We start from the raw sequence: 144,179 nt of genomic DNA on the forward strand, positions 1-144,179 counted from the left end.
CTAGCTATTTATCTTGTCTGTAGCTTTATCACCACTGTGCTAAGGCAGAGATGCTTAAATATAAAAATGAGGTAAGGCACATTCTTCCCAGACTCTATGCTATCAAAGGCAGGTTGGGGGTCAGGAGAATAAAAGGCGAGCATCTGGGATTGTGGTCCTCTCTGTTGCTGCTTAATATCTCAAGTGGCCTTGGAGTAAGGGGCTGCTCATGAGGGCACTAAAGGACATCTCATTGTAATTGGGAGCAGGCTGGAGCTGTGTGGCCACTGCTACCCGTGGAGTGGCTGCCTGCAAGTGGCTAGACTGCTGCTTTTCTGCAAGGCAGGAGAGGCCCATTAGAAACATGAAGGGGCGGTTTAATTCTGCAACAAGATGTGTACAAATGTATGCCTCCTATTGAAACCCATGCAACAGCTTCCAAAGTTAATTAAAAGCTAATTTTCTAATGAGGTGGCAACACTGGCAACAACACGCTATCAGTATGAGAGCTACAGCCAGCAGCCGGTAAGGGAACAGGCAACCTCCCTCTTACAGGATGGAAGACACTACCTGCATCCATTAATTAGTCTCCAGCTGTATTGCTTCAATGCTAGCCACTAGTACAGACTGTTATAAAAATCATAAATTGCTTTGACATTGCCACGGTATTATTGATACTTATTTTACAGCAGGGCTATTTCTAGGCATAACATCTCAGTCAATGAAACCCACTCCTGGAAATATTAAATCTAGGGGTAATGCCATGGACACTCTGTTAGGTCAAGTGCCATGGACATTTTAATCCTTTTGGCAATTGTTAATTGTAAGCCAGATTTGCAATTAGCTTTAATAAATAGAGGGAAAGTGCCTTAAATTAACTGCACTTATGTTGGTTTTGCCTGTTTCAATTTCAAACACATAGCCAAGCAAGATGACTCTTGGTCATTATCTTAATGATATGGGTCTCCTGGCCATAGTCAGAATGTGCCAGACACCTGTGGCCATTCCTAGGCCTTCTTCACAGGGAGTGTATAATGATATCATGCAACTAGATGCTGGGCATCACCCAGAAATAACAACACACATTACTATAGAAACTCCAGGATTTTGGATACTTAGGAGATAGCTTGTTAAATTCTGTCAGTAAATAGTTTGATGAACTATTTAGAGTCTCTAAGAGAATCTAAAAAATTGAATAAAACTTTATCATATAGTCATTTAACAGTAAGCAGAAGGTAGAAAACTACTCTTCTCTTATTCTTTGTCATATATTCTCTTTCTCATAGCCCCTCTTTTAGATTCTGCCTCATCCCTTCATTCATTCATATTCTTTCAATATCATGTTTTTTCACTGTTTCTTTTCACTCTTGCTGTCTTATACTCATATTCTAGTGCTCTCTAGAGTTCTCTGAAGCTTAGAATATGGTGGTAAAGCTACATCATTATCCATTCATTGAAACTTCAGGAAATCCCACCCCACCGTCTCACTGGACAACGTTGAGTCACATGCCCACATTCAAGCCAATTACCAGAAAGGAGAATGAGACCATATAGTTTGCTGAGAGTAACGAAGACTGGAACTAGAACTGGCCTGGCCTCCCCAGAAGCAATGGCTATAGGGAGGAGTATGGACACATGGAAAAACTTTGGGTTCTTTTTGGCAGGATAAAGGGGAAGATGCCTGCTGGAGGATTATAAGTGTCTGCTACAGAATTATAAGTAGTTTTTAGGGTATGGCAAATAAAGAGGGGAGAAGAATCTGAAGAATACTGTTAGGATTGTTCCCAGAAAATAAGATGTCTAAAGTTGGACCCTCTAGAGAGGAAGGAAGTAGAGCTCCATGTTCTGTGATCCTAAGATCTGCACGTGTTAGCAGGTGTGAGCAGAACTGAGGTCTTAGGAGGAAGAAGCATCACATATCATTCATTCTTTAACAAAGGTTTGCTGAGTGCCTGTTAGTGCCTGGTACTACAGATAGAGCATTAAATAGGACAAAGTACTTACTCCCAGAAAACTTATTCTCTAGTGGGGGAAAGAGGTGAAAAGCAAATTAAACATGTAAGTAAAGTCATTATAGATTGTGAAGAAACTCAGACTAATATAGCAGAGTTCTTTGCTTAGGACAGAAGCAGTTAACGTTAGTTAGGTTTGTCAAGGAAGGCATCTCTGAGGAAGTGATGACAAAAATGAAGTAGTAATGGGAATTTTCAATGAGCTAAATATCTGCCAGAAGTGACAATCAGCTAAAAGGCATGTTCCAGAAAATTCTTTACTTGACCTGTGCTGGTTTCATTTCTGAAGTGATAATTTCATAACTGTGATTAAGAATCATTACTAAAGACATACCGTCTGCTACAATTTTGTGTATGTTATTGATTCACTCAATAAATATTTATTAAGTACCTACTATGTGACAGGCATTATCCTGATCAAGTGGTGAGGAACATTAACAAAACCAAGGACATTCCTGCCCCAGGGGAGCTGACATTCCCATCAAATTCACACCCATTATAACAAACAAACCAACAATGAGATAGATCCTAAGCACATTTGGCAGAGGAGAACACTAGCTTAGAGATGTTAACTACCTTGAATTACATTACAGTTCAAAGTACTGAATTTTTAAGTTATGCACACCACCTTAAATAAACCAATAATACGAAACAACTGTAGTAGAAAATACAGATGCAGGCAGTAACTAAATCTGATGAAGGTAGTCTTCAAAATATTCAGAGTGAAGACAGATATGAATCCCTGATGTGATATCCTAAAACAAAAATGTATTAAACTACTTATTTTAACAATTAAATCGCCTTAATACAATCTTGATAATCTTAATGAAGATAAAAATCAGAAAATCTCCAATAATGGGAACTGTAATCAGGATTTGATCCACAAGGGTCCATGAATGCAAGTTATTGGTTTAAAAACTCACTGGATTTATGTGAAACATGAATGTATAGGTGCATTATTTCAGGAAGAAAAGCTCAGAGCATTCATGAGATTTTCAAACAGGTTAATTCAAACTGTATCCAGAATCACCAATTCAGAAGTTACGTATACCCACCAAAGGGAGCTTTCAAGTAGATTTCAATGCAAAAGGGAATATTAAAGAACAGTACATACCAAGAAAGTAGCAGTGATTTCTAAAGAATACCATCAGTGAGTCTCAGCCCCCAAATATGTTGAGGTAGGTGAAAAGTCCTAAAGACAAATATTAAAAAGTTTTAGTTGTTTATGTTCCAAATAAGAGAAAGGTCAGGGAGGAAAAGTCCAGGTTTGCCTGTTGCTGAGGTCCAATTGTATAACACTGACAGACAGTAAGTAGAAAACAGATCTGATGAGGTCCCATGAGTTTTCTGCTTTCGTTGTCAAGGAGAATCATCTTCATATAGGAAAGGCAGGGCAAATGCTGGTAAAAGGAAGTTGAAGCCCTACGTTTACAAGAAAATTGTAAGAATTTGTCTGCCTCAATTGTCCCTTAGCTTTTATATATTACTTATTTAGAATTTTAGGAAACTTAATCAGTTTATCCGTCTACCCTTGGTATTCTTAAGAAATCATGAAGAATTCAAGTTTTGGAAGACTAGAGGTAGGTAAACTTAGTCTTGACATATAAAAGCAGATGAGAAAATTGACTCCAGGCAAGAGTCTAGAATGGCCTATTTGAAATATATTTTGTGAGTACTTAAAATGAAGTCAACTTTGTTTAACAAAAACCTATCTCGGGCTCATTTCCTTTTGAGATAATGTTTCTCAAATAAAACATTACGGAAATGCAGTGAACTATACTACATACCACACTGTGTTTAATATATTCTCTATTTGGGAATATTTTTTTTTTTCTAGAGCATAGTACAGCATGACCTTAGATGTTAAATATAAAAACTGGCAAACTAAATGGAAATAGTATGACCTACTCAAATACATCTCTTACTGAAAGAGCAATTTAGAAGTTAAATAAGTGTAGTTAAAAAAAAACTGGCTCTAGAGTCTGACATTTTTATTTGGAAACCTAGATCCATTACTTCTAGAATATGATCTTAAAACATTATCTAAGCTTTAGATTCCTCAAAGTAAATTAGACATAACAATAGTATCTATTTTCTATGGTTCTGTGAGGATCAAAAAAAAAAAAATGATACACATAAAGTGCTTACCAGTGGGCCTAGGGTGACAGAGTGCTCAATAAATGATAGCTTTTGTTGCTCTTATTATTCCTTGCTAATTAAACATAGTGGTTTTGGTAGTTGTAAACCTAAGCAATGCTCAAGGAAAAGGGGCCAATATAATAGCATAATAAATTTAAAAACTGTTAAAGAAATTATCATATGAGGAATATTAGTAATAAGCCCTAATCTTCTCACATGTTAATATAATGCTCCATTAAAATCATATTAATAATCGTTAATGTTAATTTTATTTCAGAGTGAGCCCTGCCAAAGTAGTCAGAGAATTGTGAAGTCATGCATAATGAATGTCTAAAACATTATAAAATCATGTGAAAAAACGGTATTGATGCACACACAAATGGCTCACTAAAAATAATGAAGAAAACATGACCACTGTAATTTGCATATTTTGGTGCCCAGTTAGAGCTGTGTAAAAGTACTTCCCCATGAATCTCTGCTATACCCACCACTCACTGAGATGCCTCATCAAGCACCGTGCACTCAACCAGACAAGAAATTAGTTTTTCAGTCCTTAATTTGGGTGTGTTCTAGGCAGTTCTGGAGGCTGCTAACTAAATGACCATTTCCTAGTGACTAGTACTGTGCTATGGTAATATGAGGCACATTCCTATTTATTTATTCTTTATTCAGTCCATTGACTGAGTTCCAGCTACAATACAATGACAATCTAGGAAAGAAAAAATTAGACATGGAGTCAGCCCATGGAAAGATAACAGGTTACAGAAATAATTCTAATGCTTAATGGGCTGTGGAAAGTGCCCTATGAAAGGCACAGTTGAAATACTCTGATAAGAAAGAGAAAATGTAATTTTAGTTGAGTCTTGAAGCTCCAATACTAGAGATCTGTGACTGAGTAGCTAGTGACAATGGAGAAGGACCTAGAAAGTAGGCACAGAACGATCCAAGAGCAGAGAGGGGAATCATAGGTGAGCATCAGGGAATAGAGGAGGTTAATTAGATTAGGACTAGGGGTTCAGGTAGATAAGACTTTGTGGAGCGAGAAGAGGACCTCAGACTGAACCCTAAGAACCACTGAAACTGAAATTTAGGGCCAAAGAGAAAAAAAGGGAATCCACAGAGGAGGCTGTAAAGAATCAGAAAGAAAAGTGAAAAGGTAGGAAAACATGGTATGACAGAAGCCACAAGAAGGACAGGTGTCAAGCAGAAGACAGCTTCAAACAGTATCAAATGCCAGAGACAGGCCAAGTAAGAACTGAAAAGTGTCCATTAAATTGAGCATTTAGGAGATTATTAGTAACCTCAGCTAGAGCAGATATGGTGGAGATGTAAGGATATAAGCATAAATACAATAAGTCAGCAACGAAAAGGAGATACCGTGAATGGAGATGAAACTTAACAGAGATGTGACATTCAGTTAGAAGAGAAGACAGAAATGGTAGTATTCAAGGCCTGAAATAAGATGCTCACAGTAAGGAAGAAGAGGGAAGGATTCAAAAGTGAGCACAGATGTGAAATGGACAGGATGTGAAGCCACCACGGATTGGCATTTGGCTGAGAGGGAAGGAAGAGGAATTGTGTAGGTTTTTACAGAAAGATGTGTCATTGATAGAAGTAGAAAACGTTAGAAAATGAAGAGAACAGAGAAAGAAAGTAATGGAGTCCTCTTTGGATGATCTCAATCTGAGGTCCTTTTGAACTTTATTTTCTAGATCAATGGTATCTAAAGTAGAGATTATGCATCAGACATTCAAAGATATTCTCTGCTCATTGATGGCTCTGCAGTGCGGTTTATATGCTACAATATTGCATGTGGCTAATTTTATAAAAATTAGAATCTTTATAATACTTTTAATGATATTAGAGTTATAAAAAATCTTTTTACAATGCAGAATTACAGAGGTTATCTTTTAATATAGTACTTAAAAGAGTGGTAAAACAAGAGATATCACATAAAACTTAAGAGATGTCCCGGACTTAATTTGCTGATTTTTAAAACTTTTTCGTACGGCTTCTCTATTTTTACTCATTCCCCAGATTTCTTTTAATTTCATGACTGAAAATATTACCTTATATGACTCCCAAATTTGCATTTCCAGCCTGAACTTCTCCCCAAAACTTGAGTCTTAGATACTCAACCATCTATTCAACATCTCTACTTTAATCACCTGACAAGTATTATTTGAGCACTTACTGTATGCCAGGCACTAGTTTTAGCACTTTGAACACATCAGTAACCAGACAGAAATCTCTGCTCCTGTGGATCTTTCATTCCAGTGGAGGGAAACTGAATATAGATAATATGCGTAATAACTAAGTAGAATAGGTGGGATGTTCAAAAGTGATAAGCATTAAGTAGCAGAGAGGTAATATTGTGGCAAGTGGCTTAGAAGTGCTCTGGCAGGACAGGGGGCATCAGGTTGAAATCTTAAATAGGGTAGTTAGGGTGGTACCTCAATAAAGAAGGTGACATTTGAGGAAAGATTAGAAAGAGGTGAAAGAGTGTGTAGTATAGAAGAGTCATTGTAAAGCCCCTGAGGTCAAAGGATATCTGGAGAAATTAAGAGAAGTCTGAATTATGGCTGTGGCAGAGTAAGTGGCGCAAATGGAAATGCTGATCTCCCCCTTGTCTGTCTTCTTCTTCTACATAGCACTTCTCACCACCTGGAATAAAATGTGTGTTATATTTGCATGCACTTTTTTCATTTTTTAATTTTATATCTCTGTTTACCTATTTCTCCAGAATGTGAGCTCTGTGAGAGTAATTTATCAGTTTTAGTTTGCTGATGTATTTCCAATTGCTAAAAAGTATCTTGCATGTAGTAGAAACTCAGTAAATATTTGTTGAGTGAATGAATATATTAAAAAGAATATAGCAATACAATAGGCTTGTATCTGCCTATATTTGTGTATCTTTTGATTTAAGAAAGGAAAAATTTGGGTGTTCTTGTAATTAGACAGAGAACAGGGAACAAATAATTTACATATTTTTAAATGAATATGAAGGTTTCATAAAGTCTAGAAGGCTAAAGAGTAAAACCACAAATATATAAATATTAACAGAGGATATATCTGGGTAATATAATTTGGGGTTTTTTTTTAGCTTTTGTATTTTTTGAATAATGAACATATAATTTTATGTTAAAGAGTAATGAAACTATATGTATAATTTTATCTATCTATCTACATATACATATGATCTAAACCTGTGATCTGCTGAATTGAACTTTTAAAGTAGAGACAAGTGGGTCAGTGTATTGGAGCCTTGCTTTAGGATCTTATTATAATTTTTGGTTGAGTAGACTATAATTGTGGTGTACCTCCACAAGCCACAATTTAATGAACCTGGAGCCTCATTTCTAGGACCAAAGAGAATTGGGAACCTGGAGCTCGATAATGCTGTTTTGTTTCATTAAATGTTCTCACTGTCTGCGTGGAAATAAATGTGACTTGTCCCTGACAGATGATAAAAGGCAGCAGACATCATTAGTGTCCATCACATGATTCCTGACACCTACCAGAGAAAGGGCCTCTGTTTGCTCATGATCAGAAGTAAAATCTTTCTACCGATTGATTTGAAATTGCTTCTTAACTTCAATGTTCAGATCTAGCCATGAAACCAAGAGTGGCTTCCTATTCCAACCTTAAAAACCTTCTTCTGAGGTTTTAAATCATTTCAGCTCTGTATTTCAGGGTGTTTCAAGGGACAGCCATGTTCACAAAGGAAGAAGGCTCCGTGGAATGCTTTATTAGAATTTCAAAAAAGTGCCATCTCTCGAACTGCTCATTACCAGGAACAACCTGATGCCAGGCAATTTATGATTATTAAAACGTATAATTTGCATTTAAATTAAATGAATTAATAAATAGCAGAGATTAAAATAATGTGTTATATTTTCTTATTGTTTGTTGCCTTAATTTTTATACATGCTAAAATAAAGAATAAAATTTATGGGTCATTTGTTTTTGTTTTTGCTTTTCTGTACAGAGTAGGTATTGAGAAAAATAAGAATTGGAGAAATTAGTCTCTATTATTTCCAGCTTTTTCATGAGAATATGTTCTTGGATGCATGTTTTCCCCAAAATATAGCTGCTTTAAAAAAGAACTATATTTTATTTCTTCTAGAAGATATTTCTCAATATTTTCAATGTAAGAAACTTTTAAAATACATGAATAACCCAAATGCTTTGCTTCCAGTTTCTTACATAAAATGGTTTTCATAAATAATAGTCTTAATATCAAATAATTAATATTTATTGAGAAACTATCATGTGTAAGTTATTATACCAGACGGTATGGTGAAAATCAAAAGTATAAGACCCCCCCCCCAACTTTACATAAAGTATTGAGTTCAACTTTGGATATACAACTTAAGGCCTCAAAAAACTTTTAAAAATGCAAAACATAAAAATTCTATAGAAAACAACTCCAAAGTGATTTTACTGCAAATAGTCAACCTGGAAAGTGATCAATTCAAAAACTCTCTTTCCAAGTAAATTCTGAGACTGGGAATTATGGTGCCCTCCTGAAACTGAATCTCTCCTCCAGTCCTCCCCGCAGACGATAATATCAAAAAACAGTGCAGATGAAATTACAAATGACTCAAGACTGTAGTATTACCAGAAAATAGAAAATCCTATGAACATCAGTTTGGCTACAAATACAGATATAAATGTCACATCACAACAAACCTCCTGATGTAACTGTCAGCCTGTGGATGAAGAAGAAAGAAAGAAGAGAGAAAGAGAGAAAGAAAGGGAGAAAAAGAGAAAGAAAGAAAGAAGAAAGAAAGAGAGAAAGAGAAAGAAAGAAAGAAAGAAAGAAAGAAAGAAAGAAAGAAAGAAAGAAAGAAAGAAAGAAAGAAAGAAAAGAAAAGAAAAGAAAAGAAAAGAAAAGAAAAGAAAAGAAAAGAAAAGAAAGAAGGAAGGAAAGAAAGAAGGAAACCTAAGACATCATAAAAATGTAGAGCACATAGACAAGGCACAGACCCTAGAGAAAGAAAGTACAATACTAAGTAGAAAAACTCTGGGTATGGTATCTTGTAGTTCACAACACTTGGTATAGGAAAGGTGTTTAAAAGTGAGTAGTATTAAAGCAGCCAGTAGCTTTGTAAAGAATTCCTTCTTAGAAGAATTATAAAAGTAGAGAGAGAATTATGTCGTGATGATGTAGGAGAAACAAGAAAGAAGAGGAGATAACTGAGGATCTTTCAGAAATTAAACAGTAACAAGGCATGCCAGTTCTTTACTTCTCCCCTAACACAATGATGGAAAAAAAAAAAAAAAAGAAAGCCAATACCATACAGAGCTAATGGAAGAAGAAAACAGAAAATTTAAGTCAAAATAGTTCAGCCACTAAATTGTTGTTTATGAAAAATGAAGAAAACTGCCACAAAACAAAAGAATACGAAAGAGTAGTCTAACACAATTTTTTTTAGTTCAGCTTAATTTCAAGTTTAATTAAAAAATCTCAAACAAGCTTTTGGAAATTATATATAGATATGTAGATATCAATATGGATATAAATATAAACTAGAATTAGAAATCTAAAACAAAGAATATAAGTGGAAAAAAGAGGAAATAATGCAATAAAAGTTGATTGATCTTAGTAAAGAAACTGAAGGAAAAGACAAGTCCATTTCAGAAATAAAAAATAAATTAAAAGATACCCCAGCTTTATAACAGATTCTACCAAAAGTTTAATAAGGGACTTTGAAGAAAAGCAGAAAAACAACAAAGAGAATAAAAATGAGATAAATAAATAAAAGGATCAAAAAAAAGATGCTTGAAATGGAAGATATGCAAAAAAGTTTAACATACATATAATTGAAGTCTCTGGAGAAAAATAAAACAATCTAATATAACTGATATATAAAACTATAATCTTAAAAATCAGAACAAAAAAACTTATTTTTACGTATTCTGTGGCCCCACTGTATGCGTGGAAAACTCAAAAGTAAGAAAGTCTGAGATGTCTCCTAGAAAAACAACTAGAATTTAAAGAAAAAAAAAAAAAACCATTGAAGGTACACAGGCAATAAGATCAAGTTACTTACAAGGGTGAAAAATTAAACTGCGGAGAAAGTAGAATAAGATTATTGGCTGTTTTATAAGTAATAGATGAGAGTAAAAGTGTATAATGTAAGATTTACAGTCCACATAGTAAAAGGTAACTTATTTTAAAAAAGTATATTAAGGGCAATAAAAGTATAAATACTAAAGCAACCATTAGAATAAAATTACCCACTTTCAAAAACACCAAAATGTTTTTTCAACAGCATAGAAGCACTAAAGAGAGAAACACAGTATATATAACGAAATACACATAGTAGCAGCAACATAAACTTATGTACAGAATTGATACCAACATATCAGCCACATCAAAAAGAATGGGTTTAATTCATCTGTTGCAAGAAAAAATTTTCAAATTGGCTCATAGAGCAAATCCCAACTTTATTTTCTATTTGAGGGGCAGACAATATACAGTTATTCAAAAGGGTCAAAATTACAGGGATGGGAAAGGATATAGCAGGAAAATTAAACAATAAGACAGGAAGAACTGCAATATTCATATAAGATAAAGGAGAATTCAGGCCAAAGGCATTAAGGATACTCTATAATGCTTAAAGCTGCAACTCAAAGATGTATTAGTTATGAATATCAACACAGCAAATAACAGAGTCACCATCTTCAAAAAGCACAAACTACAGAAGATGCAAGGAGAAAAAAACATAATAAAAGAAGACTTTAAAATATGACTCTCAGTACAAACAAGTCAAATGAAGAAAAAATAAGTAAGGATATAGAAGATCTATAAAGCATAATTAATAAGTCTGATTTTTTATAACAAAACTGAACAATATTCCTTATAATAGACTCTATCCCCTTCTTCAGTATGAAAGAATCATTCCCATAAACTGATCACATATTAGGTCAAATAGAGAACATCAACAAACCTCATAAAACAGAAATAGTGCAAGCAACTCTAATTACACTATAGTAAAATTTATACTTAAAAATTAAATTTTAAACATAAAGCTCTTCTACCTGTAAGTGTACGTATATGTGTGTTTGTATAAATAAAAATAAAATAGATTTTATATAATATAAAACTTTCTATTAAAGAACTCTTGGATAAAACACATACATATATAAAACACACACACACATATATAAAACACAAATATATATGTAACTTACTAAATGACACTTGGATAAAAGGAAAACCCAAACAGAAATTACAGAATTTCTGAGTAATGAATTGTTGAAATAAACTTAAAATAGACATATGAAAAGATATTTAACATCTTAAACATCTAGATTGTAAAATAAAATAATTTTTAAAAGTAAATTACATTTTCAACTTGAGAAAATAAAAATGTAGTAAAATACTAAAACCAAGAAAAGCAAACAGTAGGTTAAAAACCATAAAAATATTAGATCAATAAATAAAAATCTTTATTCTTTGAAAAAATAAACTCCACTAGATAAATTAATCAAGAAAAGGTGAGAAAATCCAAATATACAACATAAGATTGACAATGGGAAATAATTATTGATACAGATAAAATGTTTTAAATAAAAAGAGAATACTTTTCTAAGCTAGTAAGAGACTACTTTTCTTAGTAATAACTTGAAGACCTAAGTGAAATAGATAATTTCTTAGGAAAATACAACTTACCAAAATTAATCTCACTAGAAATACAAATTTAAATATGCCAGTTCCCAAGGAAGTAAGAGAGAAAACATCAAAGAAGCACTTCACAAAATAATAAGACATAGATGGCTTTTCTTAGGTAGAAATAATGCATCATAAATTGATTCAGAGTGTATATAGTGAGGAAAAACTCCTAAATTCTTTTTATAAAACAAGTGCAACATTGGTGCTTACTTCTGAAAAACATATCACAAAAAATTAAGGAACAACATCATATGTGAATTTGATGCAATAATAAAAAATAATTAGCAGACCACACCACCTCATAAAAAAAGTAACACAGCAAGGTAGGTAAGATTGACACTAGTAATGCAAGGATAGTTCAATATTATGAAATGTATCCCTATAGTGGGACTTTCACATAGAAAAATAGTGTGATTATTTCCAGATGCTGACATATATGATGAAAACATTCAACAATTATTTTAGTAAAAGTTAGAGAATAGAAATGTATGGATACTTCTTTAATGTAAATATACACTGGATATATATTTTCATGTATTTATTTTACATATCCACGAATTATATGTAAATTATGTATTTATATATTATATATTACATATTTATATATGTAAAATTTTATTAATTATATTAATCATACAATTATATCTTCATTTATTTGTATATTATATTATTGTATATAATTTTAAAAATTATATATAATAAGCTATACATGTGATTTGATAATTTAATAACTTGTAATCTATTTTGTATTTTATATGATTGATAAATAACTAATTATATACCATTGACTAGATATATGTATATATTCCCCCCCACCCCACTCCACACACACACAGGCACACCCAGAATCAGTCCTAAAGTAAAGCCAGATTTTTATTTAATAGTAAAACACAGTAATTCTTAGTAAGGTCAGGAGTAATGATGGCCACTATCTCTATAATCATTTAACATTATGTTGATGGCACTAATTACTCAATGTTCTTAGATAAGCAGTAGCAATTATGACATAAGAATTGGAAAGGAACAGCTTACATTACTTATTTACAGATGACAAATAGCACATTTGGAAACCTATAGAGAATCAGTGGTAAAATTATGTGTAACAGTAAAGAATTTGGCAGTATAAGGTATAAATATATTTTTACGCATTCAATCATTTGCTCAAAATAACTTAGTAGAAGTTCAGTCTATGCCTCCTGATGGTGGTAGATAAATAATAAACCAGCACATAAAATATGACTATGTCAGATGGTAACAACTGCTACAGAGAAACATAAAACAGCTTAGAGAACTGGGAAGGTCTAGAATGTTTGGGGATTTGCAATTTTAAATAGGGAATAGGTTAGGTCTCACTAAGAAGACGACACTTGCATGAAGACTTGCAGGATATGGCATGAACAAGATTGAGATGCTCACCATCAACATTTCTCTCCAATAAGGTACTGAACTTACTAAATCAAACTCTAAGGATGGAAGAAAATAAACAATGCTAGAGATGGAAAGTAAGAAATAAAATTATCATTACTTGAATGCAATGTTATGTCCTCATACAAAACTCAAAAGAATCCTCTGGCTAATTATTAGAATTAGTAACTTAGTTAACAATATTATTTTTATAATATTAAAAGTCCTTTGTATTTCCATATACCAGCAACAGATAGGTAATATAGTTTAAAAATAAATATTTACCATATATAAATATTAAAAGTAATCTATGAATAACTCTAACAAAAAGTTACAAGACTTTCATGAAGAAACTTCTAAAGCTTTGCTTAAATAATTTTTTAAAAAAGACCTAATTAAGTAGGGAAAGATACCATGTTCACTAGGCTGAAGATCGAATATATTAAATGTGACAATTGTCACCAAGTTGATTTAATGGAGTGTCAGTAAAAAATTTTTAGCAGGGTTTGTCAGGGAACTAGAAACACTATTTCCAACATTTGACAGAAGTTTAAACAACCACAAATAACCAAGTCACTTCTGGAGAATGAGGTGGTGGACTAGCCCTATAATATTAAGACAATTGTAACAGTGCAGTTATTAAGACAATGTGGTGATGACACAGAGATAAACAATGAAATATTTGGATCATGAAACAGAGCAGTCCCATGAGCCAGGATACAAAGTCCAGATTGCAGCATCTACACCTGATGTTTGACTGAGGTGGGAATGGGGGTCAGTATGGAAAGGAGGGGGCAACTCAATAAAGGGTACAGGGACAAGAAACATAGCACTAACATATGAATGTGACAGGTGGCAAGGAGTGCTTGAGGGACAATTAAAGCAGGGTAGGGGGGATGTCCCAGGGTGGGTGAAGAAGTTAGGATTTTATGCTGGGTCATTAGGGTAGGCCTCACTGAGCTAGTATTAGGCCAATGGAAAAAAGTTAAACTTCACAGCATGTACAAAATCAATGCCAGATGAGATTAAAGACTTAAATGTAAGAGCAAAAGCACTGTAAAAAAAAAAAATACAAACATATTTTCATGACCCTGGGGCAAGAAGCCTTTCTTTAAATCTCAATAATTGTTAAAAATGACAAACATTGATATGTTTGATTACATTAAAATCAGGAACTTTATCAATAGATACCACAAAGGCAGTGAAAATAGAAGACACAATCTCTAATAGTATATTTGTGACACACAAATACACACATGAAACTGATGAAGATTAGTATTAGAATATATAAAGATATAAGTAATTCTTACTCATTTTTAAGACACAAAGTTTTTAAATGTGCAATAAATGTGAACAGAGCTTTCACAGAGAGAAAATATAAATGGATAAAGTATAGAAAGATGTTCAATTTCAACAGTAATAAAGAAAATAAAAATTTTAAAATGAAATATCTTTATACACACTTCAAAATGGCAAAAATTAAAATAGCCAAGCAATCAATACCAAGTGTTGGTAAGCTGGGCACTGGATACATGGGTATTCATTTTATTATTTAACTGACACATAGAGATATATATATACACACAATATATGCATCTTTTATATGTGAATCATTTCAGATTACAAAATGAAGAGAAAATGGAGATCAGACATAATTAGTGCATCCATGAAAAAGTTACACAGTAAAGTTTCAAAAAATCTCTAAGAATTAAATATCGATTTCTAAGACATTGTTTAGCTTCAGTATTAGTCCATTCTCACACTGCTATAAAGACATCCTGAGACTGGGTAACTTATAAAGAAAGGAGGTACTTCTGCATGGCTGAGGTGGCCTCAGGAAACTTACAAATCATGGCGGAAGGAGAAGAGGCACATCTTACATAGCAGCGGGGAGAATCCATGTATCAGCGCAGGAAAAACTTTCATTTATAAAACCATCAGATCTCGCGAGAATTCACTGACTATCATGAGAGCAGCATGGGGAAAACCGCAATCACTTCCCACTAGGTTTCTCCTTCAACAACTGGGGATTACAATCCAAGATGAAATGTTAGATATTAAAAAATTCTACATTAAAAATTAAGGTATTAAAAAACTGCATTAGGAGTTTTGTCTTACAGTGTGTCTAAAATTTCTTGAAAAAATACTAGCTTATTTATTTGATAAAAGCAACATCTTAAAGTCTTTCCTCCTTTCTTTTGAAATCAAAACAAAGCTGCAGTACCACTAGGAATGTGACCAGCAAGGTGGGTTAAATGCAGACACCTCTCATCGTTACATGTGATGTCCCCCATCTCTCACAAGCACGGTAGTTAGTATAGGAATTGAATCAACAAATAGTATGGAAACAGGAGTGCTTGGACAAAAAATAAAATACAATGCCTCTAATAAAAGACTCAAAGTAACTAAAAATAAAGTCTCATTCTACTCTTCCCGATTTCCACATTATATTCACTGGAATTGTTCCGTAGTTTTTACATAATTTCATAGTGCTAGGGCAGTGGTTCTCAACAGTACAGATAAGAGTGATTCTGGACCCCACAGACATTTGAAAATGTCTGGGAACATCTTTGGTTTTCATAACAGGCGGTAGAGGTACTGCTGGCACCTACCTGCATACTAGCATCTAGTGATGCAGCTAAACATTCTACAGTGCACAGGACAGACACCCATAAAACATAATTATCTGGCCCCAAAAGCCAATAATGCCAACATCAAGAAACTCTGTTCTAGGGAATGAAATATAGTACTTAGTTATTCAAAAATATTTACTGTGTTCCTATTATGGGTCTGGAACAATGCTTGACATCAGAGTAAAACCCAGAGTTCCTTTCTTAAGGATCTTAAGGATCTTGGAGTCCAGTGGGAGAATCACACAAATAAATGGATAATTATTGTGAAATAAATAAAGTCAAGTGTGGCTTTCCCTCACTTAGAATACTGTCTCATCCTTTTTTTCTTTTTTTTTTTCTAGTGATGAAACAATCACCATCTCTCAAGATGACATTGTAAGAACAGGAGTAGGTTGTGTTTTTGCTTTTAAGGTTTACTGATTTGTTGCAAGCACAAAGGACAGTGACTAGCATGTAGCAAGTGCTCAATAAGTATATTTCTTGAATGAACAATGAATAAACTCAAATACCAGTTCCTTTTTGAAGTGTTCTTTAATTTCTCAGTGAATAAAGCAGACCCATCTTTTTCCATAGTGCTTTTGCTGTGGAATTGTAGCAGATGACATATTAGCATATAATAAGGGCAATAGTTATCAGACAAATAAATACAGAATGAATGAGTGAATACTGAATAAACGAATATAGAAGAATGTAATGGAAACTAGCAGGCAGATCTACTAGGTATATGGACTCAAGTTGTAGCTCAACAAAACATTTTCCTTCTAGTCCTCCCATAAGTTAAACACACAGAGACAGGTATCTTTAAACAAAATAGAATTGCATCACATTTAACATTTTATAACTGCTTTTTCACTTACTCCTAAATTGGACATTTACATCACTTTCACTTTTTTGGTCACAAACAGTGATGTGGTTAACACATCTTTGCATACTACTGTCATTGTCATATATGGATGAATTTCTAAAGTATATGTGAAATTCAAAGCTTTTGAAACATAAGTGCCTTCCAGAAAGTGTGTGAGATTATCATTCCCTCAAGCAGTGAATGAAAGAGATTGTTTCTTCACATCTTTAATTAACACTGAGTACCAGGCTGCATGTTAGATTTTAATTTAATGTGTTATAATCCAACAGTATTTCCTTTATGGTTTCTAACTCATGAATCAATGCCTAGAAATAATTTCCCTACAAAAAGATTCTAAAAATGTCTACCTATAGTTTCTTCTAATACTTTTTATGGCCTTATTTTTTATATAGAAATCATAAATTCCACCAGAATGCAGCCTGTTTTAAGTCACGCTATAGGCATCTTTTAATTTCTAGAAGGATACTAAATTGTTCCAATACATTTAATTAATAATCTATCTTTCCATCTGCATGACATATATAATGCATTAATTGAATATTTATATTTAGATCTGTTTCTGGACACTGCATTTTTTTCTGTTGATCTGTCTACTTTTCATTGACTATGATATTATTTTAGTTACTATAACTTTATAATATACTTTAATATATTGCAGATCAAGGTTCCCTTTTCTGTTTACAAAATAAAGGAAAATTTATACTTGTGCAATATTGAATCTTCCATCCACGGAGACAGTTGGTGTCTTTTTAATTAAAATTCATTATGTTATCTTGTAGAGCTTTTTATTCAATGAACACTCATACATTTCTGCTAATTTTTTCTACATAGTCCATAATTTTAATTGCAATGGTGAAACATGTTTTTCTATTATGATATTTAACTAATTATTCTAATTATTGTGTTTATATAGAGAACAATAAAACTATTACTGCATACTTATTATCTAAAGAAACATGTTATATAAATCTTATACAATATTTTCTTAGTTTTCTAATCAACCATGTAACGTTAAAATTTTAGTTTTTTCCATTTTTTGCCATTTTTTAAATTACTGCTGTTTTAAAAACTGAATTACACTGGCTATCACTTTCAGAAAAATGTAAAACAATGTAAAAGCATTAAACTGTCATGATTTTAATGAGAATACTTCTAATATTAAACATAATAATTGAATTCTCATCTCAGTACTGAAAAGAATGATGATGGCAATGGGCTGAAACACATCATATATATAAAATATATAACTAGATTATAATAATAAAAGCAGCAACAACAATAACAATGGCAAATCTTCATTGACCACCATTAGAGAGTGCTAATTCATTACTCTGAAATTTAATAAAGGGAAAGACTCAAGTATTTATCCTTCCTCTCCTGTATAAGCTGTATTTTCAGGTGATCAAATAGTTGATAAAGAAGAGTATTTTAGAAAATAATAATTCCACTTAATAAATGCTGAAGGAATGACAGAAAATCACCATTTTGCAATGCCTAATGAGATAATGAATCCAGGAAAGATGATGTTGATGAAAAACCTTATTTTGCAGGAAATCACATTACTAGCACATCAACTCACTGATAAGTCTAACATCACAAATGAGACCACCAAATATTATGTAACTCATTAAGTACTACGAAATACTCGCAGCTTAAGAACTAACAAAACACAATCATAAAAAACTGGACCTAATCTAGCCTAATGTCACATTATCGGGTGATAATGAGATATAACAAACAAAATTGCTGTTTTCTTCAGCAATTCAATGGCCTGGATGATTTTTTTACAGAATAAAAGAAATTTAAGAGACATGCAACCAAATTCAGCATGGACCTTGATTTTAAAATCTCTTGTAAATAGACATCTTGGAAACAATTAGGGACACCTGAATATTGACAGTATTAGATTATATTAAGAAATAAGTATTTAATTCTGCTAATAGACTTCTAATAATATAAAAACAAAACAAAACAAAAAACAACAAAAACCCCAACATTCTTGTCAGAGATGTATACTGAAAGATTTACAGTAAAATGACATTATATCTGAAGTCTGCTTTAAAATACCTCAGTATAAAAATGGTGAAATTATGTAAAAGAGTGGGGAGATATTAATAATTATTGAAATGAGGTAATGGGTAGATTGAGATTATTACATTATTCTCTCTACTTTTGTGTAATACATGTGGTTAGTGATAAAAAAGCAAGCAAGAAGTAAGAGAGTGGAAAAAGTAGGTGAGGGTCAATGACAAGTCTAAATAAAAGGGTAGAGGTAGTTAACACAGTAAGCACATAGTTAAGCAGGAGAGAGTGCTAACCTGTTAAAGTAAAAGTGAGGCTCAAAAAAAAAAAAAAGAAAAAATGAGAGAAGAGAGACTGCCTGCTGCCTGGAACTTAGAACTAAGGCAAATAGGGTAGAAGTTGAAGAGCTGGAGAAGGGAGCAAAAGCACTCTTAAGCTACCTAGAAGGGCACTCCCTATCTGGATCACAAATGTTTGGGAGCTAGCATCATAAGTGATTTTCATGTATGGGTTATTTCTCTTTAGTTTATCAACTTCCACACTGTTGTTTAATGTAAACCATCGTAATAGGCACTAAGATTATAAACTCCACCTCATGGCCACTACAGCAAGAATTATTTCCAACACTGTTTATAAAATCTTATTTTAGAAATAAAATTGCTGCAATTTAAGAGACTTTCAAGATATCTTCAGTCTCACTACGTCAACATGAAAAGAAAATCCCTCTGAATTTTGTGTTATCTTAGGACATACCTAGAAGGCAATCCAGTGAAGACCTGATTTGTCACATTCAATAGAGCAATTGCAGAAGCAATTTGTTACAAGCAGATGGATAGTTGAACACTAAAAAGGATGATAAGCTAGAAAGAAATTAGATATTGAAATCAATTTCTTTTAGGCTTACCATGAAACTTCAGTTTCACACAAACAATTGTATTTGAAGAAGTCAGGGGGAAAAAATGCCATACTAAGATGGGTGCCCGTGAAAACAGAACTTTACACATGCTATAGCCTTTATAGTCACCATTTACTTGATTGGTCCAAATATTTATAGTTCATTGTTATGACTGCCAAAACTGGCAACCACAAGGATTGTTGTCTCAATTAGGACAGTAAACAGATTGTCTCTTTTTTTAATGAAAAAATCTAAAATGTAATACTTCACAGTTTAACATGTTTATTCATCTAAACGAGCTAAAAAATAATGGTGCGACATCTGTTCGAGAGGCATTGGTACCTCAAATTTTGGCTGCCTCCCCACCAATTTGGTTGTTGTTTTAAAAAATGAAGAATAGGAGGGAGTACTGTCATCAAAAAATCTTCTGGCATGTAACGTATCTTATTTTTCTTGAAATAAGAATCACATATCTGTTGCTAGGGATAGAAAAACTGTATAATAAGAAGGCACTACGCTGAATGCGGCTACAGTTCAATTGTTTTAACTCAATTACTGACCCACTATGGATATTTCCACACTGATATAGTTCTTACATGACTCTCCCAGTTCCCTCTGTACTTACCTTTATAGCTAAAACATCAAGAAAAAGGTAAGAATGTTCCCATAGGTTGAATTCATCTGCTACTTTTTTTTTTTTTTTAACCGTGGGTTGCACTGATTCTAAATATGGTGTAAGTGGAACAAAATCTAGCAAACAGCATTCTATCCAGGCTGCATTGGAGCAATTCTAATAAAAGAAGGCAGTGCTGCTAAGGGAGAAGTGCTAGGAATCTCCCAGGGAAGCCCCAGGTAAGTGTAAAGAAGTCTAATTGTTGGTGAGGAGAGAATACAAAATTATCTTAGGTAGTCTCTGGCTCAACAACATTATGTTATGGATGAAATACATTAAAATCGGCTAACTTTAATTTCTAGAAGTTTATTTCTGAGGCTCATGTATAGCACAATTTGCTCTACTGAATTATCTTTGACTATATAATTTTAAAGTCTGGAAAATATTGTGTTTTAGTAGTCACAGAAATATTATAATGAAAATTGAGTTCTATTTTCATTTGGAGTGAAAATGCATGCTAAGTTGAATTCAAACACTGAGTATAGTTTTCAATAAATTCTAAGATAAAAATAGCATATTTGATTCCCTAGAAAAGAGCAATGTTTCTATTTTATAGCGACCTTAATGCTAGTTGTCTTGATTTAAAGAGAATCAGGGTGAAACACATATATATCTCAGTACAACCAAGGGCCATAAATGGTAAATGCTGAGATGATTGATATTGTGATTTTTAAGTTTTATTTATTAAATTCAAACATTTTTTGATCATCTACTTTCCACAAAGAACTGTGACAGACTCTGAGAGGACTAAAAGGCATTAACTTAAATTTTAACATGCGTTTATTAAATTTATATGCAGATGACCACACTACTACAATTACAGAAATGAGTAAGAACATACTCTCAAGATCTTACAATCATTGGTTAGGGTAAAAGTATTTCTTCTGTCTTTATGAAAAATTAAAAAGTTAGAAAATCTTGAAGTGTTTTGCCACCTTAAAACAACTACCCACCCAACATTTGTAGTAAAATAGGCTTTTGCTTGTTTTAAAAGAAATTCTAGATAAGTTTATATTTTTACAATACTGTATCTCATCTCAAATAAATTTATACATTCTTTACCCCATCTAAACTTGCATGCAAAATAAGAACCGGCAAGCCTTCAAACTTCAATCACAGTATTCCATAGGCTATATTTTAAATCTATTGCATTAGTTGAAATTTATTTTGCAGAGTATGTTAACAAATAGATTCTAACATTTAAAAAATCATTACGATTTTTTTCTGTTTTTGTCTTCCAAATTACTCTGAGTAGTGAATTACTGGAGGGAAAATACCCACATCTAACATTGTGTCTGGTGCCAGTCTCAGATTTATGCCAAACACCAGTAGGTATTCAAAAGTGTGGTCCCTTTAAAACAGCAGGCCGGATATTACCTTTCTGTCTTCAAAGATTCAAACCAGACTTCCAATCTGGGATTTCTCTACAGAGGGTTGGCTGCTTCCCAGTTAATGTGAGTTTTGTAAAATTTGCATTTCATGAGAACAGTGTTGTGTAAACATATATTGTGTCACTTTACCTGCTATTTACTGAAATCAGAGAGTTTAGCCATCGAAATTTATGGTTCTCTGGAGCTATCATAAATCAATCAGTCATACGAATGGACTAGCTGTAGACTCAGGATATCAATAAAACTAGGCAGTGAAATTTGCCTATAATTATACTATATTTAGATTAATAGTTATTACTATCAAAAACATTTTTCCCCCAAAACACCTCAAGGGTAAAACAGAATGGTAAAGTTTTTTTCAGGATGATGAATTTTCAAACATTTCCAAGAGCATAATCACCTATTTTAAGTACTGTAAACTCTGTTATATTTCATTTGGATAAGTATCTAATAAGCAATTATTACATATCCTCTCATTTAAATTACCACTGAAAACTAGAAATAATCTTTATTTAATATGACTGTTTTTAACACCATATGGAAGGGGAAATAACTAAATGAAAATTGTTCACGTAAATGTGATGGGAGTGGGGGGGGGAGCAGTATTTCTTGACATGTGGCATGTCACTCAGGAAAGTAAAAGGCCCATCATATCCAAAATGCCAGCTTGGATATTCCCTTGCCACCCACTTGACGAACAGACATACCACATGGCATTAAATGCTGCAACCTTTCCTAAAAATGCCACTTGGATTGGTCCGCTGTGGTGAGTATATAAGAACTCTTGGTCTGTCTCTTGAGTTTGTGAGTTCAAAGGGAAGAATCTAGTAAATAACACTGGCTAAATTTTGCCCTCAGATGTTTGGCATAAATGATTTGTGAGGATATTGGAACCTTTGGCTGTTTTCACACCAATGAAATAAATTATGCTACTTGAAAAAAATTCTACAGAACATAATGCTACACAGTCACATTCGACTTTTTGCAAAAGTATCAAAGAATATCTTTTAGAAGCAGTGCTTATGAAGCCCTACATACTCCTCAGATATTTCCCAAGGATTTATTCTCTTGGCTAGTAGGAAAACAATCTTATTATTTTATTTATTCGTCATAAATACAATGTATATAATATAAAACATTTTGTGCACATGTTTCCAACAATTTCACTTTCTTTGCATCTTTACATAAGGTAGTAGCTCATAACTCTTTCTGTGGACATGTATTTTCCAGTTTTCTACACTTTATGTGTTCACATGTTGTAAAAACATATTTAAAAATTGAATTACCAGTAAAAATATTGAATGTACAGGTCATTATGCTCCCACAAATGCAAAATACATTGAAAAATTATATAAACAGATAATTACATATGAAAGTAATATGAAGCATATATTTTCTTCTATTATTTATTTTCTCCCTAAAGAGTTCTAATTGATTAACTCTCAAGAGACAAAATGTAATTTTATAAAACCACTGTATTGTTCAGATTTAGGAGACAACCTAAGAAGATGATTCTGAGTAGGTAGGATTTTTGCTATTACTGTTATGTGAAAAAGACGGCACAATTAAATGACAGATTGTTACATATCTCCTTAACAAGAGGGGCAAACTGATACTACAAGCAGCCAGAACAACATAATTAAAATAGAATTCCAAGGTTATATTAATAGAGTAATAAGTTAATTAAAACCAAGATCAACTGAACTTTCTATTTACACCAGTTCAGACAGCCCAAGAGGAAAAGAACTCTATTTTAGAGACATATGTGACTCTTTGAGCTTCTGTCATCCAGGTGCCATTTCTGATGGAGCACATGTGCAATGAACAGTTGGCAAAGAAGGAAAAAGATTACTGTAGATGTATGTGCAGATAGTCTCTCTAATGATATAAAATACTTCCAGAAAGAGAGCAGGGCTTTGTCGTAAAATAAAAAATTTCCCATGACTTTTTGTTCTTTCTGAATGTGATTTGAGTATGTTTCTGTAAATAAGAATATATACTAAATTATGATGTATATAGAACAAAAACAGACTTAGTAATCTGGAAGTGATGGAATTATACACATAAATTGGCAATGACATTTGAAAAATTTAGGATCTGGTTTCCATTTCATCTAAATGTATCATGTATAGGGTGGCTGTCAAAGTAGAAAGATATATAAAAGTATCTAGTAGCACATATTATACTGCATTGCTAGGTAAGGTTCTTTTCTTGATATCCTATGCAACTATTTAAAATCATATATCTGCAAACTGAAAATATTAGCAGAAAGAATTAAAGATGTTACAGGTTCAGTATTGAAAGTTTTGGTCCCAAAGGGTGCTTTCATAAAGTTATTTCTCTTTCATGCATTGATTGATGCTTAGCTAATCTTCATCTTGGTCCAGATCAGGGTCAACATCTGTGGTGAGTCTGAGATAAAAGAAAGCATAGAAAGCCAGTAGTAGCGCCAATATAGCTGCAAGTACAAGGCCAACTTCCTGAGAAGAAAAAAAAAGTAGACTTGAAATTGATGAAAAAAGATTGGTTAATGTTATTAGTTTCACCAGATAATATAACTATATTATTCCATGGTCTAGAATTAATAATTTGAATCTAATAATCATATCCTTTTTACAATTTTTTGCCATTAAGAAACTTGTTTTGTGCTTGGCAAGTCCCAATGAAATGACAAATACATCAGTGGGTGAGTCATTGGTATTATTATTTCTAGCTAATTTGTTTTTTCCTAATACTAATACTAAAAAGGTATCATTTTAATATATTTTTATAGTTTGGATATCAGGATGCTCGATACAAGCAATGCAGTTTGTATCTACACAGTTGATCTGTTTTCTATTTGAGTGTGTTTAACTTTATTTGTGGCTTCAACATATTCAGTATTAATGATAGCATTTGGGCACAGTTGTTTTTTTTTTAAATTATCATTCCTTTTCATTGTAAAGAAACAGTTGTAACTGGTCTCTAGATTATATTACAGTACAGTTTATCACAACTGTGAAGGATGGGTCCAGATTTTTCATTTGCGATGTGATGTGGATTAAATTAATCAACTGTATTGAAATAATGATAAAAAATTTATTCATATATTATAAAAATCATATTATCTCTCAAAAAGTATGTGTATGTATATATCTCTCTGTGTGTATACCTTCCAGAACTTTCTTAACATTAACATATCATTTGGCCAAATCAAAAAAAAAAGCAAATAGAGTGCCAGTTCAGTATCCTAAAGGGCCTAATACTATATTCTAATTTCTACTGTGTATTATGCCCTTTACCTGGCACTGTTTTACAGAGAAGCAATTTATTTGCATTTACATGAATATAGTTTATATTTCACAAGAAGGTAAAGTCAGTAATAATAAACTTTAAAAGCATTAAAATGAATTTGGCTTATAATCAACATGGAATTTTTACATGAATGTTGAATTTATAGATAGATATTTTATACAGATTTTTAGTTTCACAATTATATTTATTTAGATGTCCAAACTATGAAAATAAATATTAATAAAAACCAAGAGGTTGAAAAACTCAGTGTCAAAAATTTTTGTAAGATTCCATTTTTTAAATCTAATATACCAATATAATGTCAAAGGAAAGTGAATTTTTTCTTTGTTGCAGTTGAAACACTTTGGCATCTCAAAAGGGCATGGCAGCATCAGACAGGTTTCATTTATTTTCTTATATCCACAGCTGTGCTCCCAGACCCATCTGGTTACACAGCTACTAATTTTAAGAGGATGTAATAAACAAGTGACACACAACTGCAAACTCCATCTGTTCTGTATAGTGGACAACAAAACTGTTCAACAGCAGTCCCCATTCACCCAATCTTAATGCAAGAATTAAGTTTGTACTCTTGATTGGAGGCCATGATTCATATCTTATTGATAATCAGTTCTAATTGCTGCTTTTCAATTCCTTGTCCTTAAAGCAACTCTGTATCATTTCACTATATATTTTCAGAACACCCAGAGGCATGAAAAGGCATTTAAGGGGTAGGAAGCAGAGAATATTCATAGAATACCACTTCAGAAGACCCATTAATTCATTACATCTGTTCAATGTACGGTGTGGGTGTGGCTTAAAGGTACTAGGTGGAAAGGTATAGCCAATAATTTTCTTCAAAAATTATCTCTTCATTGAGGAGACAAGCATTGTAGAGGCTGAGTGGAGAGTTGAAACAATGGTAAAACTTGAAAATAATGCTTACAGGATGCTGGTGACACCAACCATAACTTAGAGACCTACAGGCATTTATGATTCCCTTGCCCCCTTTGGCTATTTTTAGCTTTAAATCAAAAAGAACAAAAAAGAACAAACATAACATTTCAAGCTGGCTCATCCCAAGGGGTTGCTGGCAGGATCTGGTTCGCACTTGAATATTTTATTTACGTAACAAGACTAAAATTGTGATCCTTATTCTTTCATTATAATTATGCTTTTCATATAAACTTTTTAAATACAAAAATCAACTCCTTAACAAATGTAAGTCCTTTCCATCTAAACGCTAGAAAATCGGTATTTGCATTCTGAATAAAAGTTAGTGATGCTGTAATTCTTGAAAAATAATCTTTTAATTGAGCAGCAACTAAATAGCAAACTTAGTTGTGCAAACATTTTTTAGGTGGCACTCATTGCATTACTGGGTAATAAATTATGCGATTTTCTTTATATTTCTAAAACACAGAAAATAAAAAAGTACCTTCTTAGTAGAAATTAAGTCTAGGTTTCAGAAGAATGTATTAATATCTTATGCGAATATTGCTAACTGTTCCCTCAGAACGCTTTCTATTACTAAACATACATTTACAAAAAGCACTAGAAGCCTCTGAGGGTTAAGCCCCTATTGTATAATTTTTCCTATCTCTAGCCCATGATTTCTCAATCAGTACTGTTGATTTGATACGGTAATTAAATCTATAAGTGATTTCTTATATAAGCTCTTCCAAGATGATCATGTCTTATTCATCTTTCTTTTCACAGGTGCTATACTATTATAATATTTATTGTAATTTATAATAATGAAAGATTGAGTAAAATTTATATAATCTTTACACAGGAATATTAAAATTAGTAATGTTTTTAAAACTTTACAACACTAATATGCATAATACTATCTCAAAGCCAATCTGAGAACATTTTGTAATATATAATATGGCAACACAATGCTCACTTTAGGAGGGTATCTTAAGGCCGATGACAAACACTGAAGGAGAGACTTACTTACACAAAGTGGGAATGGCTAATTCAAACAAATGTTGTCTCAATCAGCTAATAATTCATAAATGACTTCTATGCGTTCAATTCAATGTTCAGTGTTTCTAGTGTATTATTGAACTCTCCTGACAACATTATGAGGTAAATGGCAAAATTTCCATTTTATAAATGTGCCAACTTAGACTTAGCTAGATCATGGCAAAACGAAGGGGCAAAGGGGATAGGATTCTAGGTCTTCTTATCCTGAGCTCAGTGCTGTTCTCATTGCTGTTATTCTTCTACCCATGCATCTGTTCATATTTTCTATAGATTTGAATTATATGAAGAGTATATCTATGATTCATTCAAAATACTATGTAGTAAAGTGATAAGATATTACAATATTACGATCATTCTATATCAACTAGATAAGAGTAAAATATGTTTGATGTTCATTAGTCCTTAGTTGCTTCTCTGACATTATCAATATGGATAAAATCACTCACTGGGGAAATTAAAAAGCATTAAATGGCAATTGCTGAAAGAAACTTTGTTATTTAAAATCCTATGCCAAAATGACAAGGCAATCAAAGTTTGACAGGGCAAACTAATTAGTATGCCAGATTTGAAATGTAAAACATCTTCAAGGTCCTGATTCTAAAAAGTTTCATATCATCTTAATAGGCTCTTCACATAAATTTTCAAGCCAAGTAAGTAATATTTAAGGTTAAGGTTTTTGTTTTCCACAGGTTTACAAATCAAAATGATATGTTAGCTTATTAAAAAGGAGCTATATTCTGCTGTCAGTTTGGAAGTTTTCTGTTGACACTTTAAATATTAAATAAAATCTAAGAAAAATGTTTTCTCCTAGAAAGATCAGCAAATTCTACAGTGTTTTGGAAAAGATACTAGATAACCGCACTATAAGGCAGGCCTTATCTCATACTGGGAACATTATTATTTCTTCAAATTTAAAGAATAACAACAAATTACAGGAGCAAATGTATACAAAGGTGTGTGTATAAAGGTGTATATAAATACATAAATAGCTGCACTATTTCTCAAATCCTAATATCTAAATTCTCATCATATTGTGCCACAAGCGGTTTTTGTTACTCCGTATTTTTCTAAGAAACAAACTAACTAAAACAACAAATATCCCACTGTATTGTGAAAGATAAAAGTAAGTGACATATTGCCTTTAAGGGCAATGACAGACAATGTTCTCGCTTAAAGAAATGGTCATCAAGTAACCAAATGTAAAAGTTTAAAAAACTCAACACTGCTTTTTTAAAAAGTCACGTCATAAAGAATTTTTTTAATGAATGAAATTTCACATGAAATTAGAAAAATACTTCAAAAGATGAATCTTCTCTCATTTGAACAAAAAGGCAATTTACTTTTCTTTTCAATAAAAACTGACACACAGCACTGAAGAAATGGTGTTGTGCAAACATACTGCATCACACGGCAATGCTTGATCAAAATCAGCAATCAGGAGCGAAAAGAAGGCAGTGTTTCGTGATCATAATAGCAAATTCTGGAAGACAACCAAATATATCATCTGGCAGTTCAACAGCTGTTACAGCTTGGTAGTAATACCTTGGCATTTGCTGTAAGCTATAACTCAGAAAAATTGATTTTTCATCTGCCAGATAAAACCCAAAATCTCCTTTTAACATGTTAATATTTAAATAAAATATATGTACTGGTCATTTTTGTTTTACACCTTTAATAGTAGAGTTGCCAAATTAATTCTTCTATTAATAGTTTAATTCAACTCTAAATACCTGGCAAAAGATTGACATGGTCAATAATTTAAATGCAATTTGTTGAGCTTCATTGTGTTAGCACATTAAATTAATATCTGCTAACATCATTCTCAGTTGTATTTATCCCTCTTAAGCAGATAAAACACTGGTATTCTGAAAGAACAAGTTTAGGAATGCCATTATAATTTCATCAGAGAGTACTGACAACAATAAAATAAGTAGAGTAAAATTACATATATTAATAATCTCAATATATATAATTATAACTGCAATTTAAACAACTATAAAATGAAATATATTGAAAAACGAAAGAAATTTCTGACGAACGCCACATACATCACTGAAATGTCTGAATAATACACACAGTAGCTAGAGAGAAAATAAATTGCACCTTTAAGTATAACTGATTCTCTTAAGTGACACTGTTTTAAGACCCTCCAAAATCTCAGAATAGGAAGGATGTTTTCCATTAAGTAAATTCTTTACAAAAACCTTCAAGTCTGGCATTCTATTTAGATTGTGAAATGTCATAAAACATTTAGAATTCAACATTTATGCAATCCAGTTTTAGAAAATGAAATGGCATGCACATATCAAATTTTAAAGTTATCAAATAGAGGTTTACCTTTATGCCTATTGCTGTTTTCTTTGCTTCTGCTTTTAATTTGGTTGCTCGTAAAATAGGTTTAGTTTTTTTATAATCCTGTTTTCCTAAAAAGAAATAGTTTCAGACAATGAGTTATGCTTATATATAATTAAGTTTAACAATCATTTGAAATGTCAAAGAATGTTTAAATACAGTGAAACAGGGACACAGAGTTGCAAAGTAGTTTCCAGTTGTGGTAACCATAAACTTGTCACCAAAAGGTCAACTTTTCCTTCTCTCTTACTTTTTCAGGAAGAAGATACTGACAGACATCTTCGATTTGCTGTATAGTGAATGTCAAAAAAGATAAAAACTTGTTTTAGAGAACACGAAATTTAAAGTAAAGAAAAACCTTTTGGAAGCATTTGGAAACAAATGCATAAGTAAATGAGTATATGTAAGATCCCATCAATAGGTAAAGTTAACTTTGTCTTCCTAAAAGTAACAGCTCATTATAAATGCATTTTATTATGGATACATTAAGCATTCAAAACATAAGTGAGAAATATCCCCAAGTTTTCTATATAATTATATTATGTAATTATATATACTGAGTAAAAGACTAAAGAAGAAACCTATAAATACTTAACTTTTAGCCTCATCTGAATTCATTAGAACAATATGTATTTAACTTTTATCTCCTCTTAATAGAGAACAAAATTAACATGGCTAGATGGAAGTTATAGGATAGCTACATTTAGATATTAGTTTGAATAATCTCTTCCACATTTCACAGCCAAAAATACCCGAAACTGAGTTGGTGCCACAAAATTTCCTTTGTGTATCATCTAGTGACTCCAGCAAAGAGTAAAAAAGTGGATTACACAGCCTGGGGAGAATATAGGTTTAACAACAAGAACCCGAGCAGTGAAAGCATTCATTAAAATGATATATTTTTTGTTAGCCAACTCTTAACCAGGAACTGAGGCAAAATGAGCCTCAAACGTAAGTATAATATGTTAGTCTCAGGAGGAGTTAATACATGATTGGATAATCTCTCTGGCTATTTTAGATTCTTATTTTGTTTTATTTTTATCCTTTCCCTTTCCTTTTGATGACCAGTTCCTTTATAAAACTCATCGCTACATCACTTCATCTAAATAATACAAATTCTAACTTTAATTTCCACACCTTCTTCACATTGAAATAAATTTAAAAGCAGTTGGTCTAAACTCAAGTATATCATAAAAAATTTAATGTGCAATACATCTTAATGTGTCTACTAATGATTCAAAAGTATCTTTAAAGTTTCATATAGAGTTTTAGAACTAGAAATGTAGTCAAATGAGAGTGAAATGGATGGGCGTAGTGAAGAAACACTATATTTGTGTCCATTAGACACATAAAAGTGTTTGTTTGGCTGGAAAGCAAGGTATTTTGTTTTTAAATGATTGTATGCTCTTTCCTTAACTGCTATTGTATGGTAATAACTCTGAATCAATGAGCATGCAGAAGAATAATAAATATTACTTGATGATGGGGTTTGATGATCTAAAAGTGAGCCAATTGTCATAATATGTATCAAATGATCTAAATTTAAATAATGGAATGAACAAAATACAGAAAAATGTTACTCTGACCCATTTTAAATGAGCAAATTTAATTTTGATGAAAAAATCTTGACAAGCGTTCACTCTAATTTCACATCTCCACAGTCAAACTATTCGTGTCATTATTCCTGCTGAGATATAAACAGTTCAGAACAATGAAAATGGTGACACATCAAAGGCCTCCAGTCAGGGTTACAAAGCAAGTTTCTAACGAGAATTCTAAAAGATATTTGAAGATTGCAGACTTATCACAAAGTAATTTCTTATTTTATCCTGTATATGCCCTATAATCTCTTGATGTGATGGTGGGGCGGGGGGTGGGAATAAACAGATGCAAGAGGATTATCTTAACTCATACTTTTTATACAGATATGAAATATTTTGGATAATGTATCTGTCATAAAACACACTCAAATATCTAAGAGTTAATGCTAAAATGAGAATTTATCACTCTACTTCAACTGCCATAAAACCATTGGTTAAATATTCTATTCTAATATTCTATTTCAATTCAACTCTTATATTCTTAGAGAATACTTCCAGATTTGTATTCAAGTTGATATTAACATTTGAAACTGTATTGATAATAAAAAGACAGTATTAAAAGTTATTGTATACCTGGTACTTTTCCAAGCAGTGCATCTGTCATAAATTTAGTATTCTCCTTGTCGACTATGATATCCAAAAATGTATATTGTAAAATGCGGTTTTAGTTTACTAAGTGAAAACATTTACAGGAGTGTCTGCTAAGTTCTTTATAACTAAAACCAGATCATTCCATTGTACCCAAAGAGGTTTTCAACATTATTTATGGCTTCAAGAAAGATACCTATGCCCACATGATGGTAAAAAATATAAAATATAGAAGTCCCTGCCTTCTGAGTACTTACATCCAAGGGAAAAAAACACACACACACTTACATAATCTAAATTTTATATGTAGACTGTTTCTTGAACAACTGATTTTGGTTGTATCAGTGATGCAATAACCAAAGTAGCTATTTGACAACTGCTCATTAAATCATATGTGGAGAGAAAAACTTGATAATTCAAGCCTATGAAGCCAATCTGGGGCCTCAATCAAGTCCAGTGTCTGAGCTTCCCTAGGAACAGGTCTACTGCATTTTTCTGGGTATGAACTACCCTATTAGTTCTTTACGCGTTTCATAATTTTAAATTGAAAATCAAACATATTTGATAACGTAATGTGGAAACTCTGCAAATTAGATCACTCCTGAGGTTTGTTGTTACTGTTATTTGCTCTTTGTTGTTGTTGTTGTTAGAATACCTTGGTTTAGTAACTTTTCTGACCTAATTCTATAAAGACTGTATTCAATAGTCTATGGTCACTGGAGTCTCTGCACAGTTACCTTAGTGGTCATCTGCTGTGGTTTGAATGTGTCCCACACAATTCATGTTGGAAACTTAATTTCCAGTGCAACAGTTTTGAGAGGTGGGATCTCTAAGAGGAGAGTGGATCAGGAGGACTCTGCTCTCATGAATAAATTAATGCCATTATTGTGAGAGTGGGTTAATTATCACGGAAGTTAGTTCATAATAAAAAGATAAATTCAGCTTACTTCCTCATTCTCTCTTGTGCATGCTCTTTTGCCCTTCTGCCTTCCACCATGGGGTAATGCATTCACAAGGCCCTTGCCAGATGCAGGCCCCTTAAGCTTAGACTTCCCAGTCTCCACAATTGTAAGAAATAAATCTCTGTTCTTTATATATTTTCCAGTCTCAGAGGTTTTGTTATAGCAGCACCAAATGGACTAAGACAGAAAACTGGTACCAAGAAGTAGGGATGCTGCTATAAAAAACACCTGGAAATGTGGAAGTGGCTTTGGAAATGTGCAACGGGGAGGGGGCTGGATGACTTTGAATGAGCAGGCTAGAAAAACCCTGTATTGCTATGAAGGAAGCATTAAATGTGATTCTGGGGGGGCTCAGAAGAAATGGTGAGCTATAAGGAAAGTCTGAATCTTCTTAGGGGTTATTTAAGTGGTCATAATCAGAATATTCATAGAAACATGAAAAGTAAAGGCCATTTCGATGAGGTCTCAGATGGAAATGGGGGACATCATATTGGGACATGGAGTAAAGGCCATCCTTGTTATAAATTGGCAAAGAACATGGCTGAATTGCTTCCATGTCAAAGACTTTATATGGAAGACAAAATTTATGAGCAATGGACTAAAGTATCTGCTAGAATAAATTTCTAAGCAAAATACTGAAGGAGTTGCATGACTGCCTTTGACCTCATATAGTAAGCAGTGCAAAAAAAAAGAAATGATTAAGAGGTAAAATTTACAATTAAAAGAGAAACAGAAGGGAAAGATAAATAAAACTCTCAGCCTGGCCATGTAAAGAATTTTTTAAAAGTGTGTTGAGGAGAGAATACTAAAGGCATGACCAAGCAACCCTTTACTAACGAGATTACTAGGGAGAGAAGGGGACCAGGTGCTATTCATCAGGAGAATGAAAGACCCCAAAGGCATTTCAGAGATCTATGAGTCCAGAAGATCTTAAGGGCAAGGTCTCCAGAGAGGCCTCCAGGTTACCTCTGTATTCGCTACTTGGAGTTGCCTGGGGGCTCTCTTTCTCACATTCCATCACAGCACCCCTCAGCCATGCCAGCTGTGGCTTCAGCAGGCCCAGGTGAAGCTTGTGCTGCAGCTCAAGGAGGCACAAGGGGTAAGTCTTAGCAGGGTTCATGTAGTGCCGATTCTGCAGATCTGCTGATTTCATGAACTGTGAGGCCATGGAGGCCTCCAACTAGATTTCAAAACATGTTCTGGATAGACTGGGAGCCCCAGCAGAAACTTGTCGCAGGGGTGAAGCCACGGCAGAGAGCCCTGACTAGGGCAATGCCTAGTGAAGCCACAGGAGAAAAGCCACCTCAGAGACTCAAGTATCAACTACCAGTGTGCAGTTGCAGCCTTGGAAAGAACCAGGCAAAAGACTCCAACCTCAGAGAGCTGCTAGGTCTTTGAGCCCAGTAAAGCCATATGGGGAGGGTTGCCTGAGGCCTTGGGGGCCCGATGCCTGCCCCAATGTGACCAGGATGTGGGACCTGGAGTCAAAGGATATTATTGTCCAGCTTTAAGATTTAATGTCGTTTTCCCTGTTGGGTTTTGGACTTGCTTGGAATCTGTTACTCCTTTTTTCTTGACTATTTCTCCCTTTTGGAATGGGAATATCTGTGGTATGCTTGTGCCAACATTGCATTTTTTTTTCTTTTTTTTTTTAAATGTTATTTCACTCTTGTCTCCCAGGTTGGAGTGCAATGGCGTGATCCTGGCTCACTGCAACCTCCACCTCCCAGGTTCAAGCAATTCTCCTGCCTCAGACTCCAAGTAGCTAGGATTACAGGCAAGCACCACCACGCCTGGCTAATTTTTGTATTTTTAGTAGAGATGGCGTTTTGCCATATTGTCCAGGCTGGTCATGAACTTTTTGGTATCTGGATTTCCTTTCTTTTGGGTATATACCTAGCAATAGGGTTGCTGGATCATGTGGTAGCTCCATTTTTAGGTTTTTGGGGAACCTCCAAACTGTTTTCCATAGTGCTTGCACTAATTTACATTCCCACCAACAGTGTATGAGGTTTTCCTTTCCTCCACATCCTCACCAGCATTCGTTCTTGCACCTTTTGGATAAAAGCCATTTTAACTGGGGTGAGATGATATTTCATTGTATTTTTTATTTGCATTTCTCTGATGATTAACGATTTTGAGAACCTTTTCATATACCTGTTTGCAATTTGCATGCTCCTTTTGAGAAATGCCTATTCAGATCTTTTGCTCATTCAAAACTCAGATTATTAAACTTTGTCCTATTGGGTTGTTTGAGTTCTTTATGTATGCCAGTTATTAATCCTTCATTACATAGTTTACAAATACTTTCTCCCATTCTGTGGGTTGTCCCTTTCACTTTATTGACAGTTTCCTTTGCTGTGCAGAAGCTTTTCAATGTGATGTAATCCCACTTCTCCATTTTTGGTTTGGTTGTCTGTGCTTGTGAACTACAATTCAAGAAATCTTTACCCAGTCCAATTTCCTGGAGGGTTTTCCTTTACTAGTTTCATAGTTTGAGGTTTCAGTCTTTAATCCATTTTGATTTGATTTTTGTATATGGTAAAAGATAGAGTTCTAGTTTCTGTGTTCTGAATATAGATATCCAGTTTCCACAGCACCATTGTTTGAAACGACTGTTCATTCCTTAATGTATGTTCCTAGCACCTTTGTCAAAAATGAGTTCACTGTGATGAAATAATCTGTTTCGAGGTTCTCTATTCTGTTCCATTCGTGTATGTGTCTGGTTTTATGAGAGTAGCATGCTGTTTTGGTTGCTACAGTTCCGCAGTATAATCTGAAGTCAGTTAATGTGATTCTTCCAGTTTTGTTCTTTTTGCTCAGGATGACTTTGGCAATTCTGAGGCTTTTTTGGTTTAATATAAATGTTAGGATTACTTTTTCCATTTCTGTAAAGAATTTCATTGGCATTTTGATAGAGATTGCATTGAATTTGTAGTTTGCTTTGGGTAAACAATTTAGCAATACTGATTTTTCCAATAAAAAAACATGGAATATTTTTCCTTTTTTTGTGTGTCTTCTCTTCAAATTTTTATCATAGTTTTATAGTTTTCATTATAGAAATATTTAGCTTCTTTGCTTAAGTTTATTCCTAGGTATTTTGTTTTATTTGCAGTTATTGCAAATGGGATTACTTTCTCGATTTTTTTTTTGGACTCTTTGCTGTTGGCATATGGAAATCCTGCTGATTTTTGTATGTTGATTTTGTACAAAAATCAACTCTTGCAACTATACTGAAATTTCTTATTAGTTTTAATAGTTTCTCATAAAGACTTTTGTTTTTTCCAAATAGAAGACCATATCATATGCAAACAAGGATAATTTGATTTCTTCCTTTCCATTTTGGATGTCCTTTCTTTCTTTCTTTTGTCTGATTGCTCTATTTATGACTTCCAGTACTACATTGAATAACAGGAGTGGAAAGTGAGCAGTCTTGTCTTGTTCCAGATCTTAGAGAAAGGGCTTTCAGTTTTTCCCCATTCGTATGATACTAGCTATGGGTCTATCATATACAGCTTTTATTATGTTGAGGTATGTTCTTTTTATACCCAGTTTTTTTGAGGGTTTTTTTTTATCATGAAGGGATGTTAAATTTTTATCAAATGCTTTTTCACCATTAATTGAAATGTTTATATGTTTTTTGTCCTTCATTCTGTTGATATGATGTATCACATTGTTTGATTTGTGTATGTTCAATCATCCTTGCACCCCTGGGATAAATCCCACTTGCTCATGGTGAATAATATTTTAATGTGTTGTTGGACTTTGGTTTACCAAAATTTGGTTAAGGATTTTTGCATCAATGTTCATCAGGGATACTGGCCTGTAGTTTTCTTTTTTAAATGTGTTCTTGTCTGTTTTTGGTATTGCAGTAATACTGGCCTTGTAAAATCAGTTTGAAAGCATTCCTTTCTCCTCTATTTTTTGGAAGTTTGAGTAGGATTGGTATTATTTCTTCTTCAAATGTTTGGTAGAATCCAGCAGTGAAGCCATCGGGTTCTGGACTTTTCCTTGTTGAAAGATGTATTATGGCTTTGATCTCATTACTTGTTATTGTTCTATTCAGGTTTTGGATTTCTTCATGGTTCAATCTTAGTGAGTTGCATGAGTCTAGGAATTTATCCATTTCCTCTAGGTTAACTAATTTATTGGCATTCAGTCACCCAAAGTAGCTTCTACTTTTTTTTTTTTTTTCTGAAATATCACTTGTAATGCCTCCTTTTTCATCTCTGATGACATGCGCCCCAAGTCCACTGGTTCTGAGTCCAGCACAACATGAGGACTTGCCAAGGAATTGCAGTCCTTGTGGCCTAGACTGCCTTTCACATTTATCTAGGATCCCAGAGACTTTTAGTCCATGGTGATGGCGCTTGCTGAAACTCAGGTTCGTACTACCAGGATAGAAGACTTGCCTCTGGCTAGGACTAGTCTAAATGCTCCCTCTGTGGGCACTAGCTAAGTTCTTCCCTGTGTGGCTTTCCACTGTGACAGGGCAGCACTGAGTTCCAATGCAAATTCCCACAATCACTGCACTCTCCCTCCTGCAAATGCACAGATTCTCTCTCAACACCACATGGCCAATGGTGAAGTATGGGAAAGAGGTGGTGTAGGTGACTCAAGATTGTCTTTCAAATCCTCTTCGGTGCCTCTTTCCTTAATATGATGTTAAAGCCAGGTACCGGTTCACCTATTTTTTGATTCTTATGAAGGTGCTCTTTTGTATGGATAGTTGTTCAGTTTGGTCTTCCTGGGGGGGAATGATCACTAGAGGATTCTGTTCAGTCATTTTGCTCATGAGGTTAATTTCTTATATACAACCTATATGTAAGTAATTTTATACAATTTCAATGTGAAAATCTGTCCTTCAATTAGTGTACTTAGGTGTTCACATTTAATAAAACTATTGATATGTTGTCATTAAGGTCTAACATTTTATTATTTGTTTCTCTTTGTTCCCTTGATTTTGTTGCTCTTTCATTTTCCTTCTTTCTGGATTACTTGAACACTTTTTAGCATTCCATTTAAATTATGTATTGTGATTTTGACTCTAGATCAATGTTTTAATGGTTGCCCTAGAAATTATAAAATATATACCTAACTTTCCAGACTAACTCAAATCAATTTTTATTCAATTTCCTATTTTTAAATATATTCTAAATTATGTTCAAAATTTTAACATTTTAAAAACTTTAGTAATCCAATATTTCACATTTTAATGTAATGGAAATAAGAAGTGCATTCATTTTTAGTGTTGGTTTTCCTAATTATTATTTATAGCATTTGACTTTGCTGTGCTCATTTAAGAGCAGCTTCATTGTCATTGTTATGGAAGTTTTATCCAGACAGTAGATTTTTTAAATAATTCAAGCACTTAAATGTCTACATATAAAGAATTATATAAGTGAATATACTATTGTAGCACAGGCATTTTTGATAATTAAATGCCAGGCAAGATATTGGTGTCTCTGCTTGATGCATGTTCTTATTATAGCCTAAAAGTTTTGCTATAAAAAGTGAAAGGTACATGCATAGTTAGGAGGATTATTATACCCTGGTTGCTGACATTTTATATTAATAATAAAAACTGCAGGCTCTATGTGCCTGTGATTCTGTTGCAGAATAAAATTTCCTATTGCTCTTCTCATGTTGTGATCAGTTTAATTGAAGAGCATCCTGAAATTGCTTGATCTATACTAAGATACCTATCATATTTAACTATTTATTTCTATCAATAATTTTTTCTCAATAGTGTGTGACCAAAACAAAGCACAGAAATGAGTATTACGTTCAGGTTGATAACTAATGTGTAAATGAAACAGGTCAAGTGCCTGTTAATCCAACCCTTGTGTAAAAGACAAATAATAAACAAACAAAAATTGTTCAATTTATCGGGTGATAAAAAGCACTAAAAAGAATACACTTGTCGACGAGCAGACAATGATAGTAAGATTTGTATTGTTTTAGATATGGTAGTCAAAAATAAAATTTAAAAAAAAAACCTTAATAAGATTTCATTTGAGCTTATACTCGAATGGAGTTAGGAAAGAAGCCATGTGGGTAGATGATAGAAACAATTTCAAATATTGGAAATATCAAAGTGCAAAGATACAAAGAACACTAACTCCCAGAAGGAGTTTAACAGATCAGTTGATTTAAAAAAAATCAATTCCTAATGGCAGACTCAGTGATCCAGAACAGACCCTGTGTTCATTTCCCAATTTTTGAATACATGGGCTCAAATGATAATGGGAATAGACAGGATGTCCAGCTTGGCTCCCCAATATGTGATCTAACACCTATTTTGTTAGTGAGTGTGAGGTAGAACTATTACACCCTTTCTTTACTAAAAAAGAAAAGGAAATGTATACTCCTGGGGAAATTTCAGAGGTTGACTATATGATGAAAAACTTTGTATACGCAGTCACACTGATTATTTTCACTTGCCTGTTTATTTCCTCACTGTGATTAATTATATCATGGAAACCAACTGAGTACTACTGAAAATTTAAAATTATAGTAGAATTTTCTTACTATACCAGAATGATAAAGTCCCTAGCACATGGTAATAACTAGTTAATTAACCAAGCCAATGCATTTTTCTCAGGCCTGATCACAGATACTGCAAGAGTCTGTCTGTCCTTACTGGAAAGGACAGCAGTATATTTACAGTCCTACTGCAGGAGTAGGTAAACTCCACATCTCAGTGTTAAAAACATGATTCACAGAGATTTTAACTGCTTCACAACCACACAGTATATCACAATGACAATGATATGATATAAGTCTTGGAGAAGCCTTGGAAAGTGTCTGAGACACTTCATTCAGATATATACATAAGAGAGACAATAATAAACATTCTTTTAAAAGAGGTTTGCTACCTAAATCTAATTTATGGAGGTCTGCATGTTGGAATTGTCTCCCAGAATTAAAGATTAACTTGCCACACCCTATTTACCATTACCATCACCAGCAAGCATGGTGCATAGGCTCAACTTCTTAAAAAACAAAAACAACACTCACATTACTTGATTATGTCACACATCCATACTTATGATACAACACTCTTCTACCAGGTATATGTTGCAGGGAAACTTGTACATGTAAACCGATGAACAGACATGTCTAAAAATATTCATAGAAACATTGTTCATAACAGCATTCATAGAAAAAAAACAAGAATAATCGATAACTGTCCAAAACCCGGAGACTGGAAGAAAAATACCAGTATATAGAAACAATGGAATGCCATAAAGCATAGAAAATGAATGAACTATATTGACAGCCATCAACAAGAATAAAACTCTAAAACATGATATTCAGTAGAAGCAAATTTTGTAACAATATATACAACATGATTTCATTTATATAAAGATCATCTATGTAAACTGACAAAACTAAATGATAGATTTCTGGCACAAATTTAAGTGGCAAGTACTTAAAGATAATTAATACAAAAGTAATATTGTGGTTATCTCTCGGAAAGATGGAGGGCATTGCAATTATGATGGAGTACATAAAAGGTTTCTCAGCTATTGGTGTATTTTCAATGTTTAACTTGGATGATGGATACATGGTTGTTCATGTTCTTGTTTTTTAAACCTATAGTACCTATTTTATCTATGAAGGGGACCTGAAAAGCTCCTAGAGTTGAGTAGAACATGGAACAATAAAAGGCTCTCCAGTAGATTGCTGTGACAGATACTCTATCTCTTGAAGTCTATGACATAGTAGATTCAGTGGAATCTGAAGTACTGTTAGCTAACTGAGACACAGAAGCTACCCTTCAGCAGGTCCGAATAAAAGAAAAGTGTCAGTCTCTAGGCTTTTGGAACAGTGCCATACCCCCTTCCGCAAGTAGCAGCTGCTAAGAAACAACTCCTGGATTGCTACCAAAAGGATGGAGAACTGACTACCTTGTCATGAGACTCAGGAATCATCTGGCCTGAGCTACCAGTCATGAACTGGAGGTTATCTAGTTCAATAAACTACAAGATTAGGTACACAATTTTAACATTAAAAATGTTTGTAGATAGACCTTTATCATATTCTCACACCAGCTAGAAATAGACTGCTATGGTATTAGAGCAATCATTGAAGATGGACCCAAAGGACAACGAAAAAGAGAAATTGTCCCAGTGGCCAAAGTTTGAGTAGTGTATTTTGTTCGGTTTATCTGGAAACAGAGGTAACCTAAGAAAAGATACAATGCTAGTTCTCCTGAATTGAAAGCTGAGCCAGCCACCTAGGCAGTCTGAATTCTACATACCTGTGCGCAAACTAGTAAAATGCGCAATCATAGTGTTGGCTGAGGTAATTTGTGCTGATTATCAAGATCCGTTGAAATGGTTTGTTAATACATAGCACATGCCAAAAGGAATATGGGAAGAGGTAAGGAAATTCCTGGGACAACTCAAGTATGACTTCAACCAATCATAAAATTTAATACCATTTTAAAATTTTTAAAGGCAAAGACCCTCAGCAAACTAAGATTCTTGAACTGAGATTCAAACTAAGAATATCTAAAATGAATACCGAAGAAGGGAAGTCATGAGTTACAACTATTATGACCAACTAGAGAATTGAAAATGATAGCCTGAACCTGTATTTCTTTGCTTGCTCCTAGAATGTAACACTCATCTTCCCCATACAACCAATTTCCCTGTAAAGTCACCATTATCAAAATTTTAAAAACACTTCTTCCTCTTCCTTTAGGCCAAATCACAACATAATAAAAGGAAGACTACTAACACGGTGAAACCCCATCTCTACTAAAAATTTAAAAAAAAAAAAAAAAAAAAAAAATTAGCCGAGCGTGGTGGCGGGTGCCGAGATGGCGCCACTGCACTCCAGCCTGGGAGACAGAGCGAGACTCCTCCTCAAAAAGAACAGCAGCAGCAAAAAAAATCCTGGACTTAGTGAACAGCAGCTCAAGCTTGTTTGGGATGTATGTTTGGGTAGCTGTGGAGGATGCTGGAGACATCCTTAGATCATTTTCAGAATTATTTTCATTGTAAATGACAGAAATCCATCTTGAAATAACTTGAAAATGGGAGAGAAAGAGATTGAGGTTGATTGATTGATTCCAAAAGACAAGGGAAAAGGAAAATTTGTGTAGGGATTGACATAAGTTGAAATTTTGAATAAGGACTTTCTCTTTCTACCATCATTTCTATTTCTTGTTTTTCTCTGGAATCATGGCTATTTCCATCTGTGGCTCACATCCTATAAAACTAAGACCAAAGTGGAATGGATACTTCAGCCTGGTATCATTTTAAACATCGTACTCATGCCCTAAAAGATTACCTTTGTGAATGGTTTCTTCCAATTACATAAGACTGACATTCACTTAACAACGTGTGTATAGCCACCAATTCAAGCAAATTTAACAAACCAAACTAGTTCTTCTCTGTGTCCTCCTGTTAAATATGGTTTAAAAATATATACTTGAAAACTCAAGGTACATAATCAACAGAATTTCCTGCTTCAAGTCTTAAACAGGGATTATGAGTATTAACTAAAAGGAAAGTCGTCATTAAAAAATAAACATTAATATAAAAGAATTTTCAAATTATTTCTGGAGTTTTTGATAGCAAAGATAGTAGCACAGAAATTCACAATTTTTACTTGCATATACCATGCAGACAATCTGTAGTGTCAGCAGTTTAAACAAAATACTTTAAAAGCCATTTTAAGTTATAATTTCTAATTAGTAAATATCATCTGTGTTAAAAGTTCCTTTGCTTATATATTCACTAAGAATAAAACATGTTTAACTCTGGCATTAGTGCTGTCCCTGTAAAACACACACACACACACACATTTAAGTACATACAAAGAGATCTACGAAAACATATATTAATATTGATAGATATAAAAACATATTTAATAAAAATAATAACTGTTTAAATACCTTATTGTTATCATTTATCATTCCTCATATTATACTATTTTAGGGATGGATACAGTCATTCATATGTTCTAAAAAGTTATCTATGCCAGACATTATTTCATATTTAAAGCAATCATTTTAACTATGACATGGTTTTTCATAGGAGCTTCCTTAGTTTAATTAAAAAAAAAAAATAGATTACTTTACTGCTTTTGGCTTTTTGCTGTTCAATTCCTTACCCTTGCCCAGAAACAAGACTATATCTTTGCCCTTTGTTGATATTGCTGCTCAAGCTCATTATCACGTGAATATCTGGTTATTGTTTTATAAATGTTCATTTTCTAGAAGCTCACTGTTTCTTTCTTTCTCAACAGTCGACTTTACACTAGCCACACTCATTATCATCATGTGGCAGTACTGCTCTTCCTCTGCCTTTGCTGCTTTAAAAATTAATGCACTGTTATTTTCTGAATACTGCATAAGCTGCTTATGAGTACATTATGCTATCAAGCAAGCACATGCAGAAAAGCTTCCTAAACTGTTATTCTTTCAATGAAAATACAGCTGGTTCTGCTTCAAAGGCACATCTTTTCACCTGCAAATGGACTTGCTCCTGCACTTATTCCTCAATTCATTGTCTTTTATTTGTGTCTAGAAATCTTTAATTGCCTTTAATTAGAAAAAAGTAAATTCAGTGCTTTAATCTTGCAAATACATTCAATCATAATTCTGTCTGGGATGAATACCAAGTTCTATTCACTGTCTGATCTCTATAACAAAGATATATAATTTATTGTCCATTTATGTAGACCACACCAATTAAGATACAATAGAAAAGCAGAGAGATAAGAGTCAAAATATTTGAAAAGAAAAATTTGCAATCTAAATTTAATTACTCAAATGAATTATTGGAAGATGAGTTATTTACAGCATGCCAAAAATACTGGCAAATAATATTTGGTAATCAGCAATGAAGACTTTTATATTTCCTTCAACATTTTTAGAAAAAAATCTCATCAAGTGCTTCAAATCCCTCCTCCCTTCGTCAAAAAGCAATACACTACTTGGAATCTTACTTTTCTTGTATTACCTAAATTACATATAAAAGTAATACAATTTGTTATATAAAGTAAATTTGCAACTGCCATATGAACACAATTTTTAGTTACTATATTGCAAACTACAAATATCCAAAGAAGACTGGGGGTCAATAGTCTTTTGACAAAACTGGGGGTCAATAGTCTTTTGTATGGAATCTTGTTAAAAAACTTTAGTAAATATGTCAGTAAACAAATGGCCTGCATTTTAATACCTTCAAGATGAATAAAATTACAAATGCTCACAGGAAAATAACTAAGTAAAACATTAACCAATCAAATTGATAAAATGAAAATAACTACAGAACCAGAAATAATCCAGTAGATTACCATCAGCATAATGTACCTTTACTTTTCATAAATCATGCAAAGGATGACAATTTTCTTAAAGAAAAAAAGCAAGTATTATCTACAAAAGCAAACCACGCAAAAAGTAAAACTTTTCTCAAAATTATTTGGAGATATCCAGAATATAGAGAGCAGCCTGGTAAATTCATCATTGAAAATAAAAATCTCGTGCAAAATTTTCATTTTAATTTCTTTATAGAAACAGTTCAAACCAATGATAATTTTTCAATGCTTGAACATAACAGCTTGTCATACATTACCATTACAGAAAACACATCATCATTTAACACCACATTAAGTACTAAGAAACAAGCACTAAGCTTAGAGCTGCTAAAGATAAACCAAGTTGTGCATAAAATATAAAGTAATTTCCAAGAAAATTCATATTAAAAATGCTAACCAAGCAACAAGTTATACATGGAGGTGAATTATAGTTAAATAGAAGATGTTACAAATAATATCAATCTTGAGTTTGCAATTAGTACGCAAAAAAAGTCCACAAACATTTAAGAAGTGGTTATATGCAAGGTACCCATGGGGATGTAGAGAAGTAAAAGAAAGACAAACAACAAAAAGAATAACAGGAATCTAAAATGCAAAATTAAGAGAAATTGAACAACATATTCCAGTAAATATTCAATTTAGTTAAACATACTGCTTACTATTTCAAGAAAAATGATAAAATACTTAAATTAATGTAAACAGTTTAGGTTAAACAAAGGGCATATAAAATTGTAATCAACTAAGAATTAGGACAGTTGCTTTATTGATTATTTAAATATTTATTAAGTACCTTCTCTGAACATCATTAGAGATGCCAAAAAAAAATCAGATGGAGCTTCTGTCTTCAAGAATATTTAAATTCTAGTAAGTGTAATAAAAAAATCATATGTGAAAGATAGGAGAAAGTAATCACATTTAGAAGTTTAAAAATCCTTTTTGTCTAGGTTAAATAAGGATTTTAATATACTTTATTAAGTCAACTATGAAAACTTGAGACTCTCCTCTCCCTTTCCCAAAAAAGGGAAAGAAAAGAAAAAAAGGAATGGAAAATGTTGAAAATTTGAAGAGTGAAAAAGAAAACATAATCAAAAAGTTTCAAGAAAAAAGGTTAGAGTGGAGATTAGCAAAGGAAAAATCACTACAAATGAAAAATATAAATAAAAATGTGAAAATATATCAAGATTTTTCATTCATATTAAATTATATAGAATGAAATTTGCTTGCTTGGAAACAAAGATTCTCCAGCTATATTTAAAAATCAATTATATCATTAATTTATAGATTAAAATTAAGGGATAAGAAAAATACCAGAATACTTAATAAAATAAAGGTATTTTACCAATATTAATATAAAACAAAAAGAACTCTAAACAGAAACTTCATAAGTGAAGTAGGCCAGACAAAGAAAGAAAATTACTGCATGATCTCTCTTATCTTTTCAATCTTAAAAAACAGATGTCAAATATCTAGAAAAAGAAAGTGGAATAGTGGTTACCAGAGTATGAGGGAAGGGGAAAAGCAGAGATATAGGTCAAGGGTATAAAGTTGCAATTATGTAGGATGCATAAACTATAGATCTGATATATCACATGAAAACTACAGTTAATAATATTGTATTGTACACTGATCATTGCTGAGAGTAGATTTTAGGACTCACCACACACAGAAAAGGTACTATGTGAGATGATGCATATTTTAATTGGTTTGACTGTAGTAATCATCTACTGTGTGTGTGTATGTGTATGTATGTGTATGTGTATGTGTGTGTATACAGCAAAAGGTCATGTTGTACACCTTAAATATGTGCTATAAAAATTCTTAATTGGCTATATGTATTCCAAATATTTTTTATATGTTTGCATGTCTTCTGTTCTTCAGAAATATATTTTTCTTTATGGAGTATACTTTTTGTGTCTTATTTATGAAATAGATATATACTATATTTTGATACCAATTATCTCTATTTTCTGACTTCTATTGTAACTTCTTTATTTATCCTTTAGTTTTTTAGAAGAGTTATTTTTATTTATTTATTTTGTATTTCCGAAGCAATGGTAGAGATGGAAAAATGTGCACTAAAAGGAGAGGGTTGGGTGAAGAAGGGGAAGTTACCTTTTTGCTTCTAACTAATTTCTAATTTACTACATTTGATTAAAAAATGAGTTATAGGATATTGATTCTTTATAACTTGGGATGCTTTCTTTGTGACTTAGTATGCAGGTAGGTAATTTTTTAGAAATACTCCATGTATCCTTGAAAAGAAAATCCTGCACCTAGAGCCTAATTTAAAATAGATAAGCTTCCTGTGATCTTCCTGTGCTAAGTGAGCTTTACTAGTCCACCATTCTACTAGGGTAGTATTTCTTTGAGGGTCCAAGTATATTTGGGAGTCTCAGTTCCAACTACAAATCCTTATTTCCAGTCTTCCTTCATCCTTCTTTCACATATGACCTCTGGAGAATTCTCTTTCTTTTTTTCTGAATTCAGGTTTCCATATAAAAGGACATTTGTTCTACTTTATTTAGCATATTTTACAGAATTTTGAAGTTATCAAATTATTGCCAATAAGAGTCAACAGAATTAAAAGTTATAATATATATACAAAGGAATGATTTAATGGACTATAAAATCAAAAATGCTAATTATATAAAAGCATTCAGCCTAAAGAATATTTATTTTTTGTTTTATTAAATTAAAATTATAAGAGCACTGAAAAATCATAAATACATGAAGTTCATATCTTTACTGGTAAGCAGGACTGCATTTAATTTTGCTTCCATAAAACTCTATAAAGTCCTTCTTCACTCATATATTTCTGTGTATCATATGTATTAGAGAAAATGTATTTTCTTAATATGCATAATTGTGTTTTTATCTTAATTCATAGGAGTGTATCAAAGATAATTCATTGCTTACCAATTTGTTTTCTGTACTGATCAACAGGAAGTTTTATAGTAGAAGCATCTTTTCTACCCATCTTTGATCTCCAAAATGCCTGCTGAAAAGAAAATAATTATAATGAATTTTTTTGAAAAAGAGTATCTATAAAATTCTATAAAATTTATTTTATAAAAAATTTCTAAAAAAGTTTATTCTATAAAATTCATTTTTAAAGCAATGGGTACAAATACCTTTGACTTATTTCCTTTAAATATTCATAAAGAAAATAAAATTCTTTTATATAAATCATCAACGATACAATTGCTGGCAATTAAATTTCTCAATCATTTGTTTTTGGTAACATTCATCTTATCAAGTACTATCAGTGCTCAATTAAACCACATTGTTAGATAACATATCTGTAAATATGAAAATCATGTAGCATTTACTTAGATAGGTTGGGGATTGTGGCATGCTTTTGGCAACATGTTTATTTCCAAGTATATATATTTTGGATATATACACTTACTATGTTACCATTAAAACTAAGGCTAAAGTTTGAATCTCAAGTATTTTGTATTTTATTTTTAAAAGCATGACATATACAACCAAAGTAAATGAATTTCAGTTCTAGTTCTTCCCCTCTTAATGTAAACAATAAAAACTACTATCATTTCTTAACATTTTCATGCTTATTACATTATATGTACTGTTCGATTTAATCTTCAACATGTTTTTATTGATATACAATAGTTGTGCATATTTTAGGGGGATATACATAATATTTTGATACCTGTATACAATGAGTAATGACCAATTCAGAAAAATTGGGATATCCATCACCTCATTTACATGTTCTTTGTGTTGGGAGCAAAACAAATCTTCTATTCTAGGTATTCAGAAATATATAATAAATTATTGTTAATCATAATTTTCCTACTGTACTACTGAATACTAGAAATTATTCCTTCTATCTAACTGTATTTTTGTATCCCTTAACCAACTTCTCTACCCTTCTACCCACTTCCCATCCCTGCCTCTGGTAGCCACTATTCTACTGTCTACCTCCATGAGATCTACTTTTTCAGCTCTCACAAATGAGTGAGAACACCCAATATTTGTCTTTCTGTGCGTGGCTTATTTCTCTTAACATAATGACCTTCAGTTCCATCCATGTTGCTGCAAATGGCAGAGTTTCATTTTTATGGCTGAATAATATTCCATTGTGTATAGAGACCACATTTTTGCTATCCATTCATCTATTGATGGATGCCAAGGTTGCTTCCATATCTTGGTTATTGTGAATAATGCTGCAATAAACGTGAGAGTTCAGATATGTCTTCCACATACTGATTTCCTTTCTTTTGGATATATACCCAGGAGTAAGATACCTGGATCATATGGTAGTTTATTTTTAGTTTATTGAGGAACCTCCATATTGTTTTCTATAATGGTGTACCAATTTACATCTTCACCCACAGTGTATGACCATTCCCTTTTTTCTTCACATCCCCACCAACACTTGTTATTTTTTGTCTTTCTGATAGTAGCCACGTAACTAGGATGAGATGATATCTCTCTGTGCTTTCAATTTGGATTTCCCTAATGATTAGTGATGATGAGAATATTTTTCATACACTTGTTGGCCATTTGTATTTTCTTTTGAGAAATGTCTATTCAGATCTTTTGCCCATTTTTAATTGAATTGTGTTTTGCTATTGAGTTGTTTGAGCTTCTTATATATTTTGGGTATTAATCCTTTGTCGGATGAATATTTTACAAATACCTTCTCACATTTTGCAAGCTGTCTCTTCACTTTATCGATTGTTTTCTTTGCTGTGAAGCTTTCTAGCTTGATGTAATCCTATGTGTCTACTTTTTATTTTGTTGTCTGGGCTTTTCAGATCTTACCCCCCAAATTTTTGCCAGACCAATGTCCTGAAGTATTTTCTCAATGTTTTTTTCTAGTTGTTTCATAGTTTTATGTCTTACATTTAAGTCTTTAATCCATCTGAGTTGATTTTTGTATATGATGAAAGATAGAGAATCTACTTTCATTCTTCTGCATATAGATATCCAGTTTTCCCAGGATAATTTATTAAAGAGACAATCCTCCTTTCCCCCATTGTAACTTCTTCATACTCTTACAAAAAATAAGTAGACTCTAAGTGTGTTAATTTAGTTCTAGGTTCTCGATTCTGTTCCATTGGTCTATGTGTCTGTTTTTAGGCCAGTACCCAATTGTTTCATTACTATAAATTTGTAGTATAATTTGAAATCAGATAGTGTGATGCTCTGGCTTTGTTCTTTTTGCTCAGAAATGCTTTAGCTATTGGAGATCTTCCACGGTTCCATGTGAATTTTAGGATTGTTCTTTAGGATTTTTGTGGAGAATGTCATTGGTATTTTGATAGAGATTGCATTAAATCGGTAGATCACTTTGGGTAGCAGAGAAATTTTTAAAATATTAATTTTATCATGAAGGAATGTTAAATTTCATTGAATAATTTTTCAGCATCTACTGAAATGATCATATGGTGTTTATTCTTAATTCTGTTGTTGTGATACATCATGTTTATTGATATGTGAATGTTGAACCATCCCTGCATCACTGGGGTGGTCTCACTTGATCATAATACATTATCTTTTTAACGTGTTGCTGAATTTGGTTTCTAGTATTTTGTTGAGATTTTTACATCTATGTTCATCAGGGATATTACCTTGTAGTATTCCCCCTTTTTAAATTGTATTCTTGTCTGGTTTGGTATCAGAGTAACACCAGCCTTGTAAAATGAGTTTGGAAGTATTCCCTCCTCTTCAATTTTTTGGAATAGTTTGAGTAGAAACAGCATTAGTTCTTCTTTAACTGTTTGGTAGAAGTCAGCAATGAATCTATCAGGTCCTGGTCTTTTCACTGATGGAAGATTTTTATTACTGCTTCAAACTCATGATTAATTATTCGTCTGTTCAACTATTCTGTCCTGTCATGTTTTATTTTGGTAGGTTTTATATGCCAAGGAATGTATTCTTTTCTTCTAGATTTTTCAATTTGTTGGTATATAGTTGTTCATAGTAGTCGCTAATGATCTTTTGCATTTCTGTGGTATCAGTTGTAATGTTTCTTTTTGTTTCCCATTTTATTTGAGTTTCCTCCTTTTCTTCCTTGGGCAAGCAAAGGTTTGTTAATTCTACTCATCTTTTCAAAAAAACAACTTTTTGTTTTGTTGGGGTTTTTTTTTGTATTTTTGTCAGAATTAAAATTTATTTCTGCTCTGTAAGTTTTATGATTTTTATTGAATTTAAATATTGCAGCAGAGAGTACACCCTGATCACTCATATCCTCCTTTTCTTCCTAGCACAGACTATACTTCCTAGCCTCAATTATAATATGTCATTATTTATAGAATATGAATGTTACAGTCATAAGTATTCTTCAAACTGGTGCCTGGAAGTTGTTCCTCATTCCTTCTAGTACGGCATTACAAGATGAAGATGAAGTCAGACAAGAACTGGTCATGTCACAAGCAAAAATAGAATAGAAAGTCCAGTAATTTGGGGCTAAAAATGTTGGAAAAGCCACATTCTTCTGAGAACCAACAGGAAAAAAAAAATGAAAATAGGCTTTGAAGAACAAAGACCCATTAAAACATATCAGCTTATAAAAAAGAAGAGAGAGAGAGAGACAAATAGCAGATGAGGGGTTTTTACTGTCTCACCTGAGCCTATTATTTCAGACTACTTCAAAGTAGACACTATTGGGTAGAAAAAGAGAAGCCTAGGAGTTCTGAAGCACAGAAAGTGGACATGAGAATTAGGTCTAGGAAAGAAATTGCACTGTGTTTACTGGCACATGCAACTGAGTAGAAATGGTAAGAAGGTTACTAAAATGTGAGGGAACTATATTTACAAAGAAACCAGAAACATAATCTAAAAATGTCTTTGAATGAAAGCTAACTTTGAGGCCTCTACATTTAAACCAGTATATGACAGTACTCAAGGAAGGCAAACTCTATAGAGTTTGTAACATCTACTTCACACATGACTAGAAAGGAAGAACCATCCAGAGGGAAGAGCCATGAAGAACAGACAAAAAGACCATAAGCTGAAACTTCTACTTCAGTACAATGGATCTTCTCAGTGGTCTCGTGAGCAGCAGGTTTCATCATCACAATGGACCAATGACTCCTGTGGCTGTTTTCCATTCTTCCCTTTATAAATGGGGATGATTATTGCAGGTATAAAGCAGTTATCCACTGCTTGATCATTATTTCTTAGGGGTTCTGATGCTGGGGAGGAGTAGGAAAATGTCACAGGCAAATTGAGAGAGAGGGCTATGTGTTAGCTTGAGATCCTTGGCTTGGAGCTAGATGCAATAAATGCTAGATGTTTAGGTTCTCTCTATTGAGGAGACAGAAAAAAATAAATGTGCATAGCTATTTCTATGCCAGAAAGATAAATTATTACAAAAACTGTTGGCTACTCACTAAAATACATGTTCTCCTTTTTTTCACTCTGGGTACACTTGACTAATGTCCCGGCCTCCTTTGATGTTAGTTGTGGGCACATCACTTATTTTCAGCCAACAGAATGTGAGTAAATTAATGTTTGCTGCTTCTAGAACTGACTTATAAAAACTTTCCTTGCATACTCATTTATCTGGATGAAATGGAGATGACCTCCAGGGTAACTCTGAACACAATGTGATGATGATGACAGCCTGGATCATGAATGACTGCATGGAGGAGAGCTACCCAACTAACTTGTTTTTCTCTTTCATACTGCTGTGATAACAAAAAATAAATGGGCAGCATTTGCAGTACTATACATTTTTTTGCATCTATTTGTTACAATAGTGGTCATCACTGAAACTAAAACAAACAAGTATAGATGTTTCCATATAAACTGATGCAATTATCAAACTAATTTTTCTAAAGAGTTTATCAAGGTTCTAAAACACTAAATGCATTTGAAATCTGTTCAGACAAAATTGTATTGTTTATCTATATATATTGTCACACAGACAGTTAACAATGATCCCACCCAATACAGTGAGAGGCATCTCCAATGTAATAATTTTTATTCATATGTAATAAAATTATAAGTTCAGCTAAAAACCTATTTTTCTAGTCATAATAATCTTCATATTTATGGTATTATTGCAATATCTAGGAATATTCAAATTATGACAAAGTCAAATAAGTTAAATTCTCATCTCTAATAAACCATGTAGTTATTACATCTAAGAAAACATTTTAAAATTCTAGCAATAAAAACAAGACGGCACCTAATTCTATAGTCTTAGTTCTTATCATTCAAACCATTAAAAATAATTCTGTGAAGACAAGCACCATAAAAATTGTCAATAGATATATTATAATTTATTCATATAGCAATCATATTTGCATAGTATTTTGCATTTATTAATTATAAATAGGAATCAAGTTATTTTAGTCTTAATTGTGTGTGGGTAGGGAAGATACCACTCCATTTTAGGAGAGAAGTTGGATTAAATGAGTAAACACTCAAGATATTATTCCCTTTTCAATTGAGTTTTGTTCTTTGCCTTTACACACTATGCTTAATTATTTTTTTTAAGCAAATCACTAAGGCTATCTACCAAAATGGTTACTCATTGTGCTTCCTCCGATTCCTTTCTGGTCATTTAAACCAACATCCCAGCAGAGATAACACTTCAGAGGTCAATACTTTATTCATTCACTACCAACAGTAAGTAAAAAAGTAAGAGGTTTATCAAAAATATATTTTCACCAAAGTAGCTGAATTTTACTTATATGTTAATATATGCTACATTAAAAATTATACCAGGGAAAAATCTAAAGAATCTAAACTTTTAGAGGGGTCTATGCTCTATGAACAGACATTTTATATGTATAATAATCACTGAACATAAAAGCCTTCAAAAGAATTTCAACCAAGATACATTAGAGAAAAACTGGTTTAAAATTTTTATTCTTAGTTATTTTTAGTGGTTTGGTAATATTTAATCAAAATTTAAACTTTCTAATTGTCTTTGAAATTATTATATTCTATTCAGTAAGTAAAACGACATTTTACCAAATGATAAAACAAAACATGCTTATAGAACACATTCTTACACAAATTATTTACATTTTATTAGTTGCAAGAAACACACACAAAAAAAGAAAGCATTTTGCCTTACTAATAAACACACTGAGGCTATTTTAAATGACCTAGAGAGACACCTATTCATCTGTATGGTGCAAACTGTCAATGACTCAGACATGTAGAACCTTTAAAATGTTCTGACTTTTCTTTGTTCTTCAAAGCCTTGCGGTAATCATCATTCATTTCTATTGCTTTGATGGTTAGATAGCAAACTCCCAAGAAATCCAGGGAGACATTAACACATACAGCCGCAATTTCTAATAAGACAGCTATTTGCATACAAGATCAGCCACAATTTAAAACGTGTTGTGATAGATGTGGAAAGGGAATAACAGATTTATATTAGCATGTACAATACCAAGATTGTTTCCACAATTTAATTCCTTGGAGATTATGTCTCATCACCTTCTTTTGTAAAGAACACTGCATTCCCTGAGGAACTAACTTGCTCTGAGATCCAGCTAAACTAAAATATGGATTAATAAGATAATATTTATTATTTATGAATTTTGCTGCAGGAATTATTTCAGATGAAATCATCACAGAAGTTTCCGACATTCTTGAAACTTGATAACACATATTTAAAGAAGAAAAATGCTAATTTTATTTAATACCTAAATTGGATATTAAAATAATTCAGTTAATTTTTATCTAATTAAACTTTACACTCATTAGGACTTTTAAGATTAAACATAGCATTTTTGTTTTTAGTATGCTTTCTTAACCTGAATTTTCCAGAGCAATTTTGCCAACAGTATTTTTAAGCATTAATACGTGACCTTTAAAAACAAAGGTAGTATTATATTCAATCACCTTCCGACCAAGTTATTTTATTGCTCATTTATACCTTTTTTATGAAATCCAGAGAGAACAAGTAAAGAAATAAGAAATCTGAAGCCTTCACATATGTCTCTGATTCCAGAAAAAGCATTAAATCCAGACTGTGACATTTAAATACATATCAAAACACAGGTTATTAAAAAAAGTTCAACCCATGACCACAGAAAAAATAATTATCTTAGTTTTTAAGGCTAAAAGAAATACATTTACCTAAGAAAACTCTTCGTTAAACATGAAGCTGTAGTGAGACAGAAGAGGTATTTGGTTATGGCTGGATCAAAGTGGAGAACCAGTCATGAAAATACAACCTCATGCTAGATGCTGAAGATATAATAAACACAGAATATATTTGTCCCTGATCTTATTGCACATTAACCATTTCCAGAGTATTACAAATTTAAAATTGCTCCTTCACTTAACATACTTAAGTCATTGAAATGATGACACATTTCCTAGATAAAGCAAAAATCCTTAGTATAAAGAACCATTAATGATCTGAATTTGTCATTTGTTCCTTTCTTATGTTCCAGTGCACTATGAAATTCAGCTTTTAGTTCCATGACTTTGACAAGCTCATTCACATTTCCAGGAATTTACTATGTTCTGCAATTTGCTTTAAATGTCCTTTCAATACATCCCCACTTGTGGAACCTATATATTTTCATATTGCACACAAGAGTCATCTCTGAGTAATCATTCAGATCTTGCCTAAGAGGCATCATTCATGATTCAGATCTTCAGAGACAGTTCTCCACACTTAAGGAAATGAAAAAAAAAAAGATCGTTTGAAAGACTATCAAGTGTGAAGTGGACAAGGTATACACAATTATAACATTAAAATGCAATATTATAAGTAACATTAATCATTTTGATATTATCAGTCATATTAATTATTTCAATTAATTTTATGTATTACTCATACTAATAGTATTATATTATCATTGAGACAAGTTATTACAATGAGGAACAAATTCTTACTGTATAAAACTGGAGTTAAATAGTTGTTATTCTAAAGTTTTCAAAGATAGAAGTGCCCAGTTCACCTACACTTTGACAAACTAATTTCCTTTACAGCTGCAGATAAAGTATCTAAAAACTGAAATATGTGAAAAGATGATTTCTAAAATCCTGATCACTTGCCAACATTGATATGAAAATTTATACGAAAAGTAAGTACAGGACACTTATCTGTGTAAACCTAAAAAGTCATGTTCCAGGAAAGAAATCTTAGTTGTTGGGACTCATCTTTCAGCCAAACTAGGGAACTAAAACACAGTATTAGGAAATAGTGCTAGAACAAATATATTTCCTTACAAAAAATAAAACAACCAAAAATATTTAACCCCTATCTCATATTATACACAAAAATTAATTGAAGATAGATCATACAACTGAACAAAGTAGCTAAGACAACAAAGTTACTAAGGAAAATATTATATTCATGACTTTGTAGAGGCAAATATTTATTGAAGAAAACATAGTAGGAGGTATCATAAAAGAGAAAAAAAGAATAAACTGGATTACATCAAAATTAATATTTGCTTATCAAAAGACACCAGTAAGAAAATAGGTTATTACAGATAGATAGTATTCATAATGCACGTATCTGACAAAATAATTTGCATCCAGAAAGCATTTAAAAATTAATAATATAAGGTATACAACCTAATAATTTAAAAAGGGGTAAAAAACTTGAACAGGAACCAGAAACTTCAGCAAATAAGATATACAAATGACAAGCACATGAAAAAGTTCTTAACACCAGTAGTAATTAGCAGCAAAGTGCAAATTAAAATTAGAACTGAGATACTACTACATATCTACTAGAATGGTTCAAATAAAAAATAATTCATATACAAAATAATGAAGAGAATGTGGAGCAACTGAAATTTCTGGTACAACTTCTTTATAAAATTGGCAGTTCCTACAAAGTTAACTACCAGCAATTTATGCACTTCTACTCCTAGATATTTATGTAAGAGAGATAAATGTATATGGTTACAAAAATACTTTCTACAAAAATGGTCATGGCAGCTTTGTTCGTAATAGTTAAAAATTGGGGGCATGGTGGCGGGCGCCTGTAGTCCCAGCTACTCGGGAGGCTGAGGCAGGAGAATGGCGTGAGTCCAGGAAGTTGAGAAACTGTGGTTTATTCATATAGTGTAATACTACCCAGAAAAATAAAATACTGAACATAGGCAATAGAGATAAATCTCAACAATATTATGCTGAGAAAAAGAAGCAATGATGTCTCTGTACTTAAATGGTCAAATACTTCCTATGGGCTAAAGAATAAGTGAGAGGTGAGAAAGCAGAGATGAAAATTGCAGACCAATCCATTATAAAATAAATACAAGGAAGGAGACAGATAGCATAATAAGTAGAAAGGAACTGAGGTTGAGGAAGAGATTTTTTGTTGTTGTTGTTATGCTTTGTTTTTACTCTTTAGGGCTTTTTTCTGATTAAAGATGAAAATTTGAGTTGGTCTAAATAATAATTGGGAGGAACAACCAGAAAGTGAGAGGGTGAAAATATAGAAAAAAAAAAGTAACAATGAGGTTTCCAAAGAGTAGAATCCAGCATTCATTTCAAGTAATAATCATAGCACACTATGTCCATCACTTTATCAAGAAAAAGGAAAATGATGGGCAAAATTACACATAAGACTTGAGGTCTGGTAACCAAAAGTAGAGGGATATCTATGTAGTAGCTCTGTTTTCACTATGAAGTAGCAGGCAAGATTATCTCCTTATGAGAGAAAGGAAAGGTGGGAAGTTTGAAGGTTTGCAAGTGCAGAGTTGGAATTAATGCTGTGGAGGAATGGAAAGAGTTGTCTAAAGAAAACAGGACTAACTGGGTGCAGTCACTTGTGCCTGTAATACCAGCTACTCTGGAAGCTGAAGTGGGAAGATCTCTTGAGCCCAGGAGTTTGAGACTGCTGTAAGCTCTGATCATGCCACTGCATTCCAGCTTGGGCAACAGAGTTGAGGCCCCATCTCTAAAAAATAGAAAAATAAAAAATGAAAACAGGCTTCATGGGCATCACTAAGAGACCAAAAAACTTTGGTAACCATGAATCTATTATAGCATTGGACTATCGGATTGCAAATAATATTTTCCTTTCTGAGTACTTAGCTACTTAGTGCTGACATAGGGAAAGGTAGTCTACTAGAGTAAGCAGAATTTAAGTTTTCCCAGGTAGGCATGACAGAAAACTTTAGGATACTATAAAAAGTGGGTGACATGATATTTTATGGCATCTAAAGGTAGAAAAGGAAGTGAAGGTAGTAGTGGTTTAGAGTTAAGCAGAAAGTGGACCAATCTTCGAACTTGAAAAAGTTAAATAACCAAATTTGAAAGTAAAAAATAACCAAATAACAAAATTTATTTGGTTATTTGGAGTAAAAAAATAACCAAAAACCAAACACTAGGAGGGAAATTTAGTTATTTTACTAGAGAAGAAAGGTTATTAACAAGGTCACTAGTCAGTGTGAGTGTGAGGCAATTAATATTATTATTGAGATGGAGTAAGTTTTGGTCCAGAAAGACTGACGTGGTAGGAAAACATTATGGCAGATGTGTTAAGGAACTGAAAGACCAGGATAATGCATATGTCATACATATGCATTATGGGTACCCAGGATGGTAGCAGGATTTGGGTGAGGATGCAAAGAAAGATTCAGAGGTAGGAAGACTGAGAAGGGACCCGGATGTCCATAGATAAACAGCAAAAGAGAGAGGTAGAGGACACTACCGTCAAATGGAATGAATCACAAAGGAGCTGGGTTTTTTGTTTGATTTGTCTTGTTTGCTTTTATATGCAGGAAATGTAAATATTCTGGAAGTGGCAATAAAAAATAAAATGATGAAAACCAACCTCTTGATCCACTGGTATATGAACAAAAGAAGAATAGTTTCCATTTAAGATGGCTTCAGGAAAGTGGTGTTTATAAGAAGAATCAAGTTTCAATTAACATCAAGAGGTAAAAGTAATAAAGCGTTTGGGATGAACTAGGTTCAAGGGGGATATAAAAAAAATAGAAAGGAAAGGAAATAGCAGGAGATTAGTCCATGAAAAACCAAAGACAATACAGAATAATATGGGCATAAGTATTTAGTGGAGGACGTATAACCAAATGGGTCAGGTAGGGCAGTGAGAAAAATTAACAGGAATGTGTAATATCTTGAACCAGCTTTATCTCAAAACTGCAGTGAGTACTCAGGCCTCTCCAGGAGTCAGCTGTAGCCTTGGTAAGTGGAGGAGTCCCAATCCCTCCAGGAAAACTCAGCTGGCTAGAATTCAGCACCACAGAAGAAAGTCTCAGATCTCGAGTCTAGTTAGTATCACCTATTCATTGGGAGCAGTTGAGAGTCCAGATCAGCATTTGTCAAAGTACGGTCCATAATCACCATTAGAGTTGTCTGGGATACTCTTGAAAATGCATATTCCTGGGCCCCATCACAGTCCTACTGAATCAGAATCTTAGGGGCTAAGGTATATGGATCTCTAGTTTTGTTTTGTTTTTAAATTTCCCGTGTGATTACTGTCACCATTAAAGTTTGAGAACCATTGATTATCTTTGTAACAAGCTCACAGGCAATTCTTTTGCATATTAGCATTTGAGAAACACAGCTGGAAGTAGATGGGAGGCCTGAGCAGGGACTGTGAAGCCTGTCAGCCTCTCTGGTGGACCAGCAAGGCCTGGGTGGGGTGGCATGATCAAATTGTGGAAGTTTCTAATGATCCCCTGAAACTTTAGACTTTTCCTGAATTCAACAGGAAAATATAAAAGGATTTAGTGCAGTGAGGTAACCAAATCAGATACTTTTTAATAAGATTAGAAAGACAAGGAGGTTTGAAGTTAACTAAATAGGCTAGAAAAAAAAAAGAATCCAGCTAAGTTCCAAAAGTAATCTACTAAGTGATAAATCAATGCAACAAGTAGAAAGGACGTTCTATTTGGTGTTTTACTTTTTAGAATATAGGAACAGCTTGGATGGGGGCAATAAGGCAGAAGAAAAACTGAAGATGACAATGTTTTTAAATTTTAGTGATGATTAAAATACAAAGTCCAGGCTTCACCCTTCAAAAATACCCAGTCAGTAATGTTGGGGAGTGGCCAAGGAAGCAGCATTTTGAACAAGCACTTATTCCCTGCCAGTTTTCAAATTCAGGTGGCTAGTGGACCGTACTTGGCAAATATTGGGTTAGAGAGATGATGATGTCATTAACAAAAACAGGTAATCTAGAAGTAGGTATGGGGTGGCTGACGAGGGTGGAAGAGCATTAGAAATCTACATTATAAAATGTTTAAAACAAGAAATAAGAAAACAAAGCACTTGTTTTTCCCAAAACCTAATAGAATTAATTAAACTAAACATAATTATGTCACAAGTAACCCAGCCCCCACCAAAAAATACCCATAAATATTTCACTTACTTTTATTTTAATGCTTTTTTAATGCACAGATTGTTGTGGCATCTGGACACATGACACACTTGAAAACAACACATTAAATTTATACTGCCCAGAATAGACAAAAAGCTGCTTTGTAAGCATCATCAGCAATGCTCATCATTGGGGGAGGGGTGTGCTGCATTAGCTGGGTCCCATGGAATTATACTTTTAAATTCTAAACTTTTCACAAATATAAAAGCGATAGGCACTTCAAATCTGACAGGCCACATGAGGGAGATAACTTCTATTAAACAGAAATTTTTTCAAGTACGAAAATGATTGTTTTGATTCACCAGGGTTTGATTTCAACAGTATGGGAAATGTACTTGAGTTAATCTTCTGGATTATATTTGCAAAAGAAGATAGTTTAGTTAAGCTAGGATTGGTCTATGATGTAACTTTTAGTAGTCAAACTAAAAAGTAATCACACAATTACACTATCCTTTAAATAAAGATTATTTTTTATGTAAACTGTTCTTTCTAAAAGTTTTAAAAGATTACTAAACGTTGTGCACATGTACCCTAGAACTTAAAGTATAATAAAAACAAACAAACAAACAAACAAACAAAAAGTTTACAATAGGCCGGGCACAGTGGCTTCCGTCTGTAATCCCAGCACTTTGGGAGGCTGAAGCGGGCGGATCACCAGAGGTCGGGAGTTTGATATCAGCCTGGCTAACATGGTGAAACACCCCCTTCTCTGCCATCTCTACTAAATATACAAAATATTAACTGGGCGTGGTGGTGCACGCTTGTAATTCCAGCTACCTAGGAGGCTGAGGCAGGAGAATCACTTGAACCCGGGAGGTAGAGGTTGCAGTGAGACAGGATTGAGCCACTGTGCTCCAGCCTAGGTGACAGAGCGAGACTCGGTCTCCAAAAAAAAAAAAATCACAATAATATGGTACCAAACAAATGAAACTGAAGACCCTGTTTTCAGGATTACAAAGTGCTGATACAAGAAGAGACACATATCCAAACATGTAAAAAGAACAAACATCTACAATTCTGATGTAAAGCCAGTAAGGCAGGCAGCTTGTACCACTGCACACTAAGAGCTTAATCAGACAAAAGGAATGAGAAGAAGCAAGGGTACCATTAGCTTCAGGGATTTGGAGGTTCACAAAGGGCAGTTTCATATCCACTTGACTATTACCCAACAAACCTTCAGACTGCTTTTTCTGATGAGACAAAGAGTAATTGAAAACGGGGTTATTGATCTAAAGATCACAAACCTTGAGTTTTCAATGCTTACAATCCCTCTAAATTGGATTATTTTAAGAAAATTAAATAAAACTCAGATCGTTTGAATTATCACATGAATAAAAAACTTTATTTCATCCAGCTGGTACCAAAAACTGGGTTAAAAAATGAAGGAAAACAATAAGCTCTAGATGTAAACATCTAAGATGGCATCTACTTTTATCTCTGTAATTCCTGACTAAACGGACGTAATTTCTTTTATCATAATTCCTCTATATGAACTGCCTTTTCTTGGCTCTAATGAAATATTAGTGAATTCTTATGATTCAGATTTTTCAATAACTTTTTCTGAAACAAAGATTTACTAGCAAGAAGGACACTGCCTTTATGTTTAGCCCAAATGTTAATTGCATTTGACTAAGAATTTCTGAGTAATACATCTGTGTTCACTGTAAATGAAATGTTCTGATACATTCTAAATCTTATCAAAATCACTACTGATAACCAAGTTTGTTTTATCCAATGTTAAAATTTTTATTTTTCTTAATTTACATGCATTTTACATTGAAACAAAATGTGAACCAAGTTCCCAAAATTTGGTAGTTTCAGGATAAAACTACTATTAGTAAGTTTGGGAAGTCTACTGAAAAACCTTCCTGAGTCTCTACATGTGCTCTGTCAATCTAAGAGAGGGCTTACATAAGTCACATTGCCCAATGTTGTTTGTCTGATTTCTCAAACAGTGCACATTATCATCCTATGAAGCCTATGTTTCATGTAAAGTTTGGGAAATAGAAGCCTAGATTATTGGAAAGCTAATTAAAATGGATTATAACAGAAGGAAATAAGCATTTTGGTTAATGAATAAAAGATATCAAGAACTGGCTAAGAGACATGCTTATCAATCATTTCCCCAGCTTGTGATAAAGGAATATCCTGTCATCAGAGACCTATAATAGGATGACCATATAATTTACCATCCAAGCCAGAACACTTTTGAGAGTGAAAGAGGGCTCCATTCATTACATCAAGATAAACTTAAACCAGGACCATCTAGGACAGCCCTTGCCCCGGCTATGAAGCACAGAAGGACAGTTTACCACACGCCGTAGCTCAGTTAGTTTTCTCACCCATAAGGTGTTGCAGTACAAGGAAAGAATGGCAAGTCTTCTTTTAAAATACTGCATTTCAGAAAACAGATTAGTATTTTAGGCAATACCTGAAACAGATATGAGAATATCACACTAGTAGGTTATGCTGAAATAGACTGTCCTTATTTACAAAATCATCCTGTGGCACGTGGCACTACTGAATACTCTGTCGTCAAACTTCAAGCCGTAGGCTTCCAAGTCAGCACTTTCCTGATTCTCCTTCTACATTTCAATTTCTTCTTGACCTCTTTAATTAGCATTCTTCCTCTAGCTGCCTATGAAACTATGGCGTTTGTGTTCCCATGTTCCCCATAATTCATTCACTTTATATATTATGCCCTCCTTGGGTACCTCATTCCCTCAAATATATTCCAAGAGCCTATATATCTACCCCTAACTTCTTCAATCATACATCTAGCGTTATTCTAACAAAGCATAATCAACGTGAATTTCTCACGTGAATTTTTTCCTTTAACTAGCAAGTTTCTCCTGTTTTCTACCTTATTTTTTTGTTTGTTTTAACTAAACTGACCAATACAGTGTTCTCATTGCAAGCTATCCTCTTCTGATGGTGTTAACTTGGATCACTTGATTAAGGTGGTACCTGCCTAATTTCTCCACTGAGAGAGAATTTAGTCTTTTCCCCTTTATAATTAATAAGTATTTGGTGTGGAGGTGCGTTGAAACTATGTAAATATCCTATTCATCAAATTTGCAACTACTTGGTTAGCATTTATTGATGTTTCTTGGTTGAATTAATTATATTCTGACAGGTGCCATGTGATGATTTTATAATTTCCTCATTTATTAGTTAGTATCCTACTGTATTAAAAAACATTTCCTTCTCTCCATTTATTTATTCATATATGTGTTTATAGCAGTATGTACTCAGAGTTTTTCTATTCAATTAGTTAGAATTAATGTATATCATTTTTAAAATTTTGATTCCCAAATTGTCCTGGATTTGGCCAGTGGAAGTTCCTTCAAGGTGGTTTGTGTCCTTTTGGCATATCACCGTCATTATTTAAAAACCTCTTTATTTTCTGACATATAAGATATTCACGGTTTAGCATGTGATTTCCCATGTGTTTTCCCTGCTCCTGCCCTGGAACCTGCCATTCCCCTTTAGTGGAGAATGGTTTTTAGAAAGCAAGATCTGGGGACAAGATATGCTCATTTCTAAAAAAACTGATGCTGTTCACAGGCCTTCTAAGTAGAGAGAGCTAGAAAATATATGTATTGGTCTGAGCTCAGTAATTCCAATTTCCAATCCAACATCACGCGGCTCTCATTTGACTTTGCCCTTTCCACATTTATATTTGTAGCTTTCCTCTCGAGTATTAGGAAACCTGTCAGATATTATTATCAATATAAAGTTTTCATATTTAATTTTTCGTATATTTTGTAAAATAATTAGTACCTAAGATTTTTAAAATTTGTGAATCACCTATGAAACAAAGGATAATAACCCATTTGAATTAAATCTACAGAATAATTAACCTGTGCTCATATAGACCAACTTGGTGATAATAGTCATTATCAAATATTAAATAACCCATAGAGATCTATCACCTTATTTTATACCTTACAGATGTATGCTCCACCCTATGGCAAGGAAAATGAGACTGCTTAAACCTACTACTGAAGCTGGCCATGGGGTCTGTTTCTCCTAAACATCTGACTGTCTGCAAAAGGGGTAGATAAAAGAATAAAACCAGTGTTCTTTGAAGATAAGGCATAAAGATTCTGGATAGAAAACTAAAAGCATCATTCCTATGTGTAGCCACATACTGTACGTTTACATAAGTATTTATACATTTAAAAACAGAGCTTGTCCACATCAGACTGCTAACATTCAAGACATATATTGCGAAGTCATGTTTCTGTATATTGATTCATCACTTAATCTAAGGTTCAAACACAATGATTCTCACACTTTTGACTATAAAATACACAGATAACATATCACTCACTGAACCTCCTTGATCTATTTTAGTGACAAGCATCACTCATGCTAATTTTTAGTCATTTCTATATGTATTATCAATTTCAAGTAATTAGGTTTCCAAATTCAACAAAAACGTCCTTAAGTGACTAGGAAAAGTCACTTAGGTCCACAAAGAAAGAACAGGAGAGAAAGTGTGAAAGAAATAAAAACCTCTATTATTTGCATATTATTTTTGTAATAGTGGTTATTTCAATGGTGAACTGAAAAAGCAAGTTCTAGTTTGGTACATGAATAGTTTCTGAAAGATATTCAATGTTTATCCCTTGACAAAATAAAGAGTAGTAGGGAAATGTGCCAGACAAGAAGGCATAAAACCTTAGCCCTGTCTTTTCAATGAAAAACTAGATGCCATTGACAAAGTCAATCACTTTGCCTTCTTACACAATTGCTAAATTATCTTCCAATTTAAAAAAACATAGAATACATAAGCATACGTATCAGGCTAAGGGTAATTATTTTCATGCCTAGAAACACATCCTTGTATATTAAGACAGAACTAACAATAAGTACATAATTTTTAAGCATATATATCTTAAAACTAATGGAAATTATGTGCACTGAAATAAGCTTAAGTATATAAGAGGAAACAAAAGAGCTCAAGACAACAATAAGAATGCCCTTTATGGAAATTTTGCTTCTAGCATAATACTTTCAAAATGCTGTATGACTTATTTTAAAAAGTTTTATTAGTAATTAAATGTCAAAAGTATAAAAACAACTGATATATATCCAATTTCATAGAAGTTGTACTAAATGGATTCATTATATTGCAGTCCCAGGTGAATATAGCATTAGCACTTTGCTAGTATTTGCAGACTGGTAGTTTTCAAACAGATTGTGGTATTATAACATATATTTATCAACTATGATGCAAATTATGCTTTTAAAATACCACGGAATTATTCTACTAGAGAAATACAATAAAGAATTTTAAGCTTAAAAAATTGAGAAAACAACATGGAAAAAGGTTAATGGAAATAAGCACTGGGCTATTAACTAATGTAACTCCACTATGTAGAAACAAACAAATAAGCAAAAATAGATGGAACAGTACAATACTAAAAAGCATAAATAGATTTCCTGTTACAATGGACTGATGGAGAAAAGAATTTCCCAAGTATAGACTGAAATACAAACAAAAAACCAGAAGTTCTACTTTGTGCCAGGTTTTTATCTTTCATCTTTCATCTCCTATTCCCTAATTCCTACTCTATCAAACCTATAATGCCTTTCATAAGGTATTTCATTTAAAAAGATGTCAAAGTTCTACTTGATAGTTAATTGTTGGCCTTTTTAAGAGCATTCAGTCTCACATAAAATAATAAACAGAAAAGCTAGCAAATAAAATATGAAAAATACAATTTGAAATAAACTATTCAAGAGTAATAAAAGATTCCAATTTCATCAATGTTGTGAACTACAAATATTAAAACACTTCGACTGCAAAATGTTTAGAAATTATTGCTAAAATAAAATAATCAGGGTTTTGGTTAAAAGTGTGTTCATTCTGTGAAAATTCACCACCTACATATTCTGTTTTGTGCATGTTGCTTTATGTACAGTATTATGCATTAACAGAAAGTTTTGAAAAATTAGTAATGTAGCTAAAGTAATGCTTAGGGTAAGCATAAATTAGAAAAGACAAAATATTGAAAAATAATGAACCAAATTTTTTTCTATTAAAAAAAGAATAAAGTCCTTCAAATTATAAAAAGTCATAAACTAAAAGTGATAAATAATTAAATAAGAAAAATACATAAACAGTATTAGAAATAAAAATATATATATGACTCAATATTCAGCAGATTAACATTATATAACAAGAGGATTCTATTAAAAATGCCATATCAATGAATTTAAAAAGTAAAATAAAAACACATTTCTTAAGAAACAGGCTTACCAATAGCAGCTGAAGAACGTACAAATCAAATATAATAAAATTGAATGAAACTATCATTATTTTTTAAGCCAATCAATGTTTTAAAAATCTACCTTTAAAAAATTAGATACATACACATACACACACAAAACAGCTAAGACTAAATGGTCAACAAGGAAGTTTTATTAACCATTCAAGGAACACATAATCCCTACAACAAGCTTTATCAGGTATATAAAATAATAAACTATTTTGAAGCCTAAAAATTGGCACACTTCTCAACTCATTTCATAAGGCTAATCGAATCTTGAAATGAAAACAAGGCAAGGTCATTACAAGAATGAAAAATTACAAGCCAATCTTATGAACAAAGATATAAAAATCCTGAACATATTATTAAAAAACCAAATCCAGTATGTATATAATAATGGTAAAATTTTCCATGATGAAGCTGAGCTAATCACAAAAATGCAAGGACAATTTAACATTAGACATTATCTTAATAATACACTTCTTGTTAACTGATTAAAGGGGGAAAATACTGACAGACCTCAATCAATACAGAAAAATAAAAGTTACATTCAATACCCATTCACTATTACAGGGAGAGAGAAGGAAGAAAGATAGAGGGTGAACAGAGGGAGGCAGGAAGGGAAAGAGCAAGGAATTTACTAAATAGAAATAGAGAAATACTTTTTACCCTGTTGATACATAGGCAAACAGACAAAGCAAAGATTATCCTTAATAGAGAAAAATTAAAAGTCCTCTTTTAAAAATCATAAGCAAGACAAAAACATTGTAGTGAGAGATCCAGATAGCACAGTGAGACAAAAGGGGAAAGAGCATAGGGCATTGGAAAGGAAAAAGAAAACATTATGATTCACAAATAATATGACTCCCAGGTGGCAAAGTGGAGAGAAACTACAGACAAATATTTGAATCTGTGTATAATTATTCATAATAGCTCAGCCAGGTTATGATATATAAAGTATATACATAAAATTTTAATTTACTATAGCAACAAAATCTATAAAGTAGCTATAAATACTATGAATACCTTTAAAAAATATATGCATGACCACTTATTGAACTGTTATAGGAGCTCAGATTATTACAATAAGGTAAGAACAATAATTAATAAAATATTTGAGGGAGCAATGTGGCAATATCCAGTAAAATTAAAGATTATGTACATACAAGAACCATTAATTCAACTGCTAGTTATATGAACTAGAAAAACAATTCTATAGTGCACAAAAACACTAGTAAGTACACTCACTGAAAATGTTTTCAATAACAGCAAAAAAGAAAAATAAACTCTATATGTCTACATAATTTATTCATAAGTCAAATATAAAGCAGTTAAAATGTGTGAACAAAGACACATGTATTCATATACTTACAAAACAATTTAAAACATGCAAATCAATAGTCAATATTATTTAGGGAAAAATATACATACATATACCAACATACACATGCACACCCAAATGATAAATGCCAAATTCTTTGGTTTTATAGCAGGAATCAGGAAGATACAATTAAGATAGCTTGCACAGGGTTATTTATTTAATCAGATTTGTTGACAGCATATTGTTGGGTCTTGCTTTTTTAATCCAGTTGAAAATATGTGTTTTGAATGTACAGTTAAGGTCATTTTATTTAATGTAATTATCGACATGTTTGCATTTATACCCACCATCCTACAATTTATTTTCTATTTGTCCCATCTGCTCTTATCTCATCTTCTTTGTTCTTTTTACTTGCTTCTTTGGGATTAATTGAGCATTTTTTAGTATTTTATTCATCTTCACTTTTAATGTATTAGTGATTCCTCTGTTTTACATTTTTAGCAGTTACTCTAGAATTTATAATATATATTATGTAACCTTTCATAATCTATCTTCAAATAATATTATGCTACTCTACATATTATATAAGACCTCGCAACAGTAAACTTCCAATCTCAACCCTCTATCCTTTGGGATATTATTGTCATATATTTCACATCAATGTTTTTATCAACATACACCATATTTTTGCAGTAAAGAGTCAACATATCTTTTTCAAAACTTTAACAATGATAAAAATGCCTTTTCTATTTGCCTACATATTTACCATTTCCAGTATACTTTGTTCCTTGTGGTAGATTAATGTTTCATTTTCCTTTTTTCTGAAGAACACCTTTAACATTACTTGCAGTACAAGTCTTTGGGCAAAAAATTCTCTCAGCTTTTGTTTAGAGACAGAAACTTTTATTTCATCTTTAATTTTTGAAGACTATTTTTCTTCAAATAGAATTCTAGGGTTCTAGGGTCACAACTATTCTTAGAGTACTTGAAAGCTAACACTCCTTTGTCTATCGACTGGGATAGCTTTGTGGAACAGTCTTCAAACTTATCTTTAAGTTTATCTTTTTATATTTTAAAATATTTAATTGATATGTATATATATTTGAGGTGTACAACATGATTGGATATATGCATACAATTTGTAATTATTATTACAATCAAATTAACTAACACATCCATTACCAACCATTTTAAATTTATCTTTAGTTTATATTCCTCACCCATACTGGCGCTTTTAATGATTTTTGCATCATTGTTTTCACCAATTTAATTTTGATGTGCTTTGGTGTCTGTTTGTCTATTTTTATATCGGTCAGGCTTCTCTGAGCTTCTTATATGTATCGTTTTGTAGTTTTCATCAAATTTGGAAAAACTTCTGACATGATTTCTTGAAATAATTTTTTATTTCTTCCCCTGCGCCTGCCACTATTCTGACACTACATCTACACATATATGACACCATGTATTGTCTCATAAGTAACCGAGGCACTGTTAATTTTTGTTGGGGGGGCAATTATTCACTCTGCCTTTCATTTTGGACCAGCGTTACTGCAATATTTTCAAGCACACTGAACTTGTCTTCTGCAGTATCCAATCTGCTGTTAATACCATAAAGTGAAATTTTTAATTCATAAAGTATGCTTTTTACCACTAGAAGTTCCTTTGATTCTAATAACTTCTATTTTCCTCTTATGTTAAGTTTTTCTTTAAATATTTAAAAATACAATAACTGATTACATTTTTTGCTGATAGTTCTACCGAATCTATCATTTATAGATCTATTTCTATTGACTGTTTTTCTCTTGGTTATGAATCACACTTTCCTGCTCTGTGGCATGACCAGTAATTTTTACTAGATGAGGGAACTGTAATTGTTACATTGTTTAATGTCTAAATGTTATTTTATTCTTTTAAAACATTTGGGGCTTTTTGTTGAGAGCAGAAAGAGAGTTAAAATCAGTGTGGTCAGGTTTTACTTAAGTTTTTTCTAGGTTGCATCTAAGCAACCTTTAACCTAGGGATAGATCAGCCTACTTCAAAACATTATCCCCAATGGGGCCTCAACTAAATGCCCTAGTTGATTATGAAGACATGCCATTCTGAGTGGTCAAAACCTTAATATTTCCCCACTCTGTGTGAGCTCACAGAATTGTTTTATTGGTGAATTTGAGAGAAGCAAAAGGGCTAGAATGGCTTGACCCAGCAGGGTAAACAGCAGCTCCACACAGCCAAAATGCCTACCCAATGACTCCATAAGGCAGGAGGACTCCCAGCTTCATGGATGTCAGAGACATGAAGGGATATCAGAGAAGGAAAGAAGCCACACTGGCTTTGTCCAGGTAGGTAAGCAATGGCTCCACACAACCAAAAACTCACCCTACAACCCTGCCCAGGCAAACAGATACCCTCTTCCAGAGATCTTGGAGAAGCAAAGGGGCTATGCCTACTTGACCTGGGAAGGCAAGTAGTGGCTCAGCACAGCCAACAAATCCACCCTACAACCCTACTCAGGCAGGGAGATTCCTGCCTCTATGCATTTGAAAGAAATGTAGGCACTAGTCCTGCTTGATCCGAGAGGTCAAACAGCCACTCAGTTCAGCCTAATGCCCATCCTGGGGTACCACACCCAGAGGGAAGCAAGCCCTCATCATGCATTCCTAAGGAGCATAGCCTCAGGTCCCACCTGTCCAGAACAGTAACTCCACCTAACCTTGCAGCCTGCACCCTTACCCAAACGCAGATCCCAAATAGCAGAATTACCCAGACAAGGAATATGTCTTATATCTGGGCTGACCAGAAGCCATTGCAGTATCCAGCCAGCAGCTCCACCTAACAAGAAAGCCTGGTCAGTGGTCTCATCAGTCAGCAGAGCCCAGAGAGTAGCATTATCTGATATCAGAGCAAAGGTAGTGGCCCAGCCAACTAGAGAATATACAAATTCTCTTCAGGGTCATCACCAGGTGGCCCTTCATGAATCACAGGCTAGACAAAATAATGAAATTCTATCTGTGTCGAAGAACTGCTGTAAATGTGAGAAGAGAGGGCTGTCTTCTCAAATGTACAGACCTATCAAGAATCACCTTAAATGTAAATGGATTAAATTTTCCAATTAAAAGACTTAGAGTTGCTCAACAGATTAAAAAAAAAAAAAGACCCAATTGTATACTGTCTGCAAGAGAGTCACTTCACTGTCAGGGACACAAACAAACTAATAGTAAAGTAACAGAAAAAGATATTGCATGCAGATGGAAAGCAAATGAGAGGACAGTAGCTATACTTATATCAAATAAAACAGACTTTAAATTTTAAAACCATAAAAGAGACAAAGAAGGTCATCATATAATGATAAATGGGTTTTTCCAGCAAAAGGATGTAATGTTTGTAAATATATATGCACCCAACATTGGCGCATCAAAATAAATAAAGCAAATATTAGTAGATATAAAGACAGAAATTGACTCCAACACAATAATAGCACAGGACTTCAATACAACACTTACAGTAACGGACAGATCATACAGACAGAAAACTAACAAGGAAACATTGAATTTAAGCTGCACTCTAGGCCCAAAGAACCTAACAGATGTTTACAGAATATTCCAACCAACTGCAGAAGAATATACATTCTACTCAACCGCACGTGGAACATTTCCCAGGATAGATCATATGTTAGACCACAAAACTAGTCTTAATACATTTAAGAAAACTAAAATAATATCAAGTATCTTTCTGACCACAATAGCATAAAACTAGAAATCAATAACAAGAAGAACTTTAGAAACTTTACAAATACATAGAAATTGAACAACATCCTTCTGAAAAATGAATGGTTCAATGAAGAAATCAAAAGGGAAATTTATTTATTTATTTATTTATTATTCATTTATTCTGACACAGAATCTCATTCTGTCACCCAGGCCAAAGTCCAGTGACGTGATCTCAGCTCGCTGCAACCTCCGCCTCCTGGGTTCATGCGATTCTCCTGCCTCAGCCTCCTGAGTAGCTGAGATGACAGATGCCTGCCACCATACCCAGCTAATTTTTGTATTTTAGTGGAGACAGGGTTTCTCCATGTTGGCCAGGCTGATCTTGAGCTTCTGACCTCAAGTGATCTGCCCACCTTCGCCTCTCAAAGCTCTGGGATTACAGGCATGAGCCACTGCACCCGGCCAAAAGGGAAATTTAAAAATTTCTTGAGACAAATAAAAACACAGCACCTCAAAACCTATGGGATACAGCAAAAGCATTTCTAAGAGGTAAGTATACAGCAATAAATGCCAGCATCAAAAAAGAAGATCTCAAATGAACAATGTAACATTGCACCTCAAGGAACTAGAAAAATGAACAAATGAAACATATAATCAATAGAAAGAAGGAAATAAAGATCAGAGCAGAAATAAATACAATAGAAACTTAAAAAAACTAAAATTCAGAAAGTCAACAAATGAAGAGTTGGTTGCTTTTTGGAAAGATAAACAAAATTAACAAACTCTTAGCCAAACTACATTTTTAAAAAAGAGAAATGACTTAAATAAATTAATGATGGAAAAGAAGGCATTACACTGAAATCACAAAAATGCAAAAGGTCACAAAAGATAATTATGAACAATTATATGACAACAAATTGGATAATATAGAAGAAATGGATAAACTCCTGGAAACATACAACCTACCAAGACTGAATCATGAAGAAATAGAAAATCTGAACAGAACAATAATAACTAACCAGCTTAAATTAGTAATAGAGTCTCTCATCAATGAGAATCCCAGGGCATGATACCTTCCCTGTTGAATTCTACCAAACATTTAATAAAGAACTAATACCTATTTTATTAAAATTATTCCAAATAACTGAAGAAGAGGGAATACTTCCACACTCATTCTATGAGACCATAATTACTCTGATAATGAAATCAGACAAGAATGGAACAAAAAAAAAAGATAACTACTCTGATGATTATAGATGCAAAAATCCTCAACAAAATACTAGCAAGAGCACATTAAAAATACCATTAATTATGATCAAGTGAGATTCACCCCATGATGCAAGGATGGTTCAACATATGCAAATCAATAAATATTATACATCACATTAACAGAATTAATGACAAAATCCGTATGATCTTTTCAACATATGCAGAAAAAACATTGGACAAAATTCAACATCCCTTCATGATAAAAACCCTCAAAAAATTAGGTGTAAAAGGTACACACCTCAACACAATGAAGGCCATATGTGGCAAACCCACAGCTAGTATACTGAATGTAGAAAAGTTGAAACCTTTCCTCTAAGATCTGGAACAAGATGAGGATGCTCACTTTTACCACTTCTATTCAACATAGTAATGGAAGTCCTAGCCAGAGCAATTAGGCAAGAGAAAGAATTAAAAGGCCTCCAAATTAGAAAGGAAGAATTTAAATTGTGCCCATTTGCAGATGACATTATCTTATATGGAGAAAATACTAAAGACTCCACTAAAGCTGCAGGATTTGAATTCAACACACAAAAATCAGTAGTATTTCTTCCTTTTTTTTTTAGACAGAGTTTCACTCTGTTGCCCATGCTGGAGTTCAGTGGCACAATCTTGGCTCACTACAACCTCTGCCTCCGGGGTTTGAGCAGTTCTCCTGCCTCAGCCTCTCAAGTAGCTGGGTCTACAGGTGCATGCCACCATGCCTGACTAATTTTTTGTATTTTAGTAAAGATCAGGTTTCACCATGGTGCCCAGGCTGGTTGAACTCCTGAGGTTAGGCAATCCGCCTGCCTCAGCCTCCCAAAGTGCAACGATTACAAGCACGAGCCTCTATGCTTGGCCAACAAAAATCAGTAGTATTTATATATACTAAAAGCAAACTATCTACAAATGAAATGAGGACAACAATCCTATTTACAATAGCTAAAAAAAAATGGAACACTTAGTAATATATCAAACCAAGGAGGTGAAAACTCTCTGCAGTGAAAACTATTTTAAAAAACTGATTAAAAAATTGAAGACATAAGTAAATGGAAAAGTATTCCATGTTTATGAATTGGAAGAATTAATATTGTTAAAATGTCCATATTACTCAATCTACAGATTCAATGCAATTCCTGTCAAAATATCAATCACATTCTTCATAGAAGTGGAAAACAACTATTTTAAAATTCATATGGACCCAGAAAACACCCTGAATAGCCAAAGCAGTTTTCAGTGAAAAAGAACAAAGCCGCGGTGGCTCAAGCCTGTAATCCCAGCACTTTGGGAGGCCGAGGCGGGCGGATCACAAGGTCAGGAGATCGAGACCATCCTGGCTAACACAGTGAAACCCCGTCTCTACTAAAAAATACAAAAAACTAGCCGGGCGTGGTGGCGGGCGCCTGTAGTCCCAGCTACTCGGGAGGCTGAGGCAGGAGAATGGCGTGAACCTGGGGGGCGGAGCTTGCAGTGAGCCGATATCGCGCCACTGCACTCCAGCCTGGGGCACAGAGCAAGACTCCGTCTCAAAAAAAAAAAAAAAAAGAAAAAGAACAAAGCTAGCGGCATCACATTACCTGACTTCCGAATATACTATGAAGCTACAGTAACCAAAACAGCCTGACATTGGCATAAAAACACAGAGACAATGAAACAGAATAGCAAATCCAAAAATAAATCCATACACTTACAGCCAACTGATGTTCAACAAAGGTGCCAGGAACACACAATAGAAAAAAAGCGGTCTCTTCAATAACTGGTGCTGGGAAAAGTGGACATCCACATGTGGAAGAATGAAGCTAGATTCCTATCTCTTGCCACACACAAAAATTACATCAAAATGAATTAAAGACTTAAATGTAAGACCTGAAACAATAAAACTGCTAGGAGAAAACAGGGAAAACATCATACTGGACACACATTGGATTGAGCAAGGATTTTTTGGGTAAGATCCCAAAAGCACAGGAACAAAAGCAAAAAATAGACAAACGGGATTCTGCTAGAAGCTTTTTAGAAGAGGAAAAAGCAGAGGAAATAATCAATAGAGTAAAGAGAGAACCTACAGAATGGAAGAAAATATTTGTAAACTATGCATCTGACAAAGTGTTAATCCCCAGACTATAGGAGGAAGTCAAACAATGCAATACAAAAAAATACCCCAAATAATCCCATTTTGAAAATGTGTAAAACACCTGAAGAAACATTTCTCAAAGGAAGACATACAAATGGCCAACAGTTACATGAAAATATCATTAATCACTAGGAAAATGCAAATCAAAACAACAAGACAGCACCTTACACCTGTTAAAATGGCTATTATCAAAAAGATAATTAAAAAGTAACAAATGGTATGGGTGTGGAGAAAAGGAGGACTCCTACACACTGTTGTGGAAATGTAAATTAGTACAGTCATTATGGAAAAGAGTTTGAAGGTTCCTCAAAAAAAAAAAAATAGAACTACCATATGATCCAGCAATCCTACTGTTGAGTATATATTCAAAAATAAATAACATCAGTTTGTCAAAGAGGTATCAGCACTCCAATGTTTACAACAGCACTATTCACAATAGCCAAGAGATGAAATCAACTTAAGTGTCTATAAACGAATGAATGGATAAATAAAATGAAGAATATATATGGAATAAAATACTATCCAGCCATAAAAAAGAATGAAATCCTGGCACTCATGGCAACATAGATAAATCTTGAGGACACTATGTTATGAGAAATAAGCCAGGCACAGGAAGACAGCTACAGCATGATTTCGCTTACATGTGGAATCTAAAGAAGTTGATCTCATAAAAGTAGAAGGCAAAACGGTGGTCAACAGAAGCTAGCAACGGAAAAGGAGGAGGGTACAGGTAAATTTTGGTTAACAGTACAAAGTTACAGTTAGAAGGAATACATTCTGGTGTTCTATTGTAGATTAGGATAAATAAGGTTAACAATATCGTATTGTGTATTTAAAACTAGCTAGGCAAGAGAATTTTGAATGTTCTCACCACAAAGAAATGATAAATATATAAGGTGATGGATATGCTGGCTAAATGCCCTGATTTGATTTTGCACAATGTATACATGTATCAAAACATCTTACTATACCCTGTAAATATGTATATTTATTATATCTTAACAAAACAAAGTTAATAAATAAAAAAATTAAATAGCCAATGAGTGCTAACTGTGGTGTAGGTACTGTCAAAGGCATATTTACATATGATAAATAATTTTTAAAGAAGTTGGCCAGCTGCAATCATTACCCATTATCCTATGTTGGGCCCAATTTATGTATGTCACCTGATTCACTACCTACTGCACTCTCAGTCACTTGCCCAATGGACAGCACCAGCCATTACCTTCAACTCATTTTCCAATACCATTGATTGATGTGGCTTCCTCTATAGTGAAGATGAAGGCACAGCCCTGTCACCACTTTCACAGCTACAGCAATATCTACACCATGACCCATGGAAGCTCAGTTCCTCCTGCCACCTCCAGATTCCAGTGAAGCCACAAAGCATGTAGCGTAGGATCTAACTTCCCCAACAATCGCCTACTGGGGTCAGGGGACACAATCTGAAAGTATAGCAACAGCAACATACCATAAGGTGAGCTTTGACCAATGTGAAATGAGAGATAGGAAGATGTTGGCAGATAAATTATTTTGCTTCTTCAATCTAACTGACTCGTCCTGTACACCCTGTCTGGAGATGCTTCACATGACTAAGCAAGAGTCTGTGTTTGCTCATACAGCTGTGGACAGCTTAGTGACCAACTTACAGTTGTTTTTTCCTCCTTATGTACCATACAGGTATGTATATAGATACATATTTGTTCAAAGATTATATGCATGTGCAGGCATGGATATTCATTCTAGTATTAGCATGTGCTCCAAGAGGTAGCTATATATATTAAATTTAGTATATAAAATACAGTTAATTGTCAATTATTTTAAAAAGTACTAAAATATGTCCAGAAAAAAGCAGCATTTCTAATTAAAAATAGAAGCAAAGAATAGAAAATAAAAAGAAAAAATATGTCCTAACTTAAATAATATAACTAAGAACTAAAAATAAAGTTACTTTCCCAGTGAAAATATGCTCTGGGCAGAAAAAAAATGACTAAAATATCAAAATGGAAAATTAGAAAGTGGTCTACTTAATAACAAAGGCTAAGTCTTAATGAAAGTCTACTACATTTCCTGGGATAATTTGATGATATACAGAAAATAATGAGTAAATTATTTCTCAAGTGTGATATATCTAGGAAATAGATCAGTGAAACAAAAAGAGTAATATCACAGCATACAAACAGAAAATTCACATATAGACGGAAAAAATCACAGTTTACATTGCATTCATGTTTAAAATCAAACATCACTTTTTCACATTTTGAAGATTTCCCCCCCTAAATATGGAAAGAAAAACAAGTCAGAGCTTTAATATAATATTTTTTTTCCAACCTGGAACAGCTGCAAAAAACAAATCTTTCTGGAGATAAGCTTGGTTATAAATATCAACATTCCCTTTAAATAAGGGAGTCCAGTTTTCATACCATCTGCCTCTTTCTAAAAGGGAAAAAGTATGAAAATCACAAACCAGGACATTCCCTTTCAAATAAAGCATTTAAAAATGAATGTAGTAAAAAGGCTATGAACTACTCTGAACTCCTATCTTTAAAATTGCCCTATTTAGCTCATATCAGAAAATGGGATTTTTTGAAAGCAAACAACTTTTATTCAATGAATAAACTGCTTAAAGCAATTAATATTTTTAAGTGTTGTTTTCTAATTTTTTCACATTACTGGCCATAATAATAATCTTTGATTGAACCATATTTCTCCTTTATGTGTCATACTCCCTTTTACTTTTTATTTTTTATTTTATTTATTTGTTTGTTTATTTATTTATTTTTGAGACGGAGTCTCACTCTGTTGCCCAGGCTGGAGTGCGGTGGCGAGATCTCGGCTCACTGCAAGCTCCGCCTCCCGGGTTCACGCCATTCTCCTGCTTCAGCCTCGGGGTAGCTGGGACCACAGGCGCCCGCCACCACGCCCGGCTAATTTTTTTGTTTTTGTATTTGTAGTAGAGACGGAGTTTCACCGTGTTCGCCAGGATGGTCTCTATCTCCTGACCTCATGATCCGCCCACCTCGGCCCCCCAAAGTGCTAGGATTACAGGCGTGAGCTACCGCACCCGGCTCATTTATTTTTTTAACCACAAGTGTCACCTCTACTTTTTCTAAAAGTTTTTTAGAGCCTAAAGACCGCCATGTTACCTCTTCCAGTACAAAAATTTAATTATTAACAGACTGGACTTTTAATACAGATTCTATCCTCTGCAAAAATCCTTCCTATGCCTCTCTCAACAGTGTTTTTTGTTTGTTTGTTTGCTTATATACTTAAGTTTGGACTTAATCTTAAAGCCTTCTTTCGTGGCTGGGCACGGTGGCTCATGCCTGTAATCCCAGCACTTTGGGAGGCCGAGGTGAGTGGATCACCTGGGATCAGGAGTTTGAGACCAACCTGGCTAATACGGTGAAACTCTGTGTCTACTAAAAATACAAAAAATTAGCTGGGCATGGTGGTGGACGCCTGTAATCCCAGTTACTTGGGAGGCTGAGGCAGGAGAATCGCTTGAACACGTGAGGCAGAGGTTGCAGTGAGCCGAGATTGCACCACTTCATTCTAGCCTGGGCAATAAGAGTGAAACCCTGCCTCAGAAAAAAAAAAAAAAAAAAAAAAAAAAAAAAAAAAAAAAAAGGCTTCTTTTTTCTTTTGCCCTTCATTATTTTTCATTCTTTGTTAATGGCCTTGTGATTGAACATTTAAATTTTTCACTGTACCATATCATTACTATTTCAATAATGAAACCCATAAACTACATCCATTACTTAATTCTTTAAAATATTCCCAAGAAATAATTAATACAAGATGATTTACCAAATAGAGCAGTCCGGAGGGTCTTACCGGTTACATCTAACGTAAAGGAATACTAAGTGTAGTAACACTGAGATCACTTGAGGGATAGTAGAAGAAAAATGAGACAGGAAAAACATGTCATCTTCTATTTTAACAATATATGTGTTTAGTCAATTCCCTGAATTACAGTGATAGGATTCTGAAAGGCTACTGAAACAAACGCACATAGGGAGCCCTGACATAATTAATTCTCCTTTTCATATTCATTCTCTCCCTTATTCTTTTTCTCATACACATAAAAACACACTCATGTACTGCAAACAAAAAAAAACAAAACTGAATTTTTAATCAGGAGCATTTATAGTAAAGGCACAAAGATTATGCTTACATTTATCCTTCATAGGAAGGATAAATGGTCCTTCATAGGACCATTTCTTATTTTTTAATTCACTTTTATTCTGTTTTAGCTATGGACCACCTAGGTCTTTAATTATAGAAAACAAAGTTGCTCTACAAATGGCAAATGACATTTAATTGCTTACTTGGAATGCTGCATCTTGAGTAAGGAGGAAGGAGAGAGAGAAATTTCGCCACAGTAATGATCAACAACATTTAATCTCTAAGTATTTAAAACAAATGATCATTTTATGGCAATCAATATTTCCTCCTTCTCATGATTAACGTAGATATTATGAAATGAAGTGAACAATGAGATTATCAGTGTTGTAACAGAAAAGTTGTTTTACCTTATACCTATCAGCTAGTTTAAAATATTTAAAAGCTCTTTTCATATTAAATTTAGTCCACTGTTTATTTCCTCACTTCCCTGAACAAGAATGCAGGGATCTTTGTTTTTACACTGAAGAATCTCAAACAATAAGGACAATGTCTGCACATAGTATATACTCAACAGACATTTTTGAGTAAAAAATTATCCAAAAGACAATTACATTAAGTTGAAACATACATATTTGATGTTTAATTATTGTAAGCTTAATTGCAAATGCTTTGAGTTTTCAAATATAAGCAATTATTAAGTTTAGCCCAGTGCTGCCTCCTTATATATTCTGAATTTGACCTAATGGTTTCTCTGTGCACAGTAAACTGTAACCAGGTCTCTCTGTGCACAGTGAACTGTAACCTTTCCATGTGTAAACAGACTGCAACAGACTTTTGTGCCAATCACTGAGTTTTGGCCAAAGGTGGCCAACTGTTCAAACCAGGCTCAAATGAGGTAAACACCAAGCTGGAACCAATCTGGCTGTTTCTGTACCTAATTTCTGTTTTCTGTACATAACTTTCCTTTTTCTGTCCATAAATCTTCCACCACGTGGTTGTGCTAATCTCTCTCTCAGCTTATTCTGGCTTGGGAGGCTTCCTGATTAGAGAATTATTCTTTGCTCAATTAAACTCGTTAAATTTAATTTGTCTAAGTGTTTTCTTTTAATGTTATATTTTATGAGAATCTGAGCCTGATAAAGGGTAGGTTAACTCTTCCCTACTTGTTTCCCTTCTGATTTTGGTCCTTTTTGGTGGTTAACTAAGATAGGCGTATTTAGGTACAGTAAGAATACCTATCTCATATGGCTAAGTTGTAATGGTTAAATTAAATAATTTATATTAAGTGCTTCTCACACAGTAGGTGCTCAATAAATGTTATAATCATCATTACATCATGCTGATTTAATTGATTACTATTGAGGCAGTATGCAGTCAAGGAAGGAAGGAAGGAAGGAAAGAAGGAAGGAAGGAAGGAAGGAAGGAAGGAAGGAAGGAAGGAAGGAAGGAAGGAAGGAAGGAAGGAAGGAAGGAAGAAAGGAAGGAAGGAAGGGAAGGAAGGAAGGAAGGAAGGAAGGAAGGAAGGAAAGTTGATCTCACACTCATTTTTGAGCTCCATGTATTTAAGGTTCTTAGGATATAAGAATGGTCTCAGAATACACTAAACCTATAAGAACTTAATTACATATACAATGTACAATTTCTTCTATTATTTGATCATTTAAATATCTTCTATCATCAGCTAAGTGGCTTCCACAAAAGTATCTTTGGATTATTTTTAAAATGCCAAATTATGTATGCTATCTTATTGTTCATACATGTTTGAAACTCTGGATTAGTAGAGCAACAATTACATTTAGAAAGTAAATCTTTTTATATACACTGGTGTATCCTGAGGACAGACCTTTTTAAGAACAGAGTGCTGTGGTGTATTTCAAAATGGTTCCTTTTCCCCTCCCCCAGGAATTTTTGTCAGATATTTACTGTGAGAACCTACTCTCACAATATGTATGTATTTACATACTTAATACACATACGTATGTACATACAAAGGCTTACACATTAGTCCCCATTTTTAAAGCTGCAAACTTAATCTCTAATCATTGTGGGAATTTGCAAATTATCCTCCAGTCTAAGAAAAAATTTCTCAGGTAAACACTTCTACAATTCTTTATTCTGTATTCTCTTCAGGAGTTGTAAACTTCTTGATGTTTTTTCTACTAAGTCTGTAAGTCACAATTCCTCTTACATACCCACTACATGCATTGTGCAGGTCAATACTGTTCCTCTTACTAGAGCAATAGCCTGACTTTAGATAAAACTGGTTCTGCCATAAAAGCCTCAAACTTTTAATTTCCAATGATAAGTTTAGCAACTCAAATATTTAAAATAACCCTTGTTCTAATACATAATGGCAAATAAGAAATACAATTTTAGAAAAGCCTTTATAGTACACTCCAACCAATATCTTCCAAAACCTTTAAGAAAATGTCCACAAATATTCTACTTTTCTATTTTCTTTTTGAATATTAAACTTTAGTATAACATCATACAGGTCTCCCTCCATAACCATCGGGGATTGGTTCCAGGACTCATGTGGAAACCAAAATCCACAGGTGCTGGAATCCCTTACATAAAATGGTGTAGCATTTGCATTAACCTATGTTGTACATTCCCCTGTATTCTTTAAATCATCTTTAGATTATGTATAACATTTAATACAATGTAAAAGCTATGTAAACAATTGTTTACTGTATTTTTCTGTTATTTTTATTGTTGTATGACTACTTTTATTGTTTGTTTGTTTGTTTTATCCTTAGTGGTTTTGATCTGCAATTGCCTGAATTCATGGATGCAAAACCCCTTGATATGGAGGGCCAACTGAAAATTTTTTACTAAAAAATCTATCATCTAAAAAATATATCATAGACTTCCCGTTTCCATTTCTGTATGTAAGGAGCTTAGAAGTCACCACTCCATCCCTTTTCCAAGTAAAAAATTAAACAGACTGAAAAATCAGCATCCTTTTTGGATTCTTAAGAAAAATGAGGACACAGAGCACAATTCTGACCCTCAAGATTGGAGAAATAGGCAAATGCAGAGAGTCACAGCTTACCAGTCAGAAACCCGTGAGTGGAAAGTGTCAAAGGAACCAGTGGTCTGGTAGAAAAACATGAACTGTAATTGACAAATTGCTAGAAGCTCAGGATGAAAAAGTCTGAATTAAAAACTCTAGGGGAACCAAGACAAAGAAGGACTCCCACACTCTGTGAGTTTCACCACCAGGAGCTCAACTAGCTTCTCACAGTAAATATCTGAGAAATATTCCAGTGGGAGGGGAAAAGGAACCATTTTGAAATATGCTATAGCACTCTGTTATTCTTAACAAGATCTTTCCTCAGGAGAAACTAGTTAATCAAAGGCAAACTTGCTGGGTACTGTCAGAGCCTAACTGACCTGGGGAATGGTAAACCCCTAACTCTAGCCCACTCTAGCTTTCCATGTGGAAGAAGAGAAATACTCAACTCCAGGCCACTCTTGCCATCCTGTCTTCACTAAAGGGGGGAAAAAAATGGAGAAACACTTGTGAAGCTCACAGTCCAAAAGCCAATTCTCACTAAATGACTAAGACCTAATAATAGGACTACAGAGTATACCACCTAGCCCCATACGTTACCACCGTGTTACTAGAGGCCTATTTACAGCAGTTCCTTTTACCCAGTACATCATATCTGGCTATCAAGAAAAAAATTACAAGGCATACTAAAAGGCAAAACAAAAAAACAAAACAAAGAAAAAAACAAACAAAAAAACACGATTTGAAGAGATACACAAGCATCAGAACCAGACATGGCAGGGATGTTGAAATTATCAAACTGGAAACTTAAATATGATTAATATGCCAAGGGCTCTAATGGATAAAGTAGACACCATGCAATAACAGATGGAGAATGTAAGCAAAGCGATGGAAATCTTAAGAAGGAACCAAAAGAAATGCTCGTGATCAAAAACACAATAGCAGAAATGAAGAGTGCCTTTGATGAGCTTATTCATAGATTGAACACTAGCTGAGGAAAGATCGCTAAGCTTGAGGTAAATCAATAGAAACCTCCAAAACCAGAAAACAAAGATAAAACACACACGCGCGCGCACACACACACACACAGAGAGAGAGAGAGAGAGAGAGAGAGAACAGAATACTCAAAGATTGTGGTACAACTCTAAAAGGTATAACATATGCATAATGGGAATATCAGAAGATGAAGAAAAAGAGAAGAACAGAAGAAACATTTGAAACAATAATGACTGAGAATAAATGTCAGACACCAAACCATAAATCCAAGAAGCTCAGAGAACATCAAAAATGATAAATGTCAAAAAAAACTACACCTAGGTATATCATCTGAAAATGCTTTTAAATACCTTTTACCTGGATATCTTATACTCCTTTAAATCAGTACAAAGGTATGACAGTCATTAATTCAACTCATTAATCTTACAATTCCCCTTTCCCTCTGGATAGAAGGCAATACTGCACTTCATAGTTCCCCATTCAAAATTTAGCAATTTGCTTTGACCAGTGAAACTCTAAATGCTAGTACATAATGAGCCACACTCCCCTCCCACTGCTGCAGTTATCATGGAAGTATATTTGGATAAAACCTTCAATATCTTGGGTCCAGAACTGTCCTATCAACTCACTTTGGATATGTAGTTTGTGTGTTGTGTTAAGACATTGAAATTTGGGCTTGCTTTTTCTACAGTATAACCTGAGCTCCTCTGACTGATACAAAGGGTTACTTTTCTCCAAAAGCCTTTCATAAGTACGACATAGTCTGATTTAAATGCTGCTTTTCCAAGTGATGACAGCATTCTATTCATACTCTTATTATAAAACAATACTATAGTAAAATGGCTGCTGGAATTATCCATTTCCTTTGTTAAACTATACTCCTGAAGGTAGGAACTGTTAATGCCTAGCTCTTAGTAAGTAGTTAAAACACATTTACTAGATTCACTGATCATTCATGCATTCACTCATCAAGGGCCAGGGGCCACTCCGGGTTACTAGAGATAGAGTGAAAACAGAGCAAACGAAAATTCCTGCCTTCATATGCCTTGTATTCTTATGAGGGATAATGATAATAAGCAAGACAAATAAGTGTAAATACATAGTTCAACAGACAGTGACAAAAATCATAGAGCAAAGAAAAAATATAAAGCGTTGGATGGTCATCAGGTAAGACTCCATTTAGAAAGTGAACTTTTAATAAAGACCAAAAGAAAAGGAAGGAAATTGGTCAAGCAATTGCTATATATGGATGAAGAACAATTCAGTAGAAAGAATAGCAAGTGTAAACATTCTGAGATGAGAAAATGCCTGGCATGTTAGAGAGCAAAAAGGAAGGCAGTATGCCCAGGGCAAGAGGATGATGATGAGAACAGTTAAAGATGAAGTTAGAGGAGTAACAATGGTTCAAGTATTGTAGAGACATTTAGGCCAGTTTAAAAGCTTTATTTAGATTTGATGTTGAGCAAAATGAAGAGCTATTTAAAGGCTTTGAGTAGAGTGAGGAGTGGGAAAGAACAGTAAGCGATTAGGTCAGAGATAAACAGAGGCCCATATTCTTCCATTTTATGTCATATTTCCTCTCTCCACAATACATGAGAAAAATGGATGTATCAACTTACTAAGAAATATTGCTGAGTAAATGATATTTTATGATGATATTAATCTGTTCATTACTGAATATGCAGGACAGTGATTAAAACCAATAAATAATTACCAAAATATTGCAATATACCAAAGTATAATGATGCACTAAACATCAAGACAGACCAAGCATTTAATGTAGCAACAAATCTTAATAGACAATTGATAATACTAAACATTTAACAAATAAATCAGTTATAAATGTATGGCTTTATAAATGTTACTTCATTTATTTGGATTTGCTGAAATATCACAAAATAAATACAAGTAAAAACATTTCCTTATTGTGATACTGCCTTCCATAAGAAAACACTATGCTTGGAACCCAGATTCATTGCCGGAAGAAAACAACCCAAAGCAATAAGTACAAAGTGAAAGAAAACAAACCACAAATCAAAACACCTTTTGCAAAATGTTCAAATAAACACACCTTGCGTTGTGTCTTTGATGCTGCCAAGTCTAAACTCTGGAGAGCTGCCAAGGGGTAAGATGTTTCCAAAGCCAAGGTCTTTAGTTAGGTAGCTGTGCTTGCATTCCTGGCAAATTCAATTCCAAATACCAAAAATAATATTCTTGGTGATTTTTCTTACTGAAATTCAAAACAAACTATATAGAAATAGTAAATGGATGATCTCCAGTTCCCTAATTGTCCACAAATTTAAATCACAGGGAAAACATTTCCAAAAGGTGTTTCTTGGTTTGCTAACTGTTATTTATTCAATCTGAATACGTTTCTATGTGAAATATAATTGGAAATTGTTGCATATTATGCCCCATTTTAACAAGGCACATTCTCATATTATTATGAAGGCTCTGAGAAGTACTGTAACAGAAAAATCTATTTAAATTTATGTGACCCAGTGTGTCTTAAACAATTATCTGAAAAGTAGCAGGAGATGCTTCTACTGTTTTCTAAAGTCAAGCATAAATGTAAAGAGACTGATATAAAATTATTTTGTTATTTTAATTTGCACAAGGCTGACTTAAAAAACAATTATATTTATTCAGTCTTAAATGTTTAAGTATATGTTACTTTCTAAATGCCCATTTTAAAAGCAGCATGGAATAACAAGCAGGTAATGCATGATTTATTCATTTTTGTACAGTGAATATTTACCGAATACCTATTAAATGCCAGGCAATGAACTTACGTCTAGTTTTGCACTGCAATTGCTCTCATGTGGATAAGAATATAAAATTTAAATATTTCCAAACTGCTGTCTAATAATAATACCAAATCAAAATTTAACCCCAACTATTCGGGAACACAAGCTTTACTTTACTAATTCTAATGAGATAATTAATAATAGCAATTTGGGGGTTGCTTTTAAATAGTGTTAACAATACAAGTCAAGAGTAATAATATGAAAGAATAATCTTTTTTAACAAAGGTGCTACAAAATAATAAAGTTGGACCCTTACCTCACAGCAAACACAAAACTTTATTCAAGATGAATCACAGAACTAAATGCAAAGACTAAAACTATAAAACATTTAAAGGAAAACATGGGAATAAAACTTTATTACTTTGAGTTAGAAAATAGTCTCTTAGATACAGCACCAAAAGCACAAGCAACAAAATAAAAAACAAATTGAACTGCATTAAAATAAAAATTTTGTGCTTTAAAGAACATGACCAAAAAAGCGCAAAGACAGTCCACAGAATAGAATACTTGCACACCATATATATGATAAAGGTCTTATGCCCAGAATATAGAAAGAACTCTCACAGCTCAACATAAAAGATCCAATAGTACAATTTTTAAATGGGCAAAATATTTGAACAATTTTCCAGAGAAGGCATACGAATTGCCAAAAAGCACATGAAAAGATGCTCAACATCAGTAGTCGTTAGGAAAATCCAAATGAAAACCATAATGAGATACCACTTTACTCCTAGTAGGAAGGCTATTTAAAAAAAAAATGCAAGAGGAGATGAGGATGTGGAGAAACTGGAACCTTCATACATTGCTGGTAGAAATGTAAAATGATACAGCCACGCTTGGAAAAATTCGGCAGCTCCTCAAAAATCCAAATACAGAGTTACTGCGTTACCAGCAATTTTACTCTTAGATATATATATCCAAGAAAAATGAAAACATCTCTGCACAAAAACTTATGTACAAATGCTCATAGCAGCATTATTCTTTTTTTTTTTTTGAGACAGAGTCTCACTCTGTCGCCCAGGCTGAGTTTGCTGCAAGTTCCTCCTCCTGGGTTCACGCCATTCTCCTGCCTCAACTTCCCAAGTAGCTGTGACTACAGGGGCCCGCCACCACGCCCGTCTAATTTTTTGTATTTTCAGTAGAGACGGGGTTTCACCGTGTTAGCCAGGATGGTCTCGATCTCCTGACCTCGTGATCTGCCCGCCCCGGCCTCCCAAAATGCTGGGATTACAGGCATGAGCCACCGCCTCCGGCCATAGCAGCATTATTCTAATAGCCGAAAAGTAGAAACAACTCATGATGAACAGGTATATAAATGTGATATATATCGATATGATGGAATATAAAAAAGAATGAAATACTGATAATGCTGCAACATGGATGAACCTTGTAAACATGTGTCTAAGTGAAAGAAGTCAGTCACAAAAGTCCACTTGATACATAACTTCTATTGTTCCCTTTATATGAAATGTCCAGAATGGGAAGGTCAATAGAGAAAGAAAATAGATCAGTGGTTGCTTAAGGGGGCGGAGGCAGAAGGGATGGGAACTGACATAATGGGTACAGAATTTCTAGTTGAGATAATGAAAATATTCTGAAATTAGATAGTTGCACAATATTGGGAGTATTCTAAAAACCCCTGAATTGTACACTTTAAAATGGTAAACCTTATGATTGTGAAATATAGCTCAATAAAGCTGTTATTACAAGCACCATAAAAATACAAGTCTACAGTCCTTATCTAAAATGTTTGGGCCAGATATGTCTTGAATGATTTTAGATTATAAAAATGTAATAAATCCCATCTACTATAATTACGTAACACTCCTGAAAGGATGTGGGGGAAGCACATTAATACTTCATAGAAAAATCTTATGCCTACTAATTACGTAAATAGTCCCATGTCATTTCAAGTCTGGTTTTTGTCTCAATTAAGTTTGTAGAAAACTTGACAAAGTTTAATTCTGCAACTTGTGGATTTTGAAAATGCAAGTGATGGGTGTTAGGAGCCTTATTAATGATGATGGTTAATATTAGTAATAATAGCAGCTACCCATTTGTTGACTAGCAACTAATGTGGCAAACACTTTGGTAAGCATATCACATATCATAAATTTTCATAACATTTCTGTGTGATAGGTACAATTTCCCAACTGAGGAAACTGAGTTTCCTAATGATTAACTGACTTGCCCAAGCATGCAAAGTTGACAGGGAAAGGAGCAGAGATTTGAGCTCAAATCTATCTGATCATAGAGCTTACTTCTCTTTCCTCTATGTATTAGAGTATGTTCAGACCATTCGCCAGAACTACAGACTCTACCTCTGTAAAACGGAGTAAGAGCCTTTTTACATACACATACGAGTATACATAAGCATATATACATATATGTAAGTAGGTATATAAATATATATGTATGTAGGTATGTAAATATACATATATGTATGTTTATGTGTACATACACATATACACATATATACATACACATATATATGTGAAGTAAGAATGAAACAAAGTATTTTTATGAAAATGTGTCAAATATAAAGGTCTACATAAATATGAGACAACATCATCTGAATAACTATTTTCATTTTATATCTAAATCAAGGTTCAAAGGGGATATGTATTCAGTCAAATTCTACAAAGGCATTCCAAACAAATGTATTAATTTTATTAGAAGAAATGCTAAGCATTAATTTAAACATTGTTTTTAAATATCTAAGCAAAGAAAATCTAAATATATTCAAGTGGTCTATAACTAAACTATCATCTCAAGCTTTCATAAAGTTTTTATAAGTCATATGTAAGAGTGATGCAGTATGCAAGCATATACATTATGTTTTGTCTTAAAACAGTTCTATCTACTGAGAAGCAAAAACAGATTACGTGTTTACTTTATAAGTAACTTCTTAATATTCTAAAAATGTTAATGATTTACGTTTATTTAACAGCCTGCTCACATAAGTTTACCTACCACATAAGTTCCTAGAGTAACTAGAGGATTGTTTATATATTCCCCCTAAAAGGAAAACCTATGCATACCTCTATACAACTTTTATTCCATGAAAGTATAATCATAGAATAAAGAATTTTAGAAAGTGTGGTACAGTATTTGAAAAAGCTTCAGAACCATTTTAAAATACCAATTTGATCATGTTGCTCTCCATTTGAAAACCTGAAATGGATCCTCATTGCCTACAAGGTGCAAATAGTTTTGCGTGTCATATAAGAGGCTTCTCAGCCTTTGCCAGCAGGTTCATACTGCCTCAACTCTAGCCACTTTTCTCTAGATTAGGCCCCAATCACTAAACTTCTTTTGATTTTCCACCACAAGAACCCATTGACAGCTTAATAGCTTTACAAATCTTGTTATACTTATTTCATTGTTGCTCAGCCCTAGCCTTGTCTAACTTGAATTCATAGGCACCCTTCATGACCCCATTTCAATCAATTACGTACTTTCTCTGTACAATTCACCTATACCTGCTAGACAAATCTTTGGTTATCTGATTGATATGTAACTCACTTATTAAATATTGTACATACTTATCTCTATAAACATCTAGAATTTTGGCATATAATGGCATCCATTATTTCTTATTATAATATTGAAATATTTTATTTCATCTTTGGAAATAAAACTGTAAAATATGTACATGAATTTTGTTTCGTTTATGGAATAGAGATGGAAAAGAGAAGATGTGGATTACAAAATGCAAACAATAATAGATTCCTGAGGTTAACATTAACCCATATTAGACCAAAGAGATGCTGGGGTAAGTCAAAAGTACAATTTTGGCCAGGTGCGGTGGCTCACGCCTGTAATCCCAACACTTTGGGAGGCTGAGGTGGGCAGATCACCTGAGGTTGGGAGTTCGAGACCAGCCTGACCAACATGGAACAACCCCGTCTCTACTAAAAATACAAAATTAGCCGGGTGTGGTGGTATATTCCTGTAATCCCAGCTACTCGGGAGGCTGAGGCAGGAGAATCGCTTGAACCAGGGAGGCAGAGGTTGTGGTGACCTGAGATCGCCCCATTGCACTCCAGCCTGGGCAACAAGAGTGAAACTCCGTCTCAAAAAAAAAAAAAATACAATTTCATATTTTTCTCAAAATATTTGACAATGTTCTTTTCACTTGTTTAAATACCAGAATATGCTTTAAGAGGTTATGATCAAAGGGCATTTGGGATAAAACATAGATTACATGGCTTTGTAAGATAGCAACAATTAACTGAACATTGGTAGTTTCTGTTTGTTAGCGCTCAAAAAAAAAGTACCATGGGAAAGGGGGTCCCAAAAGGGAACTGCAGATGACTGAAGGCCCTGAACTAAGGTATGCTATGGTAAAAGGCAGGTGGAAGAAAGGCAAAAGCCCCACTCTACTCCCAGCTATGTAGCCTTGGGTAAAAGTTACTTAGTCTCTCTGTAGGATGAGGCAAGTGGGAGAGAATAATTTCTTTATCCCTAAAGAAGTTGAACAAAAACAGGGTCCATTTAGGCTTAAAATTGTGCGTTTTTCTGAGGAGCAAGTCAATAGCTTTCCTTGGTTTCTCAAAGTGGTAAATGACACCAAAAAGGTTAGTCATCCTTGCATTAAAAGGTAATGTTTCCCCATCTTGTCAGGTATATATATATATACCTAGTGATATTAAAGCGGAAAAAGTGTCGTTCAAGACATTACAGGTGCTACCTAACCAGAGCCAACACAGAATCAATAATGAACAGACGAGCGAATTTCCTCCCCATTTCTAAATAACCCAAAGATTTAAAAAAAAAAAAAAAAAAAAATCACTAGGGAAATTTGAAAATACTTAAAGCTGAATGGCAATACTTATACGTATTTATAAATTCAGATCATATAGACAAAAACATTAAGAGTGTAATCAATAATGCTTTACATTTGTGTAGATCATAAATGATACTTTCACAATCAATTATTCCTCATTTTTTAGGGCATATCCTAGAGGCTCCACTTTATAGATAATAAAACAATTACGAGAGTTATTGCCCAAGGACAAACATTTCTTAACCCTGCCGGTATCCGGACTTGTAGGCCCATGCTCTTTCCAATGTTAACAAGCAGTACAAGCTTCCTTCCTGGGGGTTTACAGGTAAACCTGGCAGAGGGAAGTAAAAGATTTTTACCTCTTTTGTGTTTTCTTTCTGGAATGTACTTTGTCTCTGAATCATTGGCAGACAGAGTATATGAGCAAACAAAGGGAGATTTGAAATGGTTATCTAAGGTTACCATCTCATACCATACTTGTTGATCATTAAGTATGAGACGAGTGAAGCAAAAACAGCTCTACAGGTTTAGCACACCTCTCCACAGTAGAGAATGAAAGGGAGATTATACATTGGGGCTCCTCCAGCAATAAATTGCTTCAACTTCTTCAGGAGGCTTATTAAACTCAAACAAGCAGCAGAGAACTCCAAGTAGAAGAAACCTGATCTCCAATCCCCTTTTCCTAGACATCCACGTGGACACCAACATCTGATGGATTCAGGAATTCACCAAGCTCCAAGAAAAATACCCCCGCCCCCCAACCTCACCACTACCAATAAAGTCACCTAGTCCTGTCTGAATCTCTTCTCTGCAAATGTTTTGGTATGCAAATACTCGTCCATTAATAAGAGGAAGCAGGAGAAAGAGTGGAGAGGAGTACCACGGGAAAGGGGGCCCCATAAGGGAACTGCAGAACACACAGAGCTGCACAGAGAAATAAGCGGCCGCGAGTTATCGGACATCACAAAGGAGCCAATCCCGAGCGGCGTGGAAGACCTTGGAAGATGGGCGGGCCTAACGTGTCCAGGGCCCAGCGGCTGGCGCCAGACACGCTGGCAGCGCGGGAACCGCGCGTTCCTTAGCAACCGCAACGGGCACGCCCACCGAACCTAGCACCCTCCATCCCCCACCCCGCAGCCAGCGCCCTGCTCCTCGGGAACGGGTCCTTCAGTGATCATCGTACCTACTGGGTTTCCTGGACTCCGGGTTTCTCTTGCAGAGCCTCCCTCCGCCCAGCCCGCCCAAGTGCCGCTCCCAGGGACGGAACGATCGTCTCCTAAACGCTTTAGGGCTCGCTAAGGAGGTGCGCCCGTTTTCATTCCCGGACCCCGAGCTTCCTGGGCAGGGTCTCCCCAATCCCCTCGCACTCGCCGGACACACACCTCAGCTCTGCCAAGGCAAGGGCCGACAAACTTCGTGTCCGGTGGGAAATGTTGCTGTCCACGGTCCTGTCACTCAGGGGCAGGGGCGGGACGAGCCAGCCGCACACCCCTACACTCAAAGGGTGAGGCGGAAAAGAGGCGGGGCTATGCCCGCGGGGGCGGGACCAGGCCCCAGCCTGCTCTCGGATTGGTCGGCCTTTCTCCCGCCTCTACGCCGGTCCAGGACGCAAAGGCGCTGGACCTGAGGCCTTTCCCTCAATTTGATGCCACGCTGGAGTGCTAATACCTATCTCACGAGGTGACTGTAGAAATTAAAAATAAAGGCTGTGACTTGTTTTGTAAATATAAAACGGAAAACTATGTTATTTTGATTACTGAACCCTCCCATCTCACATACACACACTCCCCAATTCACAGGATCATCCGTAAGAAGCATCCCTAAGTGGAAGGGTGCACTGTCTGTGCAAACAATGAATTCATTGCACAAACAGCAAAAAAGAAAAGAATCGTTTTATATTAACATTAACCAGAGATTAATAAATTTAGGAAAGACTGCAAAAACATGACCTACAATTAAGATTTAGGAACCTCTGTTTAGGTACTCAATCTTCACATCTACAAAATGGGAATGAAATATTAAGATGTTAGTTATTTGAAAAGTATTCGAATATTGAATGCTTTATACATTATACTCATGTAATCCTTACAAAACCCACTAAAAGTATCCACAGCCTATGAACAATGAAACACAGGCTAAGAAAGACTAGATTTATTCAATCTAAGTGCCTGCAGTCATCATTTTTAATATTGTGGTAAACTAAATCTAAAATTCCTTCAAAAAATTATACAACCTCCAATTTAATTTTTATCTTGCTCACATAAAAGTCACCTTCCTCTAGGCCAGCCCCATCATATCTTTTTTCAAAAGCCCTTGAGAAAGAAAGTAGCATACAAAAAAAAAAAAAAAAAAAACTGAGACAAGTATAAATAGACTAACCAGAAGGCTTTCTGAAATCTCACAGGATATTATGGCCAGGAATTGAATCCAAAATGTAATTTTATTTTCTGTCCTCCTAAATCATTTTCTGGTCTCCAGTTCCTCTCCCAGAAATAAAGGTAGAGTTAAATGAGATTATATTAATACACTTAACCAGATTACTTATGTGTGTGGCTTTAAAATAGTGAAACTCTTTTTCCTTCCATATTAAACCAAAACCCAGAAGGGTTTATCTTGTCTGATACGGTTGTAGTAAGAAAAAAAAAAAAAAAAAAAGAATACCTCTGGACAAGTGCCTTGAGATTGAATTAAAATGTTCATCATACTGTGATGCAATTGTTGGAATAAAAGAAACCCATTCCAATTACAAATAATTTTACACTCTTGACCTCCTGAATTTCCAAATTCTTCTACAAGCTTGCTAAATGTGAATAATTCTCTATAAAACTTTCCTGATTTGTATGACTCAGAGTCCCCATTTTTTTTTAACCTTTTAAAAATATTTCTTTTGGTCAGGCGCTGTGTCTCATGCCTGTAATCCCAGCACTTTGGGAGGCCAAGGTGGACAGATTGCCTGAGGTCAGGAGTTCCAGACCAGCCTGGACAACATGGTGAGAACCCATCTCTACTAAAAATACAAAAATTAGCCAGGCATGATGACGGGCACCTGTAATCCCAGCTACTCAGGAGGCTGAGGCAGGAGAATGGCTTGAGCCTGGGAGGCAGAGGTTGCAGTGATCCGAGATTGCATCATTGCACTCCACCCTGGGCGACTGAGTGGGACTCCATCTCAAAAAAAAAAAAGAAAAAGAAAAAAAAATTGGTTTTAGACTAAAAAGAAAGAGTTATGATTATATATTAATAAGTATATAAATAAAGGCTGTAAGATTTAAATACAAGTGGTGAATGTACCTTAGTCCATTTTCATTACATATTTAAAGATGTACAGGAAGTGCATTTGTTTGAATATTCTCACATATATAAGATATTATAATTTAAATAAATGTATTATATGCATGTAAATGTGTAATCATTGAAATAAACACAGCTGTATACTACCCATATGTAGAGCTCCAGATGTTTGAAGCATGCACTCAAATTTCTGGAACTTTACACCTTGGTGTCTAGTTAAACATCCAGTAGAAAATATATTCTATATGCATAGGAATACATTTTAAAACTGTATCTATTGTTTCAAAATAAGAATGGAACAGCAAATAAGGAGTCTCCACCACTGCATTTCTTTTGTGACCCTATTTTTATGAGATGAGCTAGTCCTAGCTAATTGTTCTACAGTTTGCTAATCTACAAAATGGGCACCAGCCAACTTACTCTGTATGAATTTAAATATTGTAAAGTTGTCTTTCAAGTGTTTTTCAAAATAATTAAAATCCTAAATATTTCTAATTAATACTCCCAAGTAGAACATAATTTCAAGGGTGTAGTGCCAGCTATTTCTTTTACAAATGATATGTAGATAAAAGAGATATATTGTAAATTTTGGAGTAGAAGAGTCTCATGCTATTCAAACCTCAATTATTTATTTTTTACCTCATGTCCTACTATAAACCTTGGAACATGTATAATTTGAAATCCTTCCCTAGGCCCAAATGTATATTACAAGAATTTATGAAGAACAAACATAATTTATACAATAAATAATTATATCTTAGGAACACTGAACAAGAAGTAAATAGCTTAATGTCAAATTAAAACCTCCAGATGTATGTTATATGCTTATTTCTTTACCATATAAACACATATATTATTGACTTACATTTCTAGCAAGTTGAAATATAAACTAGAATCTAATAATTGTGTGTGCTAAAACCTTTGTCCTAGATGAATATGCAGATTGCTTGAAATTTGAAAAAAAAAATCTATTTGAATCATTTGCAAAAATTTGTTTTAGAAACCTGAAGCTCAAATATCTTAACAAAATTATGATTCTGTCAAAAGTGAATGATGCATATTACTTAATCTTATTCAGCAGTACTTTGCCCTAATTTGTAAGACAAAATAATTACCCAACATGACTCTCTGAGTAGTTTGGATCGCTTAATAGATCAAATACAGATATTGTTATTTCCTTTCAATCATCCTAGGACAATATCAGGGAGGCAGTTAGGGCGAGTTTTGTTTAAAACACTTAAAGCAATGATTTCTTGTGTAAGTTCATTTAAGAAAGCCCTGTGATCCCCAAAGTCTATGCTTGAAAGGTTTGGTTTTAACTTATAGTACTGTATTTTAAACCACTTAATAAAAACCGGAAAATGGGTATGCTTTTCTTACAGAGAAAATTCCTTTTGAAAACTCAGAAAAAGTAATAAAACATAAAAACATTTTCACTGACTTGTATATTATTTGAATTTAGAGTTACATAGCACTTATGTAGAATGAACTCCATGGAAAGGATGCAGGACAAGCAAGTTCAAAATTGAGGCTTAGGCTGGGTGAGTTCTTGGCTTTGACAGGAAAGAATTCAAAGGCTAGCTGATGGTGATAGCAATTCTTATTAAACTAAGAGTATACATCAGCAGTATAGGTACTGCTTGGCAGTGTGCTCGGAGTAGCAGCTCAGAGGCAGTTCTGCACTCATATGTACACTCAATTTTATATATGCAAATTAATTGGTGGTTTGCAGAAATTTCTAGGATGAGGATGATAACTTCCAGGTTGTAGGGTCATTGCCATGGAATGGGGCAGTAAATTCTGGGTGTTTCCATGGAAATGGTAACTCACATGGCACACGGGTGTGCATGTCTTATGGGGAGGTGCTTCCCCCCAAAACTGTTTTAGCTAGTCCTCAGAGTCTGCTTTCCAAGTACGGCCTACGGAGTTGAGTGCAGCCTCCTACCTCAGAAAGCACGGACCTACGTTAAAAAATGCATAGTTCAATGCTTGTTTGCCTTTTGAAGATTTGAATTCAAAATTGTCTCTGAAATCAAGAAAAACATTATCTCAAAATATTCTTCAGATATAAGAACTTACATAGATAATTATTTCATAAGTGGAAGAAAGATGGAGTCACATATGCAAACATATTGATATAATTTCAAATGTGTAACTGCCAGCCATTTCTCTCATTTTTTTTTTTTAATTACACTTTAAGTTCTGGGATACATGTGCAGAAAGTGCAGATTTGTTACATAGGTATACACATGCCATGATGGTTTGCTGCACCCATCAGCCCGTCATCTACCTCAGGTATTTCTCTTAATGCTACCCCTCCCCTAGCCTCCCACTCCACCGACAGGCCCTGGCGTGTGATGTTCCCCTGCCTGTGCCCATGTGTTCTCATTGTTCAACTCCCACTTATGAGGGAGAACATGTGATGTTTGGTTTTCTGTTCGTGTGTTAGTTTGCTGAGAATGATTGTTTCCAGCTTCATCCATGTCCCTGCAAGGAACATGAACTCATCCTTTATTATGGCTGCGTAGTAGTCCATGGTGTATATATGCCACATTTTCTTTATCCAGTTTATTATTGATGGGCACTTGGGTTGGTTCCAAGTCTTTGCTATTGTGAATAGTGCTGCAATAAACATACATGGGCATGTGTCTTTATAGTAGCATGATTTATAATCCTTTGGGCATATACCCAGTAATGGGATTGCGGGTCAAATGGTATTTCTGGTTCTAGATCCTTGAGGAATCACCACACTGTCTTCCACAATGGCTGAACTAATTTATACTCCCACCAACCGTGTAAAAGTGTTCCTTTTGAAAAGTGTCTGCTCATATCCTTCACCCACTTTTTGATGGGGTTGTTTGTTTTTTTCTTGTAAATTTGTTTAAGTTCCTTGTAGATTCTGGATATTAGCCCTTTGTCAGATGGATAGATTGCAAAAGTTTTCTCCCATTCTGTAAGTCGCCTGTTTACTGTGATGATAATTTCTTTAGCTATACAGAAGCTCTTTAGTTTAATTAGATCCCATTTGTCAATTTTGGCTTTTGTTGCAACTGCTTTTGGAATTTTAGTTATAAGCCTTTTCCCATGTTTATGTCCTAAATGATATTACCTAGGTTTTCTTCTAGGGATTTTATGGTTTTAGGTCTTATGTTTAAGTTTTTCATTCATCTTGAGTTAATATTTGTATCAGGTGTAAGGAAGGGGTCCAGTTTCAGTTTTCTGCATGTAGCTAGCCAGTTTTCCCAACACCATTTATTAAATAGGGAATCATTTCCCCATTGCTTGTTTTTGTCAGGTTTGTCAAAGATCAGATGGTTGTAGATGTGTGGTGTTATTTGTGAGGCCTCTGTTCTGTTCCACTGGTCTATATATCGGTTTTGGTACCAGTACCATGCTGTTTTGGTTACTGTAGTATAGATTGAAGTCAGGTAACACGATGCCCCCTCTTTGTTCTTTTTGCTTAGAATTGTCTTGGCTATATAGGCTCTTTTTTGGTTGCATATTTAGAATCGTGTTTTTGTGTTTCCAAGTATTTGACAACTGTCTAACATCTTATGGTTATTGACTTTTAAATCCATTGTAGTTAGAAAATATACGTTGTAAGATTTCAAACTTTTGAAAATTATTGACACTTATATTATAGCCCAACATATGGTTTATCTTTATGACTGTTCTCAGTGTATTTGGAAAAAAATATGTGTATTCTGAAATTGTGGAATGCAGTATTCTCTAAATGTCTATTATAGTCTATATCCTTACAACAGTTTTTTTTTCTTGCTTTTAAAAACATTTTATTTATTTATTTTATATATTTATTTTACTTTAAGTTCTGGGATACATGTGCAGAATGTGCAGATTTGTTACTTAGGTATACACACACCATGGTGATCCATACCAATGTTTTTAAGTATATTCTATCACTTACTGAAAGAAAAGTGTTAAATCTCCAACTATGCTTGTGCATTTCTTTATATTTTCTTTTTTTAAAAAAATTAATTTTTTAAATTTTAGATTCCAGGATACACGTGCAGGATGTGTGGGTTTGTTACACAGGTAAACATGTGCCATGGTGGTTTGCTGCAACTATCAACTCATCCCTTAGATATTAAGCCCAGCATGCATTAGTTATTTATCCTGATGCTCTCCCTCTCCAAATCCTCCCCCAGCTGGTCCCTGTTTATGTTGTTCCCCTTCCCGTGTCCATGTATTCTCATTGTTCAGCTCCCACTTATAAGTGAGAATATTCGCTGTTTGGTTTTCTGTTCTTGCATTAGTTTGCTTAGGGTAATGGCTTCCAGCTCCATTCACGTTCCTGCAAAGGACATGATCTCATTCCTTTTTATGCCTGCATAGTATTGCATGGTGTATATGTACCACATTTTCTTTATCCAGTCTATCATTGATGGGCATTTGGGTTGATTCCATGTCTTTGCTATGGTGCATAGTGCTGCAAAGAACATGTGCATGCATGTATCTTTATAATAGAATGATTTATATCCCTTTGGGTGTATACCAAGAAATGCGATTGCTGAGTAGAGTGACAGTTCTGCTTCTAGGTCTTTAAGGAATTGCCACCTGTCTTCCACAATAGTTGAACTAATTTACATTTCCACCAACAGTGTACAAGTGTTCCTATTTCTCCACAGCCTCACCAGCATCTGTTGTTTCTTGACTTTTTAATAATCGCCATTCTGACTGAGAGATTATATCTCATTATATTTTTTATTTGCATTTATCTAATGATCAGTGATGTTGAACTTTTTTTCATATGTTTATTGGCCACACAGTTGTCTTCTTTTGAGATGTCCCTGTTCATGTCTTTTGCCCATTTTTCAATGGGGTTGTTTTTCTCTTGTAAATTTGTTTAAGTTCCTTGTAGATTCTAGATATTAGACCTTTGTCAGATGGATAGACTGCAAAAATTATCTCCCATTCTGTAGGCTGTCTTTTTACTCATGATAGTTTCTTTTGCTATGCAGAAGCTCTTTAATTAGGTCTCATTTTTCAATTTTTGCTTTTGTTGCAATTCCTTTTGATGTTTCGTCATGAAATCTTGGGCCATGCCTATGTCCTGAATGGTACTGCCTAGATTTTCTTCTAGGGTTTTTATAGTTTTGGGTTTTACATTTAAGTCTTTAATCCATCTTGAATTATTTTTTGTATGAGGTATAAGGTCGGGGTCCAGTTTCAGTTTTCTGCATATGGTTAGTCAGTTTTTCCAGCACTGTTTATTAAATAGGGAATCCTTTCCCCATTGCTTATTTTTTTCATGTTTGTCAAAAGTCAGATGGTTGTAGATGTGTGGTCTTATTTCTGAGTTCTCTATCTGTTCCATTGGTCTATGTGTCTATTTTTGTACCAGCACCATGCTGCTTTGGTTACTGTAGCCTCGTAGTATAGTTTAAAGCTACACACACAAGGGAACAAGACAAGGATGCCCTCTCTCATCACTCCTGTTCAACATGGTATTGGAAGATATGGCCTGGGCAATCAGGCAAAAGAAAGAAATAAAGGGTATTCAAATAGGAAGAGAGAAATCAAACTGTCTGTGTTTGCAGATGACATGATCCTATAGCTAGAAAACCTTGTTGTCTCAACCCAAAAGCTTCTTAAGCTGATAAACAACTTCAGCAAAGTCTCAGAATACAACATCAATGTGCAAAAATCGCAGTTTTTACACCAACAATAGACAAGCAGAAAGCTAAATCATGAATGAACTTCCATTCACAGTTGCTACAAAGAGAATAAAATACCTAGACATACAGCTAACAAGGAATGTGAAGGACCTCTTCAAGGAGAACTACAAACCACTGCTCAAGGAAATCAGAAAGGACACAAACAAATGGAAAAACATTCCATGCTCATGAATAGGAAAAATCAGTATCCTGAAAATGGCCATATTGCTCAAAGTAATTTATAGATTCAATGCTATTCCCATTAAACTACCATTGACATTCTTCACAGAATTAGAAAAAACTATTGTAAAGTTTATACCAACCAAAAAAGAGCTCATATAGTCAAGACAATCCTAAACAAAAAGAACAGAGCTAGAGGCATCAGGCTATCCAACTTCAAACTATATTTTCCTTAGTTGTATTAATTCTTTCATTATATATTTTGAAGTTCTGTTATTAGACTCATACACATCTAGAATTATTATGATTTATTGATGAATCAACCCTTTTATCATTATGAAATGTTGATCTTTTTATCTCTGGTTATACTTCATCGTGAAGTCTATTTGCCTGATATTAATAATCTTAGATTAGATGTATTATTTCTATTGTTTCTACTAGATCCATTTCCGTACCTTTACATTTAAGCTATCTATGCTTTCATATTTCTATCTCTTGTATAAAAAATATTGTTGAATTTGCATTTTTTCCAGTCTGACAATCTTTGATTTACTATAAAAAATATTTATTCAATTTCCATGTAATATAGATATTAATATGGAGGGTATAAGTCCATCATTTTTCTATGTATTTTTTATTTTTCATTTTTACTTTTCTCCTCCATTTATACTTTCCTGTTTTTATTTACTTTAGTCAAAAATATTTAGACTTCCAGTTTGTGCTTCTAATGGTTCTTTAGCTATATTTGTTTTATTATTTTATTTGTGGTTATTCTAGAGTTAACAATTTATATTCTTATGCTGAGAATCATCAATGTTGTATCCATTTAATATTACATTCTAACAGTAATGCCCTATGCTCCGCCTTCACACCACCCCCAGTTTTCTCCCCAGCTCCAACTTTCTACTTGCTTTGGCATTATGCCATTTGGCATGGCCCCATCCAGGAGGGGAACAACACCATCTTTCATACATGGGTCAAGAACACAGGAAAGTGAAGTAGAAGAGTGGATAAGGCCAATCTCACTAAGTAGAAGGCTAAGCAATGCTGAGCCCTTAACAAAAGCCACACCTTCCAGCTGATCTTTACTGTGTTTCGAGATCTGTCATTCAGGGCCAACTTCACGTAGGAGAACTGTACCGGCCCACAGCACCTGTGGTCAGAAGGTTCTTCTGTTTGTTTAATGATCTACTATTGCTGTCCTGAAATTTTTAATAGTTTTATCTTTGAACTTATTTTTCATAAGTTCAGTCTAATGGGATAATGAAGCATGTGCATGAGCAGAAGAGATATTCACAGTAAGTTCTCTACCATTTCTTGTGATCTCACTTGCACATGGAGTTCATGATGCCTCATGAGCACAGAATTCTGATGGACCCGTCATAGGTGGGAGTTCAGCAAGACTCAAAGCAAATGTGAGGTAAGCCTGTTATCAAAGTCATTCACCTCCATTGAGTATTGGTAGAATGTGTGCATATAAAGAAGTGAAATAAGAACAATTTTGAGTTGGTATTTTTTGCAGTTTCTACTGGTTTGGTAACAACAATATATATATGCATATATGAGCTATGAAATATGAACTATGCAATTTCAGTGATTCTGGATATCAGTAAATGTTCTTATAATTTCATTTAGAGCTGCAATTGCACAAAATGAAGGTGAATAGTAACAGTCACACTTATGATGAAAAATTTTAATTTATTTACTTAGAGCAGCATTAAATAGCAAATATAAAACACCATGATAAGTTGAGAGAGACTTTGGAAGAAAGCAATACAACATTTTCTATCTTATGCCTTTGATGGTACGTTTTACTTTTGTTAAAAATTTTTTTAAACAATGGGTCACACACTTCCATTTTGTCCTGGGCTGCACAAATTATTTAGCTTGCACTGATATCATTTCACTACTAAAAGATATACAAGTCTGACTTCGGTGATCCAGCTTCTGCACAGTCAAGATTAGTAAGGATAAAATTTTTGGTGCAAAGTGGGAGTAAGGATAACATTTTTAGTGCAAAGTGGGAGAAGGAGGAGGAATAGCTCAGGAGGATGCCACCAAGTTTGAGCCACATAGTACATTCCGATCCAGTACATTCTAGTCCCCTATAGCACTCTGTTCTTTACTCAAAGAGGAGTTCAAATGACCACCACTGTATGTGAGTCTGGGATCCCTTATCTGAAACTGCACCACTTTGGTAGATTTACCTTGTGACATCTCTAGCTTTGTGTAATTGCTTCCTCCATATCCTGCTGCTGGCTGCAAACCTGCCCTGTGCAGACAACCAGTTTCTTCTGTCTGATCTGCTCAATGGCTCCACATCAAGTGCTTGAAGGTCAAGTTACATTTCAGGCTGGCACCCCTGTGCCATCAACAGCAGCAACCTACATGGTTGTCACCTTGTCAACAGTCAGCTGGAGGCCACATCAGAGAAGTGGAGCTCTTTGGCTAGGAAAGCCTTAAACAGGCGCACTTCCCTGACAGCAAGGATGTACCCAGTAACAAACAGCACTTCTACATGTACCAGCTGCTGGACATCCTCAACTACGGGCTCAGCTTCCAGCTGCGGGGCCAGGACTTGTATACCATCCAATTGTGACAGCACGATGTCTTCCAGAGTGGGTCTTATACTTTATCCAACAGCTCCCACCTCCAACCAATCCAACAGAAAATGAAGTCCAAGCTCTTCAGTCTGAATCTTTTTCAATGAGCTCGTCTCATTCCAAAAGGGCATTTGTGACCTCCTTTTTTCAGGAGGGGTATCTTGATTGTAAGTCCTGAAATAAGAAATTCATTATTCTATAGGTAGCGTATGGAGACTCAAGCTTGGTTGTTGCCGAAGTTCTTCTCAGGAGAGGTTCTTAATTGACTGATAGTATCTAGATACAGATCTCAAAGGCTGAATCATAAGGTGGAAAAGTTGAAGGCGCTCCATCACATCCTGCAGTCTCATCAATTGCAGCCTGTAATGCAGGCTTTCCTGAGCCCAGCCTTGCTGCTGCTCAGTGGCCCTGACTCATTCACGCACTTGACACACAAATACTGAAGCTGAAGAAAGCAACTAGCCCAGTCTCCCTAGAGGGCTTTGTAAATGGATGTGGAGGTTCCATGGTACTTATGGGCACCTTACCAGTTTCAGCCTTGTCTTCTGCAGGGCCTTGCCTGGGACCAAGAATTGGATTTGAATCAAAAGGAGAAAGAAGACAGAAATTATTAGTTATTTTTTTCCACAGAAGCTGAGGAGAGAGCCGAAAGTCAGTTTTGGTTTCAGGGTTCCATTCTCCTCTGAATCTGCTTCTAGTGTCCTATTTCTGGCAGGCCTGGCTCTCAGGGATGCTCACCTTCTGCTCATGTTCCAAGGAACTCCCACAATCAAGGATACCTGGTTGCTTAAGGTGTATTGCCCTCAGGGGGCCTGTTCTCATGGCCTCCCCAGTTTCCACAGGCGGGAGGAGCCAGGGTTTGATTTTGGTCCCAGAGATACGCTGGCCTCATAGAACGAGTTGGAAAGTATTCACTTCTCTTCGTTGTCTAGAAGAAGTTGTGTGAATTGCCAGTGTTACTTTCTTAATTTTTGTGTAGAAATCTCCAAGGAAGCCACCAAAGCCTAAACTTTTTGTGGGGGGATCTTTAATACAAATCCAATTTTTAAAGTAGATGTAGGACTATTCAGACTCTCTACTTCTTTAGTGGCCATTAGTAGTTTGTATACTGCAAATAATTTGAACACATTATATACATTGGCAAATTTATTGAGATAAACTTGTTCGTAATATTGCTTATATTCATTTTTATTTCTGTAGAACTGTGGTGACCTCACTTCTCATATTCCTGGTAGTGGCAATGTGTCTTATTTTTCTGATCTCCTTGGCTAGAGCTTTAATTTTATTACCTTTCTTAAAGAACCAGTTTTTATTTTTATTTTTTCTATTGTTTTTTCAGATTTTCATTTCATCAATTTCCATTTTTATCTTTATTTCCTTTTTCTGCTAACTTTGGATTTAATTTGCTCTTCTTGTTTTAGTTACTTTAGGTAGAGATTGAAGCCATTGATTAGAGAATTTTCTGTCTTTTCTAATATAGGAGAAAAATGATATAAATTCCTCTGTAATCCATACTTAAGCTTCATCCTATGAATTTTAACATTTTAAAATTTTCGTTTATTTTAAAAAAACTTCTCATTTCATTTTGATTTCTGATATGACTAATGGGTTACTTAGAATATGTTATTCACTTTCCAAATATTTGGAGATTATCTGGATAATTTCCTGTTAGTAATTTACTATTTAATTCCATTGCAGTTAGAGAATATACTTTCTATGACTTTCATTACTTAAGATGTATAGGAACTTATTTTATTATATAGGTTTTCTTGGTAAATATTCCATGAACACTTGAAAAGAATGCATATTCTGCTTTACTTCAATAACATTCTGTAAATTTCAGTTATGTCTAGTTGGTTAATAAAGTTGTTCATATTTTATATATCTCTACTGATTATGTCTACTTGTTTTAATAATTACTTGAGAAAGGCATTTAACTCTCCTCCTATAATTATGAATTTGTGCATTTCTTCTTGAAGTTTTATCAGTTTTCATGTATTTTAAAGCTTTGTCATTATGTGCATATATTATGTCCTCTAAGATTAACTGACTCCTTTATCATTATGAAATGACATTTTTCATCCCTGGTAATGTTCTTTGCTCTGAAATCTACTTTGTGTGATATTAATATAATCATGTCAGCTTTCTTTTGGTCAGTGTTAACACAGTTTTATTTTCCAATCTTTTAACCAATTTGTGTCTTTATATTTTCAAGTATTCTCTGTTTTGTAGACAACATGTAGTTCAGTCTTGTTTTTTAAAATCTAATTTGACAACATCTGCCTTGTAATTGAGGTGTTAGACAATTTACGTTAATGTGATTGCTGATATAATTGGGTTTAAATGCACCACTTTGCTGTTTATTTTCTATACATTCAATCCCTTCTTTGTTCTATTTTCTTTTGCTGCCTATTTTGGAATTATAGAATGCTTTTATGATTCTATTTAATTTCTTTTGCTGACATCATAACTGTAACTTTTTAATGTTTTTTGTGGCTTATAATATAACTGTTTAACTTACCACCATCTATCTTTAAGAAATATTATATCATTTCACATGCAGTTAAAGAAGCTTGATGCAGTATATTTCTGTTTCTACAGTCTTTGTGCTATTGTCATGTATTTCATCTCTCTATATATTATAAACCCAACAATACATGTGATTATTTTTGCTGTAACAATTCAACATTCTCTTAAAGAGATTTTTAAAATATGAAGAAATGTGTATTTACCCACATATTTACCATTTCCAGTGCTCCTTATTCCTTTGTGTAGATCCATGTTGCCATCTGGTATTATTTTCTCTTTACTTAAAAGACTTTCTTGAGTATTTCATGTGATGTGTGCTTTCTGGTGATGAAATCTTTCACCTTTTGTATGTCTAAATAAGTCTTTATGTTTCATTTATTTTTGAATGATATTGTTGCTGGTTATAGAATTCTAAGTCAACAGTTTTCATTTCAGTATTTTAATGATGTTCACTACTTTAAAGGGACTTTAAATATATATGCATTAGGCTAATTGGTATGATCATACTTTTCTCTTTTTTTTCCTTGGTATATAATTTCAAAAAGATTTTATTGCTTCATAGCTATGTATTCAAGTTCACTCAAATTTTCCAATATTAATTCCATCTAGTACATTTTTAATCAGACCTTTCCCCCTATGTTTAGAAGTTCATATTGGTACTTTTTAATACCGTCTATATCTTTCCTTAACAAACTTATCCTTTTCTCTACCCTCCTGATCATTGGGAAGATAGTTATAACTGCTTATCATCCTTTTCTACTAACTGTATTATCTGTATTACTTCTTAGTCTATTACTATTGATTTAACTTTATTTTCATTATGTGGAGCATGTTTTCCTATTTGTTTTCATACCTGGAAATTTTATTGAATGCTAGACGTTTTTAATTTTACCTTGTTGGGTTCTAGATATTTTTGTGTGCTCCTACAAATCTTTCTTTTGAAGTACAATTGTCATGTAGAAACAATGTAATCCTTTTGAGATTTAAGTTTTGTTAGGCAGAAACTGAGCAGCATGTAGTCTCTGAATTTTGTCTTACTATTGACCTAATATACTTATGGTTGTTCTAGTCATGTTGTATTTCCAGTTTGCCTGGAATAAATACAAACTATTTCTGACCATGTGTTACTCTTACAGATTTTTCTCTCTGCTTTGTCCAGGTGATTCATTTCTCAAATGCAGATTATTTCCTCACATTCATTCACCAATCAGAACTCAGTTGAATTTTCAAGAGGAATACACTGTATCTATCCAGAGCTCTTACTCTGTAGTTGTCTCCTGTCTGACACATTTCCCTGTGAATTGTAGCTGCTTTGACTTTGCCAGACTCCCAACTACATCTTCTTAACTCAGGCACACCACCAAGCTCTACCTGGGTCTCCTCTCCACGTGCTGTGGCCTGGAAACTTTGGCTCTAATCACAGGCATTCATAGTCCTTATGCATTTGTTTACTCTTCCTTCAGGATTTTTGTCCTATGCTACTTGATGCCCAGTGCCTGAAAACCATTGTTTAATACATGTTGTCCAAATTTTTAGTGATTTCAGCTGAAGGTTAAATCCAATTTCTGTTAGTTCATCATGGCTGGGAGCAGAAGTTTTGAACTGCTCAATTTGTATTTGAAAATTATTTATCGTAAATTGGGGGGTCTAGGAGGAAGTTTCATTTGTAACCAGAGGATTTGTATTGTCACTACAAGCATGCGACAGCAGTAAGAATAAAGTCCACTTTAAACTTAATTGAAGTGTAAGGACCTCAAGTTTTGAATTGCAAACATTCAAAAACTTGCTTATGGGTACAACTTCTCAGGGATTTTTTTTTCCTTTCTCTTCTCAGAGTCAGGGCAACCATAGTCCTTTGATGATTGGAGTGAACATATTTATTTTTGCATTTTTGCTTCCTCGTTATATTAAGGTTTCCAATTCAATGTTTGAGAGATTCTTACTATATTTTTCAACTTGAGTGAGCTCTGGTTGTGAAAAGCACTGAAGGCTGTGAAAATCACTGAAGTTTTCAGCTGTGATATACACTCTCAGGACATAAGCAATTTTATTGTTCCTGCTACTAGTGGAAATACAGCTGATCCAGTGAACACTTATTACATAACACACCACCATAAACCAGTGGTATAAAACAACAATAATTTTCTCATGTCAAAAATCTTGTAGGTCAGGAATCTGGACAGGATTCAGCAGAAAGTGTTTGTTCCACAATATCTGGGGTCTCAACTGGGACACCCTAAATGCTGGGGAATGACTGAAATGGCTGGCAGTTGGAATCATCTTCAAGCTTTTCTTCGCAATTGTCTGCTACCTGGGTTATGATAAGATGAAAGCTTAGTTGTATTTAGGTGGAACTGTTGACAGGAGGACCTGTGTATAACCTCTCAGAGTGGTTTGGGATTCTCACAGCAATGTCAGGTCATGTTACAGAAGATCTGTAGAATGAAAGATACTGTTGTCACTCTCTTTGGAAGATGCAATTTGCAATATCCTCTCAGATTTTTTCATATATATCCAGTGCTTTTAGTTGCTTTCACTGTGAAAAATTCCAGAATGCCAGAGGTCAATCTGAACATTTAAGCCTAAGCATATCACCAAATATGGAACTCTCAACTTTCATATATATTTTTGAATCAATTTTTCAGGTTCCACAAAAAATCTTAATGGAAATGGATGGGTATTGCAAAGACTTTTCTATTACCTTTTGAATGTTTTCATTTGTTTGTTTGTTTGTTTGTTTGTTTTGCAATCACAATTGTCCTTATTCTTGAACTTACATATTTTTTATATCTTATGAAAGTTTCACAATTTTCTACATTCAGATCATGTGTTTCTGTTTATTACTTGAATATTATAGTTTTGTAGTTTTATTAATGGCAACTACTACATCCTACTATAATTTTTAATTGGTTACTAATGGTCCATCATTTGTGAAAAAGCTTGCATATTCATCTTGTATCTTCCCATTCAACTTACTTCAATTTCTTAGTTGTTTTAAAAGTTTGTTTGCTGATTGTCATAAAATTTGAAATCATGTAGCAATAATGGTAGACTGTCTTGAAATTATATATGAAAGATAGAGTTACTTCTTCCCTTTAACTGTATATATCATTTTATTTTCATTATTTCATTAGTCAGACTTCTAGTATAATGTTGAAGAATAGCAACAATAGAGAGTATCTTCATCTCAATATCAACACAAGTTAGAAAAATTTATGTCTTACCATTAGATCTGATGTTCACTGAAATTTCTGGTACTTTATTAAGTTAAGAACACTCTATTTTGGACTTCTTTTACTAAATGTCTTTATTACTGATGAGTATTTATTTCCAGTAAATGTTGTCACTACTCATTGAAATGAAAAAATAATGTTTCATTGTTAGTAGATATTAATACATATTCTAATGTGGGAATTTACTTTATCCAGAGAAATACTATTTGATTATTCCTTTTTAAAATATGCTACTCAAATTTGACTTGTTAATACTTTATGTTTTTACATCTATTTTATAATTGGCATATTGGTGAGTGTGTGTGTGTGTGCGCGCGCATGTGCGGGCATGTATGTGTGTTTTGGTGTCTGTTGAATAGACTAGCTTCATAAAATCAGTTAGGTAGCTTCAGCTCATTTTCGTTGTTATGAAAATCTTTGTACAAGATGGGAAATTGTTTATTTTGTAAAGACTCATTATCTGGGTAAAAAGTATCTGAACCTGGTACTGCTTCAATTTCTTCTAGGGTTAAATGTTAAATTCAGTTATTCTACTCTCACATGAACAGATTTAGAAATGCATACTTTCCTAGAAGTGTATACATTTTATGTAGGTTTTATATCGGTTTTAAAATTGATGGCATATAATTACTCATTCTCTTATATTTTAAATGTTACTCAGTTCCATTGTCAATTTTGGGATTCATAATGTGTTTCTCCTTTACTTTTTTTCATGACTGTATTTTCCAGTTTTTTTGTTATTAATATCTCTAAAAAGCTAGCTTTGTTTTCTGTTAAATAACTTTAGAAATATTTTTTGTTGTTTCATTTTCATTTTGTTAATATATGTTTCATTTTTATTAATTTCTGGTTTTTCTAAGTTCTATGTTTTAACTTAATTTTATCTTTATTATTTTATAATAATGCCTTTAGGTGCATAAATTTTTCTCTGAGTTCTACTATGAACATGGAGTATACATTTTGATAAATATCCTTTGAAAATAGCTTATAATTAATGTATCTTTTCTTCTTAATAAATTATTATTTAGAAGCATTTTCTTTACTTGATAGGTATATAGGTTTGAAGGGAACCTAAAGTAGAGCTATTTTTTGTGATTAATTTCTTGTTTTCTTGCAATACCTTCAGTGAATGTAGGCTGTTTATTAGGTCTGTTTTTGGTGGTTTTTTTGAGGTCTCTTTGTAGTTTATTAGTACATGGTAATTTGTTTCTCATTTATTTTGGTCTCTCCTTTGTGCTAAATCCTCTATTGAATATAAACTTCTAAAAAATTCTATGTGTATCCATTAGATGAAGTTTGTTGTGTTACACAAATATTGTATATCATTTATTATATGTTTCTATTTCAAACTCAAAAAATCAATAGTTTCTAATAGTAAGTTTTAAAGTTTCTCACTATGATTGTGGATTTATCCTTCTTTTTTATATTTTTTAGTTTCACCTTATGTATTTTATAACTATGTTGATTGGTACGTAAGGAACCATTACTGCAATATACTGTTAACATTCCTATGTTATTTTAAGTCAGTATAAAATATCTATTTCTGTCCATTTAAGGCTGTTTACTGTAAATTCTTAAATGGTCTAATATTAACATTACTATACTTGTTAACAATTTATTGGCTTATTTGTTTTCATTTCTTTTTTTATTACTCCAATATTTCTGTGTCATTTTGCTTTGAATTAGCTTTTCTATTGCCAACGAATGCAGTCTGATTTGAGTCTTCTAAATTTTCTCATAGTTGCCATGCTAAAAAGAGATATCCTTCTCATTTTCAAGTGTAATTATGTATATTTTTAAAATATTTTAACTATCAACTCCAGGAAATTGAAATAGAGAGGGTGGAGCATTTACCTAGTGTGCCATTGTAGAATTTTTAGACTTACAGCTTACTACAACATCTCAAGGGTATTAATTTTTTATATGAAAATAACTTTTATTATATATTATGAACAATTCAATGAAGCCTTATTTTCAAGATATCTAAAAATAAGTTTTAAAAAGGTTTTGTTTTTCCTTAGAAAAATAAATATTTAAAATTATCAATAATTATTGAAAAAACATTATTAATTTTGTAAATTGGAAATCTACTGGGCATTTTTTTGTTTGAAATCTGGTAAATTAGCAGTTGCATAATTTTCAATAGTACATCACCTGGATATTTTTCTATGGAATATATAATTTGGAGATTCAGTTAAAGAAGGGAAAACTAAACAATTGGCTTACCATTAATTTTAGTAGTGTATATTCCTTGAATTTCAATAAAGATTTATGTATTATGTATTTCTTATGGAATATTAAAATATAACTGTACTCTGAAAACTCAATAAAGTATTTTGTCAGTCAACAAAATGTATATGTACAGAACAAGACAACATTTCTTCAATAACCTGACATTTACTGAATTAACTCTATCTTGTTTAGTGGTAGAATGTCTAGGATGAAGGAGAGGTTATGACTGACTGCTTTCTAATTTTCTTGTCCTGGAACATAGGCCAGATGTCATGCAAAAATCAGAAAATATTTTGCTATTGTTAAATGGTTGAATAGATTAAGAATACATTGGTCTTTTAAGTGTTCCCATAGAGTCAGATGCTGCAAATATCAATGGGAGCCATTATGTTCTTTTTATATGCAGCCAACTTCTGCTTTTATGCATTCCAAAAATGGTCACTTTATAACTCCAGAAGTAGGATGAAATTGTAACCTGATACTAAGACTTCTTCCTCCTCCTAGGTAAGGGAGGATGGTGCTTAAAGAAAGCTGGACCCACTGTAATCCATTCTGATGAATGTCAGGTCCTTACTGAATTGAATGTAAATGCTAGGTCTATCCAATCTATAAGTTGGGTAGATTATTTAATGTCTTTGTGCCTTAAAGTTCTCATTTATGAAATTAGGATAACAATATCCAGTTCATACGGCTGCTGTAAAAACAAATAACATAATGTTTTAAAAGTTACAAATACAATGAAGCCATGGTAGAAATTGTATATATTTAAAAATTAAAACTGATTCTCAATTATTTTTATTTACTCTAGAAGTGCCAGACTAAGGAGAAAGCAGGGTTGCTACCCGTGCTCTGGGACACTACTAGTTTTGTCAGACTGCTAAAATAGAAATAATGTCACAGAAGACACAAGGCAGAGGCAGACAGAAGAGAGAAAAATCTCAATTCAAGTCAAAACAAAAGATTTCGTGACTGTTCTTATACACAAAGTAGATTAACTGCTATAAGAAACAACAGTCAAATTTCAGTGGTTTAACATAGTAAAGATTTATTTCCTGCTGACTCCTCAGTGGAATGGGGAGGCAGTGAAGCCTCTGCTCCATGCAGTAATTCATGGAGTCAGTCTTCCTTAACCCAGAGGCTTCATTATTCCTAGTGTCTTGAAGATCGCAGGTTAATTTATTACATCTGGCAAGCAAGAAGTAAAAGAAAGTAAGAATAAAGAATCACATGGGTGTATTTTAGGGACCATACGAACAAGCAGTATGTATAATTTCTGAATTTCTCATATTGCATTGGCCAGAACTCAGTCACATGTTCTCCCTTGCTGGGAGGCTTGCAGATGTAATCTGTGTGTTTAAGGTAGAAGGAAATTGATAAACACTTAGTGTCGTTTCTGCCACAGATGTGGTTTGATCAGGTGCCAGGATAAGGGGCGTGAGTCCACTGAACTTTTCAATTTCCTCACTTAAGTTTTTTCACACTCTTTTCTTATGGTCTTCAAAATAAACATACAATTATTGCTTAAACTGAAAAATAAACATGAGAATGGTTTAGGATTTGCTAGTCAGTTCAGCTCAACAGGTTTTAGTTCAGTGCTGTATTCCTATGCCTAACTCTTTGCAAATTTGGTCAAGTCACTCCGACCTCTCGAAGTTTCAGTTACCTGAAAAATGTCTATATATAAATCCAGGAAATGGAATGCTAAATTGAGATAATACATGAAAATGTATTTATAAATTAGGAAGCATGAGGCATTATTTTCACTAATGAAAGATGGTTGAAAATATACTATAATACTGACTTGGCATTCCATTACCATTGTGCCCTGTCTTCATCAAGTCGATTAGCATCCCTGTGCAAATAATGCTGCTTAAATGTCAGGCATATATTTGAATTTCACATGTGTTATACAGCTGGAATCTATGTTTATTTAACACTTTCTTACAATGACAGAGTCCAAATAGGTTATGATATAAAAACAGTATGAAGTCATCACAGTGGACCAGATCCTACCATTACACATGAGCCAAGGATTTGAAAGGCAAAGATTCAGATTATGGCAAGGGGAAAAAAGTGTTTCTAGAGGTCAAGTTGGGCAGGGGTCTGAAAAGTGTGAGTTCAGTTTGTCATAAGCATTATTTAGATATGAGAATAGAAAAGAAAGCATAATATATGTCTTACTTAATCTAATTATTCATTAAAGGATTGAAAAGAGAAAATAATTTAGTTTGCCTTTTATTGTTACAGACATTTTTTGACCTTTCAAAACTTATTTTCTTTGCAATAAATCACCACTTATTTAACATTCATAACCCTATTTTTAATCATCTGAATGGAAACAAGATAAAATAATTTTCCATGTAAAGCAGAAGATATTCCAGTTTCATGAAAGTCCAAGTTATAATTTTAGGTAGGCTGGAAAACGATTATTTTGTTTCTCTCTCTCTCTTCTTTTCCATTTTGACTTTTCCTCCACTGTCTTCATTATTTTTCAACAAGTGATCTTGACTGTATAGACGTTTTGTGTGTTTTTATATTCCATAATATCTGGAAACCACAAAAAAGAATACTCAACTGTTATGTGTAATGCAGGACTTGTTATTTCTGAGATAAATTTAAGAATAAGTTCCTTCTTCTTGCAATTTTCATGAAAACTTTATCTTAGCCTTTTATGTTTCTAAAGCTAATAAACTTATTTTCCTAATTTTTTTCCCAGACTAAAATCTGAAACTATTATACATTTGTTTCATTTGTTTTCTTTGTTTCAAAGTCAAATGACACTGTGATTGATTTTAAATGACCCTATCGTGCTTCGAAGTTTCAGACCATTTCTTGAACACATAGTTTTTTTGGCTTCTATGTGAGATTTTCTCTGTGTGTGTGTGTGTGTGTGTGTGTGTGTCTGTGTGTATGCACATGCGTGCGCACGCGAGAGAGAGAGACAAGAGAGGGAATGTCTGTAAAATAATTGCTCATTATTTAGTTAGTGGCTATGAAAACTTCTCCATTCCTTATGAACTCCATTCCTCCTAGCTCCTGGATTCCACCCACTGTTTCTTCTACTTTTTGATTACCTAGTAACTACCATCATATACTATGGTGTAGGTGAAATTAATGAACATATCTATTCCTGGTACAAAAAATTGGGGGACAGCTTACTGTAGAGACATCAGAGGAGATTTTGCTTCACTGTATTTTCAGTTGCCATCTGCTGTGGGAAGACAAAGTCTAATAATCTCATATGCTTTTTGTTTGTACATGGCTGACATGTCTTAAATCCTTCAAGGTTTCACCAGGACAAGTTGTCATAAAACCTATGGTAAACTTGACCGAAGCATGCTTTTTACTAATATTTGTAAACTGAGTTTTTGTTACTGTTATAATTTTGTTAAAAAACTGTATTATGTATTTTGTGGCCAGACTCTTGCCAATAAGATCAGATATAGTAGATGGGTCCTAACCCTTCATATTCACAGGCCAGGAACCTTAATGTGTCAGTTTACCAAAATTAGTAAGAATCCAATATTGTCACACACTGCCAGAGTTCATAAACACTGATGTATAAAGCCAAAGCATGAACTTAATAATTTACAATGACTAATTTAAGTTGTTAAGGGTACCAGATACTTTCCTCTATTTGACTAGCACATTTTCTCCCGATATATTAATTATATGGAATGTCAATTACCAGAAAGGTATTTGTGACCTTCAATCACAGGGAGGCACTAGTTGAATGATTTGAATGTATGGCAGCATTTGGTTGTGATTATTTTGGATCTGTTAAGATGATTTTACATATCTCTGCCAGAATTGAGTACAACTTCATGTATACTAACATGTACTATATAGGATAACCTACTCAAGAAACCTTTTTTTTTTTTTTTTTTGCAAGTTCTTCAAAGTTACCACACTATTTTGCCAAGTATCAATGCAATATTATCTTGTTTTACATTGTTTTGTGACTAACATATAGACATATGCTTTATCTGAAATTTACATAAAAGCCTGTAACTTTAAAGACTTTTCTTCTACAGACAAAATACAACCATTTGGGGAAAATATTTGAACTCAGAAATTAGTACAATTAGCAAACGTATTTATAGGAATAAACAAGAATATCTTTTTCATCAAATCCTTAGCTACTAATAATCAGAACTCAATTTACCATGAGAATTTTACACTGATTTAACGAGAACACACCTTTATAACTCATGTTCTGTGAGTCACACAACGCTCTAAGTAATTCTGTAATACAGAACATGTGAAGACTAGAAGTCTTTTCAGTTACTCTTAGTGAAATAGTTTATTGGGGTTAAATCTCCCATTTAGTTCTGCTTTCTTATTTTGCACACGCAGAATAAAAGAGTAGGAATAAAATTTGTTTCGTTGTAGTCATGCTAAAGAAGGCAAAATCGATGCTCTATAATGATTCATTCCCAAATATAGTGATTGGAGTCTGAGGGTGAATGTGCAGAGACCAGTCCATGGTCTTTTAGGAACCAGGTTGCACAGCAGGAGGTGAGCATCTGTAAAGGGAAATAACTGGGTGCCATCTAAGGATGATAGTTAAGATTGTTGTCCTCTAATAATCTAGAAATAAAAGAAATGAAATCATATATTGAAAGTATTATAAATCAGGACATGACATATGACAAGCTACCCAAGTAATAGACCTGTTTCCCCAGAGGTTTTCCTAAGAGAAATAAATGGAGTGGTCAGCTATAAAGTTTTATTTCTCATTTTAATATTGAAATGTGAACTGTCTTTCAGAATTTTTCATTTCTTATAATTTGACATAATATGGTCACCATCCCTGAATCTAAAGTGTTTTCTTTTTCAAGAAAATAATGCCATCACATAGGCCATTGAAGCATCAGCCACTGGCTTACGTCAGTGACATTCTGTCAGAAAGTCCACTTCTGCCTCTCCCTTATAGTACAGTGACTGATGCTTTCAAGAGATGACTGTAAATCTAAAATTATAAGCAGATATCAGAAGCTTTCTAGATTCTCCAAAGAATTTATTCATCAGTTTCTTAAAAATCAACTAAAAGGAGAATTAGTTTTCCTCCAGAGAATGGGAACTCTACAGAGAGTTATTTAATGTATAGGTTTATATGTGTGTGTATGTCATTTGGTTTTACATGATAAGTATTTGGGTTTCTTCTACATAATTAGCACAAACATAGAATGAATGGGTACTATTATTGTCTTTGAATACCAGCAGTCTTAAAAAGCAGCTTAGTTTATTGGTGAGCTATTACCAGAAGTAATTGCTTAGCATAGTAAATAATAATCAAAATTATAGTGGGTTAATATATGATTCATCAAAATAAAGAAAATTATAATTTTCTCAAAACGATTATTAGAAAAGTTATTTATACTAATTAATTTTAATGCAAAGACCTTCACAATACATTCATATTTTAGGATACTATGTATGTATTAAAATCTTGTTTTTGAAGAATCTTTAAAAACATAGGTACAGTTTCTCAAGTAAAAATTCAAGCTAATAAACAGAATATTTTCTGAGATCTCAATATTGATATTGATGAAGAGATAAATAGAGAGAGATACACATAGATACAAAAGATCCAGATACAGATGCAGATAGGGTAGACGGTTGTATCATCTCTAGATGACATAATCGTCATTTTTATTTTTAGTTCATACTTGTTTATACTTTCTTTTTTTTCTTTTTTTTTTTTTTTTGAGACCAAGTCTCCCTCTGTCGACCAGGCTGGAGTGCAGTGGAGCGATCTTGGCTCACTGCAAGCTCCACCTCCCGGGTTTACGCCATTCCCTGGCCTCAGCCTCCCGAGTAGCTGGGAGGCGGCCACCACCGCGGCCGGGCTAAATTCTTTTTTTTTTTTTTTTTTTTTTTTTTTTTTTAATTTTTAGTAGAGACGGAGTTTCACTGTGTTAGCCAGGGTGGTCTCGATCTCCTGACCTCGTGATCTGCCCTCCTCTGCCTCCCAAAGTGCTGGGATTACAGGCGTGAGCCGCCGCACCCAGCCTATACTTTCTTAAATTATTATACCCAAAAGGTGAAATCATATTATTTATTGTCGAAAAAGGATGGATAAAGAAAGAAAAGTATGTATGTCTGTGTATGTATGTGTATGTTTACGTTTTATGCCACTTATTCTGACAGTTAAATGTGGTAGGTACTATATTAGTTTGCTAAATTTATTTTCTACTCTCATGCTTGAAAACATAAACTCTACTTTATTTTCAAGTGTCACAATTTGATCAGTGATTCAACTCATCTCCTAAATTATTTGATACAAAATGATATCTTCTCTACTTAATCCTCAACATATACTTGCATAACATTTTTACTTAAAAAATTGGTCAATTTAGAAGATTGCAGAAGAGTTCCAGGATCCTTTGTTTGGCCCCCGTATCAGTTTTGTTATCTCATTACACCAAAGGATACTTCTCTCTCTTAACAATGAGCAAATTTTGTTGAACATCAGTTTCTCGATATCAGGTATTATGTCTTATTCAACTTCTCAGACCTTGAAATATTATATAATAAATATATATTGAACTGCATATCATAAAAATGTTCACCCCTTCCTCCCTTTTTGTTGTTTTAGTTTCATTCCGACTAAAACAAGGCAGTGATTTATTTATTTTTGACAGCAGGTATGCAAACACTATTCTAAATTTTATTCAGAAAAGTAAATGAACAAGAAAAGATAAGAAAATTAGTGTGTTACAGATACAAGAATACATGGATAAATCAGCCATTGACAAAACCTGTAGACATGAGAATTTAATATGTGATAAAGATAATACTACATATCAGGAATGGAGGAGTTAATCTATAAAATATTTTTTATTTTAAAATAATCAACTTAGAACCACAGCTCATTCCCAAAATCAAAATAAATTTTAGGTGTATCAAAAGTTAACACTAAAACATAGAAGAAATGAGGGCTAGGATAAACTATGTCAGAATATCTGAATAATCAAAACCATTTAAGCAGGGGTTCTCACCCCTCAGGCCATGGACTAGTACCAGTCCATGGTCTTTTAGGAACCAGGTTGCACAGCAGGAGGTGAGCAATGCGTGAGTGAGTGAAGCCTCATCTCTATTTACAGCTGTTCCCTATCATTTGCATTACTGCCTGAGCTCTGCCTCCTGTCAGATCAGTTGCAGCATTAGATTTTCATAGGAGCGCGAACCTGTTGTAAACCCCTCATGTGAGGAAGGTAGGTTGCACACTCCTTATGAGAATCTAATACCTGATGATCTGTCACTGTCTCCCATCACCCCCAGATGGGACCAACTAGTTGCAGGAAAACAAGCCCAGGGCTCCCACTGAGTCTACATTATGGTGAGTAGTATAATTATTTCATTATATATTACAATGTAATAATAATAGAAATAAAGTATACAATAAATGTAATGCATTTGAATCATCCTGAAACCATCCCTCAGCCCGGTCCATGGAAAAATTATCTTCCACAAAACCCGCCCCTGGTGCCAAAAATATTGGGACAGCTGCATTTAAGCATAGAAGTAGGTGAAGACATCATGAAAGAATGTATTGACACATTTGACTAAGTAAAAGTTTTTTTTAAAGAAACCTCATTTGTTAAAAAGAAAAATCAGATAATTAAAAGGCAAATAACAAATAGTAGAAGATTGCCACAAAGATTAATGACTTTAATAAAGAGTTACTAATAAGTGATTTAAAAAAATACTAAGACTTCAATAACTAATATCATAAAAAGGCAATTTATAAAAACATAGATTAAAAATAGAATATTGTTATAACAACGTTCAGTAATGGTCAGAATGAGGTAAGATGGAAACATAAAGCTGGAATCACCAAAGAAACAGTATATTATGCTCTTCACATTGCTTATTAAAACAACACATGAATGCATGTCATAAAAATTTTCTCGAGTAGGGAGCTTCTTTTTTCAGTTAAGAAGAAAATTAAATTAACCAGAACATCTGCTTTTCTAAGAATTCCAGTCAATTATGATAGTAATGTGGATGCTATTTTTGCTGTGATGCTCCTTTTTCATTTCCTATGTTTGATTTTTGTGCTTTCTTTGTGTTTTTTTGGTTACACTTGCCAAACGTGTCGATATTACTGGTTTTTAAATTAAAGAAGATCACATAGTTGTCGCTGGCAAGATGGCTGAATAGGAACAGTTCTGGTCTGCAGCAGCCAGCAAGATCAACACAGAAGGCAGGTGATTTCTGCATTTCCAACTGAGGTACCTGGCTCATCTCACTGGGACTGGTTAGACAGTGGGTGCAGCCCACAGAGGGCAAGCTGAAGTAGGGTGGGGTGTCACCTCACCTGGGAAGTGCAAAGCGTCAGGGAACTCCCTCCCCTAGCCAAGGAAAGCCTTGAGGGACTGCGCCATGAAGGATGGTGCACTCTGGCCCCAGATACTATGCTTTTCCCATGGTCTTTGCAACCCAAAGACCAAGAGATTCTCTCAGGTGCCTAGGCCACCAGGGCCCTGGATTTCAAGCACAAAACGGGGCAGTCATTTGGGCAGACACTGAGCTAGCTGCAGGAGTTTTTTTTCATACCCCAGTGGCATCTGGAATGACAGCAAGACAGAATCATTCACTCCCCCTGGAAAGGGGCTGAAGCGAGGGAGCCAAGTGGTCTAGCTCAGCAGATCCCACCCCCATGGATCCCAGCAAGCTAAGATCCACTGGCTTGAAATTCTCACTTCCAGCACAGCAGTCTGAAGTTGACAAGGAACACTCTAGCTTGGAGCGGGGAGGGAGGTCCACCATTACTAAGGCTTGAGTAGCAGTTTTCCCCTCACAATGTAAACAAAGCCACTGGGAAGTTCAAACTGGGAGGAGCCCACCACGACTCCACAAAGCCACTGTAGCCAGACTGGCACTCTAGATTCCTCCTCTCCAGGCAGGACATCTCTGAATAAATGGCAGCAGCCCCAGTCAGGGGCTTATAGATAAAACTCCCATCTCCCTGGGACAGAGCACTTGGGGGAAGGGGCAGCTGTGGGAGCAACTTCAGCAATCTTAAATGTTCCTGCCTACCAGCTCTGAAGAGAGCAGTGGATCTCCCAGCACAGCACTTGAGCTCTGCTAAGGGACAGACCGCCTCCTCGAGAGGGTCCCTGACCCCCATGCCTCCTAACTGGGAGACACCTTCCAGCAGGGATCGACAGACCACTCATACAGGAGAACTCTAGCTGGCATCTAGCTGGTGCCCCTCTGGGAAGAAGCTTCCAGAGGAAAGAACAGGCAGCAGTCTTTCCTGTTCTGCAGCTTCTGTTGGTGATAAGAAGGCAAACAGGGTCTGCAGTGGACCTCCAGCAAACTGCAACAGACCTGCAGCAGACTAGCCTGACTGTTAGAAGGAAAACTAACAAACAGAAAGCAATAGCATCAACATCAACAAAAAGGATGTCCACACAGAAACCCCATCCAAAGGCCACCAACACTGAAGACCAAAGGTAGATAAAACCAAGAAGATGAGGATAAAACAGTGCAAAAAGGCTGAAAATTCCAAAAACCAAAACACCTTTTCTCCTCCAAAGGATCACAACTCCTCTCCAGCAAGGGAACAAAACTGGATGGATAATGAGTTTGATGAATTGACAAAAGTAGGCTTCACAAGGTGGGTAATAACAAACTCCTCCAAGCTAAAGAAGCATGTTCTAACCCAATGCAAGGAAGCTAAGAACCTTGAAAAAAGGTTAGAGGAATTGCTAACTAGAATAACTAGTTTAGAGAAGAACATAAATGACCTGGCAGGAGCTGAAAAACACAGTATGAGAACTTTGTGAAGCACACACAAGTATCAATAGCTGAATCAATCAAGCAGAAGAAAGGATATCAGAGACTGAAGATCATCTTAATGAAATAAAGCATGAAGACAAGATTAGAAGAAAAAGAATGAAAAGGAACAAACAAAGCCTCCAAGAAATATGATACTATGTGAAAAGACCAAACCTACATTTGATTGGTGTACCTGAAAGTGACAGGGAGAATGGAGCCAAGCTGCAAAACACTCTTCAGGATATTATCCAGGAGAACTTCTCCAACCTATCAAGACAGGCCAACATTCAAATTCAGGAAATACGAGAACACTACAAAGATACTACTCGAGAAAAGCAACACCAAGACACATAATCATCAGATTCACCAAGGTTGAAATGAAGGAAAAAATCTAAGGGCAGCCAGAGAGAAACGTCGAGTTACCAACAAAGGGAAGCCCATCAGATCAACAGCGGATCACTCTGCAGGAAACCCTACAAGCTAGAAGAGAGTGGGGGCAAATATTCAACACTGTTAAAGAAAAGAATTTTCAACCCAGAATTTCATGTCCAGCCAGACTAAGCTTCATAAGGGAAGGAAAAATAAAAACCTTTATAAACAACAAATGCTGAGAGATTTTGTCACCACCAGGCCTTCCTTACAAGAGCTCCAGAAGGAAGCACTAAACACGGAAAGGAAAAACTGGTACGAGCCACTGCAAAAACAAACCAAATTGTAAAGACCATTGACATTATGAAGAATCTGCATCAACTAATGGGCAAAATAACCAGCTAGCACTGTAAAGACATGATTAAATTTATACATAACAATATTAACCTTAAATGTAAACAGGGTAAGTACCCCAATTAAAAGACACAGACTGGTAAATTGGATAAAGAGTCAAGACTCATCAGTGTGCTGTATTCAGGAGATGCATCTCACATGCAAAGACACACATAGGCTCAAAATAAAGGGAGAGAGGAATATTTACCAAGCAAATGAACAGAAAAAAAAGCAGGGGTTGCAATTCTAGTCTCTGATAAAACAGACTTTAAATGAACAAAGATCAAAAAAGACAAAGAAGGGCAGTACATAATGGTAAAGCAATCAATGCAACAAGAAGAGCCAACTATCCTAAATATATGTACCCAATACAGGAGGACCCAGATTCATAAAGCAAGTTGTTAGAGACCTACAAAGAGACTTAGACTCCCACACAATAATAGTGGGAGACTTTAACAACCCACTGTCAATATTAGACAGATCAATGAGACAGAAAATGAACAAGGATATTCAGGACTTGAACTCAGCTCTGGACCAAGCAGATCTAATAGATATCTACAAAACTCTCCACCCCAAATCAACAGAATATACTTTCTTCTCAGCACCACATCACACTTATTAAATGTTATGGTGTTGGGGAAACTGGCTAGCCATATGCAAAAAACTGAAAGTGGACCCCTTCCTTACACTTCATACAAATATTAAATCAAGATGGATTAAAGACTTAAATGTAAGACCTAAAACCATAAAAACCCTAGAAGAAAACCTAGGCAATACCATTCAGGATATAGGCATGGGCAAGGACTTCATGACTAAATCACCAAAAGCAGTGGAAACAAAAGCCAAAATTGACAAGTGGGATCTAATTCTGACAGCTAAAGAAACTACCATCAGAGTGAACAGGCAACCTAGAGAATGGGAGAATATTTTTGCAATATGTCCATATGACAAAGGGCTAATATCCAGAATCTACAAAGAACTTAAACAAACTTACAAGAAAAAATCAAACAACCCCATCAAAAAGTGGGCAAAGGATATGAATAGACAATTCTCAAAAGAAGACATTTATGCAACCAACAGACACATGAAAAGATGCTCATCATCACTGGTCATCATAGAAATGCAAATCAAAACCACAATGAGATACCATCTCATACCAGTTAGAATGGTGATCATTAAAAAGTCAGGAAACAACAGGTGCTGGAGAGGATGTGGAGAAATAGGAAGGCTTTCACACTGTTGGTGGGAATGTAAACTAATTCAACCATTGTGGAAGACAGTGTGGCGATTCCTCAAGGATTTAGAACTAGAAATACCATTTGACCCAGCCATCCCATTGGCATATACCGAAAGGATTATAAATCATGCTGCTATAAAGACACATGCACACGTATGTTTATTGCGGCAGTATTCACAATAGCAAAGACTTGGAACCAACCCAAATGTCCATCATTGATAGACTGGATTAAGAAAATGTGGCACATATACACCATGGAATACTATGCACCCATGAAAAAGGATGACTTCATGTCCTTTGTAGGGACATGGATGAAGCTGGAAACCATCATTCTGAGCAAACTATTGTAAGGACAGAAAACCAAACATCACATGTTCTCACACATAGGTGGGAATTGAACAATGAGAACACCTGGACATAGGGTGGGGGACATCACAACTGGTGTGTGTTGTGGGGTGGGGGGAGGGAGGAGGGATAGCATTAGGAGATATATCTAATGTAAATGATGAGTTAACGGGTGCAGCACACCCACATGTCACATGTATACATATGTAACAAACCTGCACATTGTGCACATGTACCCTAGAACTTAAATTATAATAATAAAATAATAAAAATAAATAGGGAATCCTTTCCTCATTTCTCGTTTTTGTCAGATTTGTCAAAGATCAGGTGGTTGTAGATGTGTGGTGTTATTTCTGAGGCTTCTGTTTTTTTCCATTGGTCTATATATCTCTTTTGCTAAGAGTACCATGCTGTTTTGGTTACTGTAGCCTTGTAGTATAGTTCGACATCAGGTAGTGTGATGCCTCCAGCTTTCTTCTTTTTGTTTAGTATTGTATTGGCTATACAGGCTCTTTTTTGGTTCCATATAAACTTTACAGTAGTTTTCTCTAATTCTGTGAAGAAAGTCAATGGTAGCTTGATGAGAATAGCATTGAATTTATAGATTACTTTGGGCAGTATGGTCATTTTCACAATATTGATTCTTCCTATCCATGAGCATGAAATGTTTTTCCATTTGTGTCCTCTCTTATTTCCTTGAGCAGTGGTTTGTATTTCGCTTTGAAGAGGTCCTTCATATCCCTTGTAAGTTGTATTCCTAGGCATTTTATTCTCTTTGTAGCAGTTGTGAATGAGAGTTCACTTAAGATTTGACTCTCGGTTTGTCTATCATTGGTGTATAGGAATGCATGTGATTTTTGTACACTGATTTTGTATCCTGAGACTTTGCTAAAGTTGCTTATCAGCTTAAGGAGAATGTGGGCTGAGACAATGGGGTTTTCTAAATATACAATCATGTCATCTGCAAACAGAGACAATTTGATTTCCTCTCTTCCCATTTGAATACTCTTTACTTCTTTCTCTTGACTGATTGCCCTGGCCAGAAATTCCAATGTTATGTTGAATAGGAGTGGTGAGAGAGGGCATACTTGTCTTGTGCCAGTTTTCAAGGGGAGTGCTGTCAGCTTTTGCCCATTCAGTATGATATTGGATGTAGGTTTGTCATAAATAGCTCTTATTATTATTACTACAACCATCAGAACTTTGACAAGCCTGACAAAAACAAGCAATGGGGGAATAATTCCCTATTTAATAAATGGTGTTTGGAAAACTGGCTAGTCATATGCAGAAAACAAACTGGACCCCTTCCTTACACTTTATACAAATATTAACTCAAGATGGATTGAAGACTTAAATGTAAGACCTAAAACCATAAAAACCCTAGAAGAAAACCTAGGCAATACCATTCAGGACATAGGCATGGGCAAGGACTTCATGACTAAAACACCAAAAGCAATGGCGACAAAAGCCAAAATTGACAAATGGGATCTAATTAAACTAAAGAGCTTCTGCACAGCAAAAGAAACTATGATCAGAGTGATATCAGAGAACAGACAACCTAGAGAATGGGAGATAATTTTTGCAATCTGTCCATCTGACAAAGGGATAATATCCAGAATCGACAATGAACTTAAAAAAAATTCACAACCCCATCAAAAAGTGAGTGAAGGATATGAACAGACACCTCTCCAAAGAAGACATTTATGCGGGCCGGGCGCGGTGGCTCAAGCCTGTAATCCCAGCACTTTGGGAGGCCGAGACGGGCGGATCACGAGGTCAGGAGATCGAGACCATCCTGGCTAACACGGTGAAGCCCCATCTCTACTAAAAAAATACAAAAAACTAGCCAGGCGAGGTGGCGGGCGCCTGTAGTCCCAGCTACTCGGGAGGCTGAGGCAGGAGAATGGCGTGAACCCGGAAGGCGGAGCTTGCAGTGAGCTGAGATCCGGCCACTGCACTTCAGCCTGGGCCACAGAGCGAGACTCTGTCTCAAAAAAAAAAAAAAAAAAAAAAAAAAGACATTTATGCAGACAACAAATATATGAAAAAAAAGTTCATCATCCCTGGTCATTACAGAAATGCAAATCAAAACCACAATGAGATACCATCTCATGCCAGTTAGAGTGGCGATCATTAAAAAGCCAGGAAACAACAGATGCTGGAGAGGATGTGGAGAAATAGGAACTCTTTTACACTGTTGGGGAGTGTAAATTAGTTCAACCATTGTGGAAGACAGTGTGACGATTCCTCAAGGATCTAGAATCAGAAATACCAGCAATCCCATTACTATGTATATACCCGAAGGATTACAAATCATTCTACTATAAAGACACATGAACACATACGTCTATTGCAGCACTGTTCACAATAACAAAGACTTGGAACCAACCCAAATGCCCATCAATGATAGACTGCATAAAGAAAATGTGGCACATATACACCATGGAATACTATACAACCATAAAAAAGATGAGTTCATGTCCTTTGCAGGGACATGGATGAAGCTGGAAACCATCATTCTCAGCAAATTAACACAAGAACAAAAAACCAAACACTGCATGTTTTCCCTCATAATTGAGTATTGAACAATGAGAACACATGCTAAGGGAGAGGAGCATCACACAACGGGGCCTGTCAGGGGGTGGGGGGCTAGGGGAGGGATAGCATTAGGAGAATTAACTAATATAGATGACGGGTTGATGGGTGCAGCAAACCACCATGGCACGTGTATACCCATGTAACAAACCTGCATGTTCTACACATGTATTCCAGAACTTACAGTATAATTTTTAAAAATCAATTAATTAAAGTGTAAAAAACAAGTTTTAGCTATTGCACCAGGTAGGATGTATTGATATCAGTTGACAAAAACTGACTTCTATTAAATTAAGCCAGAAAAACATAAATTTGCTGCTGATTTCTTATACTTAAGAAACATGAGTTAGGGGAGCTCCAGGGATCTCAGGAGGAAGGGCCTATGAATCAATTACAGTTGCCTCTTACCCTGTGGAGATTTAAGTTCTCCTCTAGATTTAAATTCCTGGGAGGAAGAATCTAACTCCTTACCAAATTGCTCATTATTTCTAGTAGTTTTATTTATTTTTAAATTTTAAACCTTAGGTTTTCTTGATATATGTATTCAGTAAGATTAAAAAGTAATTTTATCCCTTCTAACCCAATTTTCTTATCTTACTGCATTAGTTATTACCTCAAAAGTATACAGAATTAATTGCTTAATTCTTCTTTTATTTAATTCCACTTTCTTAATTCTTATGCCAGGCACTGTTCAAGGCTGGGAGGAAATAGCAGAGAACAAAACAAAAACCTCTCTGCTTGTAGAGGTTACATGCTGTAGACTGATGTGACACAGATAGAAACCCAGAAAAATAAGTAATATACACACTGTTACATATTTTTAAGGGTTAACAATAAAAATAAAACATGGAGAGGCATGGACAATATAATCTTTGTGGGTGGACTGAAAACAATGGTAACAGGAAAAATCCCTATTTGTTTCTAGTTTTAGGATTTAGAGTCTCACTATTTAGATGATTGTTGTTTCTGTGAAATCAATCTACATTTTATATTTAATCAGTTTCTTTTAATTTCAGATCTTAAAATTAAGAATGGCAGCTAAATTTGATCAAATTATTTTAAGTATTTATTTTTATATTCGTAAGGATTTCTTTCTTTAATCCATTGATAAGATTAATGATATTTGTGGATATAAGCCCATTCTTGCCTTCCTGGAATAAATCATATTTTGTAATAATGTGTGCTTATTGGCAGTATGCTGGATTTACCTTGATAATATTATACTCAGAATTTTGTAGCTCTATTTGTAAGTAAAATTAATCTTTCTTACTTAAACTCATCTGTTGGTCCAGTTTTCTATTTTGTCTAATCATAATCACATTTTAATTATTTCAATGAGGAACTTTTCAATAGCATGAAATCTTTAAATAGCATTGTAATACCTTCTTCAATAACAAGAGTAACTAATAGTTATATAATGCGGAATATATTACACCATGTTCTAAGTACTTTATGTATATTAACTTAGTTAATTGTCACAATAACTGTGCGAGGTAGACATTATTATTATTTTCTATATTTTATGTTATTATTATTACATTATTAATTTCTACATTTTACAGATGACAAAACCAGCACAGAGTGGTTACACAGCATATCTAAGTTCATTTGACCTTGGTGCCTTTTTTCAATGGTTGATATTAAATATGCTTTCCAATTTATTTTGTGATCATTTATCGACTTATGTTTTCTACTTCTTGGATTGCCTTTATTAAATTGTGCTAGAAAAGCATTCATTTGAAATGAAATGCATTTCAAATTTCCTTTGTTGCAATTTGAAAGTTTTTCAAACTTGTTGCAATTTGAAAGTTTTTCAAACTTGTTGCAATTTGAAAGTTTTTCAAACTTGTTGCAATTTGAAAGTTTTTCAAACTTGTTGCAATTTGAAAGTTTTTCAAATTTGTTGCAATTTGAAATTACAAGTGTTGTAATTTTTTTCTGTTACAAATATTTTATTGTATCCCTATCTGTGATTACATTTTCATTCATATTCGATTCACATGTATTTTTGCTCTCGTTACTTTGTCTTCAATCATTAAAAAATTTATCTATTTTATTGGTCTTCCCAAAGAATTCACTTTCTGTTTTTTAAATTTTATTAAGCTTAGCCTATTTTTTTATTATTTAACTTTCTTATTTTGTTTAGTTTATTGATTGTTTTTCTTTATTTTTGTTTTCTTTTATTAATATTAATGGGGTCTTAAACTTATAAACTTTTCTCTCAGAAGAACGTTTAGCTTTGTTATAAGATTGCATATCAAATGCTGTCCTTTTCATTGCCTTCTAGTTTGTAATTTCAGTTTTCATTTCAAAAATACTTCATAATTACTCATTATAATGAATAATTAAGAGTTATTCTAAGTGAAGAAATATTTGATCAGCATTTTATTGTTCATCTCATATCATAGAATGTGATCTGTAACATTTCACTTCTTTGAAATTGTTAAGGTTCTCTTTGTGTCTACTCCAGTTAAGAGCAATGATTTCTAAATGTGTCAGGAACACATAAAGAACATATGTAAAATTTTATAAATAATATACTCAGTACTATATGTGTTTATATGCATCTATGTTTGTGTGAATGTGCTTTGTTATGTATGTCTCTACTATTTTGTATAAAATTACATTCTTTTTGTTTTTCATATTTGATTTTTAAGCGTAATAAATAGAGGAAATTCCACAACGTAACATGTTCAATTCATGTCAAACAAGGATGGGTGTTCAAGCCCCTTGGACCTTGCTCTAGACACAGAACTAAAGAAAAGAAACCAGTAGACATAAGCAGATGGAGGCAAATGGGGCAGCAGGGCCACGAAAGGCATGTGGGGTGCTTCTTTGTTACACTTGAAGACTGTTTTATCAGGAACAACAGTACTGGGTTCCTTTGCAGTCACTTCCTTTTCACTAATGATGAGGCCCAGGTGAATGACATCTGAGTATTCTGTGAGATCTCAAGGGAGACATGGGAGGAGAGCAGCTGCGTTTCATATGGCAGCAACACCAAATCCTTGTTAGATTTGTCATTCTATTTGTTCTCACCCTTCTCATTATGTTTGATGACTAGGCACTTTGTGGCCACAATGTAGCCCATTGTGGAGTCCTTTGAAGTTCCTGGGTTTTGATGAGCTGCTGTTGTTGGTTGTCTAGCCATACATGCAAGTCAGGGTGCAATAGAACAATCACACCCACCTGTTGGATATTGCCACCTTCTCAACCCTCTCATCCAAGATTTCCTTCATGGGCTTAGATGCTCAAAGCTTGACTTTCCTTTCTTCCATTATCTTTTCCTTCTCATCCTCAGAAAACTCCAGCCTGCCTCAGAGAGCTCTTCTTATTGAGCTACTGAAGGCAATGCTCATTCAAAGACCCAGTCATTTCATTATCTGAAAGTATAGCTTTCACACATTTCAGAGTCAGAGCTTCCTCCTGATTTTTCCTTTCACCAGTGATGGCTCTCCTTTATACAAGGCACATTCAGAGAGAAGTCATTTCATCCATAGATGAGAAAGTAGTCTAGCAACTGAGAAGGGAATCACTGATTAGTCGATCTTCATGGATTCTCAGCTTCAGACTTGGAAAATGCCTTGTAAATTCTCAAGATTGTATTTTCCCATTTCAGAGAAGAGTTCAAAGCACTTCTTGACAATATACTTGTGAATGACATTAAAGGTTTTACTCTTTTAACCATTTTTTGATTCCCTGGATAAAGTAAAGTTTGGTGGTTTTCTTCTTGTTCTTAAAGGGATCAATGTGAGAAATTTGCTTCCACTTAAGATGCAGAAAACCACACCTACCCTATCAATGAGAAAAAGCCCAATAATCTCCAAAATCATAACTTCCCTTAAGACTATTAGAAAATTGTGTGCAAATGAACTAAATCTCTAAGAGTGGCAAGCCTCTTCAAGGAGAGATGAACATACTAAATTCATCTTTGGCAGACCATGAGAGGAAGAGGTAGAATTCACCATTTTAGTAAATTCTTATAGGTCAAGTGTGAGCCAGTGTAGCAATTTAGAATCCCTTTAGAAGCTCTAGATACAAAGAGAGTCGATGCTTACACATCAGCTCTTTTCCATGGGCTTCTACCAGGTGATCATAAGAATAACTGGGGCTGGGCACTGTGGCTCACATCTACAATCCCAGCACTTTGGGAAGCTGGAGTAGGAGAATCACTTGAGGTCAGAAGTTCAAGACCAGCCTGGTTAATATAGTGGGATCCTGTCTCTACAAAACAAATTCAAAAATTAGAATGATGTGGTGGTGCACACTTGTAGTCCCAGCTACTTGAGAGGCTGAGGTGAGAGGATCACTTGATCCTGGGATGGGGAGGTTGCAGTGAGCCTTTATCACACCATTGCACTTCAGCCTGGCTGACTGAGCAAAACCCTGTGTCAAAATAATAATAGTAATTGGGAGCATTGCAAGAGACTCTAAGGAATCCTTTCAGTGGCACAGAGGCATGAAACTCTGCTTGTACCCTTCTCTGACTTACACAAAGCAAAAGCCATCCACTGCTGGGACAGAAACAGGAAACTTTCCTGCCCCCAGGACCCAGGCAATGCTCCTGGGGGAGTGGAGGAAAAACGGAAGTTGCCTCTGGAGGAGGAGGAAAAGCAAAGATGCTCTGCTCCTGAGGGAGAGGTGGAAGCAAAACCCTCTACCTCTGAGGACAGGGGAGGAAGATCTTCCTGCCTCTACCAGGAGCATTGTACTAGTAACAAACAATATCAGTCTACCGCTGGACAGTGCCAGGCAAAGCTACAATAGCACCAGGAGGGGTGAGGGACAAAGGTCATCTGCTCATGGGAGAGGGGAGGAGTCCAAGCTCCTGCACTGATACAAGCAGGGGTCTGAGAGAAAGCCAGGATACTCTCTCAGGCCCAAGACTCCACATAGAGATAACACGAGTTTGGCTGCCACAAGGGGAGGTGTAGGAATGCTGTTAAAGTCACACCTCTGAGGACAAGAAGCACAGGGCCAGCCTGAGGCTAAGGCAGGATAGGGAGAAATGAGAACTCCAAGAGCTTTCTATGTATTGCAAGACCATGAAGACAGACTCCTCTGTGGGGGCAGGTGAGTGGGGTCTGCTGAAAGCTGAGAGTGAAACAGAAAACTGAGTAAAACCTCTGGCACCCTAGAACCCTCAGTAAGCCAAAGAAGAGCACCCCATTGTTGGAAGAATTTGAAGTCCTGGTGCACTGAAATGGTGACAGCAATGACAAAATTCCAAACTAGCTCAACTAATGAAGAGATTGACTCATCTACTCATACTAACAGCCAGTTAGGAGAATTGAGATTTATTTCTTTCAATTTCTACTCTTCTTTCATACACTCCAATCAAAGAGGTCGAAAGGAACCTATGAAGAGAAGCCATCAATACCCTGAATTCTAGGATCTTCTAAGAGACCTATTTGATTTTCTACTGGTCTTGTCAGTCATTGGTAAGGCCATTGGATCATTGGTAAGGCTCCTGGATCATGTCATCTAGGTTTCTGGTGCAAATGAACTGAGTTTTATTCAGCTTTCCCCAATCAACGTATTTCTTTTTAATCTATTTTGTTTTCTTTCCTTTGTGCTTGTCACTGTCATCTTCCACATCTGAATCTCAGACTTATCCCAGTCATTCTTTCCTAGCTCACCTTATTCTTTCTTATTCTTCTCATCTGCCTCCTCATAGCTGGTTTTCCTCTTTCATTTCTTCTCCAAAGAAAAAGCAATGCGATGGTCAATGAAATGAGGGTGCATCTTCACTGCTTCCTGACAAGCCTCCTTCTAGGTATTCAATCTAGTTTTCTTGATGATAAAGATCACTTTGATACACAGGCTAATAAGTTCATTGTAGTTAGAACAGACTGTGAAGGAGTCCCCAGCAGAAAACAGCCAGATATGCTGCTCATTTTCAGTGCTTAGTGAGCACAACTTTCTGCCATCAGGTAGGCAGAATAAAAGCCAACACTATCCCATCCAATCCTGGAGCTATCTGCACCGGTGCGCAAAGTCTCCCTGAAACCTTGGCAATAGTTTATGAACTATTATGATGGTATTAGCCTTGATCATGCCAATTCCTGTGTCTGCAAGAGTTAGGATCAGTTTGGGAGATCGAGAACAATGTCTACCTTTAGCTCTTTAAGACTAGCCATCTAACTTGGAACTGTCTATTAGGCTTTCATGACAAATCTTGTCCAGGATATCAGAAACGATAGAGGTTTGTTATTTTCCTTGTTGGAGTAAGAGATATTGATGATAAAAGACTAGGCAAACTTCTTGGGAGGCAAAGGTTTCCACCTAATCCTCTCCATGGTACACTTTCTCGGGCAGTTGGAAAAAGGGCAGAAAGAACCAGAAAGGAACCACAAAGACTATTCCTGTTTCTCCTTGTGTGGATGACACAGGACTGACTAAAGAGCCCTTAGTTATTTTTGTACACTAACTGTGCAATTTTGAAAGAGGTATATTAAAATTCTCGGTGAAAATTTAGTGCATTATCTTCTTTTTCGTAGTTTCAGCTAACTTTGTATCGTGAATACAGGTTTACAGTTTTCATAAATTATGCCTTTTACTATCACACAGTATTTCTCTCTGTTCTGTCTTACTGAGTTTAACTTTAAATTCCACTTTCTATATTTATACTTCCCTGACATCTCTTCTCTTGTCTATATATCCCTAGTGTCTATCTGCTTACTCCATTTTTTCAACATTTAAAAAATGTATTTGTTTCAAATGTGTTTTATTTTTTAAAAATCATATAATTTTCTTTTCTCCAAGGCTGACCACTGCTGCACTAATAGAAAAAATCTAGTCCGTTAATATTTAGAGGAACAATTTACATAATTGTTTTTATTATTTTCATTTTTTAGGCATGCTTACCATTTAATTTACTTTATTGTTTCTTCTTTTTCCTTTTTCTTATTTTTCACTAGGTTGCTTATTCCAGTTTTAACCTTTGTTAATTTAGAAGTCCTGGTCCTTCTCTTTCTTCCCATTCTTGACACTCAATCCAATATATATTTTTATAATATTACATCGAACCAGATACCACCTCTAAGCTTGTACTATTCTGTTTACTCACTGCCTTATTGCTCTAATTCCTGTCAAAATAAATCCCTTATAACACTTTTGATTTTTGTTGTTTCCTCCTACAAACTCCTTGGCTGGACAGAGTTTAGAACTTTTATTCTAGAGTACTGTTGATTTTCCATTACAATATGTTCCTTCTCTTTTAAAAAAAAAACTGTATTTATTAGTTATGTTACTAATTCACAGTCCCAATATTATTACATATATTCACTAAATTATTTCTACTGAAAGATTCATTGCTCATTGCATTTTTCCTTGCTATTCTACTTTTATGTAGGGGTCTGGTTTATAATTCATTCCTTATTTGTTAGGGGAGAGTTTTTCTCACATGGATCACCTATATTTTCTCTGTCCTTGCATATCCATAATGTCATTTTTTTATGTCTTGATCTGAGATTTATATCTTTGCTAGGTATAGAATTTTCTGATTACTCTCATGATCTTAATGCATGTTATCCCACTATTCCTTTGTTATCAGTGCTATTAATAAGTAGTTCAATGCCACTCTGATTCTTCATCCTTTAGTTTTTAACTTATTCTTTCTGGTTATGAACTTCTGCATTTTTCTCCTTATTGTTAGAATTCAGGAATCTTGCCAGAATATGTGTGTTTTCATTCCCCATCTACCCTGACTGGTATTCAGTGAGGCATTTCAATCTTTAGGTTCTTTGTTATTAAAACCAAGGAATTTTTCCATTTTTCTTCTGTTAACTTATGCTAGGTCTTCTGCATCTATCTTATGAGATTTTTATCATTTATCTTATTTTTTTCACATCTTATTTTCACTCTGTGTTTGAAGTAGTTTTACCCTTCTCTTCCATATCACTGATTTGGTTCACAACAGTGATCATCTTCCCTCAATTCAGCTACTAATAATTTTTTAATTCAAAAATTATCTATGTTTCTTCCAGAAAGTCATACATATGTTATAATTGACTCCTCTTAAAGGGACTTAGTATTTTGTTTGTTGAAATTGATGAACACGGTTTTGTGTCACATCTTACAGCTCTAGTTCACAGGGGCCATCTATTCTAAGGGTTCTGCATCATTCCATTAGCATTATCAATGTCTTTATTCACCTACTCATGATTTTTATTCAACTTTAGTAGCTACATCAGGTTTCCTGGGATAGTCATGTGATGGGAATTCTAAGAACAATAGAAGAGACATAATGGCTTTTTGTGAGAAAGTGTCATGTAACTACCAACTGTCAGGTCTCTGTTGAGGCACTAGAGGGAGGTCGCTTTGATCTTCATTCTCACCAGTTTAGAATGCCATTTTCTTAGAACCTCCCGGAGTGAGATTTTATCAATGTAAATAAAATGATTTTGACTTTCTTAATTAAAATATTTCAATGACTTTTGATTGTACTTGGAATTAAATCTAAACTTTTTTTGTGTGGTCTGCAAGATTTGCATAATTTTGTGCTACTTCTCCGGCACCACACTTGGTCTAAGTCTTCCATTCTGTTTTCTATTCTTTCAAAATAGTTTAAATTCTCTGGTCTCTCAATGGTACTTTTATTTTTCAATGTTCTCACAGCATTTTAATTTTATGTATTTTAGTTATTCCAATAAATTCAAAAAGTTAAATTTAATTGTTCAGCCTACTGCATTGAACCATAAATCAAGACATGTAAGCAAAATTGTGTGTATGTCTGATAGATTCCATAACAGTCATATGTGAGGAATAGTGTTGAGCATTAAGGAGCAAGTGGCTGTTTGTATGTGAATTGAATAGTTGTTAAGAAAATGGCTAATAAAGGAAGGACATGAACTCAGAGACTGTAATCACCTTGATATTTTAAACTATAATTCTTCTTTGAATATCTCAATACTGGTTATCTATTAATATTGAATGGATATGTTTACATATTACATAGTGAAATAAGTGATCCAAACCCTTTCTAAATTCTAGGGAGCTTCTACTGTTTTATTATTAGTAAAGGATTAGAGCTTGGGTAGACTGCTCTTCTTTTGGGAAGTATAATAAGGAGTCTTTGTAAGTGTGTGTAGATAGTACCATGGTTAAGACTATCGTAGATACTGAAAAATAGTTTTCTCTTCAAAATAAATAAGAGAAATCTTAGCAAGCAGAAAAAAAGTGTTGGTGGAGGAAGTAAAGAAATGGGAAAATCACCTCAGTGAGGTGGGTAGTAATTAATATACAGGCAGAGTGAGACCCATGGACATTCGTGTCTACTGAGAAATTTCTTGTGTTGAAGGTGACTAGATAGTTTATGATGACCAGTACTCAGTCATACATTGTTTCTCTATTAGTACTGGGTAGTAATTCTTTTCACTTCCTGAATGCTTTCAGTAGAATGTGTTATAAATAAAAGCCTTTTACTGGTAATGTTCTAAGGAATGAATGATTGGGCAGAGAGGAGCTGAGAGAGGAGGTCCACAGAAAGTGAGACAGTGGTGGCCACCAGGCACAATAAACATACTGGCACTAGGAATTCAGACTGTGCAAAGGAACAAGGAAATAAGTACTTCAGAAAATTTTCAAAAATATTATGGATCTTGTTGGACTTTTTACAGTACATGTGAGATATTATTTGCATATTAGAAGAAAGCCTCAGAAGGCTAAAGGGCTTTGGACGTTAGGTTAAAAAGTACTTTGAGATATCTAGGTTACAAATTTATGTGTGTGTTTTGGGGGTGGGGTTGTTAAAGTGAACTGCACTGTGTCATCTTAAATGCAACTCAATTTCTGTACTTACGTAGTCACCAATAGTGAAAACTGACATTTGTGATTTACTCTTAGATTCTGAAACATCGAAGAATATTTTCTTGACGTTGTAAGCTCTAGTGAGCAAATTTGAGGACACTGAAAAAGGCACTAGCACCTGCACATAGTGTACTTTGATATATATTTGTTGCATGAATCAATCAATGAATTAATCAGTGCATGAATAATTGAGTGAATGAATGAATTAATGAAAACGAACAAATGAATGAGCCAGAGGAACTGGATTAAGTTCTAACTTAACGCCTTTGGGCTTTTTAAAAATCCATAAATGTAAAGAATTTGAATATTAATTTTAAGTATCTTTCAAGTTCTAATAATAGAAAGTTTACTTTAAGATTTCAAACCATAAGACAACTCTTACAAAAATCAAACAAAGTGAAATTTAGAAGTGTTATGGTACTCATTAAACTAAATTTATTAATTACATTATTGATTTTCCTAATATTTACAGAAATAAGATATTTCTGTATGTATATGATTAGTATGAGAAACAAGAGCAATTATCAATACAAATGAAAACAATATAAATGCTCAGTCAGCCTCAAAGCTATACTTTTTTCTGCTAAGAATTTAAAGACCCAATACAGTACTTGATCCTTAGTGAACTCTTAGTAAATGTTTGTAGGATACATGAATGAATAATTAATGGTTACATTATATAATCAAATATTAAATATTTAGCTTAATATCGATACATTTTAACTCTCTTTTGTATTCATTTTAATTCTTTCCATTAATTTTCAGCGTTAAAATAAAAAAGAGAGAAATGGAAATGGGTTTAAGCTTTAGTGTGAGGGATTTATATTTCATTTAAGAAAGACAATTTGGCAGAGAAGATTGTTTGATAATAGAACAGTTTACTGAAAGAAATTGGAAAATTTCTTAAGAGATTAGTGTTAGCACAGTACAAAGGCAGAAAATTAAATTAAGTCAATAGTTTCAAATGTATGCATTTTATATCTCATCAAAGACTCTGTGTAGAAACAAAACTCCCCCATTTGGTGAAAAGGGCAAGTATTTAATGTATAACATTAGATGAGTTGCAGGTAAGTATGTAATTACAGTAGCATTTTAGGAAATGAATTTTATTAATATCTCAAAGAAAATGTTAATTTCATTCGTTTTTATTCATTTGAAAAGATAAAGGGGCTACTCTTGTTGCTATTTTAGGCATAAGGACAACAAAAATGAAATGACAACCTTAAGGGACTCACACTTTAGTGGCAAAGTCAGACAAGTAAGTCAACATTTCCAGGAGAGCCTAACATTTTTAATATGTAAAGACCAGGGAACTCTGGGAGCAACAAAGAAAGAACACTTCAGAGGTTAGGAAATGATTTACAAAAATGTCTTTGAAGACCATTAGAAAACCTCTCAGATAGGAAAGGAAATATTTCTCTGATAGAAGGAGATGGACTTGTAGGACTCTCAGATTCTAAGTTGTAGGGGCATGAAAGAGCATGGTTTGTCCAAACACAAATGAATATTTACTTAGTGCCTACTATGTTCCAGATATCTGAGGTGCAGAGCATACAGTGAAGAACAAACCAGATATTATCTCCAAATTCAGGTTGTTCCAGGCTAATATTTACAAAGATTTTGGTAACATTTAATAAAGTGTTTATTTGCCCTTGTTGAATACTAGCTATTGCTGTTTATTAAACCTATGTTATAGTTCTAGTAGTGGCTTGTGTTTTTGTGTGCAAATGACATATTGGTTTTTGAATTTTTTTATTTTTAATGTTTTTATTGAAAACCCAACTGTTTCAATCTATTAGCTAAGGGCAGACTTGACTGTTGAATTTGAAACTTATGGCAAAGTTAAAAAACAGTCTCTGAACATATATATTAATTACTCTAAGTTTTTAATCCATTTTACAGAAATTTGGTAAATAATTATCAAATGGAACATTCTGATTACTAGTTTAAACCAGATCACATTTTGTTAGAAATGGTGTATGAAGTCAGAAGGTCAGTGTCATCAACCAAGAAAACAGTGAATCTCCAAAAAATCATTTTCCTGACTCAATTTGTGGACTTCATTAGTTTAACTTTCTTCATCTTCTGATGCACAGGCCAGAACTGGAATTGTTGCTTCTAAGTGTTAAAATAATATAAATAATTTATTATTTTCATTGTTGACCAACATTTTGTTGTTCTTTTAATAAAGACTAATGGTTTACAGAGACATTGTTTGATCAATTCAAGTTGTATTTGATGAGAATAATTTTTTCTCCTTTTCCATTGGTTTGAACAGTAATTAAGTCTCCATCAAATTAAAAATGTATTATTCTACATATGTGAATTTGAAGTGAGTTATACTTGACAAAAACCCTTCCTACTTCCATTATTTCAGTTCTTAAAAACTTACTTAAATTCCCTCATTGAAGATTTTCTTTATTTTATTTTTTCTGAGCTCTACATATACTTTCAATTTCCATCATGGTCTCCATATTTACTCATTCTCAATGATCTATACACTATTAAACAATTTTTTAAAATATATTTGTATTCAAAGTATCACAATTTATTACATCAAAATATAAAACAGGTAGTTAAAGCATAAAATTATCTTAATATATATTCAAAAATATTTTCATAGGATAGCATTCAAATTTCTAGTATGAAAATTAAAAGCCAAAATCATCAAAAGTAACTATATCTGTATTAGTCCATTTTCATACTGCTGTGAAGAAATACCGGAGACTGGGTAATTTATAAAGAAAAAGAGCTTTAATGGACTCGCAGTTCTTCATGACTGGGGAGGCCTCACAATCATGGCAGAAGGTGAAGAAGGAGCAAAGGCACATCTTACACGGTGGCCAGCAAGAGAGTGAACTGCCCTTTGTAAAACCATCAGTTCTTATGAGACTAAATCACTATCATGAGAACAGCCTGGGAAAAACCTGTCCCCAGGATTCAATCACCTCCCACCAGGTCCTTCCCATGACTCATGGGGATTATGGGAGCTGCAATTCAAGATGAGATTTGGGTGGGGGTTGGGAACACAACCAAACCATATCAATATCTCAAATAAGTTGTTAAGAACACACCATACAAAAATATATAAATTAAGGCAACTATAATATAAATTGTGGGAATAAGGTAAAAGTCTAGAGTGTTTATATTCAACCAAAGTTAAGTTGTTATCAGCTTAATATAGACTATGATAACTGCAAGATTCTTCATGTTTGCCGCATGGTAACCACAAAAAAATTACAGCACATATGCAAATGATAAAGAGAATTAATGCAAAACATAGCCCTACAGAAAAACCACCAAACTGCAAAGGAAAAATAAAAGGCAGAAAGGAACAAAAGAGCTACAAAACAATCAGAAACAACACAATGGCAAAAGTAAGTCTTTACCTATCAATAATAACCTTGAATGTAAATGAATTAAATTCTATAATTAAAAGATATAGAGGCTGGGTGTGGTGGCTCACACCTGTAATCCCAGCACTTTGGGAGGCTGAGGTGGGCGGATCATGAGGTCAGGAGATTGAGAACATCCTGGCTAACATGGTGAAACCAAGTCTCTACTAAAAATACAAAAAATTAGTCAGACATGGTGGCAGGCGCCTGTAGTCCCAGCTACTGGAGAAGCTGAGGCAGGAGAATGGTGTGAATCTGGGACTGCACTCCAAACTGGGTGACAGAGCAAGACTCCATCTCAAAAAAAAAAAAAAAAAAAAAATGAAAAAGATATAGAGAGGCTACTATATGGTAAAAACAAAACAATACTCAAGTATATACTGCCTAGAAAAGACTCACTTCATCCATAAGGACACACATAGACTGAAAGTGAAGCTGTTGAAAAAGGTATTCGATGCAAATGGAAACCAAAAGTGAATGAAAGTAGCTAAATTTACACTGGATAAAATAGATTTTAAGTCAAAAATTATAAAAGGAGACAATGAAGGTCTTTATATAATGATAAAGGGATTAATTCAGCAAAATGATATAACAGTTATAAATGTATATGAGCCCAACATCAGAGCTCCCAAATACATAAAGCAAATATTATTATATCTAAAGGGAGATATAGACTGTAATAGAAGAATAGTAGGGGACTTCAATATCCCACTTTCAAAAGTGGACAGGTCATCCAGACAGAAAATCAGTAAAGAATCATTGAATTTAAAGTGTAGCCTTGATCAAATGCACCTAACACATTTACAGAACATTTTGTCCATAGCTACAGAAAACACCTTCTTCTCAACTACTCATGGGCCATTCTCCAGGATAGATTATATGTTAGGGCACAAAACAAGTCAACAAATGTCAGAAGATAGAGCTCATATTGATGATCTTTTCTGGCTGTAATGTTATAAAACTAGACTAAAAGTAGGAATTTCAGAAACTTTACAAGTACATGGAAATTAAGCAACATGTTCCTGAATAACCAAGAAGACAAAAAAGAAATTAAAAATAAAATTAAAACTTTTTTTCAGACAAAAGGAAATTGCAATACAGCATACCAAACCCACAGAATACAGCAAAAGCAGTTATATGAAGAAAGTTTCTAGCAATAAATACTTGCATAAAAAAGAAACATCTTAAATAAACAGTCGAACATTATATCTCAAGAAATTAGAAAAATAAGTAAAAACTAAACCCCATAAACTAAATGAATGAAAAAGGAAATATTAAATATCAGAGCAGAAATAAAGACTACAAAAACAATTTAAAAAAGAAAGAAGACTCAAAATCAGAGATTAAAACTAAACAACATTGCAACTGATATCACAGAAATATGAAGGATCATAAGAGTCTATTATGAACAATTATACACCAACAAAATAGATAACCTCACAAAAAATGAACAAAAGTATTGGACACATACATCTACCAAGATAGAATTATGAAAAAGTAGAAAATCTGAACAGACCAATAATGAATGAGGAAATTAAATTAGTAAAAAAAAGTGTCTCATAAAAAAGAACTCAGCTGGGTCTAGTGGCTCAGATCCGTAATCCCAGCAATTTGGGAGACCAAGGTTGAGGGATCACCTGAGGTCAGGATTTCGAGACCAGCCTGGCCAATATGGTGAAATCCCATCTCTACTAAAAATAAAAACACTAGCCAGGTAGGTGGGGGGAGCCTGTCATCCCAGCAACTTGTGAGACTGAGGCCAGAAAATCACTTGAACCCAGAAGGCAGAGGTTGCAGTGACCCAAGATTGTACAGACTGGTGACAAGAGCAGAACTCCATCTCAAAACAAAACAAACAAACAAACAAAAACTCATTAACTGAAAAGAAGAGAATACTTCCAAACTCATTCTACAAGGCCAGCATTACCCTAAAACCAAATCCAGACAAGGACACACAGAAAGGGAAACTACAGGTCAATATCCCTAATTAACATAGATGCAAAAATCCTCAACAAAATATTAGCAAACTGTATTTCTTAGAATCTTAAAAAGACTATTTACTATGATTATGTGGGTGTATCCATCCGTTTTCACACTGCTATAAAGAACTACCTGAGACTGGACTCTTTTATTAACTCACAGATCCACAGGCTGTACAGGAGGCATAGCTGGGTGGGGGCAGTGCTCAGGTAGCTTACAATCAATGATGGAAAGCAAAGGGGAAGCAAGCGTGTTTTCTCATGGTTGGCAGGAGAGAGAGAGAGAGAGAGAGAGAGAGCAAAGGAGGAAGTGCTACACACATTCAAACAAGCAGATCTCGTGACAGCTCACCCACAATCATGAGACCAGCAAGAGAGAAATCAGCCTCCAGGATCCAATCACCTCCCACTCCCACTATTTCCCTCCCCCATCATTGACAATTACAATTCAACATGAGATTTGGATGGGGACAAAGAGTCAAACATGTCATTCCTCTCCCTGGTCCATCCCAAATCTCATATTCTTCTCATATTTCAAAACACAATCAGGCCTTTCCAACAGTCCCCCAAAGTTTTAACTCATTCCAACATTAACTTAAAAGTCCAAGTCCAAAAATCTCATCTGAGACAAGGCAAGACTCTTCCACCTATGAGCCTGTAAAATCAAAAACAAGTTAATTACCTCCAGAACACAATGAGGGTACAGGCATTGGGTCAATGCTCCCATTCCAAAAGGAAGAAATTGACCAAAAAGAGAGCTAAAAGCCCCATGCAAGTTCAAAACTCAGCAGGGAAGTCATTAAATCTTAAAGCTTCAAAATAATCTCCTCTAACTATATGTCTCACATCCGGGGCATGTTGATGCAAGGGGTGTGATCCCAAGGCCTTGGGTAGCTTTCTCCCTGTGGTTCTGCAGGGTGCAGCCCCCACAGCTACTTTCACAGGCTGGCATTGAGTGCCTGTGGCTTTTCCAGGTACACAGTGCAAGCTGTTTGTGGATTTACCATTCTGCGGTCTGAAGGAGGTAGCCCTCTTCTCACAGCTCCACTAGGCAAGCCCCAGTGGGGACTCAGTGTAGGGGCTCCTACATTTCTACTCTGCACTGCCCTAGTAGAGGTTATTCATGAGGGCTCTACCCCTGCAGCAGACTTCTTCCCAGACATCCAGGCATTTCCACACATCCTCTGAAATCTAGGCAGAGGTTCCCACACCTCAGCTCTTGCCTTCTGCATACCCACGGTCCAAACACCACATGGAAACTGCCAAAGCTTGGGAATTGCAATCTCAAAGTCATGGTCTGAGCTGTACCTTGGTCCCTTTTAGCCATGGCTTGGACACAAGGAGCCAGGTCCCAAGGCTGCACACAGCAGCACAGCCTTGGGCTTGGCCCATGAAACAATTTTTCCCTCCTAGGCCTCCAGGCCTGAGATGGGAGAGGCTGATGCAACGGTCTATGAAATGCCCTGGAGGTATCTTCCCCATGGAGGTATCTTCCCCATTGTCTTGGCTATTAACATTGGGATCTTCTTTACTTATGAAAATTTCTGCAGCCTTGAATTCCTCCCCCAAAAGTGGGTTTTTCTTTTCTACCCCGTGGTTGAGCCACAAATTTTCCAAATTTGTATGCTCTTCTTCCCTTTTCAATATAAGCTCTTGTTTCAGGTCATGTAAATTAGCTAGGCTTTTAGAAGTAGCCAGGCTACATCTTGAATGCTTTGCTGCTTAGAAATTGCTTACTCCCGATACCCTAAATCATTTCTCTCAAGTTTGAAGTTCCACAGATCCCTAGAGCAGGGGCACAATGCCACCAACCTCATTGCTAAAGCATAGCACAAGTGACCTTTACTCCAGTTCCCAATAAGTTCCTCATCTCCATCTGAGACCACCTCAGCCTGAATGTCACTGTCTATAACACTATGAGCATTTTGACCACAACCATTCAACAAGTTTCTAGGAAGTTCCAAACTTTTCCCATTTTCCTGTCTTCTTCTGATCCCTTCAAACTGTTCCAATCTCTGCCCATTACCCAGTTCCAAAATCACTTCCACATTTTCAGATATCTTTATAGCAATACCTGAATTCTCTGATACCAATTTTCTGGATTAGTCCTTTTTCACACTGCTATAAAGAACCACCTGAGACTGGGTAATTTATGAAGAAAAGAGGTTTAATTGATTCACATTTCCACAAGCAGTACAGGACACATGGCTGGAGAGGCCTCAGGAAACATACAATCATGGCAGAAGGTGAAGGGGAAGCAAGCACATTTTCTTGGGGGTGGCAGGAAAAAGAAACAGTGAAGACATAAGTGCTACACACTTTCAAACAACCAGAGCTCATGATAACTCACTCACTATTATGAGAACAGCAAAGGACAAATCCACCCCCACGATCTAATCACCTCCCACCAGGTCCCTCTCCCAACCCTGGGGATTACAATTAAATATAAGAGATGTGTGGGGACACAGAGACAAACCACATCAGTGGGACTCATCATAAGGGTGCAAGCATGGTTCAATACACACAAATCAATGTGTGATAGATTAACAATAAGAAGGACAAAAACCATATAATTATTTCAATAGACATAGATAAAGCATTTAAAAAAACTCAACATCTCTTCATGATAAAATCTCTCAACAAATTAGATATAGAAGGTGCCTACCTCAGCATAATAAAGGCATAATATAGAGAATGGGGGGAAATTAAAAGGTTTTTCTCTACTTCTATTAATAGAAGTCCTTTTTCTCTACTTCTAATAGTAGTAGTTTTTCTCTACTTCTACTTATAGAAGTGGTTTTTCACCATTGCCATTCAACATTGTACTAGAAGCCCTACCCAGAGAAATTAGGCTTGAGAATGAAATAAAAGTCCTCTAAATTGGAAAGGAAGAATTCAAATTGACCCTGTCTGCAGATGACATGATCTTGTGGGTAAAACACCCTAAAGACCCCACCAAAAGATGTTAGATCTAATAAATGAATTTAGTAAATTTTCAAGATACAAAATCAATATACAAACACCAGTAGCATTTTTGTTTGCTAATAGTGAACTATCTAAAAAATAAGCAAAACAATCCTATTTACAATAGCTACAAAAATAATAAGATACTTGGAACAAATTTAACCGCAGAGGCGAAAGGTATCTACACCGAAAACTATAAAACGTTGATGAGGACCACCTGTGGGGAGGAGCCAAAATGGCTGACTAGAAACAGCTGTGGTCAGAGGCTCCCATCTAGAAGAAGGAAAACAGCAAGTGAATCCTGATCCAAGAACTGAGTATCCAAGTTATCTCACTGGGACTGACTAGACGGTTGGCACGACTCACAGAGAGTGAGGAAAAGCTGAGTAGTGTGACAGCCCACCTGGGAAAGGGGAGCTCCCACCCCAAAGCCAAGGGAGGCAGTGAGTGATCATGCTACCCCGCCCAGGAAACCACTCTTTTCCCACAAATCTGTGCAACGCACGGATCAGGAGATCCCCCTCGTGAGCCCAGGCCACCAGGGCCTTGGGTCCCAAGTACAGAACTGTGCAGATTCCCATTGACGACTAAGACTGCCTAAGACTACTGACTTGCCAGGGTGAGGAGCAGCCACCACCACTGCGGGCTACCTGCTGTCTAAGACAACAAGCTCCCGGCGGGGAGGGGCAGCAGCCATCACTGCAGCTCCAGTCTGCCCTTTTTCCCCTGTCAGTGCTGTGGAGACTGGATGGATTGGACACAGGAGGAATTCCCTGCAGCCCAGCACAGCGGCTGTGGCACATCCACATCGTGGCCAGACTGCCTCTTTAAGCAGGACTTGGACTCCTCCCTCTTCACTGGGTGGGGCCTCCCTGCAGGAATTTCAGCAACTCCAGCCAGGAGTTTATGGACAAAATTCTGATCTCCCTGGGACTAAGCCCCTAGTGGCGGGGGCGGCCAGGGTCTCCCTGGATAAGCAGACTTAGTCTTCCTCCTGCTGGCTCTGAGGAACCTGGGCAGTTACGACGTGTGGGATTCCCCCAGAGCAGTGCAGCCCCACCGCCAAGGGGCAGCCAGAGTGCTTCATTAAGTGGGTGCCTGATCCCGTGCCTCCTGACTGGGTGAGACCCCCGAAGAGGGGTCACCAAACACCTTATACAGGATATTTCCCACTGTCATCAGGTTGGTGCCCCTTTGGTACAGAGATCCCAGAGGAAGGATCAGGCAGCCATTTCTGCTGTTCTGCAGCCTCCACTGGTGACACCTCCAGGTACAGGAGGGACCCAGACTAATAGGGTCTGGAGTGAACCCCCAGAAAACTGCACCAGCCCTACGGAAGCACATAGGCCTACAGGCCCTATGGAAGAGGAGCCAGACTGTTAAAAGAAAAATAAACAGAAAGCAACAACAACAGGATCGACAAAAACATCCCCACAAAAACCCCATCCAAAGGTTAGCAGCCTCAAAGATCGAAGCTAGATCGACTAACGAAGATGAGAAGGACTCAACGAGAAAACATTGAAAACTCAAAAACCACAGTGATTCTTCTCCTCCAAATCATCGCAATACCTTTCCAGCAAGGGCACAGAACTGGGCCGAGGCTGAGATGGACGAAATGCAGAAGTAGGCTTCAGAAGGTGGGTAATAACAAACTTTGCTGAGCTAAAGGAGCGTGTTCTAACCCAATGCAAAAAAGCTAAGAACCATGATAAAACTTTACAGCAGGTGTTAACCAGAATAACCAGTTGAAAAAGAACATAAATGACCTGATGGAGCTGAAAAACACAGCATGAGAACTTCACAATGCAACGACAAGAATCAATAGCTGAATAGAGAAAGCAGAGGAAAAAATTTCAGGGTTTGAAGGCTATCTTGCTGAAATAAGACAAGCAATGTAATCCCTGTCTAAATAAGTCAGAGGAAGCTAATCTTGTCTGCCTGTCTTATTTCAGCAAGATAGTCTAATTCAAATGCCCATCAATGATAGACTGGATAAACAAAGTGTGGTACATATACAC

At 34.6% G+C, this 144,179-nt stretch overlaps 1 protein-coding gene across 7 annotated transcripts; it reads right to left on the minus strand.

Annotated features, from left to right (window-relative positions):
* Positions 1-20,962: 20,962 nt before the first annotated feature.
* Positions 20,963-91,059, minus strand: TRIQK (triple QxxK/R motif containing). 7 transcript variants are annotated; one of them, XM_008001069.3, is made up of 5 exons: positions 90,922-91,059; positions 84,015-84,173; positions 46,716-46,794; positions 29,297-29,382; positions 20,963-24,174 (listed from the first exon to the last, which is right to left on the minus strand). In XM_008001069.3, exons 3-5 carry the CDS (start codon positions 46,774-46,776, stop codon positions 24,061-24,063), a joined length of 261 nt encoding a protein of 86 aa, XP_007999260.3. In that variant the 5' UTR covers positions 46,777-46,794; positions 84,015-84,173; positions 90,922-91,059; the 3' UTR covers positions 20,963-24,060. The 7 variants fall into 7 exon arrangements, with proteins under 7 accessions (XP_007999260.3, XP_007999258.3, XP_007999261.3 ...); XM_008001067.3 differs by having other exon boundaries at positions 46,716-46,797; XM_008001070.3 differs by having other exon boundaries at positions 46,716-46,797; positions 90,723-91,059.
* Positions 91,060-144,179: the final 53,120 nt, after the last annotated feature.

This window comes from Chlorocebus sabaeus, chromosome 8, assembly GCF_047675955.1.
Source record: "Chlorocebus sabaeus isolate Y175 chromosome 8, mChlSab1.0.hap1, whole genome shotgun sequence".
In the NCBI taxonomy this organism is placed as follows: domain Eukaryota; kingdom Metazoa; phylum Chordata; class Mammalia; order Primates; family Cercopithecidae; genus Chlorocebus; species Chlorocebus sabaeus.

Excerpts from the sequence above, each read along its gene's own strand:
- TRIQK (XM_008001068.3), bottom strand. The coding sequence starts at position 46,776 with ATGGGTAGAAAAGATGCTTCTACTATAAAACTTCCTGTTGATCAGTAC. Across the intron at positions 29,383-46,715 it reads TCAGTACAGAAAACAAATTG|GAAAACAGGATTATAAAAAA; the intron begins GTAAGCAATGAA and ends ATTTCTTTTTAG. Across the intron at positions 24,175-29,296 it reads AAACAGCAATAGGCATAAAG|GAAGTTGGCCTTGTACTTGC; the intron begins GTAAACCTCTAT and ends TTTTCTTCTCAG.